General features: G+C 44.0%; 2 protein-coding genes and 2 long non-coding RNA genes across 8 annotated transcripts; 3 read left to right on the top strand and 1 right to left on the bottom strand.

Moving 5' to 3' along the window:
• Positions 1-7,888: 7,888 nt before the first annotated feature.
• spns3 (spinster homolog 3 (Drosophila)) lies at positions 7,889-15,353 on the top strand. 2 transcript variants are annotated; one of them, XM_035432140.1, is made up of 13 exons: positions 7,889-8,019; positions 8,772-9,025; positions 9,190-9,255; positions 9,597-9,733; positions 10,229-10,380; positions 10,580-10,646; positions 11,271-11,413; positions 11,540-11,692; positions 11,782-11,971; positions 12,932-12,997; positions 13,209-13,307; positions 13,859-14,030; positions 14,883-15,353. In XM_035432140.1, the coding sequence occupies exons 2-13, from the start codon at positions 8,800-8,802 to the stop codon at positions 14,924-14,926; spliced, it is 1,515 nt and encodes a 504-aa protein (XP_035288031.1). In that variant the 5' UTR covers positions 7,889-8,019; positions 8,772-8,799; the 3' UTR covers positions 14,927-15,353. The 2 variants fall into 2 exon arrangements, with proteins under 2 accessions (XP_035288031.1, XP_035288032.1); XM_035432141.1 differs by having other exon boundaries at positions 7,914-8,023.
• Positions 15,354-17,371: 2,018 nt separating this feature from the next.
• Positions 17,372-21,761, top strand: LOC118236436. Its single transcript, XR_004767036.1, has 2 exons — positions 17,372-17,702; positions 21,312-21,761. It is a non-coding gene; the product is annotated as an uncharacterized LOC118236436 (long non-coding RNA).
• An 8,115-nt stretch (positions 21,762-29,876) lies between these two features.
• LOC118235702 lies at positions 29,877-32,469 on the bottom strand. The gene is made up of 2 exons (XR_004766903.1): positions 32,317-32,469; positions 29,877-30,148 (listed from the first exon to the last, which is right to left on the bottom strand). It is a non-coding gene; the product is annotated as an uncharacterized LOC118235702 (long non-coding RNA).
• Positions 32,470-32,582: 113 nt separating this feature from the next.
• spns2 (spinster homolog 2 (Drosophila)) lies at positions 32,583-103,539 on the top strand. Of its 4 annotated transcripts, none has more exons than XM_035433336.1 (13): positions 32,583-33,017; positions 54,924-54,989; positions 75,428-75,564; positions 79,979-80,130; positions 83,787-83,853; positions 86,358-86,500; positions 86,751-86,903; positions 87,114-87,303; positions 89,403-89,468; positions 90,452-90,550; positions 94,336-94,499; positions 96,874-96,920; positions 100,000-103,539. In XM_035433336.1, the coding sequence occupies exons 1-12, from the start codon at positions 32,786-32,788 to the stop codon at positions 96,914-96,916; spliced, it is 1,512 nt and encodes a 503-aa protein (XP_035289227.1). In that variant the 5' UTR covers positions 32,583-32,785; the 3' UTR covers positions 96,917-96,920; positions 100,000-103,539. The 4 variants fall into 4 exon arrangements, with proteins under 4 accessions (XP_035289227.1, XP_035289226.1, XP_035289225.1 ...); XM_035433335.1 differs by having other exon boundaries at positions 87,096-87,303; positions 96,874-96,910; XM_035433334.1 differs by having other exon boundaries at positions 87,096-87,303.
• Positions 103,540-107,030: the final 3,491 nt, after the last annotated feature.

The following is a 107,030-nucleotide window of genomic DNA, read 5'->3' as shown; positions in this document are numbered from 1 at the left end:
TTCCTGGTTATGGTTATACACTTTGTTATACGTCGCTCTGGATAAGAGCGTCTGCCAAATGCCTGTAATGTAATGTAATGTAAAGATGAGCACATATGGAGTTGTAGTCATTTTATTAGGCTACTTTAAAATAGTCATCACCCAAGATATTGATAAAGACTTTGATACTAAAACCAAATGTATTTATTATTTGTTTATGAAAGTCTGACCATGAGCTATCAAGGCTCATGATACATACATAAATAAATGATTTAATGCTCTTTAAAGTTCCCAAGCGTATTGCAAAAATATTTACTGGCTGGTGCACCGTGTGCAATACATTCACCAACCACAATTACCTGTGAAGGAGTTGCCTTCACTGTAGATAGACAGGACTTTGCATGTATTGAAAAATATATGTGTGGGGCATGCGCTGTAAATTAAAACATTTATTCATTTATTTATTTTGTTGATATGTTAATTTCATTTACTAGACTAATGTATAATACACTTAATTCACCCTTTCTGTGAACTTTAGATTATTGTACAAGGTCAACGGGAATGATCTCAGATTAGGCTAATTGTGGGGCTATGCTGACTAATGGGGTCATCTCTTCGTTACCTTTTTGCAAATGGTAGCAAAAAACTTTCACCTACTTTTTACCAAAATTGCTCTCTCTCTCTCTCTCTCTCTATATATATATATATATATATATATATAATTTTCTTTTTAAACCCTTTGGTTGTCTGGAGAGGTGGCTTCATGATACATAGATTCTTAAGGGGCTTGGAGCTCAACAAACAGCATTGATGCTCAAAGTATTTGTTGTGTCTCCATTAAAACTTTTGATTTATCTTTGACAATCTATTTCAAAGTGCAGCAATGCTATATTGAGTAAGTATTGACACTCAATACAACATGTTTACTTTAGTAGAAGGTAGCCATCTGGTTCTGTCATTCCAGAGTAAACAAATGGTCTTAAAAAATAATTCACTGCCTGAAAAGGTTATGCACCCACAGATGTGTATCATTGAATATATATTTACAGTTAGAATATGGTGTGAAATTGATATTTGTGAAATTCCCTTGATATTGACAGAGATGCACAACAATCAATTTTTTTTGCGGAGATACTGTATAATCATTACCCGTGGTTTATAACTCTCATTTTGAAATGCACACAACTGCTTCTTTATTAATTGTGTATATGTAAGTTTCTGAAAAATAAAATTTAATAAACCACATGTTGACATGTGGTGAGTCCTGGGTGGCTTGTCTCGTTAAAGCAACCAATCCCTAATGCACTAATATTTCCCACAGTCTGGAATGAAATTATGAGCATGCCAGTATAGGGTTTGGCTGGAAGTCATGAGAGGCAACACACAATTGGTTGGCCATAGTGCATAGCACTGCCGCTGAATGCTTGTGTAACACACTTCATCTAATATGCGTCAGTAAATATATGGCTATAAATAGGTGTATCATGAGTAATAGACTCTAGAAATAGATTAGAACTTAATTGGTTCATCACATTCCACCCTACGACCACCAGAGGTCAGGCTTTCAGTAACAGTGTGAATCGGGAGTCAACTAAAGACAGAGCAGTCTGCAAGTATTTGGACAGCAACACAATTTTTGCTTTGGTTCTGCTCTCCAGCAAATTGTATTTGAAATAAAACAATGAGCGTGAGGTTAAAGCGCAGACTGTCAGCTTTAATTTAAGGGTATTTACATTCATATTCACTGATCCATATAGGAATTATAGCCCTTTTTAATGCATAGTCCCCCATTTTAGGTGACCAAAAGTAATTGGACAAATTAGCAAAATCTTTATAAAAGTTGTCATATTTAGTACTTTGTTGAAAATACTTTGCGTTCAATGACTGCCTGAAGTCTGCGGTCTATAGACATCACCAGGCACTGGTACCTTCCCTGCTGATTCTCTGCCAGGCATGTACTGCAGCCATCTTCAGTTCCTTTTTACCTTCAGTCTCATCTTCAGCAAGTGAAATGCATGTTTAATTGGATTCAGGTCAGGTGATTGACTCGGCCAGTAAAGAACATGTACTTTTTGGCCCTGAAGAATTCCATGGTTGCCTTATAGCAGTGTGTTTGGGTCATTGTCCTGCTGCAGGGTGAAGCACCATCCAATGAGTTTTGAGGCATTTGGTTGAATCTGAGCAGATAAGATGTTTGTGTACTCTTTAGAATTCATGCTGCTGTTGTCGTCAGCAGTCACATCATCAGTAAAGACAAGTGAGCCAGTTTCAGTGGCAACCATACATGCCCAAGCCACAACATTGCCTTCCACCATGTTTCAAAGATCAGGAAGGGGGCTTTGGATCATGAGCAATTACATTCTTTCTCCATATTTCCCTCTTTCCATCACATTGGTACAGATTAATACTCATCCCATCTGTCTATAAGACTTTGTTCCGGAACTCTACAGATTTGTTCATACACCTTTTTGCATGCCTTTTGCGAACTTGGCCATTCTCAAGGCTTACCAGTGACCTGGCAGTGGACCATCTGAGGTTATACTGGTGTAGTCTTCTTTATGGCATCTTTGATACATCTATCCCTACATCCTGGAGAGAGTTCTCGATCTGTTCGTCAGCTGAAAAGGGTTTTTTCTTCATAACTGAAAGTATTCTTCGGTCATAGACTAAGGTGTTTTTTCGTTGTCTGCCAGGTCATTTGCTATTGCTGAGCTCACCAGTGCATTCTTGCTTCCTAACAATGCATCAGATGACTCAGAATGCCGCTGCCTGACTCATCTACAACCTCCCCAAATTCTCCCACGTCACTCCTCTGCTGCGATCACTTCACTGGCTACCGGTCGCTGCCAGGATCCGGTTCAAAGCCCTGACCCTTGCCTACACTGCTGCCAACAGGACAGCCCCCATCTACTTGCAGGACATGACTCAATTCTATGTGCCTGCTCGACCACTCCGCTCTGCGGCAGCAGGGCGCCTTGTAACCCCTCCCACCCGCCCAAAGGGATCACAGAGCTTCTCCACCCTAGCTCCCCAGTGGTGGAACGAACTCCCCGTCCCTCTCCGAACCTCCCCCTCACTACCCATCTTCCGCCGTGGCCTGAAGACTCATCTCTTCAGACTATACCTAGACTAACCACCACCACGCTGTATATTTCACTCTTTTATAATATAAAAAAAAAAAAAAAAAAAAAAAAACCTTTTTCCTGTCACTTGTTACATGTTGCCCCATCCCTGCACTTCTTGGTAATTTGTATTTGTCCTAATACTGTAGCTTATTCTTCTGCCTAGTTGGCTTTGCAGATGTTAGGCCAGAATAGTGTTCACTGTTCTCGGCTAGAAATAGCTATACAAAATAAGTATCGTACCTTACTGAACCCGTGTTCAGCAGTTGTTTACGACCATGAAATGCACTTTTTTGTGCGTCGCTTTGGATAAAAGCGTCTGCCAAATGAATGTAATGTAATGTAATGTAATGCATCAAACTGTTGATTTTAACACACCCAATGATTGGCTGAACAATTTATTATGATTTTTCAGCCTCATGATGCTTCTATTCTAGCATTGGCACTTACTAGGTCCTCAAACTGAAAGGCAATGGCAACAAATGCTAAATCCTTCAAATGCAAATTCTACTCCTATGATCAACTGTTGACATTTTGTTAGCTTTCTTGTGCCTGAATTAATGATGCAACAGCTCACAGCTGGCAAAGAAAGCGCAGCCAATTGTAAAATTACATTTGGTCCTCCAAAATATGGGGAAAATGTATAAAAAGGGCTACAATTCCTACGTGGTTCAGGTTCACCTGGAACTGATGTAGATGCACACAAATTAAAGCTGACAGGCTGCACATAACCTCACATTCATTGTGCTGAAATACAGAACAAACAACAAAAATGGTGTCTGAATACTTACAGACTGACACTCTAAATACAGTACTGGCACAAATGAAGGAAAAACTGTGCTTAAAGAAAACGGAGCCATTTTCATCCATAAAAATGTATTTTAAACAGTTATCTTCTTGACCATGGGTGGTAGTGACATTAAATGTCTATCAGTAATTTGAAATATTGTATACTTTACAAGCCAAAAAGGTTTTCTTTGCATGAATATTATCATTTTATGTAGAAAAATAATGAACAGAAATATACGTGTTCAAGCTGATTTTAAGATAGATCGTTAGATAGATTAGACTGCTAAATTTTTTATATACAAACTAATACATAGCTCAGGAGGTTAGAGCGGTTGTCTGGCAGTCGGAGGGTTGCTGGTTCGATCCCCGCCCTGGGCATGTCGAAGTGTCCCTGAGCAAGACCCCTAACTGCTCTGGTGAATGAGAGGCATCAATTGTAAAGTGCTTTGGATAAATGTGCTATATAAGTGCAGTCCATTTACCAATACATATGGGAAGGTGTAATATTTATTACTTGTTTAACAAAAAATACTAATTATTTCTTCTTTTTGTCTGTTGATATTATATGTATTAAAGAAAAGAAACTGTTGCAAAATACTACATTCATTGTCAGACTATGTTTATAAATGAAGAGTTTACATAATCTGTGCCAGTAATATATATCCACTGGGCCTACTCACAGGTATGATTGCAGCTGTGAATTATTGTAATCACATTGGCTGCAGCCCATTACCTAATTATTTTGCTTATTTATGGACACTGCTGCATGGTGTTGCCTGGTTAAAAAAAAAAATATATGTATATATATATATTGTGGTTGTGATTTCTTGCCTGTCTTTTCATTGTAGATTTTGGTTGCAGTGGTGTGCGAAGTTTTCTGAAGCAATGACACAGTTGAAGCAATTGTGTTGTTGAAGTGTCGGTGCCATGAAGCATTTGACACCTGCATCTTGTTACATCTCCTGGTCAACAAATATGCCTGTCATTCTTTTTTTCAGCAGTGATAAATTGAAAGGAGTGAAGCTCTATCACTTGCCTTTGCACTCTACAATTCAGTTTCTGTGGCATGTATAAAAATGCTGAGCAGGCCCAGCTGACCTCAATTTTGGATAAAAATGGCAAGAGGAAAAGATCTAAGTGACTTTGAAATAGGGTTCATTATTGGGGTATAGCTGGCTGGTGCTTCAGTCACAAACACACAAAGCTGAACTGGCTAGTGTTTCAACAGTAACAGTGACTAAAGTGACTTCTGCATTTAGATCTATGGGAAAGACATCAGTAAATAGGGTTGGAAATTGTAGTTGAAAGCAAATATTCGATGACTGTGATGCTCATGCATTAGTGCAATATGTAAAGAAAAACAGAAGGGCAACTCCTCCTCAGGAGAGTGAGAATATCAATGCAGGATGTGATCAGACTGTATCAGCAAGAATATCCCATCAACAACTACATAGAGAGGGATATTATAGTCGGGTTGCAGTGCATAAACCCCTCATTACAAAGACAAATGCACATTTGAGAGTTCAGTGGTGCAAAAACCATAGGCACTGGTCTACAGATATGTGCAAAAAAGTGATATGGTCAGACGAGTCATCCTTCATCATATTCTCAACAAGTAGGCAAGTGCATGTGTGGTGTACATCAAGAGAACGGTACAGGCCTCGATTCTTGACCCCAACAGTGAGGTTTGGTGGCTCTGTAATGCAGTGGGGTGCATTTTCCTGGCATGGTTTGGGTCCACTTATCCCCTTAGAGATAAGGATCACTGCAAATCAATGAAAAGTCATTCTGAGTGATCACCTTTATCCTATGATGAAACGTTTCTGTGTCGATGGGAGTGGTCTCTTCCAGGATGACAATGCCTCCATCCACAGAACATGAGGGGTCACTCAATGGTTTGATGAGTATGAAACTTATGTGAATCATATGCTATGGCCTTCACAGTCACCAGATCTCAACCCAATTGAACACCTATGGGAGATCTTTTTAAATTAGAGACCAACGTGTTAGACTGCGCTCTCCACCACCATCATGAAAACACCAAATGTTTTTGTATAATCAGCCATGATTATATATATATATATATATATATATATATAATCATGGTTGTCACAATGCTTTACCTTTTACACAAACTTAACCTAATTTCTTTTTTGCTCTGCCTAATCTGAAATGGAATCAGCTGATGCCTCTCCTCCCCATGGAGGTCAGAACAGCTGAGACACTGACCCACTTCAAGCGACGACTGAAGACTCACCTCTTCAGGCTGCACCTCTCCCCATCCCTCCCTACCTCCCTGTAATCTCTTAAATGACTGTAAGCTTAGGCTTGTAACTAGGTAGCTGTTTCCTAGGTGACTTAGGTGCATTAACTGTCTTAACTACTGCTTGTATTTTTGCATAGACTGCGTTGTTGCTGTTCTCGTTTGTGTTAGTGCTAATCAGTTTAACCTTCAGGGTCCAAGTTGAACTATGCGGTTGTTCCCTGCACTTGGACCGGTACTTCTCTCTAGGGTTTTCGACATACTTGTTCCTGGTTATGGTTATACACTTTGTTGTACGTCGCTCTGAATAAGAGCGTCTGCCAAATGCCTGTAATGTAATGTAATGATGCGAGTTCAGTTGGTGAATGAGTCACACAGTCACAAAAATCTAATCTTGTCAGCTTTCTGTTTAGATGTGAAGTTTGACACCTCTCCCCTGCTTCCCCACTTCCGTTTTGCAACCTTACATGTTAATTAAAGCAGGCAGACAGAATATAAATGTTATGATATGTGAGTTTGATTTGTAACCATGTAAAATTCCAATTCTTTGCTTCTTATAATTTGACATCCTATATAATTCAGAGTGACTCACTTTTTTTTGGAGGACCCAGTGCACCATACTGACTAACATAATTACATTGATATTTTCTCATATTGCCTTCTCACTTGAAAAAAAAGATTTTGAAAGCATATTAGATTCAAATACGGCAAAACTGCACATAACCGAAGTGAGTACAAAGTAGAAAAAGTATAATTAAATGTACTTATGAACAGAAGATCACCAACACGGAAATCTTATGTTGTCTTTATGCATACTAATTGGCCAATTTGTGTCAATGTCTATTGTGTCACAAAAAAAACCAAAAAAACTGTGAATCTCACAAAGAGCTTTCTTTTGTTCAGTTTGATAATACTGACTGACTAGCAGAATGGATGGTGTGGTCTGTCAGATAACAGTCACTTTGCACAGTGTTTTCTGTCATATAAAATGTTACATTAATAATATGGCACCAACTTCTAAAATTTTAAATAGAACACAGGTTAATATTCTTCAGTTCATCTTTGAAGGTATTTTGATAGACCCCAACTGATGTCACTGGTTCTCGAACATAAAGACTAAAATATATCCTGTTCTGATGCCTGCAGTAGGTAATGGTGCTCCATCTTATCTACCATTTGGATAAATTTAAATTTCTCCATATTAGGATCTGAGGAAGTGTCTTGTGTCAGTGTTTTATCCATGTAAGTAGGACTTCCTTATGAGATTTTTTTTTGTCTTACCACAGTCAAATACAAATGCAATGAGTCTTTATGCTGACTCATTTACTATACGGCTCTGTGAGTGCTTGTGGCAGAAACATTGCTGTTACCTATCCCTTGAAAAGTGTATAACTATATAGATGGGGGAAATAAACATGGTACGTACGAGGAAACAAATGCAGAAATCACAAAAACAGATTCTTAGTATTAGTGTGAACATACAGGTCAGTGTTCAGCTATGTGAATTCGTATGCATTCCCTTGCCACTTTGTACTGCATTGCTATCAGATCACCAGAAGCTTGGCTATAGAGTGATTCCGAGATGATTCTGAAACATTTGCAGGGTACTTTGACTCCTGAAATAAAACTGCTTAATGAATGCAGCATGTGGTTAACTTGACGTCACAATGAGGAATTGTTATTGGTTGTATGACAGGCCGAGAGGGGGCAGGACCATGAGCTAACTGGATAACACCCAGCATTATAAAGCTGTAGAAAGATCTCTTTCATTTCGCCCAGCAAATCTGTGCAGCCTGAGAAGAATTCTGAGCAGTTGTGGCACAAAACGGGAATTAACTGAACAACTTTGCAAGACTTCATTGACCAGTATGTAAGGAATATTTTAATAATGCAAAACCATACCAAAGTATTTTTGTCAGCTACAGTTTACTGTGTTTGTTTCATATGTGCACATGGATATTTTCCTATGGCAACCATGAAGTGTTCGTAAGCAAATGCAGCAAAACAACTGTTGAATAAACATGCTTAACTGGAGTAGCAGCATGCATCTGCTGTACAGTTCATTCCTTAGACTAGTTTAATCTTTTGTATTCTTATGGAAAGTTGTTGCATCTATTACAGTTACATTATGTGCAGGGACATTATGACCAAACAGTATCCTGCTAGTGGTACTGTAGCTGAAGATGGACAGACATTTGAGGACCAAGGGCTCCTGCTCTAAGGTCTTATATCAATGTGAATGATTTAGTTGAGAGATATAACAGACACACGGCTGAATTTATCTTTTGTGGTTCACACTGAGATAATGCTATTTATGTTCTCTACTGCTGAATGCGCGGTCACCTAGTCACTGAAACTATATTGTTTGTGATAAATGAAGAGCTCAATGACAGAACAAATAGCAATTAGCCAAACCTGCATTATGTCGGAATAAAGTACAAAATTATTTTAGAACTCAAACCCACTTTCAACAATCTTACTTGATCAAGATATTGGCTATGAGAAACACCAGGAACAAGTCTGAAAACGTCTGGCTCGGAGTACGACCTCTTGCCTGTTTCACCATACTGAGGAAGTGGCAGGTCGTCTAAACTTCAGCCACTTCTCTTTTACTGCAGTAAACCACACGGGTTTACGACATGCACAATGGAGACGGGTGGAATAGTGATGACCCTTCAAGATGGTGACAACGCCCGCCTGAATTCCAGAACAAGCTCTACGCCACAATATGGATCCATAAGTGAAAATCAGACAAAGGATGAAACTACATCAGTTAAAATGGCGATCCCGTCACCAAAACGTTCATACATAGCTGTTGCTGTGCTCTGCTATGTGAACTTACTGAACTACATGGATCGTTACACAATTGCAGGTAAGATACTGGAAACTTGAAAATGAGCTACAAATACAGACTTTTCTTATGCCAATTGTTATTCTATGCAATACACATGTCATTTCATAAAATGCATGTATGATGCATCCTTGTCCATGTTTTATTTATCATATCATAGATTAATCAAAGATATATTTCCGCAGGTATCCTTCTCAACATCCAGCAATATTTCAGGATAAATGACAGCACAGCCGGCCTTCTTCAGACAGGTACAATGATGCTTTTATGACACATTTCTCGCAATATCTGCATTCGGTCTCAGATTTTCAATATGCTGCTTATCTGAGTATAAATAAAGAAACAGAAACATGTACATAATAACTGAACATATTGAAATGAAACTGTCGCCAGTGTTTAGAAGCCTCAATGAAATAAAAAACAGTACATCTTATGAAGCAGGGACATTGTTATTTACATACTCAGACATGTCCTTACTGCCACATCTGAAGAGTCCTAATTTCATATAAATTTGTGTTTATGCAGTCCATGTTTACCTCAGCCTCTTCTGACTACAAAATGAGCACAAATCTATTTATGTATTTTGTATCAGTTTTCATCTGCAGTTTCATGCTGCTGGCCCCAGTTTTTGGTTACCTCGGAGATCGTTACAACAGGAAGTTGATCATGGTGGGCGGACTGAGCGTGTGGATTGTGACAACTCTGGGCAGCTCTTTCATCACCGAGTCGGTAGAGTGGAAATTAAGATTATTCAGACAAGGGTTTCTGGTTGAGACATATTATATCTTACATCTGTATGCTTTTAAAGCGGCCAGGCTGTCTAAACTGGTAAAAATGTGAAGCTAGTGCCACATAACAGGAAACATCTTTTGCAAGATGCATGCAAATTAATGAAAGTGAAAATGTTTAAATACTAACACCAATGGCTACAGAAATATACATAATTAACTGTGTAAATCAAGTAGATTTTTTCATATATAATCTTAAATTGTTTTGAGATGTTTGTTCCACAAATCGCTCTATTAGTTTAATTTACCCTCTGTATGTATACTGAAACTCATCCACACATTGGTTTTTGCGAAAGTGATCTGTGTTTTAGTCTCTTTGTTGAAGAGTATAGCTGTATAATAACCATGTACCCATGCCAACCCCCAATGCTACCAGCCTTGATTTGCTCCATCTAAGTAGCACTGATGTGTTGCCCTAATAACAATTTCTTTGCAGTACTTCTGGGTGCTACTACTGATGAGAGCTTTGGTTGGGACAGGAGAGGCCAGCTACTCGACTATAGCCCCCACCATTATTGGTGATCTCTTCTCTGGTACGCAAAGGACTGTCATGATATCGTTCTTCTACATCTTTATTCCAGTGGGAAGGTATGCCAGATCTCTGGTCGTGGAACCATCTTGAAACATCTCTTACACAGAGCAGACAGCCAACGCCTTCAAGTGCGAAGGCGTTAGAAAACTGTAAATGAAATATTTATTGAGATTGGGAGTGTTTGAAAAAAAAAAAAACTTGACTCATTGATTGCACAACTGAAATAACCACTTGGATATGTTTCTGCTTTTTCAGTGGACTTGGATATATAATTGGATCATCAGTTGCAACTGCCACTGGGGACTGGCGCTGGGCACTCAGGGTAAGAGAGGCCATGTTGATTTGGAGTTAAGCACAAGAGGTAAATAATGCTCTGTGAAGCAGAGTTAGTTAAAGTATAAACACAGTCTGAAAACCTAAGGTGCATAAATTGTTTTATGCACCATAAAGCTTTTTTGGCCTGGATTGAACAGTCTTCAATTGCAGTTCGTGGAAACTGCAAACAAATGGGGCCTATAATTCAAAGTATGAAAATTTGGATTTCTTGTGTGAAACACAATCATAACTTCAGTTATTATGCATGAATGCCAAAATAGGAGGCAGTAATAGCTTTCATTTTCATTGGTTTTTGGTGGAATTGGATTAGTGTAATTTTATGATAATCCACTTAATTGGGCAAAGGTTTCTTCCCTTTATTGTACTAATCTATAGGCCCAGTGTCAGACTGAAATTAACCAGTAACCAGCTCAGCATTTGCAAGTGAACTTTTCTCGCATTTCATTTCTACTTTTCATTGGCTCAGCTGCCACATAGTTGGTTTGCAGTTGGTTTCATAGCGCAAAATTTTTCCGATGGGAAGTAGTGGCGTTGTATGGTGGTTTAAACACGGCTGATGAGAGGCAATTGCTTTCCGCAGCACCTGACTTCTGTGTTGTTCCTGTTTCAGCTCAATCCCATACTGGGGCTTGTTGGTTTGATCCTACTCATACTCCTGATCCCCAACCCTCCAAGGGGGGCCTCAGACACACAAGGAGGGGCACTCATGGAAAACACCTCCTATTTAGAGGACATCAAGTCCCTCATGAAGAAGTAAGTGAAAGAGAAAGTCCTATCTGGGGAGGGAACAGTATTCACACAGGAGCTTGTTTCAGTACGTAGTGACCCTGGTCGGTACAGTACATTTTTGGTCTAACTGTTGGTTGACTGCTCCCCCAGTCGCAGCTTCGTCTGGTCCTCGCTGGGGGTGACAGCGATGGCCTTTGTGACGGGGGCGCTGGCCTTCTGGACGCCGGTCTTCCTGTCCCGAGCTCAGGTGATGCAGGGGATCAGGCCGTCGTGCTCAAAGGAGCCTTGCGACACCACTGACAGGTAGCGCCCCCCCACCTACTTCCGACAGTCAACTCCGTGACCTGTGAGCATCCTTTGATGACCGCTCGGCCCTCTCTCTCCTCTTGCAGCTACATATTTGGCGCCGTGACCGTGGTGACCGGGATTGTGGGAGTGGCCATTGGCACCTTGCTTGCCAGGAGACTGAGGGACAAAGTGCCTAACGCTGATCCTCTCATCTGTGCGACGGGCATGCTGTCCTCCGCTCCCTGCTTGTTCTTGGCCATTGTATTAGCCTACAACAGCATCCCAGCAACTTATGTGAGCACGCAGGTCTTATGCTGTTTGTACAATTTGTGCAACAGCAAACATTTTCTATGACCATTCTCTCATCAACACGTTGTGCATACACTGTTAATAAGGGACTTAATGGCATGCACTCTGTATCTGGTTTATGAGTCAGTTTCTTTTGTATGATGACTGAGGTTATACTGGTATGTTTGTTATGAAATGAGTATATGAAAAATTCTTTGGTCATGTTAAAAGGGTGAGGGTGTTTGGGGGTTGTCATTGCTTGTCTGGTAAATATAGGTTAAATTCTGTGCTGATTTTGAATATTTATTCAACAGTTCAATGACATGCATTTTCAGAATAAGAATAGCTTTGCTAATTTTGGTGAGCAATATTGAAAGATTCTACCTTGAAATATTTGTAATACCCCCAATGGGTTTAAGATCAATGGACCTCATTCACAAAACATTTCTTAAATTATTCTTATGTTCTTAAAAATGTTCCGATGAAAAACCAAAATTGGATTCATGACACATGTACAGACCTTTGTTTTGTGCATATCCCAGGTTTATGAGATGATGAATGCTGACTGTTTGTAAATTGTATGCGCAGTCCTGTTCATGTGATTAGCATAAGGAAACAGCCATGAACAAATACAGATAAGAAAAAAAAAAAGATGAATGCTTGGAAACGTTCTTACGCGCAATTTACGAACAAATGTGATCGTCGTGCACATGTTTTGTGAATGATGCCCAGTGTGATCAGCAAGATTCCCAAAGGAGCCACAGGCTCTAACACTGCTCAGGTATCACAATGCAGTGTAGATTGCCAATGCCCCCAAGCCTGGCTCAATGCCTGGACCCGTTCTGAATGGCTGAGGGGGGGTGATAGTTAGGCTATCAGTTCCTAGATTAGCGCTTGGAATCACTCTCTACCTGGATCTCGTGGACCAGAGGACCTCCCTTAATGACATCATCATTATCTCTCCAGGTTTTTATTGCTATTGGGGAGACGTTACTCTCGCTAAACTGGGCAATTCTGGCTGACATCCTGCTGGTAAGTGTGACACTTCAAAAAAACTAAAGCCGGAAATCTGCCAGGTGGATCCTGATTTTTAGCTCTGGTAACTCTTTAGGCCCCAACGGTAATGTAGCATCAAGCATTCATTGTCTAGACCCCCGTATTTGCCTTGATGAAATAATGTAGAATTTCCTTCTGCAATTCAGAAATCTTTTAAGCTGTTAGGTCTTGATTTGCTGTTTTTCAGTACGTTGTCATACCGACCAGGAGGGCAACAGCAGAGGCCTTGCAAATTATGGTTTGCCACCTCCTTGGTGATGCAGGAAGTCCTTACTTGCTGGGTGCAGTAAGTATTTGGTTAATAATTATTCCATTTACACAATTATTTGGCTTCAACCAGATTCTTGGGCCATTTTGAGGACTAAACTACACTTTCAACTATGCCCATTTCGTAAATTATTTAGACCCAGATTATTGTGAAAATGTCATATCTCATAATGCTTATCATACATTGACACAATATTGATCAACCCCCCATCTGCCCCTGTGTACACTTCCTGTTTTGATTGATATCATTCTCTTGCAACATCAAGCATAATTAAAAGCCAAAAATCTAATCAGAGAGGCCAACATTCAACATGGTGAGGAAACAGCCATCAGCTGCAGCATTAAACCGAAATCAGCCTGGTGTGTGAGTAGCCCATTGACTTTCAATCAAGTCTCCAATCCAGGCGTGATATCACGTATCTCGTATTGACTGGCATCCTGCAACCTCGGGGAGCTACCTCCCGCCAGCCAGAGTAACCCACAAACTGTGTTTTCAGGAAAATGTTCCTTCCCGCTTTTCAGTCCCCTTTGAAGTCATGCATTTTTTTTGGCCCTTTGTACCCCTCCCAGATTTCTGACGCTCTGAACAGGTCATACCCTGACACGTACACGTGGAGGTTCCGCAGCCTGCAGTACAGCCTTCTGCTGTGCCCTTTTGTGGGGGTCCTGGGGGGCCTGTTCTTCCTCATGACGGCGCTCTACATCGCGGAGGACAGGAAGGCAGCGCAGCTGCAGGCCGCAGGTAAACAATGGGCGAGGAAACGGCGCGGAAACGGCGAGAGCCGACCCCGGCTTGTGTGACGCGCGGGGGAGAAGCGCAAGGTGTTTACACGGAGCGCGTGTGCGACCGACGGCCGTCTGTGCGACAGCGTAGCTCCCTGTCCTAACGACGATGAGTCGGCGAAGGGCCGACTCACTCGGGGCGTCCGTGGTTTCGCAAAAACAAAAACAGCATTCGAGGTTTGGAAAAAACAACAGCAACCCGTTGTTTATTCCAAGCCCAACGTCAAAACATTTCCCCTCAGATAGCGTTCCCCGAGACTGTCAGAGATAACCCGTGCTTTCAGTGATTACCCCAGTCCCCAGAAATCTGGCTTGAGGAATTCAGTTAACATTCAGCACTGAGACACAGGGATAAGATAAGAGACATCTTTGTCTTCTAGCCTTGCCTTTTGCGACCCCTAGGAAAGGTTTATACTCTATCAGTTGCACTGTCTGCAAAACAAGCTTGCCTTGAAATCACCCCAAAGTTAACCACCGGTTAACTTCCCTTTCGTCAATTTTCAGATGAGTTTTTTGACATTATCAGCTCCCACACTTCTGCTAAGGAGAAGTTACTAAGTCTTTTTGTACAAAGTGTTGCAAGACATGCGAGATATGCATCGTAAAATGGTGGTATGAATTGTTAGATTTCTTTATTCAATGCATACATTTATATAGCCAGCTACTCTCATATATTATGTAAATAAAAGTATGTAAATAAAAGATTGAAGTGAAGCCATCTACATGCCACACAGTTGTTTTTACCTGCTTGTGAAACAGGCCCGAACAGACAGCACAGTACAAGATAACAGCCACTGTCTATGTGTTTCAGGTGGGGCTCCTCCACAAGCTGTGCCTGTCACAGAGTCCGCTTGACCTCAATGGAGTGAGATTTGACTGCAGAAAGAACCAAATTCCTGCCTGTTCCTGAGGCAGGCCAGTCTGCTGCACATGAAGAGGCACATATGGATGTACCAACTGGAGAACACTCAGTGCTGGCCAGGAGGCTAATTTAGCCCTTATGAGGGTACTTTTGGAATTATACAAATATGGGTATACAGACGAGCTTTAATAATGAAAAATGAAACACCATTTCTTTGTTCAATGCCAGTCAGGAACTGGCTGGAAATTTTTATCAGTATTTTGTGTTTTTGTTAGTTTTAAATTTAAAAAATCTATCCTGTTTTAAAAAATATTTTTTCAATTTGTAAATAATATATTTGCTATGTCCAGTGGGAATAATTACCTGCATCAGTCACACCACCTATTGACTGAGTTATGAATAAAAACCCACACTCCGTCAGAGATGTCTCATTTTTGCCTTTCTCCTCATTTACGAGAATTAAGCACTCTCCTTAGACCCATCACCCAGCAGCTGTTTAGTACTAATTAGTACTTGGGGAGGAAGAAAGCTGGGCCTTTAGATCTGTACGGGACATTTACAGTAGGATATCAAAGGCTTTTAATGTACTCACAAATTTTCCTCCAAAATAATATAAGAGGGAATAATGAACGTGTCAGTTAAAACAAGCTCCTAAAAAAGTGACAGTGTTGTTCAACAGAATATTCTGCATGTATATAAAATGGGCTTGAACAGTTCAGATACTGGACTTAATATGAAAACAGGTTATTGAAACCTGATTAAGATTAATAAAGAACATACATTTTGATTGTTTTTCTTATTTGAGACTGAGTATAAGAGAACCAAGATTATGTTTGTCTGTTCTTTGAAGAGAACACATTTTTCTTAGATTTCACCTATATAGTCAGTAATGTAAATAAAAAAAAGTAATGACCTTGTAATTACTTTTTAAGCTAAAGGTTGTACATAGGCAACGGAGACATTTATTATAAAATATACAAGAAGTCAAACATGAAGTACGTAAGAACCACTTCCTGTTAAAGATGATACTTGCCATCTCAGAAGCAAGCACTAGGTGGCACTGTTTATCAAAGGAAGACAAAACTTCATTGCACTCACTTGTAAACATCCCGCAGCCTTGCAGGCTCGGACTGCCCTGTTAAAAATGCAGCCTGTATCTGTTAGTGGGACCTGATCCACTGGCTCCCCACAGTCTACCTCCTCCTTGGATGTTAAATCAGGCAGCGTCAATATTGTGCCCATTTTAGAGCGTGACACTATTCTGGCTGCATATAAAACAAATTAGGCTTTAATGTCCCTCTCTACTAATCAGATAGGCATTGTGTAGGTGACTCAAGGGTGACATACCACTCAATAAATTGTAGACAGATTCATTTTACTTTTGACTTTCAGAACGTCAATGACCCAGTGTGGAAGCCGTTGAGGAAGCCAAGTGATTTTTAACAGTGCCGACTCGCTTCTCATTTTTTTGCCCCCAGGAAGTGGCTGCAATATCACTCGTCTGCGCAGATGTGCTTCTGTCACCTAACTCCATTTCCCATTGCTGCATGAACATGCTTTGTGACTCTGAATGAGACCACAAAATGAAGGCTCTCGTGTTTCCGACCTCCAGTGTGATCTTCACAGGCGATTTTCACAGAGTGCTCATTCTTCACCTGGGGCCCTCGGCGTTTTCACAGGCAGGAAGTGGACGGAATCTGTGCCCGCTGGACCGGGCCGTGTGCTCACACGCTAAGATGTGACAGCGGCCCGTCAATCCGGCCTAAGCTGAGTGGACAGCTGTCTCGGACGTGTCTGATGTCATCGCTTAGCCCTGACGAGGGCCTGTCATCACACGTGCAAATGGACTGCAGCAGCTCACAGAGCTCAGCGTGATCACGTTGGCAAGACAAGATCTGAGAACCCCCATTCACTGCCCCTCCCCCAACCCCCACCCATCCCCTCACCCTCCCAAAAACAAAGATTATATTTCCAAATATTTTAACTTAAGAACAATATGTACAATTCTATTACATTTAATACATTTAATGTACAATTTGTCATCAATATACTTACTGACAGTATGTATGTAGCATACATAGATGCAATTAATATATTGTATTTATATACACTTTATAATATTATACAACATATTTAATATATATATAAATATTATACATGTTCACATATTTACAGATACCTCACAAACTCTTTTCATATCATGAGAAAGCAACATTTACTGGGTATTTTTAAAAATATATTTTATATCCTTATTTTATACATTATATACATTCTCTTATATTTATAATGTATGACTTTTGTATTCATTTTATATGAGATACATTTTTAAATATAATTTTTTTATACTTACTTTTAGTATGAGTTTGTTACTACATTGAGTACTCCTATGAGAGGAGTGCATTCTCATAAACTCAAAAACATAATTTAAATTTCAAATGTCATATTTTATATTATTTTAGTGTAAGTATTTCCCACATTAAATCCTGCCGAACTCGCGCTAAATGCCGTAGCCTAAATGAATGTGCGGGTCAGGAACCTCGTCGATAGCTTATTTGCTTTTGAGTAGCATTTGCTGCCCACTTGTCCTTGAGCTTTACCTTTGTGTTGTTCTAACCTTGAGGCTGGAATGTTTCAGATGGTCCACCGGGGTCCCCGTCCGCAGCACGGAGCGGCGCTTGCGTGTTATCGTAAACACGCACGCCAGAGACATTCTGGAAACATTTTTTCTCCCACTCGTAATCGTTTAACCTGCAATTATGGAAACAATAGGTATTGTTGCCCTGCGCCGAACACTTTATCTCCACAGCTATTCACTTCCCCTGTTGGCTTTTATTGTTCAGGAAGTCGCCACAATGCGTAATAAATTACGGGCGATCTATGGAAAGACGCAAGTTGAGCCAAGCGTCGATCACTCATCAACTTGTACACCCGGGGTCTTCAGACATTTCCTGGGGGCCAAATTCTTTCTTTAGAAATGATGCATAGGGGCCAAACATTATCCATGGTCATTTATAAAACAATGTGTGAATAAAAATATATTTTATATCTGTGCAAGCAAAGTTCATAACTTATTATCCTGTGACTAGTGGGTATACTGACAAAATAGATATTCAGACCAATATAGACAATTTTGATGTATCTGAATAATACTTTCCTTTAATCTCAATGATTAAAGGAGCAAGTCTATAAGAAAATAAAGCAAAGGAGAAGGTTTAGGCGAATGTGGTGGTCATACATTAGCCTTGTGAAAGGTAAATTGACATATTAATTCAGCTAAACACTTGTCCCACCATTTAATTATCAATTTCAGCATGCATTGATGTTCAATTAATATCGTCCTACAATTCAAGTTGTTCATTAAATGGTAAAATTCTCATAATTTGCGTTTCGTATCCTTTGATTAACCCAGTTAAACCTGTAATTCTCTTGCTTCATCAGTGCATGGAAAAAATGTAGAACTGGCGAGAACTATCTTGAGAATGAGGAGCTTTCAGCTGAGTGCAGGAGTAGTTGGAATGGAACTGAATTTATGGCCTGTGAAAATGTCCTCCCGTTGAAAAAGAAAATGAAGAGAAGCAGGTGATGGAGATACGCATAAAATAACCTATAAAGTGACCTTCCTCTACACATAGTGGTGATCAGATCCTATCACTGCTGCTAGAAGCTAGTGAAAGTCTACATCTCTGTACCCACTTCAGATCAAAATGTCAAGATGATGTATTAGATCTGTTTTACCTCTTATTTGAAAAATACTGATTACAGAAACGTCATCATAGCAAATGAAAACAATGATATTTGAACATTTTCAGAAATCATGCCCTGAAAAATGATTGTGTGCTCAACAAGCTAATGTTAAAATGCTATTCAGTTGGCACATGGAATCTCTGGTTCTGGGTTTTAATGTGTCAGCTTTCATCAGATCACTTGCTCCTTATGGCAGGGGGCATTTTGGGGTATGGGGGTGTTTGTCATGAAGTGATGGTATTAGAGGAGGTAAGACGAGCTGATTGGCCGTGTACCTTCACCGGGCATCTCTATGGGGCTGTTGCCCTCCTACATTTGTGCCTAGACATGAGGCCTGCTCTGATAAGGCCGAGGAAGCTTGTGAAAGTCCTCTTTATCAATGGACAACTTTCGGGGGAAAGGCGTGCGGCTGCCTTATCTCCTACCAGCTGGGGTGACATCACCACCGCTCACACATGCTCACACATACAGCATGTTACATCAGAGTCACGTTTCCTAGAATTCACATCTTTGTGGGCTTGCGTCCATGCCACTGGCTACAGAGGATGTCAGCTTATTAATAAAGTATTCTGTAAGACTCTTACTGGCAGGGGAGATGAAAATAACATTGTTTAAAATAATGGAATAGACCAATGTCAATCAGGGGTCCCAGGATTAAATGTTCTGAAATAGTTATGTTATCACCTACTATCCTGATCTGAAATATCACAAAATGTGAAACTGCATGCTGGATCTTACTAGGTGTTCTTTCCGTACAACCTTTTGAAGTGCAGGCTAAGTTATATGTTAATCGATCTTAAATTAGTTAGATGTGAATTGCATAAAAGATGAGAAACCTCAAAAATGTTGTGAAACTTGAAAAGTATTGGAATAACAGAAATGACAAAAAGTCTTGTCAGCAAATATGTGAGTTGTCACGGGGAATGCATAAGACTATGTAAGGACAATGCTGAAAATCCTACAACTTGTGCCAAGCCTCAGAAAAGAAAAAAGATTTTCTAACCCTAACTGCCTGTTTTTGCATTGAAATCCAGTGACTGATTTCTAGTAGCAAATAAATCAACCATTTCTTCATTGACCTATCCAAATCCCTCTGTATATGTTTGCTGTTATGTGGTATTCAGAAGCTTAAATTGGCTTCACGGTATTACTCCTGTAAGCATCAAATCAAAGGCTCAGAGTCCTAGGAGGAATTAACTCACAATGAGTGTCTGCTTCAGTCACATACCTTTATCATTGCATGTTAAGGCTGCAGTTGTACAACTGAATAATTATGCAATGGCAATATCATTTTAGATTGTGAGTTGAGGGAATGACTTTATTTGAAGCTAACAGTTGAAAATAAAGCCAATATTTGGACCTTTATAATGATACATGCTCTGTATTTCTCTGGGATCATAAAGTCTCCCAAACTCATTTGGCTGTTGTGACTGACATGCTGGTTCCCTGCTATAGGAAGATAATTACAAAGTCTCTGTGAACTAAATATAACAGCGACCACGTCTGACAATCAGGTTGCGATGTGGCTTCATTCTTTCCCTGACCAAAAGTTTTTTTTCTTCTGCTTCATGCGCAGTCGAAGTCTGCGAAAAACGCTGAGCGTTCTGAAATGCAGTGGGGTTTTTCTCGTATGAAAATGCACAAGAAATTTAGTGTGAAAATGCATTAGAGGTGTGCAGTGTTATGAAATCTTTAGGAATTGCAATACCACAGTCAGCATTTTTGCAACACTTTGGAACTTCCAGTCAAGCGGAAACGCATTCAGGCTCCGCCGGTCTCCTCGTCTTCAGAACTGTGATTTAACACGTTCAACAACCCAACCTCTAGTTTCCACAGTGGATTTTAGTGCTTGCACACGTACATCTCAAGGGGTCCTTCAATAAAATGTTTCTGGAGACTGAAACACATCAACAAACATGCCACCCTCCTTCGGGTCCACCTCTTTGTTCACAGAAGAAGAATGCATATGATGATCATTGAGTTACACAAGGCCAAGAGTTCTGACTACATATCATGGCAAAGGCAGGATCTGATTCTGAAAAAAAGTACACTGATGCTCTCCTCTGTGGAACGGACAGCACTTCACCCTGAACAAATATTCTGGGTGCCAATTTATAACCATCAGGATCTGCCTTTTTGGATGGGAGGACAACACATTTTTCATGATGAGTAATTTGAGGAGAAAATGCAATCCACTTCAACGGCGCTGCCAAAAACCAGGAGTCAAACTCAGATTGAGACATTTAATGGATGGAAAATTGACTAAGCCCCACTCTGCTGCCTGCCTAAATTTCAGCCTCATTCTAACAAGGCATTCCTTAAGCCAGAGCTCAGTTAGTCCAGATGGGACCCATTATAAGGGGAAACATCAGCCTAGATCTATCAAATGCCAAAGAGTTCAGCTGTACCGTATCATTTTTAAGTATCACTATATGTGTGTGTGTGTGGGTGGTGGGAGAGGTGGGGGGAAAAGAGTTTGACAAGTGCCTCAAAGACATGTAAGAAACATTCTTTTGGCTATTTCAAGAGCATTTTATTGCTGCCATTAATGCCCCTTTCCTATTCAGTGAGCATGTAATGCTCCTCCGGCATTTTCCTCCACTTGGTGATACTTGTTAATGTCTTTCTTCACAGAGGCTTCAGTGGATGCAAGCTGTCACACTCAGGACTTCCCAAAATAAAGGTGGCAGAGGTCAGGGGTCACCAATGGCAAACACTCCGGCTCCACGCTCACTGCACTCCAGACACTCTTGGCTCCAAGAACAAAACACAAATACCTAAGGGTTCTGAGGGTTGGGGGGTTCTGAACATATAGAGCACAACAAGGAGCAGCTGATGGATTCTCAATGATAATCACACCTGATTAATGCCCAGTGACACGCAACGATCATTGATCACTGTGACACCAGTCGTAATTCAAAACCCAGAGTCCGAAAACTTTCGCTTGCCACATTGTTCTTTTTAGTCGACTGCTTGCGAATGATTTGATGCTTGATATTGCCCATATGTGCAGCAAGAGCTATTATTCTTACATACCTCTTGAATACATGTGACAAGAAATAAATAAAGAAGCCTTTATTATGATTTACTGAGGTTTGCTCATGACTTATAACTTCCTAACTTCCCATGAGAACATGTTTGTGGCCTGTCAGCAAGTGCTCTTTTGATGTTTCTCTTTTGTGTCAGCACACAAAGTTTGTTTGGTGCAATGGACAGCAATTTTCTTACATTACATTACATTCATTTAGCAGACGCTTTTATCCAAAGCAATGCACAAAAGTGCATATCAAGGTCATTGGTCATTGGAACAAGGTCATTGGAACAACTGGGGAATTTCTAATTCATTAAGAAAGATTTAGTATTTTCCATCTAGTTCAGCAATTAAGTTAAGTAAAATAAAAAGAGTAATTAACACATCGGCTAAACTAGCTTGAAAATATATAGGAAATATGTTGGGGGTGAACTTTTGAATCTATTTGAAGAAATATCAAACAATAAGGGCTGCTGTGTGTGTAGTAGGTAGAGAACTGGACAAATATTGGGCCGACAGGAGGTTTAAAACTGCAGTGGGGCACTTCTGTTGAGCAAGGAAGTTGACCTGAATGACTTCACTAAATACCCTACCATATTAATTGGTTACATATTAGCTAAGTAAGTTGCCCAGGATAAGGACATCTGCATTGCAAGTAAGCGCTATGTTGCAATCCATCTCACAGGGTTCTTCCTTAACCAGCTTAACTATAGGAACCATCTAATCGAAATACATCTACAATCAATAAAAGCATTATGTACAAGGTAGACATTAAAGATTTAGGATTTGGTTTAGGGTTGTAATAAAAAAAATTTCAGCAGATCCAAATGTTGAAATACACTGAAGGAAGGGCTGAAAAAATAAAGAAACTTAAAATGTGCAGCACTTCATACACATCACAGAATAGAACAACATCATCTTACACAGGAGCCTTCGGTGGAACAATTCCAGCATCTTTGTCCAGCAGTAGGCCAAGATAATCTTTGCCCTCAATCATTTAGTTTATAAACACAATGAAAATTGAGCCAGCTGGATTTGCACTTCACAGAACAATGCACGATCAACTAATAGACCAGGTCTCTTTCCCTATCATTCAGGAAACCCCAGCAAGTTCAGCCCTTATTTTCTCAGGCTATGCACTGGGTAGAGGAGGCCCTCTGGCCACGGGGAGGTTTGACAAGGAGCCGTACCGTATCAGTATTACACGAGCAGTCATATGCTTCCCATGTCAGTATCATGACAAAGCCATGACGAACGACCTGACATGAGACGTGGTGATCCGTGAAATTAAATTACCGGATCACACGCAACGCGGTCTGAACATCCACCATAGATACTACAAGGAACGGATTACCAGCTTATCGCAACAAACATTTTAAAACGAGGAGGTAGCTTTGCGAAATGAAATCCAGGCCATCGGGTTAGAAAGCTAGCATTCCATGGGGGAGCACAGCATGCCATGGTGATATACCGTGGCTTAGTTAGCTCATAAATGTAAATTGTGCGTGCACCTTTTGCGCGAAAACGCATCAGATCTGTCTCATCTAAAATAAATATGGCACACACATTATAAGGTTACTCCCAGTCATGTGTAACCACTTGCGGTATGTCAGCATACAGAGGAAAGCTGAAAGGGAACAGGTACAGGCATTAATAATGAAGTGTTTGAGTGCTCACCGGGCTACATTTAATTTACACCCATGATTCACTATCTCACATTGTTAACCCTGACACCGGCTATGTTTCACAGCATGCAAAACGCGCGCAAGCACACTGACCCCACAATTCCCGTAAAATTCTTTTGCAGGGCACATAATTTATGAGCTGTTGTCAGGAAATGGGGAGGAGAGGGCCACGGACAGTAAATACTACACACAGGGCTGGTGACATGTATGGGGTGGTGGGGGTGAAGGGAGTGGAGCCGGGCGGGGCCTATCAGGGAAAGCCTCGGCATCGGAGCTCTTTAAACCTAAAGGCAGCGTGACATCACTGCCCTGCCCCGCCTTTTAAAGGGAGCCCCGCTTATCGGCCGGCGAGCCCCACCACGCGTGGGGACGGGGAGATAAAGGGGTTATCGCCCATCCTGCACCAGGGCCTTCGTGCCCCCGGACGCAGCCCCCTCCCCCCCCACTCAGGAAGGAAAGGCAGAGGCCCGTCCACCGAGGCCGACGGGGAAGGGAGACAAAGCCTTCTCCCCGCCGCCGGAGGAAAACAACAGGAGCCCCGGCACGCCACCGGCATCTCAAGCACCTCGCCGCCCGGCAGCGTTTGGCTCCCGACGGACCCCGTCTGACTGCCAGCTCCTTTTTCGCCACCCCCCCCCACCCCTCTACCCCCCTCCTCCCCCCGGCCTCCCCTCCAGCCCAGGCTCTCACGCACGCGGCATTTCGGCTGAGTCAGAGCCTTTTCAGGTCTGCCGCGGCCCCTGACCGCGAAAGCCTTTTTTTTTTTTGGACCGCGCCAGCAAACGATCCCCATTCACCTCACAGAGTCCGCGCGGGTCCCGTCGCCGCGGCTCTTCTGCGGCGACTCGGTCCGCCTGCGGGGGGGAGGGGGACGGAGCCGGCTGCGGGCCCTATTGACATGGTCAGCACGGTGGGGCGAAACGCACCCCAGCTCTCCCTTCACACGATTTCTGTCACGTGTGAGCCGCCCAGCCCCTTCCATCCCTCACAATGTCCTGCTTGTTGCCCAGTAAATTTAACTCCACTTGTCCAGTGCGTGTTGACACCTCCCATTCTGGCACGGGGAAAAAGGAAAGTTTCGTGTGATGTGATTTTCAATGCGGCATATTTCTCACTTTCCTTTAAACGAGTAGTTGCCATTTTTCCCACTGCCACTCAGAGTGCGTGGGTCGGACATTCAACCCAGCTGGGGCACGTCAGGGGAATACTGGACTTCCGCTGCTCCAGTGCCTATCCGCTATAAAACTGATTGCGAAGTGCAAACACTAAATCACCTTGCATTAATGATCTTCACCAAAGTACACTGTCCAGATGGGCCCAATCACCATTCACTTTATCTCCCAACATGCCATTGGCCAGGGGCAGGGGGGAGGGGGCATTGTAACATGTCACACCAGATTTAGTTATGATGGAGGCTGCATTAGGTTGAAGAATGAAAGAAAAAACAGCGAGCAGTTTGGGCCTCTCCTCTACAGACAAGTGATCATCCACCAGTTCTAGCAACCTCTGTTGTGCAGCCATAGGATGTACAGTATGCATGCCAAACCTACAGACCTACAGACCTACAGACCTACAGAGCGCTTATTTGCATTCTCTCTGCTGGAGCTTTGGAAATGGTCCAGCAGCAATGCAGACATTTTGAAGAGGAGCCCCCTCCGCAGTCTGGGTCAGAGTGATTGGTCCAGCATTGGCAGCTTTTCGAGGAGGAGGGGGGGGCGGGTGTGTGGAGAGAGACGCAGCCCGCACAGCTGTGCTCCGGGCCGGGCGGACTGTGGGCTCCTCAGTATGGGCTGATCAATGCTGCCCCTTGTTTTCGCCGCTGTCTCTTCTCCGAGAGCATCTGCACGCATGGCCGGGGGGGGGGGGGGGGGGAGGAAACAGCTCCGTCGGCCTCTCGCTCCCTTTGATATGGGATCGGTGCCAGGCCGGTGCCGGGCTCGCTGCGAGCTGTCCCACTGAGTCACTGCCTCTGAGCGTGCTCTGTTCGGGCTTCCCATCCCTTACACTCAAGGCAGGGAAATGAGCATGGTGGTGGGGAGCTAATTCTCTTTTAAAGCCATGGATATATAGTGAGGATAAACGAGCTGGACGCGCAGTCCAGGACACTGTTATGATAAACAGGGTCGCTGAGGCAGTAGAGATGCACCTCCGGTGCGGCTGAAGCATTATTTTTCATTGCGCAGTCGCCTGGCTGGAGGCTTTATTTACTGATGCCGAGGCATCTTCCTAGCGCTGAAGTCACACGCAACACGCACTGCATCACCCACTCCAAAGCTCCGCATGCATCACAGGCAAGATCTCCCGCCCTATATCAAACAACAGCCAAATAACAGTCCCTAATCAAATAGGCCTCTGCCCTGCATTTTTCCCATGTGCCTGAAAAAGAAAATCCCATTTGAAAAATACGCAGAGTACAAACGAAACGTCCTTGGCAAGACGGTATGGAGGTAACAAAACAAAAGGCACAAAAACAGGGGCTCCCTCTGTCTGGGCTCGGCCTTATCGTTTCCTGCTCTCAGGCAGGAGGGGAGGCGGCAGCGGGGCCCCAGCTCTTCCCCTGCAGGGTCGCGCCTCCTTATCAATCACGGCACGCACGCACAATGGCCCCGATAGCCGCCGACGGGGCCACAGGCAGCTGAACAATCAGAGTCCGCGATGGCGCGCGGCCCAGGAACGTGACTGCCCCATACGACGGAAAGGTCAACGTTTACAGACGGTTTAAAAAAAAACATATTCAGTAAATAATAAGCAATTATGCGATGTGAGACGGAGCAGGACACTACACTGCAAAGATGGCCCCAGAGTTATATTGTGACTCACAGAGCCTGGAGACTCGTCACATGACACTGCCACTGTCACACTGTGTTCAGGGCGATGCGTTATTAAGCACACAAACAGGCGAGGCCTGTGGTAGATGGAAGCACAGAGAGCTTTGCGAGGCATATGCTGCTGCGCTGGAGCAGAATGTAAATAAGAGACCCTCCGGCTAACCTGACCTGTGTCACACCAGCTCAGCGCCCTCCAAAATGTCAGGTCGCATTTCATCGTTTTTGTACCAAAGGCCAAAAAAATTGGGGAACTCTTGAGTACTGAAGAAATTCGTTTTATTTGGCTTACACCGCACGAAGCGGATAAGTGGCCGCAGGAGCTAAAAAGGCTAACCGCACCGCTGCAAACAGTGCGCGCTGACACCACAACGTGCTTCGAGATTGTATTCTCTTCCTCACGCAGCTCACCTACAGCATTGTTTCTGTAACCACAATGAGTACTTATGTATTCCCTCAGTTGCATGTGAGTTGATCCACGTCCTGCATGGAACTTCCGTCAGAAAAAAAATATGACTTGAAGCAGTAATAACTTAACATAGAAGTAGAGTTGGTCATATTACTTTAATCTCCCAGGTCAGGGACTATTCTTCTTAATTGGCTTTAACACAGTTTTGTTTCAGCAGAATTTAATGGCCTGTTTTACGATTCTGTGGCTGCTTAGACAGTGTTTTGTTAAGAATGGCGTTTATATGTGCAATGTACCCATCACTCATTTCCTGCACTGGACGGTTTCATGTGTGCAAAATATACCGTTTATGTACTCAACTTCAGCTTCCTGGTCACATTTCTTTCTAGCAGATCTCTGCAATTCATGTGTTACAGTTGCTGATGATGTGATACACAGACGCACCAAAAAGATTTCACTCAGCTTGATTCTCAAAAGGCATCGCAGTATTACTGAGGTGTTTTTTTATTTCATTGATTTAAAAAAAAAATGTATTTATTTCCTAATTTCAGAGCTATATGTTGATTTCAGTAAACTTCTGTGAAATGCCCATTTCCACAACCTGTAATGACCCTGTGCTGTGCATAGCATTCTCTGACCCAGTACCAGATGCTGTCTGTGTCAAAATGAAATAAACTGGGCAAGAATGCAGGACCTACACTTTTACTGAAGCCGATAAAAGATGAGTCAAACATTTTTTTTAAATACTGAGTGTATTATAACTTACTGACTGCTATTTGCACCAACTCTACTGCCCTATTTTAGCAAGTGACTATGTAATTTTAAGATGGAAGCATGATTAAAATGAAATATTGAATGAAATGATGCATTGACCTAAAATTACTGTATTAACTCAGATATACAGATATATATGGTAGGAACAATGAACAATATACGTGTGCATTCAGGGGCAATAAGGGCTTGTCCAAGGAAAGCTGTCATATTTATGCCACATATTAACCTTGAAATTAATATGTCAATGGAATTAGTGGGCATTATCAGTGTATAGAACGGGGAAAAGTATGATTGACCTTTGAGCTCTACAGATGAATTAGAAATTCATGCACACTTTTCTCATGTGTTCTTCCATATGAATCACGGACAGAGACTTTTGTGCATTACAGTTAAACCATTTCTCATTAGCTGCTAAACCCTCCTAGCTCATACTGAGATGGCACATAATCATGTTAACACTCACGAGCCTTATAACTCCATGCATCCATCTCACAGGGACTACACTACTCATTCCAGCCAAATATGAAAACACAAAGCATCTGATTTTGATTAATCCCATGAAGTAATTTTCATAATTACTTCATAGGAGGTGACATTATCTACTTTTAGGTACAACAGCATGGAGGAAATAAAAAGCTAAATTATAGATATGCAGTAATTTTATGCCTAAAAATAACTGATAGCAACACACAGAAGACTACATCTAGCTAATATCCCAAACAGTCCAGTGTGGCAGTGATGCATGAGATCTTTTAAGATCTTAATGAAACATATTGAGAATGCTATGAACTAACTTTCAAAAGTTCCTCTCCACTGCTGTAGTCTTCTCATGTTGTGACTGTGCACATTTACAGAGTGAAAGGCTCTTTTTAGGAATATGACAATAACAGCCAGTTTCTTTGCCTGTTTGGTGTGAGATGATTTATGAAAATTTTTTCAGGTCTACGTAATTTTTGAAAGTCTATGTCATAAACATACAATGTAAATTACCTTGGAAACCTCAGAACCTCAGTCGTACAGCATTATTTCAGGATTACTCCTCGTATTCATATCCTTGTAAACTTCAGTCTTCAAAATGAATGCTTTGCCCGTGTGTTGATATGACAAAAAATAGCAACAAATCAAATATTTCAGTTCTGTGTCCCACTTATCTTGCTCTAATTTTGTATGTGTTTCTGTAGTTTTCACAGCAATTTTAAAATGGAAAAATCCTTACTGTAGCCGTAGATCTGCAAAGTATAGTGGCCAAAATGATGAAATGGTGAAATGTACAGTAAATATATTTTTGCTGCAAATACTATTTGACAGCCAGTTTTCCAGCCACGAAATGCTATTCCAACATTGCTGTCCTCAAAATTTGGGTTGTTTTCGAAATTTGTCTTGTTCTCTATAATTTTTGCCATCACACTGATTGATTATAGCCTACTTTAACCTCCTGTTTTGAACTGTAGCCAACATTGAATTCTTGCAATAATAATAAATAGTAAATGTAATTGCAGTTGCTGAAAAAAGATCAGAATTTCACACAAAAGTATCCTAATCCCAATGTATCCTAATCCAACAAGGCACAAATTTGACACAGGAGCACCCCAAAACGTCTATTTCTACACTAGCTACTGAACGGACGCCTCATTGTCAAAATCATGTAAGTAGCCTAATCAGCCATTTTTGACTTATGCAAGGTAGCCCAAATTGTAACTGTAATTAAAGTAGAGCGGAATTATAAATGACTAAGTTTTTTTTTTATCACAAACTTATATAATATAGATATATAATATATAATAAACATATAATTATAGATACAGTGATATGTGTTGGTTTTTTGTTTGACTCAATGTGCACATTGCCCTGCTGTTTGTGTAGACACGGATTTTGAATTACATTGGTGCTTGCGTGGACACGGATTATGTGCAACTGTAATAAACCCTTTACAGACCAAGTGAAAATTCCCACATTCTACCAGCAGGTGTGAGTAACATGAACAAACGTTTGTTTTGTGATCATACTACATCACACATTAGAGGTTTATCCTGGAAGCACACTGGCTATATTTCAAATTAAAAAGCAAATTGGCAATTGCATTTCTTTTTCATTGGATGTGTGCAAACATCATGACATAATTCAAATTCAAATGCAAAAGTCCAGTTTGCATCTTCATTTTTCTAACGCACTTTATCTGACAATTTTCCCATTTGACTTTTCATTTTCCATACAATACATGACAAAACTAATTAAAATGCAAATGAAAACCATCAAATCTGTACATTTGAAATAACATGTTCTTGTTGTAACTGCATGATTGATGACAAAAATGAATGATAATTCAATTAGTCATCTTACTTTCAATGTTTGAAGGCCAACCACCCTCTCACGATACAAGACTGTCATAAATGAAAATCCACAGTAGTTCTGCTGTTTGCAAATTCACTTCTGTGTTGGCACGCATCTACCCGGACAAAATTCAAATAATGCAAATTGTCCTTTACATTTTCATTTTCAAAATCAAAAGACTTGACAGTCAAAGAACTGGGGCAGTTAAAACTCTACCAAGAAGTCCCCCTTACAGACGAAAGGATTCATTTGTTTACATAATGTTTATTATGTAGAATTAAATAGGGGTGGCATGATGCAAGTAGGTCCCAGGTTTGAATCCCATGTGGGATCCTGAGATTTTACATTTTCTCCGTGTTTGTGTGGGTATTCTCCAGGTACTCCAGTTTCCTCCCACAGTCTAAAGACATCGGCACCTAAAATAGAGCACAATGCAATAATATTTTGAAATGATGATTTCTTTTGAGTTATTCCAGACTTAATCATGTCTTACAACAGCATGTAACTCAGCTGTGACCGAGGGGAGCACCTTACAGAGGGGCATATACATTGTGGTGATAATGTCAGATAGATAAAGGGGGTGGGGTGGGGGGGGGGGGGGGGGGAGATCTAAGCACACTGAATGCATGATATGAGACTCTCTACATCTGGGTAACATTCTCTATGTACTTTGGCCCACCTACTAAATGGATGGAACAGGCCCTTCCTGTTAGGACAGGTACAGTAAATCTGCACCCTTGAAACAACTCATTATTAATTATTACTTGTAACTGCTGTCACAGTAAAGCACTGCAACATTAACAATTCTGTGAATAATTAATTTACTGAAATTATTCTGTCAACATTAGATAAAATGCCTTTGATCTATGAATGCACCGTTGAACTTTTTGAACGGTCTATCAGCACTAGTACCAACACTAGGAGTTGGTCTTCCAGATTTTCTTTTCCGAAAAAAAGCAAACACCAAGTCAGAGATGCTGGAACTTGACGTTCATAAGATAACTATGGTTTTGTGGGTTCGGGTTATTAAATAAGAGACGGAAAAGGTTTAAAACTGTCACGTGCACATTACAATGCATATTTATATAATATAATATTATTATATTACAACAATATGGTTGCCAGACAATAACCCCCCCCGCCCCCCGAGCTCTCCAGGGTGCTGAATATTAGAAAATTCCATGACCCATCCTCCTTGGCAACCACTATCAATACCAATTCAGAATAATGAGCTATATTTTGCCGTTATACGTACTGACAATCGTGTATAGTTGATACTGCAGGGCAATATAACAGTGCAGTTATCTCCACATCTAAAATAAACGTAAATTAAACTCAAAAAAGTAACAAAAATTACGACTGTATCAAGACTACTGACTATTGTCTATTGAACAGTCCCGGCTAAAGTCAATAGGACGATTTCCACGGCATACTTCTCGAACGTACAAATCTGCAATAAAAGATAGGGTGGTAAGCGACTTTGTTCTAATGATTTCGGACGTGTGCTATCAACGCTGACTGGTTTAGCATAATCGCGTTTCAAGTTAATCCTTTAGACAAATTTTAAAGTGGCAGAAAAACGAGAGAATACAGACCAGTTAATCAATTCATACAGAGGCATCGGATCAAATTGTCTCCACATTGTCACACATAGTTAGCTGAGACAATGTGGCCAAATGGCAACTCATTGTCAAAAAATTACTTATTAAAAGCCCCCTTGTGACCTGCCCGGAAACAACAAGTTGAACACAAAGTCCAATGCACTGTATGAATACCGAAGCTACGCTATATCTGCATAGATTTAAACATGCAGGTCCTGGAATGAAAACATTCATTTTTGATTTTATGTGAACGAATGAGACTTGCTAAGAACTTTGTTTTTCATAAAAATAATGACATGCAATTATGATATTTTTATGATTTTGTTTTAGTTTAGTGGCTTATTGCTGACGCGCATTTCATTCTCATTATTGTAAATAATCATGCCGTTGTTACACTTTAAAAATGCTGTTTATAAGGATATCGGATAACTGAGCGCCATTAGCACCGATAATGTTGCAGGACCCAGTTGCAGTATTGTTACTGTTTAAGATAAGTGCTCTGCATAACTCAGCGGTAGGCTATAAAACTTTACTCGTTTCCAAAGCTAAAATGCGCAAGTAAATTGCCCCGTACCAAGTAACAAAACACGCATTCCTTTCACCAGCTACAACTTCTCATCGTAAATTAGCTAGTTCTGATCATTCGTAAAATAGGCATACTCTGCAGAAACTATAAGTACCGTGCTATTTCTCAAGGAAGCCATGTCTCTGGAGCTAGACTGTATTTCAGCTTTGAATCAGGTTTCGGGTTGATACTAAAATGTAACAATCGAGGGTATGTGAAATACCCCACACTTTGACTTATGTTACACTTAATGTTCTGAACAATAATATTTAATATGTAGCAACTTCTTGTTAGAACCATGCGCCGGAAAAAAAACAATTTTTGAACAACCAGCCACTCAATGCCTTTCTTAAAAACAAAATCGAAGAAATATATTTCAGACAGCTTTATAATCCTCACAGTGTTCTGCATAGCATACCTTGTTGATTTTTCAGCATGTTTTTATGAGGAAATACTTCTGATAAAACGGTTCATATCATACAATCTCTCCCTGACAGGCACTGTCGCGGATGTACAAGCGCCAACAGCGGCATTTTTGCGAAATGCTCTGCATTCATGATAGCTCAAGTTGCAATTCTCAGCATTCTCTACATCAGGTGCAACTTCCATCATTCGCCGGCTTCGGAGGGGAGGAGTTTAGCTATACCGACACACCCCCTCTAGTCCACTCTAAACGGCACTATAGGGCAGTGGGAAAACCCTTAAGGAACGCTATCGACGGCCACTGCACTGCTGGCAAAACATGTACCAGGACAACATTCCCCCTTCAAACGCTTAAAGCCTACATCGCGATTAATATTTCATCGCGATTCTGATCCTGAGAGGATTGCTGCCTTTTCACTGTTGTGCCGCTCATTTTCGTTGCGCTGGATCTTTCGTGTCAGAAGATGTGTGTGGAGAGCGATGGGTGCGAGATAGAGGGCTGCAGCAGTTCGGACGAGGTGCAGACGCTGTCAGGCAGCATGAGTCCCGGCTTGAAATCAAACCCCGATCTCCATCCATGCAAACCCGGGCAAAAATTTCGTGCCGCACTCCTAAAATGCAGGTCTCCCACGGCAGCCGCAGGGATTCTCAGTTTTGGGAATGTGCTTAATTACATGGATAGATACACCGTGGTAGGTAAGTCCAACATTACCGCCTATTGACAGATCCATAAGTTTTTTGTCTGCCCATGGAATGATCGTACCCAGTGAGAAGAGGTGTAGGTTACATACCTTTTGTTTCGGTAGGTTGACTTAGCCCGTGATTTACTGGTATTGAGAACATAGTTAAACAATTACATCAGATTACATTAGGCTATTTCCTTTTTCATTGTCGGTTGCCAGCGAACAATGCAGAGCTGAGTCTGTAGTGTGCGCTAATTTGCTGCTGTATGCGCCCTGAAATAGGTTACATCCCAAAGGTCTTTTAGAAATTAACTAATATTTTGCTGTTACAGCATATGAGATGTTGTTTAGGGGAGCCAACTCGAAACAGACACAGATCTATGAGCTTGCTGATTGTTTAATAAACTCTCTCAAAAACATATATCAGTAAGCAAAAGTTTACCTTCTTAGATCGGCAGAAAGTTAACATAGGACATTATTTATGCAAATACAAACTAGAATGCTATAGTAAAACAAGTTTGCATCACAGTAGATACTTATTTTCAGTCAGCGCTAGCTGGAGCGTTTCAGCGTTCTGTAGCAGTTCAGTCGTAGATAAGAGCGTTCCGTAGCAGTTCAGTCATAGATAGTCTATTCCTTAGAAATGTGTCGCAACTCAGAAGGCTCAGGCATTAATTAACACAAGGTTGTAATTTATTTAGAAATATTACATATTAAAAAGTTCGTCCAGAGTGCGTAAACACGCCATTCTAACTACAACTTCCACCGGGACCGCATGAGGTCAGATTTGGCTGACAGGTGCAAAAGAACCGGCTTTAACACAGTAAAATGTTCAGTGTTAAACCAACTCCAACGGAGTATATATGGTCCCTATTGGATCATATTTACTCTGTTAGAGTTGAATCAATATCAATATTTACTGTTGAAGTATAGAACAAAGAATATAACGTCTTTAACTCGTATAGTGTTGTGTGTAGGTTGTTTAGAACATTCATGTTTGTATGCGTTTTGCTGTTTTACTACAGCGAGATAAACCATGTGGCTGAATCTGCAACATTTATAATCTAAGATCCTGATGTTTTATAGAACATTTATGTCGTTTTAGAAATCATCTAGGCTACCTGAAGTGCAGACTTTTAGAGGTAGAGGTATCCATGGAAACTAGACTGCTGTCCTCCAATTAGTTTCATTGTCCAATATAAAGTTCTGTTGACTAATCTACCACATTATTTTTGAATTGACATCAGTATGTTCATACTTGCGCGACTGTAGTGCAGACACTTATTAGGCTACTTGCTTTTTCTGAATCATTAATTTCAAAACCGTTTGTGTTATTATATGACAAGTAATGGAACGTTAAGGCAGGAAAGTAGGATACAGTCATTGCAAACAGCATGTCATTATAATGACATAATATTATGCATTCATTCATTCATTCATTTTCGTCATTCTGAGATGAGAAGCAATTTTACTGTATTAGAAGACAATTTAAGGGGGGGGGGGGGGGGGGGGGGGGGGGGGAGTAATCTCACCTCCTATAATGCATAACGCTCACTGTTATTATTTATTTCCAAGCTTTACCATATGAAGACTTTGGTGAACATATAGTTTATATTCGGTGCAGAGTAAAATGATGCACTGTAGTCTATATATGAATATAATATATAGCGGAATATGCATATACAACGTTGTAATGTAATTATTTATATCGTAACACACCTGACATTTTTACTACTGCTGGTTAAATTAATCAATTAATTAATCAATGAATGATAGCAGCCCAACTAATGATTTTATTCATCGCTATTTTTAAATGTAAATGTACATGAAATGTCTACAGACGTTCGTAGAAAACGCCATCGTCTATTTGTTCCAGGCTTTGTGTGGATGCCCGTGGCCATTTCTCCGCAGTGAAGTAGTTAAATTCAGTGCCGCAGCATGCAGTCCGAGCAGAAATGTATCATCTTTTCACGAAACGGCATAGGCCAGTTCGACCATGCAAAGGTTAAGACTGCACAAATATGCTTGGGTACTGAAAATTACAGTTAATAGGCCTACCCTTTTAACAGCTTCACATTTGTATAATGTCACATTGGGTGGGTGCTCGGTATACACAAGAATGCCCGGCAACAGTCCGTTTTATTTCGCCAAAGCATCTTCGAATGAGACAATCCATAAACTCGTGTTTTCGTCCAAGCAACGAAGATTTTCTTGAAATTGAAAAAGAAACGAATCGCACACAGGGTTGTAGACAATAGTGCTGTTACCAGGGTGGTCGGCAACTATCAGGCTTACCTGGATAAATATTTTTGGATTAAGCCACGCTTCTCATACAATGCTCGTAAAATAAATTGAATGCTCCTTTAGTCTAATTTCCGGCTGATATCATGTAGACGCCTGTGGATTGAACAGTGAAAAGTGCATTGCCCGAAAGGATTGCCCGACTCCAGTACCCAGTTTGGAAAGATTCTGTATCTTAGCGATATATGGTTTCATGCAATATAAAAAAGCGCCTGAAGCGCAGTTCTGTCAGCAAAAGATAAATGGGTAAACCATTAAGATTACATAGTAAAGGCACTCAACACTCAAGTCCTGTTTTTCATAGACTAGATTGGTTATCACAGATAAGTAAAACTGAGCTACAATGACCTCTCCCTGGAACTCCCCGTCCTTACTAACGCAATTCATAAACAGAGCATAGAGGGTGTTTTTGATAGTGTTTCAGTTAATCACCAGTTACTTGCTGTCAGAAAAGGTGATAATAAATATCACATCATAAAAAGACAGAGTATAGTACAATCGTCATGTCTTTGAAGGGAGACAATACTAGCATGTGCCTCAATAATCTGGTGTGCTAGAGTGTGAACATGTACAGGTTTTTACAGTGACAGGTTGAGAGAAAAAAGGTACAGGTAGAGAGGGAATCCTGGGAGATTTTGCTGTGTGAAAAGTCCCTGGCTGACCTGAGATTAGGGGGTGGGATCGCTCAGACCCTGAGCGATTCGTTAGACTGTGTGTAGTGTAGGGTACCCTTTTTATGCAGCTTGGCTAAAGCTAGGAACAGCTGACAGAGCTAGGACATGTGTGCTAATTGGGCTCTGAAAGGGGACTCAGGGTATGTTCGGAGTCATTCCCACTCCAAAGCCCCCCCCCCCCCCCCCCCCCCCCCCCCCCCCCCCCCCCCCACCTTATCCGAAGCTGCTTCTGTGAGGATGAGGACGCCTCCTTAAACATGAGTTGGCTGCTCTTAGAAGAAGTGAATTTACGGAGTGGGGAGCGCATGTGGAGGGTCTGGAATCCCCCAGTTGGCAATTAGGGATTTTTGGGTCAATACTGGAGGCCTGCACTCCCTGAGCTGTCAGCGGATTTAGCGGAGGAGAGAGGAGTCCTGTCCCCTGTGACCCTCGGCAGACTTGACTTTCTGCTGCGCTGCCACATCGTCTCGCAGCGCAGCCCCGATCCACGCTGAGTCTCTGCTTTGTCTGAGCAGAGAAGGGCTTCCAAACCAAGAGCGGTCACACTCCTCTCCTCCATTCTGTTCTCCCAGCTGAAAGCGTATCTCAGACACAGGGCGTAATCTATTATTCAGCACTTACCGTAGCCCAGTCCAAGCCACGAGTTGACACAAAGAGGCCCCACGTTGCCTCCATTGACTGCAAAGGCCCGATGTGTTAATAAAAGCATAAGATTTGATTGAGTTTTTTAACAGTGCAAAGCAGTCATGCTGTTAACTGCTGATGTGCTTTTTTTATGGTTGGCTATAATTAAGTGTGGCCAGACTGGCTGTTTTACAAGGAACAACTGCCCTGAAAAAGCATAATATGAAGTAGGTCAAGCTATTAGATGTTCAGATTAAAATGGCTTTATAATATCAGGGCTGCATTTGTGATTCCTACTTATTAAGGCTGCAAAATGCCCCCTATTCTAAGTTAAGAATATATTCACACAACAGGGCTCACCAGGGATATCAGAGGCTGTTACAGCAGTGCAAAGTGTTTAATTAAAGCTCAGGTCTTGATTTCCTGCAGAAAATGAACTTGGAAACAAATCTGCTGGAGGAGACCTACAAAAACCTTGTCCTGCCCTGAATGTAAATAAACGTCCACAAAAAATGTGTTTTCAATATCACTTTTTTATCCCCCTGTACCGCCCTGTAATCTCAGTCTGGTTCCTGCTCAATTGTAATACATGTAGGGTAGAGAGAGCGGTAAAGTTGTAATTTTGCAATTTCCAACATTCTCCCCTTTGTAAATAGATCATGTGGGAAACTGTTTTTAGTTGTTTGGGAAAAGTGGTCACACTACATGAGGATGCACTAAGGCCTCAACATGTGTTTGGAAGTCATGTTAAGGCACCCAAACACTACCCATCCAAGCCAACATGGAAAAAGCAGTCGGATCAGTTGTATGTGAATCTGTCAGAAGACACCCATAACCCTCCACCAAAGGACTGTATTTTTTCAAACAGATTAAGGAAAATGTAGCAATGGGAGGTATATGTGTGTATGTGTGTGTGTGTGTGTGGGGGGGGGTGACATTGCTTTCCCCCCTGAATTCAAATTAGTGCTGTATACGTTTCAAGATGAAATAATGGATTAGTAAGAGAAAAAATGCTTTTTATGAAATTCTGCCAATGGTGCTGTGTGTTTGAACAGCCAATTATCTTGATTGTCTTAAATCCCATTGTAGACAGTTTTAACTCAGAGGGAGCTTAAGTTAAAGACTGGATTAGCTTTGGGGAAAGATGGGGTGACAGCCTGGGGGATCACTCAAGTTATTTGATGCATGGAGCTACCCCATTTGTAAACTCAATCCTTCCTGTGTATGGAGGCAAGCCTGCCCCTATATCTGGGCTTAGAGATGGGGAACTGCCACAGATGAGGCTTTTCCAGTCCTCTGGGAATCCCGCTATTCGTCCCTGTCAAGCAGATAATTTTAAGGGCTCTCTGTATGGTAATCTGCAACCCTATGACCCCCTGAAGCCACAGTACTCAGTTTTGCTTTTTATAAAATTGAGCAAGATGACAGAGGTGACGTGGGGTGGGGGAGGGGGGTGGAGAGTAGGATAGAAGCTTCAAAGATATTCATCCAATAAGTGCCCTTGGCCATGTCAGTGTGATCAACTCCAACCAGTCAGCTTGAAGGCACCACAATGGGCAGGCAACAGTACATTGCCTCAATTTAAAACACTTGGAGACTTTGAAAAAAAAAAAAAAAATACAGCAGCAATAAGCCACTGTAGATAGAGTTTTAATTCCCTCAGAGGAAGCTGTAAACATTCCAGCTGTCAGCCTGATGAGGCTGGCTTGATGTCACCAGGCCATCCAGTCCAACATGTCCTGCCACAGGCCAGTCCTCACCACCGCTGATCCCTCTGTCAGCTGTGGCCTTTTGGTCATGGCGGCTGAGGATCTTCAGCAACATTAACTCAATCTTTGCTGCAGTGGACTTTGCAGCTGCTACACACGTCCCTTTCAGAATCCTTGTCTCAGGTCATAATGATAGTTCTGTCAGCCACACCTGGGCAGGGCTGCCAGTATCACTGTAGAAGACTGTAGAAGGGGAAACGTCTAGAATAGAATAGAATAGAATAGAATCTTACTGGAGACAGTTGCACATCTTCCAGACTGCTCTGTGCAAATGTTTACTGCTCTTTGGGTGTTGGCCCCATTTCTTAAAGGAGATCCAGGTGCTTTTCATTCCTATAGAATGTGCTTTCATTATCTCTCTACTTGTACCATTTCAGTTTTGTTTTCCTCATCTCTCTCAGTCATGCATGTAAGTGCCTGATAAAATCATAGAACTTTGATTTTGATCTGGACATTCCCCATAAGTTCAGCCTAACTGCATTACATTAGGATGTACTAGTGCCTAAAGCAAAGCATTCATCTAAAGTACTTGAATCACTTCCTAATTCTACATGCAGCCTTGCTTATGAGAACATCCAAGGAGCACAGAACACGTGTCAAAGCACTACCCAGAATGAGGTCTGCCCAAACTGGCAGCCTACTTGGGCAGGCTTCAGTCACATTTTTTTTACGATGCTCATATTAAAGGCTCCCAAACAACAAATGTGTTTTACTCGTGGAAAAAGTTGCAATTTATTTTATAGGGTTGCCTCCTTTTCAGAAACCACTTAAGAGCTTCCATCCCTTCTGGCTATTGTTTGCGTCTGCCTGGGAACCCGTTCCCTTTCCTCATTAATGCTGCATAACAGAATGAGCTGGGAGTCACATTTTCTCAGTGCGGTAATATGACGGTGTATGCGTTTTGTCGCTTTATGAAATAAAGCTGTAGAAATTTTGACGGCCCGTGAAGTACTTGCCGCCATGGCAGAGCGCTTAAACCCTTGACGGTTTTCAGCTCAGCACTTGCAGCGCGACTGTCCCTCCTTGATCTGCTCTCTCTGACAAGCTCCTTCTGCTCGCAGGCTGCGGAAAGATTTCCACCCCTCCCGTGTTCTGTGCTGTCAAAATACAGAACGGGGCCAGGTTCCCCGGTTGAATTTAGAATGCGCCTCTGTAATAGGAACCATTGGAATTAGACGGTGCCTCTTCCCGTTGCCTAAGTGCCTTTCATGTGGCCTCACCGGTTTATGCCGCTTGCCACGCTATTCCCTCGGCAACCGCTGCCGCGGCGGCCATTACCCGGGGAGTGGAGCTCGCCTCCTCTAGTCTTCTTCCCGAGACTGGGGCTGCAGGGAGCCCGCGGGCTCCTCACATTGTGACGTCCCCCCCCTCGCCTGTTTAGTCAGTGCTGGCCAGGCGCGGAGTCTGAATCCATGGCTTCAGTTTGCTCCCGCCCGCCACCGCAACAACGAGGCTAAAATAGATGTGACGGCGGCGGAGGGTGTTTACGCACGGCCCTGGGCAGATGCGGAGCCCCGGCCGCGGGCTGTGTCGGGCTGCAGAAATGACGCGGGATGCGCGGGCATGCCGGACCGCCATCTCGGAAAACAGCCGGGAGGTCAGCGCCGTGTAACGCGATACCGCCCCCGCGTTTGTTTTACCTCGTTATCCTGTCCTTTCGGAAAGAAGCCCAGCGATTGTTGATGCGCCGTAGGTATGGAGCCAGACGTGGAAACTTGTGTCGGTGTGTGTTTTGACGGCGCACATGCCCGCGACCGAAGCCTCTGTGCTTGTTTGCTTAGCGCTGACCCCGCGGGTGCTGCGGCCAGCTCGTCGGCGTGTTCAGACAGTGAGGGAGAAGGAGCGCGGCGGTGTGAGGCGTTCTCTCCGTTCGGCAGCGCTCTCCTGTGTGTTTGTCCTTGCGAGGCTCGGAGAAGGTGAGCCCTACGCGGCTTTAGCGGTACTTAAAGGCTCAGGTGTTGCTTGTTAGAGCAGCACTTCCTGCGTGACCCCCCGCGGCGTCCCACCCACCCGGGCTCGCATGTGTTCCGAGGCTGGCAGGCATTGCAGAGCGCAGCAGTAACTTCCAGACCAAAGGCAGTGATTTTGCACACATGACTGGTAGAACTTGTCAAACAAGGACTGAAACGGGAAATAAACACATCCTCGCTCCTGCTTGTGGAACCGCAGTTCCCAGGCACAGATTGGAGTTCCCCTCTCGTTTTACCTGCGAAATCCTTTTCACATCCCTGGAGATAATGGATTCATGGGTAAGCAGAGAGGAATGCGTTTTTGGAAAGGCTCGACAGCGGAGAGTAGGCCGCCCTTCAATCAAACCGGGCTAACCATACCTCTGATCCCCTGTTGTAAGCTCTCCTCCTAATTTCAACTGTTGGTTTTCAGTGTCATCTCTAGAGCCTGACTAAACTTTCAGCCTTTTCAAGATTAGCCTGTTCAGCCTTCCAGTGACGTTCCATGAGACTGTAAACCCCTGCAGGGAAATAGCGGACAGAAAATCAGGGGAAAAAAGTTGGATTAAGGGAAACCTACAGCGATGCCCCTTCTGCCGTCTTAAGGAACTTATTACTCCCACACGGACTCCCCAGATGCTGCCTACCCAGGATTTTGAAGGAGATTGGATGCTCAAAATGGGCGCTTGCAGAATTCAGATTCAAACCTACTCTTCCTTCGGCCTGTTGTCTCTTCTCTAAGAGCTACCAGGCTGTATGCAACACAGTTTCAGTCTGTAGGAGTGTCCAGCTAATGAGATCCTCTGTGGAACAATTAGCCATCGAAGAGGGAACCAAAATCAGCGATAAAATGGTGAATGCACTCTCTATCTACATACTCAGTAGGAACTTTGAAATGTTGGGAAATGATCATATTTCGATCACAAGCTCCCAGACTTAATTTGGCAGTGTATTTAAGTAAGACATATATCCTAGCTCTAGTTTCTGCCCCCAGGTTTAAATCCATCTTTATACAGCTTTCAACAGCAGGGGATGCAACTAGGGGATGGATCAGTTTGAGCAGGTTTTTTGTGTAATTAGAATCGTGAAAATGATCAGGCAAATTTGAAATATATTCCTCCACACTGAAGGTTAAAGCAATGTCACAGACATTAGTTACTATTGTGACAATGACAACAATGATTTCCTCCTGAGGCACATGTTAATATCACAGTAATTGAGACACACAAATTAATGTAGATAATGGAGGAAATATGCCATATTTTCCCCAATTATTGCTCATTTCTGCATTGATTATTATGGGGAAAGGATTATTTATTAGGCTATGGTGTGGAATGGATTCACACACCCAAACAGCACATGCCCCCATTTGCTGGAATAATTTAGTCACAACTTACTGTAAGCAAAAACACAGGATTGCCGTGGTAATATTCAGCATTGTTGCTGACATAGCTTTTCCTTTGTCACTTTATCCACCACCCCCCCCCCCCCCCCCCCCCCCCGCCCCCCAACAAAAAAAGCAGTAGTCAAAACAAACAGCAGTGTAGTTATATAATGTGTTTAACCCCAGTCATCGGAGGTCATAGTACACTACTGTCTGTGATAGCCAGGTTTTTATAGACACACAATCACAATATCTCAGTTTATCTCAGTTTCTATAGGATTTCATTTGGTGCAGTGGGGGAAAAAAATATCAAACAGGATTTTCTATTTAGATGACCAGAGTGGAGCCACAGGGTTTGCTTGGAGCTGAAGCACTATGGACAAACAGGGGCACTGACCCTTCCTCTGTGACCAGAGATGTCTGTTTTAATGCGTGACGTCCCTGGCCCCTGTGGAGTAGACCTACATTTCTAAGCACTCTCACCACCAAATGGAAGACCAGAACTCAGACACACGGGGAAGAACACTCTTTTTTTCCCTCTTAGCAGAGTAGTCACAGTCTCACCTGAGGTTGAATTCCTTCCATGGCTTGTCAAACTCTGTGTAATGGCAGGAGGCGGCAAGGCGGGGGGAATTAATGAGACATAAGTTCATGCGTGAAGGTCAGGTGCTGAATGGAACGAAGGGCAAGGTTTCGGGTGTTTTTTCGGAAGAATTAACAGGATGGTTACACCTCGTTTCCCCGGCCGGATTTGAGCATTCTTCTAATTCTTTGGCTGAAGAGTCTCGGTTTGTTCTTCTCAGGTACACCTCCAGCACAGAGTGCTCCTGTTCCAAGAGCCTGGACTTTGGGGAGAAGATTAACAAGCACCCGTTGTCCTCTCCTTTGTGTGTTGTGATTTTAAATCTTAATGTTAGATGGATTTTCACTGCTAGTAGAATATCAGAAATGGAAATTAATCAGCTGATCTATATCTGCATCTCTATCTGTGCAGTATCTCTCTCTATTGTGTGTATGCATGCGTGTGTGTTTACAGTAGTAAAATATTTACTGGAAATATGTACTGGAACTACTTACGGGTAGTACTATATTTACTATGTTCTACTATATATCTATTTCTATTCTATTTTCATGATTACAGTTGGAATATTTGAGTGCGTTTTGAATTATTCACTCCATAAAGTAGGCGTGCTTTTGTGGAATACTGTGCTTGACTGGCAGCAGTAGTACACACTTTGCAATACATCAACTTGACAGGGATCACCAGCCCAGAGAAGTGGGTGTTGTGACTGCATCAACGTAGTAGCATCTGCAGACAAATATAAATATGGTGTAAGTCTGTAGAGCCATTGTCTCTGACACAGAGGCAGCTGTGGCATGCAGACAGTGTTGAAAAAATGGTGATAAACGCTCCTCTCTTCCACACTCTCGCTCAGCACCTTATTCCTGGCTTTGTTAGTGAGGTGAGGTGAAATGAAGAGGTACTGTCGCGGTGTAAATAGCAACACGCTCATTAGCCTCTAATCCATTGCTCAATGAGTGCTCGTTCTGCAGCGCTACTGCAGTTAATCATACTGCTGAGCTTCGGGCAGAGGTTCCACCAATCAGTCACTCGCCTGGGTGCAGGTGAGTCACAGGTAGATAACACCCCGTAACAGGCGGAACATTCTAACCGCTACGGAACCGCAGTAATTACAGCCTGAGAGGCGCAACTTTAATCATGGAATTCCCCAAATACACTGTACACAGAAATAACATGATGCTTTCTGTTGAGCATTTTGGCCGCTCAAGAGCATTCTGAGAATTCTGGCCACTCAAGAGTATTCTAAGAATGGGGAAGTCACAAATAATCTACTTAGTGATTTAAACTATTAATGTCCTCCAAAAAGCTGATTTTGGTTCCTTTTATTCGTTCTCTTTATTCATAGTCGCTTCCTCTCCTCTCTGTGAATACACTGAATCCTCAAAAGTGTTTTTTCGCAGACTCGCTAAAACAATTATAGCTAACATCTTCCTAGAATCCCTCAGAGTGGCAAACTAAATCAAATTCCTCTTTGACAGGTTGGAACAATATGGGGAGGTGCATGATTCCATCGCATCAGAGCTCATGCACGTATGAGAATGCCCCGTCTACAGCATCTGTAATATAACACTGGGGGGGGGAGGGACAGGGTGCTGCTAGAGAGCAGCCGTTTCAGTGACCGGGGTGAGATTGATGGGAGCAATAGCAAAGACCCCAATTATGATATACAGCCCACCCCCACCCCCACCATCATTCGAACCATTTCCGCACTCTTACAACCAAGCCATTCTGACATATTTTACTTAACCAGGAAGTCCATTTTAAATTTATAAAATGCCCTTGTAAAGGGAGACTTGGCCACCACTGTGGCTTGCTGATGTAAAGTTGTGAATGAATGACAAACCGAGCACAGGAATCTCACTGCAGCTAAAGAAAAAAAGATCATAAGAAGGAATATCGGTCAGAATTTTCAAAAAGCTGATTTAAACAAGTGCACACCTCAGTCAGAAAAAACCAAATGGAGTGAAGGAAGCCATGTGCTTGGGCGAGACCCTGGTTTTTCCTAGGTTGACTTGCTGTGTGTCAAATACAGGGTTTTTATATAGGGTACAGGGGGAACTGTGATATATCAATCCTGTATTCTGCACAACACAGAACAAGAGATGGACCCTGTGACAATCGCTCATAATTAGCCTCAGCTGGACCAGCAGCGAAAGGGGGTGGCTGGGCTGCATGTTGGCCATCATGAGGGAATTGGAGGGTGTAGGAAGGGGGGGGGGGGGTTGGATGCAGCCATCCATGTATTTACAGATTGTTCCAGGGCTTGTATTTATGAAGGTGTGTGTGTGTGTGTATGTGCAGAGAGGGGGGGTTTTCCCATCACACTATTTCCCTGTCTTAACCACCTCCATTTGATTCATAGTTAATAAGCACCCTGCTCAAGGCAGCCAAACAGCATGGCTGCAGTGCAGTGATGCTAAATTTGGCAGAAGTCAGAAATTTAGAACTTCACCCCAAGCATGCCTTGAAAAAAAGTCAACGTACGTTCTTTCTTCTCTCAATCTCCCATTTTGATTTGAGTTAGTGAAAAATCCATCTTTGCAATTTGAAATCAAATCAATTTTTCAGGAGAGGGAGAAACAATTTAAATTCAATCAGAGAAGCTGAACCAGCTGTAATACAGTGCAAGCGAGATGTAGCTGGTTGACTAACACAGCCCTTTTCATATGTGATCTCGTGGGCACGTTTTTTGTCAGTCTGAGTAATTAAGAAAGCATGTCTAAACGACCATAATTAGGGCAGCCAATCAAATGGTGTGTGCACTTTCGCTAAGCATGCTGCAAGGCAGTTTTATTGACCTTTGAAGCGATCCCACCCACCTAGTGCACTGGGAAGGAGGGAAGGTGCAAGGAGAGGAATCTCATTAAAGAAAGAAATCCTCAAAATTACTGTAATCCCTCACAGTGTTATGTAAAACGAATGGCTGTATTATGGATGGGACTTTTCAATTTAATGTGCCGAAATAGCCCCGGAATATCTGTCAGTTTGGTTGTAAATCAGGACAAGAGCAGTGTTAGCAGCGGGTCGAGCCGTTGCTCATTTAATTGAGCTGCCTGTCTTCCTTGCTCCCGAGCTCTCTTTAGAACGTCGCGGGGCTCGGCCGTCCGGCTTTGATGCGGCGCTTCCGACTGCTCCTAATTAGAGCCTCGCACGGCGTCGGGTTTCGGGGGCGCTGCGAAAACAGACTCGAACAGGCGAAAACCGAAGAGACGCGCCCCACGGCGGCCAGCGGCCACACGCCGCGGCGGCGCCGTACTGTGCTAGTATCGTTCCGAGCCTTCCTGTTTAATTATTCCCCTCAAAGCGAGACCGGTAGAAAGGGGCGGTGGCCCTCGTGGGCTCTCCGCCGTCTTATCGGAATGAGCGGTCGCGAGAGGGAACACCAGGTTCGTACCTGGAAAGACATTATATATAGCCAGTGCTGAACGCATTTTCCTTGGTTGACTACCCGCTGCTCTGAGTCTGGCAAGTCACACATGACTGAGGATATGTCAGATAATGTTTGATTCATTATTGATGCGCTATTACCTACTTACCGTCTGTGACGCTAAGATTCCTTCTCAGCGTTGCAATATTTAGCGGATCTTGGCTGGGTGATTTAGGCCAGCTTTTAGCTGAAACAGTCCTAGCTGAATCTCTCCGGGATATTATTTGGACTCCCGGGGAACAACAGACGAAAACGTAACTTTAGTAAATGGGCGTGGTCATTCAGATGCTGGCTAATGTGTTATGCAAATGTACCAAAGCCACATCTGACCACTCTACCAATGTTGAATAGTGAATGGTCCATAATGGTCAATAGTGTAAAAACATTGATAAAATAATAACTTAATGAGTATATATATATATATATATTTACAACTTGGCTACAAAAACAGTTGGCTACAGTTCGTAGAGGATTTTACTCTTTAAATTTTCCTAGATACTGGTGACAAAATCATTGACAGATTAAAGAGGGCTCAGTTTGACCCAGGGTGTGCCGTGCACAGCCCTGGTTTTCACACAGCTGCAGAGCGTTTCCCTGTGTGCGGAGGAGAGAGAGGAAGTGGAAAAGCGTCCCTCCTGGAAGAGGGGCCCGTGCGCGAGCAGACCCAGAGGAGACACGGTCAGGAGCTCGCCGGCCACAGTCATGCATTTCTGTGGTCGGCCCATTGCAATCTGCGGCCAGGCCTTTCCCCCCCGTTCTGCAAGGCCTGCTGGGAAACGGGCGTCTGAAGACACACTCACTCGCGGAGTTCATGTTCACCGCTTTTCCTCCCTCGGAGCAGAGGCTCTTTCCACTGACCCAAATCAAAAACAAACCGTCGTTAGCTGACGAAGACGTGACACGATCCGCTTCGGTCAGCGGCCAGCGGCTCGCCACCCCTTTGAAAGGAATTCCCGAGGAGATCCGATGCTATTAAAGCGTATTATGGGAAAAAGGAAGTGAGGTGCTACCACAAAGCGTAGCGTTACACAGAAAAGAAAATGTGTGCTTGGCAGTATTCAGCTCCATTGACCGTGTGCTGTACCCCTAACCTTATGACTCTCTTCCTTGTTGTACTACTCTTATTAAAGTGTATTATGGGAAAAAGGAAGTGAGGTGCTACCACAAAGCATAGCATTACACAGAAAAGAAAATGTGTGCTTGGCAGTATTCAGCGCCATTGACCGCGTGCTGTACCCCTCTCCTTATGGCTCTCTTCCTTGTTGTACTACTCTCTGCTGAATGCACCGGTTTCCCCTGTCCTTCGCTCATGCTCCCAGTCATCCTAGTTTCAGAGTCCTGAAATAGAATTGGGGGCTAGCAATCTGGGGATCTCTTTGGGGGATTGGAAATTGGGTCTGCCCTCACCGCACTGTTTGCACAACGCCGACTGTGAAACCGTCTCCTTTGGCCCAGGCATGATTGTGTTTTGCAACGTGAGATGAGGTGTGTGTGTGTGTGTGTGTGTGTGTGTGCGTCTGTGTTTACGTCTGGCTGAACCTGAGAGGCTTTGAGTCACAGTTTCATGACACGGGTGAGGATAGAGTAACCAACAGCAGCCTCTGTGTTGTGCCATGTCACTCGCGTTAGCTGCTCAGGTAGGCAGGCAGGCAGAGGTTGCTTTATGAAGCCCAATGGGTTTGTCGCTAGAAGAAAAAACAAACAAAAACAGAACAGCAGTATGAACCAGGCCCCGCCAAAACTGCCAGAAATGTTTCTGTAATTCCAGGTTGCACTAAACGGCTCAGTAGGTTTTAGCGGTTCCCAGCCTTGGCTCCGGGTCCTCTGCGGTTGGCGGACAGATACACAGTTCAATCCGAGTCCTCCGCCTGGCCTCACAGTCAAGCACCCAGGAATGTTATAAATTAGGTAAAATCCATGTGCACATGCCCATAGCTCAACCATACTGCCGACAAGCAGGATCAGCAGAAATGACTTAACGCTCCTCCTCCTCTTTACTAGTTGATTGCTGAGAGGTCTCAGGGAGGCATTAACAGTAGCACACCAGCACACAGGCCGGGGTGGGGGGGTAGGGGGGTGGACGGTGGTTACAGCTCACTCACAATTGAACATGAGATGCATTTGCCCCTAGTCGTTAGTGGTTTCTTATTACTAGCTGCATTCATGCCTGTAAAACATATGAAACGTATACGATTACTGCATGTCTCCCGAGGACATGTTGCTGGAAATGTGAAGAACGTTTTTCTTACTGTTTAATCATAAAGGCTCCATTTATAGCAGTGCTGAATTAACGTTTCTGTAGTTCCAAAACGACAGGACTGCCTATAGTGCTGTATCAGGATGTATAATCAGTCATTATTTGGGAAGCTTATACCAGTATCAATGCTACGCTAAACGCAGAAGAAGGCTACCAGTGTGTTGTACTACAATAGGTTTAGTCTCCGAGTGTTGGTGCAACAATAAAAGGCCAGCCTTAATTTACAAAGCAAGGTCTGTGTGTTACTTCACATGTTTTAGCCATGTATGAAGAATGAGGCAACTCTTCACCTGAAATATTCAGACCTAGAATAGAGCAATAAAAAAAAAAAATGTTAATGTCAACATTGCTGTTCTAACAGATCACAGGCTAAGAAAGTGTATTTCTTTTGCTAAAACAGTGTGTAGACACACTGTGTATGCACAGAAAGGTACTACTCGTGTAGCTGTGTACCTACAGTGATCTTTTTCATTGTATATCATCAATTTTAAAGTAGATGGATGGTGACAAATGATGCCGCACACAAACTTTTGAAATGTTATTTATTGATTATTGCATATCGCCTGAGGCAGGCAGTTATTCATTTTGATGGGAAGATGGGAACATTGTGGTCTGATTAATGCCTTGGTCTCACAGGACCGCCGAAGCTTCAAATTATATTTTCTCAGGGCAGAGAAATCACTATCACTAGCCTAATGTGCTTAAGGAGGAACAGTTTGGAAGGCTTGCTTTAAGCGACCCGTCTTATCTGCTCATAAGTGAGGACACTGGCACACAGTTGCTGGAAGCCATTCGAGCATGGCTTTGCTCCCACGGTTCTGAGACGCAGAAGCCAAATCGAGCGCCGTCGTAGATTGGTTAAACGGTGACATTGAGCCGTCCTCCCTTTGTCACAATGAGGGCACTTGTTCCTGACAGTGGTAGCAGAAGAGCGTGACGGTGCGGCCCGCTCGGCTCGTTCAAAGCTGGCACGCCTTGTGGCCGTTTCAAAGGGAAGGCCTCAAGCAGTCGCGCTGAACATCAGCTACAGGGCGTGTCCACAGTAGTTTCCCTTTTGAAGCGATTTCTCCCTGATCGCACTGAATGGTCAGCTTGAGAAGATGATATCACATGTGCAGGATAGTGGCTTTCTACGGATTGGGGAAAACCCCCGGCCCCGTTGATAGGTTATTACAAAGAGCCAGATGAACAGTGCTGGTCTCTGTGGAAACTAGTTTGCGTGTGTGTGTGTGTGTGTGTGGGGGTTTGGGGGTGTCAGGGAAACGGGGGTGTTTCCTGTATGGAGCCCTCACACCCATTCTGACTTCCTGGCCCATTGCTTCACCTTTCCTCTCTGTCCGTGAACACACAAGGTTGCCATGGCAGCATGGCCCTGGCGCCGTGCATTCGCGAGGGCCTCACCGGTTTGTCGCACCATTTCCACGAAAATAATCAGAAAAGGTCACGGGGATGACCCCCGCATCCTCGGACTCAGATGGCATCACGGAGTCCATCGGCAAAAACACAGGGGAAAATGGTTCATTGTTTTATTGGACAGTGTCTTCAGGGCCTTAATAAAATGAGGCAAATCCAAACAGGCAGCATTTATAGGCTATTTTGTTCCAGGGGACATCTGGTGTGGTGACGTCCCCGATTCTTTTCTCATTTTCATTTTTTAATGAAATGGAATATTATTCCTGTAAATGTCAGGCTTCATCCTTCTCAGATCCATCTGTGTGTTTAGTGGGGGCACATGTAATTCAGGCTCTAGCCGTGAAATTCTGTGGAAAAGAGGGTGCAGGGCGGCGTTGGATACCGGTAACTGACATTTTTATGTTCACATTCGCTCATATTTTAAAAAATCTCATCACGTTTTATGTACTGATATCCTGCTGGCTCTGAGGAGGCAGTTGAGGATCAGACCAGTGTGAACGCGCTGCACACGTACTGTGTGCATTCAGGGTTAAATGTGCTTGACTGTGGCTGGGGGACAAAAAGCAGGGCTTCATGCAATGCGGTGAGAGACACTGAAATGTGCAAGGTCAGGAGGACCGTGATAGCCTGCCAAACCCAAGAAAGGAAGAAAGAGGGGAGGGGGGGGGTAAAGAGTAGGATGGAGAAAGAAAGGCGAGGGCAAACCTTGGGGCTTGCTGTACGGCTTTATTCCAGATGCACACCTTCAGAGAGGAAATGGCCGCGCGAATGAGTCTTAACTGCGCTGCAGAAATGTAGCCGAGCTGTGTGTTCGAGGAAAACAAGCAAGCATTTTTTTGGGGGGGGGGGGGGGGGGGGGGTTTAGAATGGTTCATCCTCCAAACCTATCTAGCCGAGTTTTAGAATTAGGCCACTGTCTTCCCAAAGACAATATAAAGGCTGCATTTTGGAGTGCAGCCTATTTCCATCAAAACAGGTTGTTATGGGAACAAAGCCATCCCTCATTCCACCTCAGTTAACCCTTGCAGCCTGGAGTGGAAAGGAGACTAAAATATTAATGGCCATGGTGGGGAGGCGATGAGGCAGGGGGAGGTGGATGGGAGGTGACACGCACATGCACACATGCTCAAGATGGCCGATGTAAATTTGTGAGCGCCCTGGCCATCTCCCGTCTCACGTGAGCTCCTGTGGGGTATGGGGAAGGGACTTGGGGGTGGGAGCTTTACTGTAACTGTGGCGACAGTACGGGTGGGCGCAGTCCGGATCGCTGACGGGCGGATGCCCGGCCATCTGGTGCGGGGGCCTTCCTCCACGCTGGGTGTGGCGGCTGGCGGTCTATGGCCTGTTGACTCGGCCAGCCGATTGGTGCAGGGCGGTGGCTGTGTATCGGGCCCCTGGGCGCAGAGGCGCGCTGTAACTGCGGGGCCCCCGAAAGCCCCGACCCACGCCCAGAGCTCCGCCGGCGGGGGCATCCTGTGAGCCCCGCCCTCGCCCGCGTCACCTGATCGCTCGTCCGCTGAGCCTCCGAGGCCACAGGGGTCAGTGTGGCACCTTAACGACTTCAGGTCGCGCAGGAAAAGGCCCGACGTCCGCTAGGGCTAGGGCTCAGTGCACATGATCACACGGACGTTTTCAGCACGAAAACCCGAAAAAGCAGCTGCCTGAACACAGAAGCTCTCCGCCATTCGCGACACATTTGATACAGGAGACGGGAGCGGAAACCAGTAAAACCTCTGTTTAGTCAACAAGAAAAATTTCTGATGAACAGTGACAGTTGTACATTGAGTAGTGAGCATATTGCAAGTTTCAAGTAGTTTACAAAACAACAGACCTCGTTCAAATGTGGCTGCGTGAGAAATCCTTAATGTGAATTAGCACATTAGTTGACAGTGAAGTCAGTAGGCCTATATCTGATGCATGTAGCCTAGCATAACTATAGGCACAAACTGGTGACACTGGTCCAAAAAATACTTGGCTGCCAAACTGGAGCGTTGTACATAACTGGAACTGGTGTTTTTCGGGATTAACATTTACAGTAAAAATACCTAATTGTTTGGTTGCTTTTAAAAACAAAAGCCCAAAAGTATGTGGAAGTGCCTGGGTGTAGCAACGCTGAAGAATGTTCACCGGTGGCACAGGAATGTGAGAGACGTTTCCCAGGCGACAGGAGTGTCGCTACGTATTGTTTTAGCATTGAGCCGTGCCTGCATTGTGTTTGACGCATTAAAAAAACCCAGAAGCTGTCTGAATGAACTGGGTGGAGACAGCAATCAAAATGCTGTGCTAACAATATCAGTAATAATGATGATATCGTGTCTGCCAAAATAACAAGTTTTTCCACTCTGTGTTATAATGACTAAGTAAATTATAATTATCAAGTAAATTGTATTATCATTTAGCCAATGATAGTGCATTGCATTCTGTCCCCTTCAGAAAAATGTAGAACAGAGCATTCAATTTAAATATATTATTGTTAAACGTGACTTGGACAATTAGAAAGCCTAAAGTTATTTAGCGACAGCATTATACATCCGTGGCACTGTGGTGGACATTTGGCAGAATTTGGTGGAAGCTCGGGGGCGCATATGCACATCGGGACATAATCACTGCAGCGAGACCCATATAGAGCGCTGGCTCAACACTAGCCTATATTAAGAAGACTTTCTGATCCTGCAAGTGTAGAGGTGGTGCCTTTCCTGTGGGGCACAGGCCATGCAGGTGCAGCCTGCTCTCCCCAGGGCCCTAACCCGGCTACATCTTCAATCACTTAAAAAGTACAGAGTGCCAGCTTTTTTTTCTTCTGAAAAGCCATCTATTTGAAATTAAGTTAATTGAGTTTACCTGACACATTATCGTTTATCTAGTTGGAATTTATAAGCTGTTGTTTTTTGTTTGTTTTTTTTGGCAGGAGGTGGGGATTGTGTTTGAAAATGAAACCTAGAGAAGCTGCTTAGCTAAACATACTAGGTGAAGACCAAGTCCCAGTCGTCAGTCCTCGTTATAAGGCGTGTAAATAAATGCTTGGTATGTTCGATGGTGCGGGCTAGTTTCTCGGCGCTTTGTTTTCTCCTTGAACAGCCCGAGGTGTCTTTAGAGAAGCCTTAACCAAAGGCTCCTCCTCTCGGAGCTAATGCGTGAAAGGTATGTGCATCAGTCCCCCAGCCGGGCGTACGATCGCCTGGAGGAGCAGAACGCTGGCAGGTGAGCCCTTTAATCAACCCGCTCACCCGAGGATTAAGCGCTGTTTGAGCGCCGCTGGCTCGGATCGCGATCTCTCTCCTTCTCAACGTTGCCGCGAACATAGCTCTCCCACGATGCTAAAAATCTATTGAGCACAAAGTCGCATACCTTTGGGGGGAATTCGAGGCTGATGATTACCACATTAAATGAATACGTTGGAAAATATGTGCTGTGCCGCTTTCCCCTTGAATGCTCCTGCCAGTCACCGTGTGGCTGTCATTTCTGCGCAGTATCTTCAATGACCGTGATGGTTGCATTGTGGAAGCGCTAAACCTTCTAATGCAGGTGATCTTTCAGTTAGTCATGAACGGAATGGGGTTTCTCTTTGCTTTGTGACACTCAAAGAGATCAAAGACTCAAATATAAACCAATGTCTTGTTATTCTTCTCTGTCATCATTTTTTCTTCACAAGCTTGTGTTCATGAATATAAGTCCAGTACTGTGGCGCTGAAACGTGAAGTTTAATACAACAGTTTGGTAACTGACATTTGTATGTCGGTGAGCTGAAACGAGTAGTTTAATACAACAGTTTGAGACGCTTCTGTTTCAAATTCAAGCCTCACATTTGAATCCCTGAGTCTTTGGACTCTTTCCTGTCAGTAACAGCCACCTTGCTTTAGTACATCCCCTGACAGCCTGTCAAGTGTAAAGGTTTTTACACCTTGGTCAAAAGTAGGGAAAGAAAAGCAATACCTGATTAAAATTAAATCCTTAAATTGGAGCGGAGAGTGAGACTATTTAAGGAAATCCATGTGAATGCTCAAACCGCAGTTATCAGAAAAGGGAGCGGTGAATTAAACCTGCTGAGAAGGATTCTGCTTTGCTGACCTAATTTCAATCTGAAAATTCCTGTTAGTTTTGTATAGCCACAATTTAACAACAAAGACCAACGTATTTTCTAAATGCCTGTGAACTAATTGTCTTCTTAACATATATGGATCTTACTATTGCAGAACTGACAGATTTTAACAATGCCTTGAAACATTTGTCATGTAGTTGTTTCAAGACTTTAAATACTGTTTAAAGTTGTTTCAAGATTTAAATACTGAAAGCAGGAAGCTATTGCAATTAAAGCCTAATATCTTCACATGAAAAATGCCGCAGAATTGTTCCATACTAAACTGATTGATGAGCATCAATCAAGTTCTTCTCTACACATCGAAGCTGATGATCAAAGAAAGCTGTCATATTAGAATGGGGAAGAGAAATGTAGGTTACAGTTGACTGATTGATTAGAATCATTTCAAACTTATTTGCATGTAGTGAAACCGAAGCGTGACATTCTTGCCTCGTGAAATCACGAGGGTTTAGCCAAATGTTACAACAGTCTACAGCGCTGGCCATGATCCCCTTTCCCACCAGTTTATATGTGGCATGGGCCATTTTGCATTCCTTCTTCCCTTTTTCTCTGCTCGATTGGTTAAGGCGTACCAGTCGCCATGCCTGAACCAATCATAGGCGCTTGTATTGTGCGTGTATCTGAGCAACGCAAGCATACAGACACCACAAGCATTACTCTCATGCGCAGGTTTTATATTGAGCTGAGAAAGAGAAGTGGGGTGTAATTGATGGTGTTTTGGGAGTAGGTGGCGGGCGGTGTCTCTCCACCCAGGCCTGGCAGCGGTGCAGGGGACTCGGGTAATGACAGCGTTCCACGGGAGGTTCCTTCCTCCGGCCGCTACCGCACGGTGTTATTTGCTGCGCAGAGCACTTCGTCTGGCACGCAGTACAGCTTGCGGTGCAGTGGCAGAGACCACTTAAAGGGACACTCAGGTTGCCAAGAGGGCCCCTATCTGTACACATCCTGTTGAACTACAGTAAACCAAAAAGCTGTTTCGTGATCTCAGAAAACACTCATTTAGGAGGTTACTTGGATGATTAAAATTGTCATGAAATCCTCTAATCCTCTATCGGATAGTCCATCCTATCCTCTACAGTTTATTTTATTCTTTTCAAATGCGATGTGTCTATTTTTTATTTTTTATTAATGGACATTACTTGAGCAGAATCAGACACAACCATTGCATTGTGCTCATTGGTAGTAATCTGTTACATGTGGCCTTTGTTGGAGTTATAAAAACCACAAATGGAAGGAGGGGTAAACAGCAGCCTTTTAATAAAGCCGAAGAATTGTCTTTCACTAATATCCTTTAGCAAACGGATGAAAGATACAGGAATGATTCTTTTGTCTGTATAATAATGTGCCGCTGAAACTAAGTGAAAGCTAGGAGTTTTACTTAAGGCTGGAATTACACGCACTTAATCAAACCCCGTTCTCCCCTTTTCCTTGTCCTCCAGGTGTTCTGCTCGACATCCAGAAGCACTTCAGCGTCAGCGACAGCGAGGCGGGCCTCTTGCAAACAGGTGCGTCTCTTCGCGGTCCCGGTTTCGCTCCCGACGGCTCCGCCCACACTTTGCATAATGCGGTCATTTTCCAGGGACCGCCCGTAACGCGACCCGGTGCTCGAGCGTGTCCGCACACTTAAGCCTCTTAACACTCAGGCAGTAATGACAACAAAAAGAAGGAGTATGCAGCGGCCCGTGCATTAACTCACCCTCCCCCTCATTCCACTAAGCCGGTGTAATTGATTGTGTTTGATACGGTTGTTGGGTTTGCGGAGAAGGCAAGGGAGAGGCACACTTCTGCCACGTCACACCCGAGCTCGGGTGCTCGGGGTTTAGGGGGCAATTCCTCGACAGGACCAGAGGGCCAATAATGAACAGAGGGGTACGAGTCGAATCTGGCTAAGAATCGGGCCTTAGAGCCAGGGCCAGGAGAAACAAGAGACTCTTCATGCACAGTAGAAAGAAATAACATGAGCTTTGGCACGAGCCGAAGTTCCTGTTAAATAGAGCCTGCTGAATTCACCTTTTGTGAGGGAGCGTCTGTATGAAGAGCTCACAGTGGAGGAAGAGGCCTTGCCTTGTTTCGTCAGTTACCCACACACATCCACGCAGGGAAACACAGAGGCTTACTGAGCCTGTGAGTCTGGGCCAGGGGTACAGGGAGAAGGAGAGGGGTTGGGGTGTTCTGTGTCTACTCTACTATACTACACACAATAAGGAAATTAATCTTTTCTATTTCTGTGCAATGACTATAGCACATCTCCATAATGGATGGAACCAATCCTCTGAGAAATGCTTTGTCCGTTATAGATTGTGGGGTGAAAAAAAATATTTCTCCACTTCAGTACATTTTTGATTATATAAAGGGCATATAGATTTGAGGCACAGAAATGAAATACCCCATGATCTCTTTTTACAGTCTAAATTAACAGGCCTATATGACTACTGAGAATAGTCAAGACTTCAAATATTTGTATAATATTTTGTTTTGATTTGACTTCATGGCAGTTTTAATGAAGAAGGTAATTCCCTCCATTTCCTCTCAAAGCGTCTGAGTACATCCAGACCTCCAGTTATGGGGACATGGATATGGGTTCTGCTTCTTAATTACAATTTGGCAAGTTATGTTTCTTTGATTCAGAACAGTATGGGGAGTGTTTTACAGATTCTTTTAACTGCTTCACAAATCGTGAAGAAATGGTTCTACAAGCACACCCAAAGATAATCCCAGGTGCTATGATACAGTGTATGTATAGCATGTGCTTAATTTTATCCTGCCTTGCAGCGTAGGCAGTCAGAAAGTATATGGTAAAATATTACTGTTGGCCATAATGCCTTTGTTATCTGCACAGTATATATATATATATTATATTTATATTTATATATAGAGAACAATGGCAAACCACATTCTTTTGTTCTAAGTATGCGTTTTGTAATGTCATTAATGTAGTGCCTTTTATTTTAATGTGTGTGTGTGTGCGTGTGTGTCTGTGTGTTTGTGTGTGAGTTTGAGTGTTTATGTATAGTGAGATACATGCAGGATTTGCTAAATCAGAGTTCTGGCTTTCATTTTATTGGTCACAGTGATGAGCATATTTACCCTTGGATGTTTTCAATCCATTAAGAGCTCTGTATTTTTGGCACTGGCCTTTATATGAAACCCCCTGGAGAGTAATCACCACTGGGCTGCACTGTATGAAATTAGACTTTTTAAAGAGCACTTAAGCAAAAAATAATAATAATAAGAAGCGTAAAAAATCTGCTTGTTTGCAATTGGTTCTTTCTGCCTGCTGGGCCTTGATGTTTGGGAGCACACGTTGGCCTTTGCGGGGAATGCTGTTATATCCCCGCATTGATCCAGCACACAGCTCGCTCCGATCGGTGCTGAATGTCGGAAAACCATGCTTCCTCAACACTCAAAACGGGAACCTGGCACCTTCTTAATTCCAAGAGACGAACACCAGTCATTTGGCAATGCAACGAAGAGATACATTCTTATCCTCTTCTCCTTACAAAACTGTATTAAATGAATGATTGTGAACAATGCTTTTTAGACCTAACACAAAAGGCCACCAGACAAGGTTCTGGTAAGTCAATTACCATCCAATTCGTCAACTTTTCATGAGACCAGTTCAGTTTGGCTCTCTAATATTCCAGCGCTTTCTCATGAAAGCATTATTGACCCAACAGCCACGTCCCCATACAGAGCCCCACCTGTCTATTATCTGTGAAAGCCGCGGAGAGCCAGAGAGCTTCAGGTGCGAATGAGCAGGTATGCCCTGTGACAGCACGCATCAGAGCGTCAGAGCCGCGCTCTGTCAGCTCTCTGGAATCCGTGAAACCGCACGGCCCATGAGGTGAGAGCTCTCGACGACACGCCCGTCCAAGTGCGCATTTCTGCCCCCTCGATCGCTGCTCGCGCCGCCCCGAGGAATTTGGGAAGCCGGGGAGGGTTTCCGAATACTAGCGAGCGTTGACCCAGGGCGTGCGTGTGTGAAGGGGGGGGGGGGGGAGGTTAGGGGGGGAAGGGAGACCGCGGAAGTCAGCCCGCTCAGAGGCCGTGACCATCCTCAGTAAGGAGAGCGCAGCGAGCACCAGCGGCCTGCTGTATCCTGTCCCTCCTGCTCTGCCCCCCCCCCCCCCCCCCCCCCCCAGCTTCGCTACCTGGCCCCGCACTGCTGACGCCAGCTGCTCAGGTGCTGATGTGAGAAGAGCGCGCTTTCGCTGACTGATTCCTTTTATAACGAGGACCGCATCCCCCTCCCCTCCCTCTGCCCTCGGCCCCTATTCCCCCCTAACTGCCTCGCGACATTACCCTCCCCTGTTCTGACTCCGCTACCGAGCGGCTGCTGCTCTTACGGTTTGTTTGATTTCCGTGCCTGGGTTTCCTCAGCGCCCAGGAGGGTGTTGGCCGCTGCCGAGCCGCAGCCCCCTCCCCCCCCCCCCCCCGGCTCTGGGCTCCAAAGGCCAGCCCGGCGCTCGCTTTCTCCAGGGAGGGGAGCTGACCTTGCTGGGGCTGCAAGGTGCCATCTTCCCCAGCTGTTACCTACTCAAGCCGTCCCCGGTGAACGGGAGAGAGAGAGAGAGAGAGAGAGAGGGAGTGGGGGGGCAAGCGGCAGCGCTTCCTTGTTTCCCTGACTACTCTTTTTGAACTACCTGATGCTCTCAAGGTCGGCTCGTTAATTATTCCCCGAGTGGGGAACGATGAGCGCTAGCGTTAGCGCTGGCGCTAGGTCCGCTGCGCGGGCCCTAATACCCTGAGGCTGCGGCGACTGTGCCGCGGCGCGGGCTGTCTGCTGAAATCGTTAGCGCGCTGCTTGGGATGCGGCGCACGCGGGCGGCTATCGCGGACAGGCTACCCGCTCAATCCCCCCCCCCTAAGCCCTGGGGATCAGGACAAATGAACCTGCTGACAGGCTGCCATCCGTTCCTCATCGCTCACGCCAAGGGTGGAACTCGGCCTCCCTTTCAAAGGTTGTCATAGAGGGAGGTGTGGGAGGCGAGAGCAGTCTTATCTGTGGAGTCAGAGAGAGGGAGAGCGAGCGAGGAAGAGTGAGAGTGAGTAAAAGAGAGGCGAATGAACTCTCCGGAGAGCGTTTGATGACTTCACATGCACAGCCTTCTTTTGCACCTGTTAAAAGTGACGCTCTAATTGTTCCCAAGTTGCCTTGGCCTCCTCAGGTCCTGGAACATCTGTCAAGCCCAAGACATTATCGTTCCTCAGGATGTGTGGAGTGCAAGTCATGAAAGACGTAGAGAGGGCTGTGCAAGATTGCGCCATATAGGCTTTGGTTCCTCTTAGAGGTTGCTTTGAAGTCCGTGGATCACCTGGAAATGTGTAGAACTTTTTTCGCCATTGTGGCTCATTCCTGGGCTGACCCTGACCATGAAGGGGAAAAAGCCCTCAAACCACTGCGGCGCTCTCTGCGCGGTTTCTCCTGACAGGCCTCGGAGGAAGGAAGGAACCCACGGTGTCAGATTAAATGTACTTAGAACGAGAGTCTCTTCCTCTTTGTGCGTGGAATGTGCGGTGTGGGTTGGAAAAAGGCCTGATGGCAGTATCTGGGTAGTATTACTCTCCTTCGGGGTCAGTAGTTCTGCATGATCCCATCTTTTGTGGACCCAGACAGAGCGATTTGTGCGAGACACCCCCCTCTCCCCCCTACTCAATCACCGATCACCCAGCTCCATATCAGAGACGCTTTGTGTGTGACTGAGAGAACTGACAGGCCGTGGGGGGTTGAGAGAGAGAGACAGAGAGAGAGCTCTGGCAATATGTATCTCGAAATATGTCCAATAAAGCATTTTGAATTTGAATTTGAATTTGAGAGAGAGACAGACAGAGAGACAGCGACAGAGAGAGACAGAGAGAGACAGAGACACAGAGAGAGAGAGAGAGAGACAGAGACACAGAGAGAGAGACAGAGAGAGAGGGAGAGACAGAGAGAGAGAGAGAGAGAGAGGGAGAGACAGAGAGAGACAGAGAGAGAGAGACTTCCTGAAGGCTGTGTGCTATTCATCACTGTCATGGCCGAGGTCGTGCCTGCTCCACGGCCGTCAGACAAACAGACCACCGCCGCCGCTGCTGCTGGGTGTGCGTCTGTCTGCCCCGGGCTGAAACGCGAGACGCTTATCTGGCCCTTTGCTGTGCCGGTGTCAGGGGCCTCGGCTTCAGGGCTGAGTCATTGGCACACAGGTGGAGGTCTCTGGCCCCAGCTTTGAGTCGCCGTCGCGACACGCCCGCCGTCATGACACGCTCCTGGCGTCATGACACGCACGCGGTGCGTGGAAATGAGTCTGCGGGGACAGACGTGAAGGCATTCTGGAAATCCTGCACGCTTGCGTGCTGCAAGCAGACCGGGGATAGGGTTGTTGAGGTAAATCGAAGCAAACCCCCCCACCCGCCCACCCCCCCCCCCCCCCACGGGCATGGTGGCGGCCTCATTCAGGCCACATTTCTCTCGCCTCAAATCGGCTGCTGAGTTAGTGGCCCGCGATCCGCCATGGTTTTCTCTCAGAGCGACCTCCCCCAACCCACCTCCCCTCCAACCCCCCCCGCGCACCGCGTCTCTCTGCGATCAGGCGTGACGGAACGTGTTATTTTCCTTCCTCTTCTGCCAGCAGCTGTCTCTTTCTTAGACTGCCACTTAGGCGGGCGCTTTTTAAAGAACCCAATCGCGGTGGAGTGGATACGCACCTGCTGCGTATCCACCTGCATTTGGCGCCTCAGTTACACGTCTCGTTTGGAATATCGATTTATCCATTTCTATCCGACGCATTTGTCAGTTTCAAGGCCGTTTGTCTACAGCCATTTTACTCGTTATTGTGCATGCAGCTAAATCTAACCGGAGATCATGAAAGGCTCAAAATGCTTCATGCCATAAACAAAAAGAGAAACTACGGGGAATTTCCAAATGGAAAATATTCTCTCCAGAGGAGCCTCCTTTCATTTGACGACATCATTTCCTGTGGATGAATTGTGTACACATCCTCTTCCTGAATAGTTTCATATCTTATGCCGAATTTGACTATTGGTACTGAGTGAAATGAGCATCCGAGTACTGAAAAAGACGTTTATCGTCCCCTGTACAGAAAGCTTGAGAGAGGGAGTATCTGGTGTCCCATGCTTCTGAAATGCACCTAATTAATCTAATTTACAAGGTCTTCATTTCTGGAATGTGGAATGTCATTAAGGCTGCTGTTGGCATTGCAGGTATTTGATTTCGGAATTCTCATAATTTGGGAATTTTAGATTTGGAAAATATATGGTGTGAAAGTTAAGTGGTAGTCCTGATAATATTTAGTGCTTTATGTTTCAAAAATGAACACAAACCTCTACAGTATGCTGCTGCAAAGTAAAGAATGAACCGGTAAAAAGAATATATATATATATTTTATTTTAAATTTGTAAAATAAAATATCATGCTTGTCAGGAACAAAATAATGTACCACTCCAGTCTCTCTTTGCTGAAATTGGACTTGGCTGTGTTCTGCACTTCATATAGACCAGGGCTGCCCAATCCTGTTCCTGGAGATCTACCATCCTGTAGGTTTCCACTCCATCCCTAACAAAGCACACCTCATTCAACAGCTTGAGATCTCATTGAGCTGCTAATTAGTAGCCTCAGGAGTGCCAAATTCGGGTTGAAATTAAAACCTATAGCATGGTAGATCTCCAGGCACAGGACTGGGCAGCCCTGATATGGAGAGACCCTTCTGGTGGATGTTTTCCTGTTCCAAGATGTTGAGAGGTGCGAAAGTTGCAGCCTGACGTCTGTACTGCGAGGGCCACAGGGGGCTGTGTGGGAAAGGGGCTCTAACTGAACCCTGTCTCCAGGCATCTCACTCCATATTGCACACCTCGTCACTGAGGAGGAAGAATGGCAGATGATGATTGGCAGCCCTCCCACGCACATCCTCATCCCCCCCCCCCCCCCCCCCCCGTCAGTGGCTCCGCCTTCCCACCAAAGTCTTGCCGGATAGAGTGCGCCATTTTAATCCTGCCATCGCAGCCAATTAAAACAAATGACCCCCGGAGCCCTGAACAAGGGTAGCGAGGCAGGGGATTATAGGCACGAAAAAATCATTTTTCCTTCACCGAACCGCTCCGACGCACTGCTGGAAGTGCAGTTCACACAGCAGGCAGGTCTGGGCCTGTCCGGGATGTGCTTGTGAAGCTGGACGGTGGCCTAAAGTAATACTGAGCTGCCCCTGTCGTAGTCTTTCTGTAATAAAACCTTCTAGTCAAAATAATGGCTTGCCGGTCACAGTTCCTAAGGATACACTTCCTCCTGTGTCCTCCCCTGCCCTGATAGTTTATTAATCCAGATCATTGCCTTTTTATTCACTCCCGAAGTCCCATTTAGCATAAACGCTTTTCTGATTAAGAGAGATCCGCTTTTGGGGAAAAAGGACGGAGGCGGGACAAGGGGCAGTTGTTTACGTTCGTGGAGCGACGGGCGGGCCAGTCGCTTAGCGACCAGGCCGTTAGCCTGTGAGCCGAATTAGCCGGAGCAGAAATGTAGCGCTCTTTTTTGCGGCTCCCTGTCATTTCGGGGGGCGGCCTGTCATTAAGCCGGCTGCGCCTGTACTTAGGGGCCCCCGCAAACAGAACCTCCTCTCCCTGCCGAAATGCCTCCGGACCCTGCTCGAATGAAAATATAGCCACCGGCGAGAGAAAGTGTCCAGAGGAGAAAATAACACCGTGTTTTCTTTTCTTTGAGTTTTTGCGGCCTACCGCTCACTTACAGAAAGCCAGCGCAGCATAAACCTGCATGAGCAGAGTAATCATGTTGTGCTGTGGGACTCAGCATGATGATGATGCATCTTTCAGATGCAATGTAAACTTTTTGCTGGCGTAATTAGGAGTCGGGGTGCAACGATACCTCTTGATAATGATACGATACAGTAGTAACACTCGATGCGGTACGATTTCTGTTTATTTATAATGATATGATATGATTAATAATGATTAATCACGCTATGATATAACGCACTTAGCTGCGATGTGGATGTGACCATTAGATTTGACTGACTCCTTCCACCCCACCGACGCCTAAGAGATAATTGAAATAACAAACAGTATAACTTTCAAAGTTAACAAGTGGGTTTATTAACTTCAGTCTGCCTAAATAAAAAATAAGTTTGCCATGTAAATGAACGATTCATCACAATACAAATCGATTCATACATGTCACATAAACGTGGTTGTATCGTGACATCTGCATCACAATACACTGATGCATCGACGTCTCAGTACGCCCCTAGTTAGGAGGTACTCAAACAGGCACAGTCTAATACACCAGCATGTTTCCATGGTGTTTTCCAGAATTTTGTTGTTAAAAATAAAGGGTGTGGCAGTTTACAATAAACGCTTGAAGCAAAAATGTCTTTATTTTCCAAAGAATACCCTGGTTATCTACAAATGTAGATGTAAGATGCGACCAGACATCAGTGCCCTAAATGTGCTGGCATTGCCCTACACAAACTACACATCCAAAACATCTCTTTGTCATGTGTACAACCCCTTAAGGTCTTGTGTCTCTGTGCATCTGCATTCGTTTGTGTGTATGTGTGTGTGTACGTGTGTGTGTGTGTGTGTGTGAGTGAGTGAGTACTTTGCACGCATGTCTGCGTAACTGAATGCATTTGCATAAATGCCTGCACGTATACATGGGTGTCATTTCTGGCTATGTGTGCACGTGCAATGCGTGTGCGTACTTGTATTAGATATGCAGATTCACTTCCTCTTTGTCGCCCAGCATCAGCCCAAAGCTCCTTGGCTTGCATCCTAATAAGAGCGCTCAGCAGCCCAGAGTGCTTGTGACTCTGGACCTCTCTGATCTGGGGGGCTGCAGTGTGCTGCCTGCTGAGAGCTGAGAACTGAGAGCTGAGAGCAGGGAGCAGGGAACTCCGCTTTAATGGGAGGCTGCAGGCCTGCCCCGTAACCAGGGGAACCCTGAACGTCCCTTTCACTCCAGATGTGCGCCAGGGGCTGCGGGTCTTTTAATGCCTCCGGATGAAAGCCGACCGCAGCATTCCGCCGCGCCCAACCGTCCGTAGGTTCGTCCCGCCCGGTCCGGTCTTTCTGCAGCGGCGGCGCTAGGCTAACAGAGGACGTAGCGGCGACCTATGGCCGCCGTCGCCTGAGGATCGTTTCTCTGAAACGATCTCCTGAAAGGAAACGCTCGGAATGCGACTGACGGCCGCCTCCCTTTTCCCGTGTACAGTTTCGCCTTTTGTTTTTTTTCTTTGTGGGGGAATGCCACAGAGAGCGGAATGTCTTAATCAGGGCGCTGTAGCCGCTGACCTGCGCCGCGTGAGCGTGCCAGGTTCGGTCAGCGGCGATCACTCATCATGAGACGCCCTTTCATCGCCCGTCGTCCGACATTCCTCAGGTAACAGGACACCTGAGGGCCCACGCGGAAAACACCGGTGCCACCGCAGAGGGACGCCGGGCGCCTTCGCCATACAAGCGCCTCTAGTGTGCGGAAGGAGCCGCGAGCGGTCTCCGTGGCAAGCGGTGTCTATATCGTATTTTACCCCGGCTGCGTCCGCACGCGCTGCCTCGCGGTTAAACGGGGTTTCCTGAGGATATTTGAAGAGGAGAGAGCCCAAAAAACACACACAGCCGGAGGACTCTAAACTGTTTTGGCTCCCCTCTCTCTCCTCTTCCACCGAGAGTACCGCGGGGGGGGGGTGGGGGGGGCTGCCAGACCTCCGGAGCTTAACGACACCTTTGTCCCCCCCCCCCCCCTCGCCTGCCCTCCCCCCGCCTGCCCCCGTGCCCCTGCCAGGCGTCCCCCGGCCTCGTACCTGTAACACCACGGCCCCGACGCCTCAGAGGGAGCTCTGTTCATGAGCTGCTCGTGCGTGTGCGCGCTACGTAAGAAAACGGCCCTTTCGATGTGTCGCATCGGTGGCGGCTTTTGTCCGCAGACTCAATCTAAACCGATTCCCTCCCAGCGGTGGGAGGGGGGGGGGGGACTTGTCTTCGTTTGCCACTGCCAGTCCACCCGTACCGCTGCTCCTTCCCCCTTGTGATTTTTGCAATTACACACGGGCAGAAATAAAAAAAAGAATTGCACGGAGGGAAAAAAAGGTTTTTCTTCCCCGCCGGGCTATTTTTAGAACGGCCCACTCCCTCGGCCCCTCCCTTAGTCTCAGATGAGAGATTCACCCGCAGCGGCTTGCAGTGGGGAGGGGTCACCCTCCTGCTTCAACACCCAGCTCTCCATACCCCTGCGTGAGCACAGCCAGCTTTGCCCATTTCCAGGACACAAAGGAAGAGGAGGAGAGCGCAGGAAGTCCACTGGACACACACTTACCCAGCCTCCTCCTCGGCCACGAGCCACGAACAAAACCCCTTGTTAATGAAATCAGGGCGATAGTTCTGACATTAAAGTTACTGTTGTGACGCCAGGCTGATACGAGCTCCCGTGACCCAGATGACATGCGGGTAATTGAATTGCTCTGCCCTGTCTCGTCCAATAGAGCGCTCCGCCAATGGCCGTCTGCACACAGTCCGCTTCCTCTCGTGGGTCAGGCGGCTTGAAATATAGTGGGCTTCACCATTCCGGTTCCACACACAAGTTTCCTGTGCTCTTATGGGATCAGCAGCTTTTACTACACGTCGGTTAGCTAGTAAAGGAGCACATAATTTACCCAAAAAACCTTCGGCGTTATACTTGCGCTCTTTCTCTCTCTCCCTCTGAGAAAATAAATAAATAAGAACGCTAGATCCAGCGCTCACAGGCCAGACATACATTAGCCCTGCACACACACTGTCTAGACACACATTAGTCCCACGCACACACACTACACCAACACCGAGCGTTGCACTTTTACACTCTGTGGAGATTTCCTCAGCCTTTAGGAAAATAAGCCCGCATTGTCAGGATATCCTCTCGTGCCTTTTCTTACTGTGTGTGCTGTATGCACTGGGAAGCTGCACAGTTGATCCATTGTCAAGCCATCGAGGGCTTAAGCGTTGCATTCATCATCATGTCAATTTGCTAAAGTTTGAGTGGGGCAGGCGAACTGTAGCATTAAAAGCCTGCGCTCAAAGTGTAGTAATGAATCATTTGCCCTGCAGTAAGTACTGGCTGCCCACATACTGTAGCTGAAATATGACTGGTAGAAGTCCTCTTTATGCTTCATGAATAGTGGCTGGAGTCCCTGCAGAATTACAGCAGAGAAATCCCTTTATAGTATAACATGAATTACATTCAATTATCCCTTGCTATTGTGGACAGGATAATGTGTGAACTGGCTTGCCTTAGAGCTTTGGCTTTTATTTATTTGAGTTAAGCTTAATTTGTCATTACCTAGCAAAGCATAACCCAAATAACAAAGAGTGTTTCTAAAAATCTGTCTGAACATGAAATTGAAACCTTTGTTGGCCAGGCGATGAATGATTCTGTCTGAGAACATACACATTGGTTTTATCCTTCAGAGTCAGAATGAAGGAGATCATTTAGATGCCTCTAAAATAACTGCAGTTCTGAGTCCAGCAGAATACTGCATCGGAGTTCTTTGTCCCTCTGGCTGGTTTCTGTGGAAACCAGGTGAACTACAAAGTCTGTTTCTACAGGAGGGCTTTGCAGAATTTTCATCTCCTTTTTTTGAATGAATGCGGAAAAAACGCATGAAAGACTTTGAGCATTACCTCACCCGGTCAAAAGGAAAAGTCAAAAAAGGATTTTTGTTTTCATAAAGATCGGGTTTGTGTTGCCTGCTAAGCTGTTCCATTTGGCTAGTATTCATTGCTATGAATACAGCAATACATCTAATCCACACAGCATCAATTCCAAACACCTGAGCCCCATTCAGAGAGACAGCAATCCGTCACAGCTAAATGAAGCTGGCATTGCATGCCAACAGCAAGCTGCCTTCCAAGTAGGGTTACATTTTTATATTCTATATGTATACCAGTGGATCCCTTTGCACATTTTGTTTTTGCAATTGTCCAGCTCTTGGCCTGTATTGAATCAACATTTATCCTTAACTGTAACTCATGAGCAGATGCAGGCATTATACGTTTTCTTCACAAACTCAGTTTGGCGAGTTCGTTTTAGTCATTGCTAAACCAGCCAAAGTGTGTTTGTGAAGAACACACTTGTTCTTGTTTTTAATTGTTGGTGAAAGTAAAGGACTGAAGGTGATCGAATCCCACCCCTTCTTTAGAGACGTAGCCGGCCGAGCTTCCAAACACAAAGCAGCGGCAGCACAAGACGCCGAAGAGGAGCCTGATCCAAAAAAAAAAAAAAAATCCACCCAAGATTAGTTTTTTGACAGAGATATGGACCTATTGTCCTCATGAAAAGGACTCATTTTCGGCCTTGGTGCTATGACATTTGTGGCAGTGCGTCTTCACAGGACCGCCATACCGGCGCATGAATCAGGAGGATGGCTTCTAACCCCCGCGGCCCCTCCCTTCTTCAGGGAAACCGGTGCGGTATTCCTCCGGGGAACAAAAGGAGTTGGGCTCGGCCACGACAATATGAAACTGCTGGTTCCCATGGGCTGGAATGCCCTAAAGAACCGCAGCTATGCCAGCACTTCTAGGTAAAGGTGCTTTACTTCCGTTCTGTTCTTATGTAAGCCATTAATCACCGCTCATATTTTTCTCTCTCATTTCTTCCCCAATTTGACCGTTTGACCTTTTCGGTCTGTATTCTTTCGAAACAATTGCGTTCTTAACCGAATTTCCATCCGTGTAAAGCAAATTATATGCTTTCGCGGATCTTTTGGTAACCATCACTGGAACCTCTGTTGTTGCTCTTGCACAAGGCGTCGTTATGCCTAATGTTTGTGTGCAGTGCAAACATTAATAGCAGTGTTTCAATCATCGGCGTATGAGTCAGTCTTTCGGTTTCTGTGGTGCAGTAGGAAAATTCTTTGTACCCTTCATTATGGACTAAACCTCCAATACACAGATCTATCTATCTATCTATCTATCTATCTATTTGTCTGTCAAGGTACTGTCAATGTAAATCTACTATCTATTTGTCTGTCAAAGTACTGTCAATGAAAATTTGCTTCTAAGGATAACATAACAAGACATAAACAGAAATGATAATCACAGAATATAATATAAATATAATCAAGGAACCTTGTAGAAAAACTGACTGATGAACATTGGCTTGTTATTTATTCGTATTTTACCTGTAAAGCCCAGAGCCTTCCTCAGTCAGCCCTGGTGGAAATGTTCAATATACACCAAGGAATAGGTACCCTGTGATTTTTGTTGTAAACATCTGGTAGCAGTCTAACTGTTTGTGCTGCTGTTTGTGTTATATCATTGCAGTTGTAATTTATTTAAAAACTGTGATGCCTTTGGATCCAAAGTATCACTGACCACGGCTTCAGTATATCTGGACATCTAAAGCAAATGTACTGGCTGACGACTGAGCTTCTTCATACTCAAATGCTCGCACACTGCAAGTATGCTGGTCCAGCATCTCCCTCAGAATAGCCTCTTCGGCCAGCACACCAGTTCAGCCAGAGAATCAAAACCTAAAACCAAGAACACCGAGTCTGGGCCAGTGAAACACTGCAGAGTTCCAAACCAGTAACTGTGAACATGGAGGAAAAAATAAACTCCCGCACCATAAATCTCTGGCAATCGAAAAAGAAATCTGAGCAAACCGGTTAACCTTGGTTGTGCTAGCGGTGGTAGGGGAAAGTACAGGCGCAGGGTTAATAAAAAAAAAAAAAAGTGTGACCCAAAAGGGGTTGAGTATCTGGGGCAGCAGGATGTTTGTCCGGTAGCAGTTCTGCGCTCAGCTTACAGGCAGACTCAGGCCAAGGGGCCCTGCAATAGAAACGTGATGACTGACCGAGCATGTCCAGACCTGCGTAGAGGACCTTTCTGTCTCCGGCAGCCGAGGTCTATTTGAATCGCCTCGATTCGTGCCTCGTTCAAAGCGGTCGTCCGCGTGGTCGTGCCTTGCAGCTTAACACCATACAGTAATGCGCGCTGTCTTGAGCTGGGCAGGAAAATCTGCACGAGTGCTTCATCTTAACCAAAATCATAGGTGGACTGGAAATTAAGCATGAAATCAGGCAAATTTGTATTTGGACAAGAACATCACAGATGTACCTCTTATTACATACATACGTATTATAACGTCGAAGGAAGCTGATTATTGTGATTATTGTGCATCATTGTGCTGATGCAGTGTAAAGCTGAAAGCCATCCAGCTAGTTTTATCAGAGCCAGACTGGTTTTTAGATGATATGTTATGTGCAGTCACTAAGCACAATGAATTTCATTTCACCAAGTCCAATAAATGCTTGATGTTTTTTTCATGAAAAACATGACATTTATAGTTCTCAATGACTCATCTGTCCGTTTTGGCCAGGCGTTGCATCCTGTGGGTGTAATGTGTAGATGTGAGAGCATTCTTACACATCCAGCTGAACGTTTGAGGGAAGAGTATCTCTATTTTGTTTGTTAAGAGACTGATGATTCTGACAATGTGACGTTGCCCCTGGACTTAATTAAACACCTCCGTCATAACACTTTGAGCTCTCAAGCAACTGTTCTAAGGCAACATTCCTCAAATAGGCTCACTAGACCAAGCTATTTTAATTACGACTCGTTGAAAAACAAGTTAAAGTAAGCCCATTGTGCCCAGAATGAGGTATACAGTACACTCAGATGTCATGTCACCTACAGTGTGTGCTGAAAGTAGATCTATTTAATTGAATAAAGACATTCACAAACAGCCTAAACTTCTCAGGAATTTACCTCAGGTATGTAGACATTTGTTCCCCACAGTTGTTGGCACTTTGTTCCTTGCTCTGTGTTTTTGAAGTGGTAGCAAAACAATATAAACGATTTTGCGAAGATAATCGGCTCACTGTGTCAACACTTAAGCATCTGAAAAGATAACCTACTGCATGCCTGATCTGTCAAATTAACTGCAGTATTAAGCAAAGCAAATCGTGTGAGAAATATTAATTTTCTTTTGTGCGTGTGTCGCTGGCATCATTTTCCCCCTCATAGTTTTGGAGCAAGGTGTGTAATGCAATAAATTAGCAGTTCAAAATGCCAAAGAGAGCAAATGGTGTCAGCTGTGCCCTACCCACTCTGCCTTTATATCTTCTGTTTAAAGACAGCGCATATGGATCAACAATGATTTTTCTCTCACAATAAAACCAGAACTGAGCCCATTTACTTTACTTCACTTTTGAACATATTATTTAGTAAAAAAAATCATTCAGAGTATACTATTAAATGAAAAAGCATTAGGGCAGTGGCACAATTTTTGTTGTTTTGGCTCTGTACTCCAGAAAATCCAGCATATTGGATTTGAAATAAAACAGTGAATATGAGGGCAAAATGTAGACGGACAGCTTTAATGTGACGATATTTTCATCCATGTCAGGTGATCCGTGCCAGAATTGGAGTCTTTGTGATGCAACTGTAAGCATTGCATTATCTTGGTAATGGGTTCCATTGAGAAGGCAATAATAACTGATCCATATTCTGACAGCCAGACAAAGAAGGTCAAGGTAGAGAACACAATTAATTTATTCCACTTGAAAATATGTACCGTAAGGCGTAAAAAAATTTTTTTTGGATCAGTCACCACGTCTTGCTCCATTAAAGCTTTCTGTGGAAATAAACAATGGGTGGACATTTGTTTGTCTCGCGGCCTGTTTTGAAAAATTCGGAATACCGTATCTTCCATAAATCAGTACTGACTGTGGAGACGGGTTTTGACACTAGAATGCTAGTAAATGACTGCCAGAGGCATGCATGTAGGTAACTAAGAATAAAACAGGGGTGATGGCTTTGTTGAGGTGGAGCAAATAACTTATTTGTGAACATTATTTTGGGTCAGTTAAGAGGGATTACATAATTTAATGACATTGTAAACCAAGACTGAGAACGTTATTAGAACAACCGACAATCAATGAAAAGTGTGTATTTGGTCTCTCTCTTCAGAGACTGTGTGTGAATGTTTTAGTCACTGTTGACAATACCTAAAACACAGCTGAAGTTTGAGATATCATGAGATTGAGTTATCTGTCTGAGTTGTCCCAGTAGTGCCCTATCTGTGATTCCCTGATAAGAACTGATAAGTTCCACTTCTATAAACATATCTCACAAAAATATGTGCAAACAATCGTCTGTGTATTTCCCCCAAATGTATAAAGCGGGTAGTTACATCAAAGGGCTCTGTTGCCCTTTCCCACACCAATCAAAATTTATTTAAACAGCTGCTCTCTGTCTGAAGAACAGTTACCCCTGTCTGCTCCATTTTGTCCTTCTAGTCTGTTAAATTCAGAAAAGCAAACAATAGCAGGCATCAGGAAGGCTGCGCTACACTACTCTCCATGTTTTGCTGCTGTTGACAGATTTCATTGTTTTCTCCCTTCTCCTCTAAGACTGCAGCCTCACAGATCATAGACCTGAGCTTGTCAAGTCAAATCCATGAACTTCTCTCCCAAGTCAGTTGTTGACATGGGGTCAGAGCTCGATATTGTCCTGTGGCTCGTCAAAGCCATTTCCTATTCAGCAGCAGCAATTCCTGTCATAAACATATCCAAGTATGTATGGATTTATGTATTTATACATATATAAACACAAGAAAACATAACTTGTGTAAGCCAGTGCCCCGAGTCCTGACTGTTTAGACGAGGGATTTCCTCCCTTTTTTGCATGTATACACATGGCATTTATGAACTTTTTTTTCCCAGAACTGTCTGTAAATTTAGTCCGTTCACATCACCACTGTGGTGAAACAGAGGAACGGGCCTCACCGTGGGCCACTCCTGACAGACGGTCGGAAGAGACCGTGCTCAGCCTCTTTAGGTTCAACGTCATGCAGCTGGGGGTGTGTGTTTGACAGTGAGGATTTTCAGATGGTGAAAGCCACACGTCATGTTGGGGCTTCCTCTGTAGTGTTCATTTTTCTGAGCAATTGTTTTTGGGCGGGGAGGGTGTGACTTGTTGATCACGCAAGAACATACTATCTCCATATGTGACTTGGATAAGTGGGTAGTTTCTAAAGTGATGTCTCATGGGACATGTCATGTACAATTCCACGGTAAAATCACATTTATGTAATTACCTATGGTCTAATATGTGACCTTTTTCTACTTAGTATCCTTTGTATTAAAGTCACTACCGATAACAAATGGTTACATTTAAAAAATATTTTAAAATCATTACTCTTAATGCCTTCGCATAAGTGAGATTTAAACTACAGTATGAAATAATGAGGTATAGTATGTTTCAGTCTCTGCTGGTTGATCTTGCTGTGAAAAACTAAGGAGCTTCTAATTTAATAGTGTCATCTTAATTCATCAGCCTTTTCCAATCAATCATCTGAGGGTGGTGATAGTCTTTAATGATGAGTATCCAGATAATGAGTTCACTTAAAAATGAGAATGTCTGACAGATGAATGCAGGATTTTACCGGAACTAACGATCCCTGATTCTTTAACAGGGTGGGGCGCTTTTTAAAGAAATGTTTCAAGTCACTTAAACCCCACAAAAAATTGTTGTTCCACTGGTCAAGCAAGGTGTTCGGTCTAATGACAGAGTCTTCTGCTATGATGGGACATTTCCCCCAAGAATGTGGATGAAAAATGGCTGGAGGTTTCTTTTTTCATCTTCCGAGGAACTGAACCTTTGGTATTGTCATCTTAGAACCTGAGAAATTCTTCTGACATCACCTGATTGTGTTTCAGTTCCACTTCACTTCACCCATCTATGAAGGTGTGCATGGATTGTGCCAAACAAAGACATGACTGTGCCATTTCTTTAGAACATCTTAATATCTTGTGTTGACAGTCTTTTATCATGTATTATCATTTTATTTACTGTAGCCGGATGGATCTGAAAGAATATGCTCAGTTTGCTTATGGATGAGCAAAGTCATTTTTTAAATACATATGAACAGTTAGACAAAAAAAAAAAAACATGTTTATACTGATACTAAAAGTTTACAAAGGGTAATCACCTACCTGTTATTATTAGAACATTAGCGCATTAAATTATATTTAAAGAGACACTTGGTTGTGCTTTTTATTGTTGACATGCTTGTTTAGATAAGCATGTTTTTCTTCCTGGTGTTCAAATGCAGACGAGGTGGCTGCAGTGGGTTGATTGCAAAAACTGCCTCCTTATCATGTTTATTTCACCCAGTTATATCTGTGTGGCTCAGCAGGACTGTGGAAATGGATGGGGAGTGGGGGCAACACAGAAGAATACAGACAAACTAAAGTAGCTAAAGTGGCTCGTTTAAATTTAATGTTACACAACAAAGCAGGCACTCCATGACAGGTACAGAATTCCACAAATGCCTTGAGGCTGTAACAAGTGCATCCTGAAATGGAGCGGTCCGTTGGCTTCTTAAGGACAGGCCTAAGTGGTGCATACCTGACTGCGGCATTGTGGGAGGAGACAGTGGCTCGCAGGTTCCTTCTGGCCTAGAGCAGTCGGGTAAGGTATTAATTAGACCCATTAAGACGCTGCACAGGTGGGTGGCACGTGGCCTGAGGATGACTCAGACAGCCACACTTAGAAACCATCTGAACCGGGGCGCTTATGTTTTGGTTTCACAGGCTGCTATTGCACAATGCTTTGTTTAGGCCAGTCCCCTGATCACAATAGATACTGTACCTTCTTATTAGCTTGTGTGTTACATCAGCTCTGACCTGGACTTCCCACGCAACTTCAGTGCAAATTCTTGTACGCCGATTCACTGGTATATTTTATGGAAACAAGACCAGTTAAACCAGCCTAAGGATTTGTAGAAGTAATCCATGTATAATGATGAATATGCATTATGTATAGTTAAAGTGCACCCAGGGTTGTTCCCATAAAATAATTCACCTAATCTTAAATCATTTAAAGGGCGTCATTTCAGCCTCTTCATAAATGCTTGGTATGTTTAACATGGATTTTGTCTTCTCATTGAACCACTTCAGGTGGCCTGAAACATTGCTGCAAATTGATTTGTTAACAGTTATTAAAACACCAAGAGCTGGTTCTTGTGGGCTTAAAAAGGCATTTATTTTGTGAGAATACTTTTCAGTAACGTTTGTACTGGCTGCATCCCCGTCATGAAGTCTATGAATAACACAAGCTTCAAAATCATCCAGCACAATGGATCAGCTTTGCGACCTCAGAAAACCCTTACCCCAGAAATATAAAGGTCAAAATCTTGCCGTCAATACTTGGCAAGGACCTGGGAATGTTCCAATAGCTTGTTTGTGTTTGTATGACAGAATTAAATATAATACTATCAGATGACAAACTTGCTTGGGTGCCAATGATCTGAAACATTGTTGCTATATTGGTTTAATAGAGGCATTAAGGATGCATGTTGCTATTGGTGTGCAGTTTAAATTAGCCCAGTGCACCTGTTGGAGCTATCATGACTACAATGCTTGATTTAAACTGTCAACAGAACTGTATGAGATAAGTACCCTTTAAACACAGCCAGTTAAAATGCATTTCTCCAGCATCAATGTTCTTGTTATCAAAGTTGGAAGAAATAGACACAGGTCCCAAAAGAGTATTTTGGAATATATCCATAGGTCTGCCTGCATTAGGGGAAAAAGTAGTAGTAAAGTAAAAGAAAAATAAAACTTTACAAATGAATGTTTTATTTATCTCACAAAGCAGACACGCTACATAAAATAACAATGAAATGCTGTTGCTTTGGCTAAGTCACAGTCTTTCAGTTAAAATATGTGTTCATTTCTGTGATACTGGGTGCAACATAACATCGTCACCTTGACTCCACTGAGATCATGTTGTATGCAGAGTGTGTATTAATAAACTCTTGGACTGTGATAATCATAAATTGTTTGGATTTATGCCACAAAGAGCAGTCTGCTTTCCCTTTTTCCCAAACTAATTTTAAAGACATTAATAATTTAAGCCTGTTTGGGGTATATTCTGTATATTCTGTAATATTGACTCTGACTTTGGTTTTCCTGTAGTCAGCACTGAAAGGATTTGGAAAGTAGAGAAGGTCACATCTCAGTCATACAGTGTCTCAAATATTTAAAACTCTTGCACACCACAGGCAAGAAAACTGATAATGTGTTAACTAAAAAATGTGTTCTTTCCATTTGCCATATATCTACGAGCTACAACCTGCAATTGTGTGTTAAAATCAGTCATTACCCAAAGTCATATTAGGAAATGCAACATGACCTGTATGAAACCATTGTATGTGGCTTCTCATCATTCATGTTTTAAAAAGGCCAGACATTTAAAACCTTATTTTTCCTTTGATAATAGTTCTATACCCTAACAACATTAAGTTTAAGGCAGCTGTTGAATGCCTTAAAGGACTCCCAGGTCCCAGCCTTGCACACTATATTCTGTTGTGTAAAACAACATTGTGTCAGGCCGGATAGTGCCTGGGAAGGTTATTAATAGTGAATTATTAAAGGCTGTTTTTCCCCATAAAATTTTCCACTGGGCACAGGACTGGGCCCAGCCAAATTAAACAGGTTTCAGGATATCCTCGAATTGGTGAGAATTTGTGAATTCGGGAATTTTCTGTTTCCAAGATCTGGGAATGCAGAGGGCGTGGCCCCCTGGGAGCTCTCTGTGAGCCAGGGCTTTTTGGAAAGGGCAGCAGGCCGACGGTTCATCGCGAGCCACGTGCTGCGGAGCGCGATGAGATACGCGCGGCACCGGGGACGTGCTAAAACTCGCGATCCGCTAGCAGCGCATCGGCTGCCCTTAACAAAACACGGCAACCTGCCTAAAAATAGGGGACGCGGTCAGTGCAATGCAATGAGATGCTACACGCTGAGAGGGAATGTAGCGCACGGCACATCTTAGCCTTGTAATTCAGAGCAGTATTTCTAGTTCTCTGTAGGAAGAATGTGACATATGTTAATCGCGCTGTCTTCCAGTGTCATTAACCCGCCCCACCCTGAACCCCCTTTTGTCTCTCTCCTGTCATTTGCAGTGTTCATCTGCAGCTTCATGGTGGCAGCGCCCATTTTCGGTTACCTTGGCGACCGTTTCAACAGGAAGATCATACTGAGCTGCGGTATATTCTTCTGGTCAGCCGTCACTCTCTTCAGCTCCTTCATCACCAAAGAGGTAAGGGCTGTCTCCGTGCCTTGAGTGGGGGAGGGTGGTTCGATTGTACACAAAGCCATCTTTAGTTTTTGTTCCACTAAAATACAGCCCCCAAAATAAATCACCTATTCACAATATATTCTGTATATTGAGGCACAGATACTGTATCAATACTGATGCGTAATGCTGATTATTACAACTGGCGAAACAAAACTGCCGTCTAAAGCCTGTTCGTTTGGCACCTGATTAAATGACATGCTCGTTTAGTGTGACTTCCGCTTGCTTTTTACTGCCTTCAAGCTCTCGTTATCTCTGTCTATCTCTAAGCCTCAGCAAATGAAATTAAGCGGTCCCTGGTATTAAGCAATTACCTAATGAATGCGCCCAGCAGACAATCACTTAGTTTTATATTTCAAACGTGGAGGTCACGTGCTCCTTGTGCCTTTTAAATCCAGGTTGGGCTAAACCGCAAGAGCTCCGATCTGCTTTTGAGGTCTCCTCGGCCTCTGGTGATTTCCGTTTGAGGTTTACGGTGGCCCTGGAGTGCCCTTCCATCAGTGGGCGCTGCGCAGCACAACACTCTAATGCTAACGCTAATGGAGAAGCAGCTAAAATCCAGTAGCTCTTCTCCCTAGACACCCTGTGCCTGACTCGATGGGGCAGCTGGGAACAGGAAATGTAATCTCAGGGCTGTCACTTAACATCTTCAGATCTGCCGGATAAAAAGGCTCCACAGCACTTTCCTCCCGTATTTAACAAAACCCAAAGCTAGTCCAAGTTTATTTAAGGGCCATAGGGATTGAACTGGAAGGGGATACAATAAAAAATGTTGTGTGTTGCTATGGTTTGTTCATACTAAAACCTATCAAACTAGTTACACATTAGATGGGGAATCGTTTTAAATTGGTTCACAACGTACCCTCACAAGAATACTTTAATGAAATGAATGTCTGTGAATCGACAGTTAGGCATGTACTATCAGCTAAGAAAACAGAGCACTCTTACTTTGAAAATCAGATATAAAAAAAAGAGTATGAAGTATGTTATTATTTTGTGAGTTATTTTACAGACACACGGAACACACTTTGTCTTAGTAAGGACTAAAATCGTACAGTGAGAAAAAATATTGCAGAAAGTCAAACGATTTGTTCCAAAGTAAAGGCTAGTCACGGTCTGTGAAATGTCCTTACTCAAATGCAGGCCACAGCTTTGTCCACAAAGCCAAAACACATTATTCACTGCAGGTTCTCTAGAAGGTTGGCGTGACCATAATGTCTGGGAAGGACATGGTGTGCATTTGTTCCTCAGTAATGCTGATGCTATTTCAGAGGACAATTTGCAGAGGGGGTACACTCCACTGAGCAATAAAAAATGGGGTGTCAGCAATTTTATTTTCATAAAAAAATAAAAAAAATAAAAATAAATAAAAATCAAGTGTAGGTGGTTACGTGGATTAAATGTTTAGGGAAAATGCAGCCATCTTATCTCTTTGGTAACACTGCCTTGTTAATGCCGAATGATGGATTTGCTCAACCAGAGAATTCATAAAATATTCAGTAACAGGCGAAAGAGATTAAAGTGTACCACTACTACTACCAATTTCAGTAATAGTTCAGTAATTTATTATTCAGATTTCATCAATAAATTATTTTTTTCAAATAAAATAGTATACATGTAATATCTCTATTAATTTGCATTGCATATCAAAATTAATTGGCATCATAAACTCATTGATTCAATCCTGTAACTGCCCCACACTTTCCCTTGTAGAGCTCATCAGCATCAAGGAGGATTTAGTGGCTTTTTAGTCTCAAGGGAATGTATTAGACAATGCTGTGCTATGACTGCTAATTAAACTGCTGTCCTATCCATAAGGTGTCTGAGAAGTGACAGATCATAATTATGATTGTCAGTTGCAGGGGACACTAACCTCTCCCACACTACTGAGAATATGCCTCTCAGTACATTGCTATCTTTTCACTGAGCTGATGAAGATAATCTCAAACAGGTACGACGTGCGGCAGTGGCTATTTGCAGAGTAGACCAACCCCCACTACCCTTTCTATCTCTTGATCTCTTGCTGTGTATGTATAACATACAGACACTCACATGCAGAGAGGTGCGTCATTGGGATTCAAGGCTCCATGTCTAATATTGCTACGCATTATTACTCATGGTGTGAAGCAATAATGCAAATTAGACTGAAGTAATTTCCCTGCTTAATTAAGACAACAGCAAACAGCTTTGTGTTTTCATTTGCAGAAGAAAACCTATTGCTGTAGTGTCTTTTTTTCATTCATTCAAATCCCCTGTCTTTTCTTTGTGCTGAACGTAATGAAGCAAAAATAAATTGTCTTGGAAGCGGGGGATGGGTAGCGTGCACCAACTGTAGTACAGCTTTTCTACACCCACAGTATGAGGGGTCTATGTAATTTCTCTGCCAGCATCAGCCTCCTAAATCTAATATGGAAAAACATGGAAATATATCTGTTGTCATGGCTGCCACATGAAATATCAAGATAATCTTCAGGCATCTGACTGTGCATACAGAAATAATCTGAGTGGAACTATCATCCAAAATAGGTTGGATGATAGGGAACCAAATGCTGCCAGATAACATGTCTAAACATTGCATGCCAATGATAAAAACAAGCACCAGTATTTTTGTCTACGCTCAGATATGATCAGCTGGCACCATTTTTTGTTGATGGCATTGTTGAATTTTGTATATATGGGTACACTCCAGTGGGTGATTGCTCTTTAAATTCTTGGTCTAGTGGAAGCAGCTTCAGATTTTACATTGAGGCGTTGTCTGAATTGTAATTAATACAGTCAGTGCCAGCTGACTACCCACTCCTGAGCACCCACTCCACTCCACCCCACCCCACCCCAACCCCTGCCCCCTCCCCAACAGAATAGGCGGACACTAATGTGTCCTCAGGCATCTGGGAGGGGGGAAAGCAAGGCAAAAAAATCGTCATGTAGGCATGCGTCCAAATACCCACATCGGATAACCCTGCTTCAGTCACTGCCGATTCCCATCACTATTCCCCTCCAATCCCGGGGGACTTATGTAACAGGACAATAGCTCAGTGATGCTCAGAGGCCCATCACGCGGGGGGCGGCGTCGGGTACGAACGGCCGGCTATTAATGGAAGGGAGCGCTGCCCCCTGGGCATTCCCTCCTTTCGCTGCGCCGACGCTCCGCACTCTACGTCTTTTTCTTTTTCTATTTTTATCGGCGCATCAGCGTTTCAGATACAGCGCTGAGCACCGCGCTTTTGCCGGTTTTTCGTTTATCTGTTTTCATTTGCCGTGCATGGGACTCGGCCATGGGAGGCTGTGCTTCAGCACTGAAACGCATCCCATAAGCTTCAGCCATTCCCTTCCAGGTAAAAGTGGAAGCACTGGCCACGTTTCGCTCTGCCTGAATGAGATCACTCAAGAAGAACGCACGGAGAGTGTCCGGCCTGAGCATATGAAGATGACTTCACTTTCAGCTATACATACTAACTCAATACTGACAGTGCAGTGGGTAAGACCGTCGCCTCACAGCAAGAAGGTCGAGGGTTTGAATCTCGGCTTGGGACCTTTCTGTGTGGAGTTTGCATGTTCTCCCCGTGTCGGCGTGGGTTTCCTCCGGGTACCCCGGTTTCCTCCCACAGTCCAAAGACATGCAGGTAGGCTAATTGGAGACTCTAAATTGCCCATATGTATGAGTGTGTGAGTGAATGGTGTGTGTGCCCTGCGATAGATTGGCAGCCTGTCCAGGGTGTATTCCTGCCTCTCGCCCAATGCATGCTGGGATAGGCTCCATCACCCCCCGCGACCCTGCTCAGGATAAGCGGATATAGATAATGGATGGATGAATATTGTAGGAAAGATGAAAGAGGTGGTTCAGATTTTCCCCTTTCCCCTATTAAAACCAAAAGAAAGACAAAGGTCAGCGGCCACATTTTCACGAGATTGAGAACACTGCCATTCCTTTCCGTTGTGTCATACAGACCACTGGAGTGCTGGAAAAGAAGATGGCTGACCTATGTACCACAATTGTGTCCTTCACCAACTGGCACCCCCCGCAGAGATTCTGGGATTGTAAGCGTTCAAGCAGCTCGATGCACGCATTTGCCCTGCCTTGACGTCATGTTCTCGACACTTTTTTCACATATATTATCTTTGGCAGTTGGCTCCAAAAGCGTGATTTAAAGTTGACAGATTTATGAACTTGTGATGGTTCATAATAAGCACTCAGGACAATTCATGGGGAAAAATGAATTATACTTGGAGCGGAGAGAACGTTCCAGAGAAGTTACTTACACGTTCGTGTGTAACAGCCTTCTCACAGGATGAAAAGGAAGCAGGATTCCTCTGTTTCTGTGCGTGTCCGTGCTGTTAACTGGCCTACCTCCCTGACCACGTTCTTCTCCCTTCGCAGTATTACTGGCTGTTTGTCCTGTCGAGGGTTCTGGTCGGCATCGGGGAGTCAAGCTACTCCTCCATCTCTCCCACCATCATCGGCGACCTATTCACCAACAACACACGGACCATGATGCTCTCTGTCTTCTACTTTGCTATTCCCCTGGGCAGGTATGTCATAAATCAGTTCCACTGCACAAAACAATCATAACAAAGCCAGAATAAGTCAGACACTGTATGTTCAGACACAGTTATTCCAAAAGTGTTTCTCCTAATCTAATTCAGTGATGTGACACACCCCATGTTTTGGTATCAGGTCCTGACCATGCTAGTGGAATACAAATTTGTAACACTAACTTCCTGTACCATTTTGTGGAAGTGGAGTTTCATAAGCTGCAAAACAGTGGAAGGTTAAATGATCTAAGGCACAAAACTTAGATTAGTTAGTTTAAATATCACCATGATGGTCAATTTAATTCTGCATTTTGGAGATGAAAGGAGTCTCCAGACATTTGAAATTGAGGATTTCAGTTAATAGTGAGAAATGTGGAATGAAAGAAAAGGAGGCAAGATGGTGCAGATGAGGACAAGAAAAGTCAAATGGCTCTTGAGACGGAGATAAGGAGAGTCTTATCTCAGACACCTTTTCACAACAAAAAGGTCAGACGCACCAGTCCTGTGGAGTTTAAAATATCCAACTGCCATCCTGCCTCTTTCTATTTATTCCAGTTCCAATGAAACCCCCCATACTCCAGAGATAGACTGGATAATATAAAGATACATTACTGGAAAGGTCACGGTATATGAGGAGCTAAGCTGTTTTTGGGTTTCAGGGCAAGGGTTTATTCAAGAGGAAGAAAAATGGGGAAAGACACAACACAAACAAAGCTGGATGATAAAAAATGAATGGGCCTGTAATGGCTCCTGTTTCTTTGTTTTTATTTACCGTGGAAATCCCCCAAGGTGCTTTGCTGCACAACCGCTTTTGGCTGTGTCAGGTTGTTTTTAACCTTTGCGGCAATGAGAGACAAGGCAGAAGTGGAGGAAGAAAATCAAATGGTGAATAAATGAACAGACGTAGTGCTCTAAGGACTCAGGTCCTTAGTGCTGTCTTTTCTCTCCAAATGCAACACAGAGTACTCTAGTTGTAGTTCATTAATTTCACGAAGGAACTAGCAAGAGAGCTAAAATTTATATTTTCTGCCCGAGAGATTTATGTCCCTCATAATCTGTGCTGTGGCTGGAATTCAATTAAATGTCAAAAAGAACAAAACCTGCAGCAACTTACATTTTGGAAATCCTTCATCAGACATGCATGCAGCCCACTAACAGAATTGATGGCAGAACGAATATAGTCGGAGACAGGCAGGAAAGAAAGGCCTGGCCTCGGAGGAGCTCTGGAATGCTGAGGCAAAGTGTTTCACTTCAATAAAGCATTTAGGCGAAGGAACAATAGGAGCTGAGTGACCGAAGCCTGCGAACCAGTGACCAAAACATCCTCTGCACTTCCCTGATTGTTTATCTTGATTGAGTTGTTGTGACCGTTTCCAGGAAGTGACCTCAGGAATCAGACAGGGTGCAGAGGAAATGGGTCTCCTAAAGAAAAGGTTTCCCCAGCTAATAAACACGCCCTGCCAAGCCGGTCTCTTACCTCCGGGACAAAGGCGGCAATATTTTTCAGATATCGGTGGTGTTGATGTCCAACATTCCAAGTAGACATGGGATGTAAGGCTCATGTAAGGTTTGTCGTTAGTCACTCCTTGGAAATATAATGTGTGCCCAGGACTTTTTTTCTGTTATTTTTTGAGTGCTAATCAGTACAAAACAAAATTGCAGGATGGTTTACTCCATTTATGCAATAAATAGGGAGGCGCCATCAGGAGGTCGCAATGCTTTGTTAATATACACCCCTATAATAGTGTATTGTAAGCCCCCTAGTATCACTTTGATTCAGTCTGCGAATTCATCTCTAATTATGGTCAGCGGTGCCTGCAAAGTCAAACTCCTGTCCTGACAGGCTGCCCCAAATTGTTTGGAACACAGGAAACAACAAAGACCGGGAATGTGGTGAAACACCCAACATTTATCTGATCACGATACCAGTGAGCTGTCCATAGTGCTCTCTGTGACTCATGTACAGTGATGAACTTCAGTGTAGGTGCTAAGCACTAGCTGATTGCATTGCAGTTAATCATCCTCTGTAGTATGAAGGAGTATCTGTTTACTCTGGAAAAGCCCAGTTGCAGTTACGATGGTGAAATAAAAACATAAGAGGGCACCTGTTCGGCCACACAAAGCCAGATGGTGGGTGTCCCTTGTGTTTTGCTCACATCTCTTCAACAGAATCCTTTCGGAAAGTAACACTGTCCTCAGAGCCACACGGTGTCCATTTTGAAGACATAAGAAAATAAATAGACCAATCAGGTATCAGTAATGAGACAGCTATTCACATTTGGCTTCACCACTTCTGTCCACTATTGTTCTACAGTAGTTATCCCAATGCAGTCGTGCCACTGTAACCATTTTAGCATCTAAACCATGTCTTGCATTTTAAATTGACAACCTCACCTTTATCGTTCCTGATATTCCAAGTACATTACCTTGTCAGACATATGAAATGGAGTGAATCATATTTTTCATAGCCACTTATCTCCAAAAATTCCACTATGTTCAATAAAAAATTGTAGTTAACTGGAGTGGAGGCAATCATTTTTACAGTTTTCAGTTGTTAAGCTTTGTCTGTCCCAAATGCGTCATCTTGACAGCAACAACCATGCATTGCATGCCACCCAACCCCTAACTCATTCTTTATTTGTCTCTCCACAAAGCCCCACCCACTAATTATAGCAACAATAACTTGTCCTAAATGTCCTGAGCCTCCACATATCATATAAATAGAGGACCATAGGTGTGACCAGTTGAATGATATGGTGTAAAATATGTTGTCTGGAGGAGTAATTACCATGGAGGAGCTCTTGTTGTTTAGCTGCCTCCCACCAAAGGGCCTGGAAGAGACACTCCTTGAGCTGGCATGGCTTCAGAGAGCCCAGACATTGTTGCTTTGATCAGTGGCTGCGTCATATCCCTTCCACATTAAGAAATTGTTGTGGTAATTAAGCCTCTTATCGGGTCATGTGCCGAAGACATAGCCGCTGATCCAAGAGTATCATCTTTTGTAATCAAGGCAGGAACCAGCCCTGTGTGATTCATGAATTCCTAAATTCCTGATTCCTTTGGGTTTTCAACACCCAAATATAACACTAAGCATTACATTTACATTACATTACATTTGTTTAGCAGACGCTTTTATCCAAAGCGATGTACAAAAGTGCATATCATGGTCATAGGAACAACTACAAAACACAGGTTCGATAAGGTATAATACACTGTTGTGTAGACACCGTCCAATGGGAATACCTATAGAGACTTATAATGCAGGCCATGTGCAGGTCATAAGGCTCAAATGGCCAAAGGCTATTCAGAGTTTTTCTTAATCAAACACGCGGAAAAGAAACAACCCGCTGCTCTTTCCCTAGGAATAAAGGCTGTCGGGTGTTTGCGCTCCAAACACAAGTTCACGTCAGGCACAATCGAGATCAAGGCACCAGGTGGTTCACTTGAATGCGTTTTCAGTTATCTGGGAACGTCATCAAAGATCAGTCTCAGTCTATGAATAATATTACACTCGGTGTGATTCACTCTTCTGTGCAAGGATCAGAGCAGGCTTTGGCTGCTCCCGCATCCTGAGTCAAATGAGATGTAGAGATGTTACGGCTTCACCTCAGGCCTGGGGATGCTAACGTTCGTTCTGCTGTTTTCTGTTGCAGTGGTCTGGGCTACATCTTGGGCTCCAGTGCGAAAGACGCGGCAGGAGATTGGCACTGGGCCCTGAGGGTAAGAGATCTCACTGACTGTCCACGACGCCCACGCTCAGCTTATTTAGCTGGTCCTTCCGGAGAGCCATGCCCAAAGGGGGTATGCACTGACTGCTCTTCTGAGGGACACATGCTAAAACAGGAGGGCTGCTGATCTGACACTGCAGAAAGCTGGCAGCCAAGCCTGGGATGGTGAAGCTGAGTCTGCAGTGTTATATTGGCTTCAGGCTCTCCCCGTCCATTCCTTCTTTAGCAGAAGATAAAACCACAGTGATTTCCGTTTAGTCATGCACTTCCTGTGGACACCATGATTATATTATGTTAAAAAAAGAGAAAATGTTTGGCCATATGAAGTATTTAAAATTAGCATTGACTGACATGGCCTGTACATCCAATGAAACACCTAGTCTGGGTTACAGTGCCAGGTCATCATGGAAATACCCATGGCACGACCTAAAATGACTAATCTTGCAAATTTTAACTGATATCAAGAAGAGGTGAAAGTGCCAATAAAGACAATTATTATATGCACCCCTGCTGCCTGTTAAACAATGCACACATTAATTCACATTCCCTTAATGTGGCCAAAGGAGATGAGATATCAGCTTCAATGAAATAGTGTGTTCTTAGTCCTACCGTAGAGCAGCAAATTATCTGTCAGAAGTCCCTTTGTAAAGCTGCACAGGGTAAAGTTTGCCAAGCACAAAGACAGCCTTGTTCAAAATACTTGGCCCTCCACATGTTAGATGTAGATGCCCAGAAGTACCATACAGAATACGAAAGCTCCTAGCAACAGTGGCGTGATTAACTTGAAAAATAATCTTCCTCTGATGTTCTGGTCAAGGTCAAACCGGATGATAAAAATAATATCATGATTGCACCTTATAAGACCTTGAAAAAATAAAATACTGAAAATATATTTCAATAAAATACATAACAAATAACTTTTGCTTAAAAAGTACACTGCTATAAAATATATTCATTGTTTCAAAAAGGTTAACATATTTACAATATAGTGCTGTACATTCCACTTCTGTGGGGGCGGGAATGTGTCCTTCAAAAAATTTTACAAGTGTTGCAAAAAAGATGAAAGGCACTGGATGTTCGATCGTCATGCCTCCATTACCTGTTGTGGTATTAGTTGAGCAATCAGCGGAAACGGGATGTACATTTTTCACCGAATTTCAAAACAAGCGTGAGGCATATTGTTTTGGAGTGTGCATAGTTACCCATTAATAAAACAATTACGATCGGAGGAGATTTAATCATACTGCCCACTTTTTTTTTTTTTTAAGAAAATAAACACATGAAAAGGTTTTGCCTGTGATATCCTGCTTTTAGGAAAAAACACTTTGTTCGGCTTTCCGTTTGTTTTCTGTGCCCGGATTTCGGCGGCTTTCCTTCTCGCAAACTTAGTGAGGGGTGGATGTTAGGGGGGGTTGGGGGGGGGGGGGGGGTGGGGGTCACGGAGGAGGACTAGGAGCTGGGAGCTAGACAGCTCGCCTGTTCCATATCTCGCCTTCACAGGCCAGAGAGGAAAGGCCCTGGCAGACCTGCTGCGTGACCTCCCCACCTTTTAATTGCGGCAAGGAATGCATTTATCTGCCAATGGGAACGGCTCGCAGTGACTTACGAGGCCTTGCTTCGCATCTCGCTGAAGGATCTGGTGTGCAGGGCGGAGACGGGGAGCGCGGCCGCGTCTGTGAAGGCTCATTTGTAATCGTTTCGGCTCTGACCTCTTGCCGCCTGCAGCGCGTGTTCCGTCAAGGACATGTTGACCGCGGCTCCACAGCTCCGTCGTAGGCGTACGGCGGCCCGGCAGACGGACGGGCAGTAAAACAGGAAGCGGGGCATCGTGATTAAAGCAAATAGCCCCGCCCCGCCCAGCCCCGCCCGTCGGCCGGCAGGCTCGGGGGGTCACCGTGCCACGAAAGCGCCGATGCGGTGGAGGATTGCTTCTGGCAGACGAGATTGGTTTCACTCTGCCGAGCGGAGAGCGTCTCCCGGCGCTCGCCTGCGCGTAATCCGCCCTGCCGACACGCGCCCCTCTCCGTGCCGCTCGCACCGCCGCCCGAATCGTAAAGGGTAATAAAGGAGCTAATGCGGCATTGCGAGAGCGAGCGAGCGAGAGAGAGAGCGAGCGAGAGGCGGCTTTCGCGTGGAGCTCTGCAGTCACTCTATCGATTTCTGGGTAATTTCATCCACACAGCTGAACCTCTTCCTGCACAGACGTGAGGCGGTGACCAAGAAGGCTGCTTAGACATGTCAGCATGCGTGGTTGGCAAACATTTCAAATGAGTCTCCGATTTAGCAAACGGGAGCTTCTATCTGGTCTGGCTTTTCCCTGTAGTCACACAATACAGATTCCCCTCAGTTGCAGCAGGCTAGACATATACAAGGATTCACACATTGTGACAAACGTGTACAGGCTCGATAAGTCCTGCTGATGATGTCACTGCTGATGTAACCTGTGGGTGTGGTCTTAGCGCAGTTCCTGAAACAGTCTTTTTTGCCTTTTTGAAGGTGTCCCCAGTTTTGGGGATGACGGCCGGGACCTTGATCCTGTTCTTCGTACCCGACCCCAAACGGGGGAGCGTGGACCAGCAGGGAGGGCAGCTGAGGACTCGCACGCCTTGGATCTGTGACATGAAAGCACTGGCCAAAAAGTAAGGGGCTCGAACTCAGTCTCAAACTCACGCACAGTTTCCTGAGAATGCCATTCCTCTCTGCGCAGAATGTATGCATGTATGTTGCAATTGTTCCATTTCCCTTTAGCTAATTGTGTAGTTCCCGTCATTCTCTTGTGGATTTTCCCATCGTGACATGCCCCACCATTGTATGCATTGTGTGGAACTGGGCCATCTCTTCTGACGAGAGGAGGAATGAAAGCGCGCTGGTTTTTCTCTCTCCGGGCAGCCGTAGTTACGTGTTCTCCTCGCTGGCCTCGTCCGCGGTCTCCTTCGCCACCGGTGCTTTCGGCATGTGGATCCCAATCTACCTGTACAGGGCACAGGTAGTGCAGAAGACCGTGGTGCCCTGTACCAATGAGCCCTGCAGCAGCAGGGACAGGTGAGCAGTTCACACGCACCTTTCACACACACACACCTTTATCATGCTTAGTAGAGCAGCAATCTGGAGATGGTGGAGACTCAGGACAGGATGTGCTGCTTTTCATATCCATGAGCAGAACGTTAAACGTTAAGTTCTTATTTTAAATGTGTACTACTGGTTACTAGGCAGCCTTATAAGGCCTTTTAAAAGTCTTTGGTCCTCCTCCAGTTTGATTTTCGGGGCTATCACCTGCGTGACGGGGCTCCTGGGAGTGCTGATTGGCGCGGCGACCACGCGCCTGTGCCGGCAGAAGACCGAGAGGGCGGACCCCCTGGTGTGCGCCGTCAGCATGCTGGGCTCGGCCATCTTCATCTGCCTCATCTTCGTCGTGGCTAAGAAGAGCATCGTGGGGGCATATGTGAGTGTTAGGCGAACGTCTGAAAGGTTTCAGTACCGTTGCGTGAACCTTAAAAAAACCTTCTCTACGTATACATTACATTGCATTACATGTATTTCTGTAATTCACTGGGAATGTTGGTCCCTTGCTGAGCTGTGACCTACTGTGACACATGCAGTAATGTGTGTGTGGTTTTTTTTTTTTGTCTTCAATAATGATTGATATTCCCTGATCGTGTTTACGTGGGAGTTCATAAAGAATTCTCAGAGATTAGGCTTGTTTGGAATCTGTCAGAAAGGTGGACTAAGCCAAGAGGCTTATTGTTTTCTTGTTTAATTTCCTCGAAAACCAGGAAGGGCGTATTTCATTTCTAAGGGTTTGCCACTTGAAACAATGTGTGGCTTTTGGACTCACTCTTACAGTTATTACAAGGAAATACTATACCCCTTAGATTATGAACAATGGAGTCGCACCAGTGCATATGGACTATGTGCTGAGTGACTGAGAAAGAAGTAGCCAGATCATCCATGCCTCTGATTTCCCTACAGGTTATCAAACCCAACCTGTTCCTCTCTAGCGTATGTTTCTTTTGAATGGGGGCATCGTGTAGGCCATTTTATGGTGTCTGATGTAAGTATTTGGCATTTTGGAGGTTTATGTTGAGCTATACGTAGCTGCATCACTGGCCCCCACTTTTGGGTTGGGCTGGGGGGGCTGGCTGTGTTCTGCCTGGCTGCTCCTAATGGCCCCCTGCGGGAACAGAGGCCAGGCCACCCCCTGCCATGCCCTGTGTCAGTTTCCAGGTGGTCACAATTCAGCCAGTTCAAGTCCAAATAGACCAAATAGATTTTTTTCTGGGGAAATCCTACCATTTACCATTGTTTCCCATTTTCTGGTCAAAACCTGAGTTGAGGCTGACTAATGCATGTGGGTTGATCCTAAATTGACCCCAATATTGACCACATTACCAGATGAATCCATAATTACTGAAGATAATGGATAGTCATAGAAAACGGCATCGTCGTTCCCGTAGACATTGCCCCATTACATTCGGTGCTCGATTTTCCATCAATTCCCCGCTTCCTCTGGCATTCAGTGAAACCTACAGACGGTTTAACGAGCGTGACTCGGTATCAGAATGCGCCGGCGCGTTTGAGCGAGTTCGGAACAGCTGCCGCGCCGTGACCCCGGCGCGCACAGGGCTGGCAGCTGATCTGTGCTCGCCGTTTTCCCGAGGGCTGCCAGTCGCGGCGTCCCAAAAGGCCGGCCCAGACGCCGCCGAGACGGTACCCGCCGCTGTCCGTCTGGCACGAGGGGTCGTTCCCATGGCAGCCGGCGGGAACCGGCAGACGCCGCGAAAAGTCCAAAGTCACCGAAAATTCACGGGATTCCAGCGCAACCGTATCTCCACAGATCCATTACACGAATGCCAGTGTCACCTGCTCCCGTCAACAGCTGGTCCCGACTTGTCAGGCCAGTCCAGACCATGCAATTGTAAAAGACAGGTCTTTGGCTGGGGTTTTTTCCTGATCTAACGCTCAGTAACTGCTCACCAATCGCCACTTCCTGACCAGTAATATGAACAGACTAATCCTTTAAATGTTATTCTTCCTCATGGATCAATGACAGCGCATGACACACAGCAGTATACAGTCACACAAATAATTTAGAAGTTCTCACTGCAAATGTGGTATTTCAGACTTTTAAAAAACCACGGGTACAAAGAAAGGATTTGATCTAGGAACAATGCTGTCACAAAAAGCTTCTGAGTTAACTTCCAGGCCTTCATAAGTCATCATAAGCTTGAATCTATTGGACAGTAGGAATATTTTTCAATGGTCAGTGCTGAATTTTACATCCGCATACGATATAGCCACAGCTGTTTCATCTTTCCATCGTGAATAATAATGAAGCTTGGCGCACGCTGCTGCCAATGTAGGTTCAGGCATCTACAGGACAAACCATCTCATTGTGATATGTGCTGCAAATTTTGTGTACTGTTGCATGTTGGAAAAGATACTTATAATCATGACTCAGCCACAGGAGAATGCAACCAAAATACCAAATAGTAAGACCTTTGTGTGGGTACTAATGTCCTGTGTCTTCTTGTCTCTTTACAGTTCTGCATTTTCATAGGAGAGACGCTGCTCTTTTTAAACTGGGCCATTACTGCAGACATTTTAATGGTAAGGACTGCAACATATACTTATCCACTAAGAGGCTGGAAAGTTATGCAGCATTACAAAGCTGGTCAAATTTCTGGAAGGTTCTCAAAAACCGAGCAAATGTAAAAGTCTTGCGCAAAATGATGTCGGGGAGTGCAACTACTCCCTGGACAGAGCTAAATTCAAATACCACCCATGGAAAAATAGGATTCCCTTTTCAAAATAAAAGCTTTTTTTTTCATGACTTCCCAGTATAGCTTCAATCAAGCCTAAGGAAAGTCAAACATAATTGTAGCATGAAAGAACAGACTCACCCTTATTCTACCATTAAGGATAAACCCACCGCCAGTGTCCCAAGAGGGAGATGGCAAAGGAAACTCCAGCACTCGCTGCCGGATTAGAAACAGTTCAATATGTTATTTAATAGGACCTGACAGTACTACAGGTTTGAGATGATGAGGAGGACTCGGCATGCATAATTGAAGACTCCTGTAGGGGTTTTTTTGGATGGATTAATGGGCCCCCACCTTTTTTAAATTTTTTTATTTATTTTTTTACCTTTATTTACCCAGGGTAGGTTCGCTGAGCATGGATGCTCTTTTGCAACAACGCCCTGCTGCACACTCATACACATTCACACCTGGGAGCTGCCCAGTACAACCACAATCTTGTATTGTTGGCCACTGAGCAGCTCCACTGGAGGGAGAGAACATTTTTCTTGCCAATTAAATCAGGGGATGATTAGGTGGCAAGTTTTTGCGAGAGCCAGATCTGGGATTTTAGCCAGGACACCGGGGAACCCCCTACTCTTTGCGATAAGTGTCATGGGATCTTTAATGACCACAGTGAGTCAGGACCTCGGTTTAACATCTCATCCGAAAGACGACGTAACTGCACTGGGGCATTGGGGTTTATTTGACCAGAGGGAAGATTGCCCCCTGCTGGCCCACCAACCCCACCTCCCCTAATGAATCCTCCCTCCCCCCCCGTTTCTGTCTGTGCAGCACGTCGTCGTCCCAACAAGAAGAGCCACGGCCGTCGCCTTCCAGAGCTTCACCTCGCACTTGTTGGGGGATGCTGGGAGCCCTTACCTGATTGGTCTGGTAAGACAGCACTGCTACCTCCTATTACTATGCCCTTCAATATAGTGGAAACCATTTTTGGTCAAGTTGTTCATACCCTACTTACGTTGAAGAGAGTAAATAGTTTCCCTGACTTTCATTTTAAATAAGGTGTTGGGGTTACAATATTTAAACCAAGCAGAAGGACGTTAGGCTGGTCTGTATGAGGGAGGACGAGGAAGATCAGAGTCGTTGCTTGCCACTGTGAGGAACACAAAGAACATTCTGGGAAGAGATTCTGGGGCCAGGGTTGAGGTGGGTTCACAGCATTTAAGTGGCGTGCATTCAAACAGGACATCTCTATGTCTAGTTACTCACTCACATAGCAGGATGCCAGAGCGACAATCATGGAAAACCACACGGGTGAAAAACTGAGCTGTGATTTTGCCGTTCCTCGCTCCATCCTGCCAGCTGCCTTCCAGTAACCAGCGTCTCGGGAGGCTGCATCGTTTGAATTAGGCAGTGTTAAAGAATGGCAGTAACTGGCACAAACAGGGTTGAGCATTCCTTGAATGCTCCCCCTGGCCTCCTAAATGTCCTGTCACGAACACCAGACAATGGCTGGTGTGCAGACTCACGATGTTGCGCAGTTCCACGGAAAACTAACCGCGCGCCACTCGACATTCCTGCCGTTCCTCACTAAAAACGCAGCGAGTTTCCAAGTTAACCAGTAACTCCTGAAGTACCTTACCTCCCGCAGAGTCCTCCCTTTAGAACGAACCTCAGAATCGCGTTTCGTCATCCTTCCATGCGATGACTGAATGGTAAATAGACCCAGGGGGGTAAAGGTAGGCTGGCTCGCTGACTGAATACGCCGCTGACTGAACAGGTTCTTATCAGCCTGTTGCGCAATAAAATGATTGACACTGCGGTGAGGTTGTGCTTTTAATGTCTAACATGTGGTCTGGAATATGCTGAGCTGAATTTCAGCCACCTCACTCCTCTCAGGTGAATGCGCCTGGTACTTAATATGAGGTGAAACTGCATTACAACATGGCACCCAGATTCTGTAGAGCAGTGTACCTGAAATAAAAATAGTTTATTTCAGACAAGAAGCCCCACGGATAGCTTTGGTGTATAGGGTCACAACAGCTGCTTTGACTGATGCCTCAGGTTTCCAGTTCATCACGTGTAAAGGCGTAATATCTCTTCGCACCATGAAATGTCAAGAACTCCTGGCACATGAATTGATCTCACTGGCATTTTAAGTGTGGAAAAGAACACATACTGTGACAGGAAAAAAAGGACCGAAAATGTCATGTCAAGCCCTTTTTTTAAACGGCGGCTGCCGTTTAAGTGCACATACCGGAGGGTTCTCGATCGGCTAGGCTGGGCTGTTCAGTTGCATGTCAAAGAGAAATGAACATAAATGAAGTTAGCCTATATGCCACTGGTAACCAACCCTGTTCCTGGAGATGTCCCATCCTGTATGGTTTCACTCCAACCCTAACTCAGCACACCTCATTCAACAGCTACAGATATTCTTGAGCTGCTAATTAGTAGAATCAGGTGCGTGTAGGGTTGAAATGAAAACCAACAGGATGGTAGATCTCCAGGAACAGGGTTGGTTACTCATACTATACGCCCTATTGTAGTGTCTTTGGAGAAAATGGAAAACGTTGCCACGTCACTCTTTCTACCTCCGTTTCGCCGCCTACACGTGGGGCCTGAACTGCACCCAGCCGAGCTGGCTTCCGCAGGAAGTGACGCGGCACCCGCGGAATCGGGCGCTGCTCGGCCCCCCTGAGGAAGGAGCGCGACCACGGCGCTCGCTCTGACGCACAGGATGAGCCCACGTCTCGGCCTGTCATAGCGGTGCGGCCGGGCTGAAGTGCGTCAGAGCTGGGCCCACTGTAGGCGCGGGAGATTTCGCGGGGTGGTGAGATTTTGGGCCGGTGATGCGCTCCTCTCCCCTGCAGCCCAGGACTGAATGGAGCTCCCAGCATAAAAGGAGAGAAAGGAGAACTGAGCCTTATTGCTTAGCAACTCAGAGAGCTTCTGGTCACCCACTCTGATGATTGGCATTTACACAGGCCCATATATCCAGCTGTCATAGCTCTCTGATTTGCTCTAATATGCTGCGTATTACCTTATTTATTCTAATAGCAAGTCTCTTTACCTGGCACAGTTTAGTTGAATACTGTTCTGTAGTATTACACATTACATGACAAATACGCAATTCAGTATCGCCTTAAGCACTTCTGGTTTGGTATCTTAGCAAAGGGTATAACGGTAGGGAATCCAGAATTTAAACCTGCAGTCTCCGTTTACGTGAAGTCCAGTTCTCTTCTCTACTACATCATATGTGCATGTCAGTGGAGTAACTTCGACAAGCGGATCGCTCTTTTGTGGCCACGGTTGCTGGGAGGATTGCTCTAACATGGCTGAACTTCACTTGAAGTGAAAGCCACAGTGAGAAATTAAGGACAGTTTTAGTCTGTATTCATTTTTCATCTGTCTTGCCTGATAGACTCTCCAGGTTTAAAACATCAAAAGAAACAGGCCTTCATTTGAAAACTCATTTTTGTGAACAAAGAATTAATGGTGCTTCTCATGTGGCAAAATGTTTTGTGTTAAATTTGATACAGTGCATTTTACTCGTATAGAGTACTTCTTGTATTTCTTAAGTTGCATTTAAAAATAAAATTATACTGTGTATCCCTAATACCTTATTATACATGTGAAATATGGGTCTATAGAAGTATCAGAGAAAAAATCTAAAGGCTTAATTTACAACCCACTCTTGCAGCCAAAAGTTTTTTTTTAAACTAGTGTAATAATCTGCTTTTTTTCTCAATCTCCAGTATTTATGGGATAATGTTTCCTCATCTGGCTTTTAAATGTCTGTTCAATGAAGCCCAAGCAGAAAGCAAACAGAAACACTTTGGCACCAGCTCTCTTCAGCCTCCCCTGGGGAATATAACAAAATCAGGCTATTGATAATCATTACAGATAATCTACAGACTAATCTAATATGTCTTAAACCGCTGGGTGTTTTTTTTTTTTACCAAAGAACAAATCACTGGGTGTCTGATTTTGTCAATCAGTACCTCAGCTGGATTCATCGTCTAAAATATTTTTTACTTTACCATTTTGAACTAGAAGTGAAATTGAAGTATTTTTCATAATAAATATATGAAAATTAACCCTGGGGGAGTGTTAGTTGAATGCGTCAATCACACACTGAGTCAGTGTTCCCTTGTGAGACTGATTCATGATTAATGCGTGGTACTGTATGTCTGACCAAACACTTTCCCTGGATTTGTTTGGGTCACACAGAACCCCTCTGGATTCCTTTTACATTTGGAGCAGTTAGTCTAAAGCAGGGGTCCTCAGTCTTATCCAGAAAGGGCTGGTGTGGGTGCAGGCTTTTATTCCAACCAAGCAGTTACACACCTGATTCTACTAATCAACCACTAGAGTCTTTGCAAAGGATCTTGATTAGTAGAATCAGGTGTGTAACTGCTTGGTTGGAACAAAAGCCTGCACCCACACCGGCCCTTTCTGGATAAGATTGAGGACCTCTTCTCTAAAGGTTTCATCTGTTTGAGGTGTGCATGCAGGCTTGGATCAGTTTCTGATCAGTTGTGTAAATATCAGCATCATTTCTGGTAAATATCAGCACGGAGGTACTGTTCCCTGTGTGGATATGGGTCAGAGATACATTTTTCTCAGGACTACAGATATGTGCATAGGCTTTTGTTTGATAGGGTCGGGACTGTATGGAAACGTAGTTCATTTGGGTGCGTGCGTCTGTGTGCTGTCAGATCTCGGACGCCCTGCAGAAGACCTACGCCAAGTCGGTCCTGTGGCAGTTCCTGAGCCTGGGCTACGCCCTCATGGTGTGCCCCTTCGTGATCGTCCTGGGGGGGATGTTCTTCCTGGCCACCGCCCTCTTCTTCCTGGACGACCGAGAGAAAGCAGAGAAACAGTAAGCCCCCCCCCCTCTTCTCTGCAGCAACAATCCCAGTCTGGACCCACCAGTCTCGGGCATTGTGCGGTTTATGGATATGATCTAGCATAGCACTTTTACTGCCAAATATCACACAGAATGTGGATAACCGACACGGTATGATTACACACAGTGCATATCATACTAATCTTAATTCTATAACATTTACTAAGTGGAAATAACCTCACCTAGGGTAATAACAGTGGCCCAGATTTTAAATGTTCTATTTTCATGGAAGATTTACAACAAACTGCGGACCTCCCAGTAACTGGTCTATGAATAGGATATAATAAAGATGTATTAGATGCAGTATGTTGGTTACCAAATGAAAGTGAATTAAATGAAAATGCTTTGCATATGTACAGGTTGGTGTTAAAAAGAGGGCATAGCATAAGTTACATTTAAAGGCCTTCGGGTTTGCAGCAGTCTTGGAAATCTGTAAATATTCCTGATAGGAGAGGTGAACCGGCAGGAAAGGGAAGCCTTTCAACAAAGACCTTTTAAAATGGACGCCGTTGCGACGCTGAAAGGATGCTGTGGTCATTTACGTTAATGCCCCTGGGGGTCAAGGGTTCAACAAAGGCATTACTGTGAATGAAAGCACAGCATTAGGTTTTGCAGTAGATATGAGCGGGAGAAGGGAGCAGGCACATCTCTGAGCATGTCATGGTCCTGGCACTGGAGCCAACGCAAGCTATTCTGAAGGGATGGGCTGTCATTACATTGTCTTTTTTAAGTACCACCCAACATTTGCAGAAAAAACAAGCATATTTTTCACTTTAACTGAGCTGGCATCAGACAACCGCATCCCATTCCCTTAAAAGGCGAAGATAAACACTCTGGGACCCTGAAAGCATTTTCTCTTTCGCGTCCTTTTATCAGGATCACTTCCTCCATGCCGCTCACAAAGACTTCCTTCCTGCTGGATGGGGGGGACATATTTAGGCAGGGTGGCAATGTGATGCCTAATGCCCATGGCTCCCTGTTGCCCTTGTCAGTACATAGCCTATCCCATAATAATCTCCTGTTTCCACCAAACAATGGGGACGTTGTGGGCTTATTGAAAGTGATCTGAAGCAAATCATCCACTGGTATTTTTTACAATTACATACAGATAATCACACTATTTTTCATATTTTTCACACTCGACTTTTCATATTTCAGTGTCATCGTTCCCAGAGTGGAGCACAGGCTAAAGAGACGGCAGTCACATTTTTTGTGCAGATCTTAAGCAGCAGTAAGCAAACTGGCCAAGTTTTTTGTGCCAGATCCACCTCAGGGATTATTGTGGAACAGCAGTACTTTCACTGCTTTGTTTACACTGCTCTATGGTCCTCTAGCCACTATCTAACCACAGCACATCCCGAAGTCTATCATCACTGTACAAAGCCTTGTGCAAATGCGATGAGCCCCTACAGCAGTTGCTAGGAAGTCGTTCATTTCCAAGAGAGTTAGTTCATCGCGCATCCATTCCCCGCAGATATTTACACAAGTAGAAGCTACAGTATGAGTTAGCATGCAAATTTACAGGCTGTGAACGATTTACATTTAAAATGAATGTATATTTATTTTAGCCAACAAGCTTGTGTACATGAAAAACATCATGTGGACCGAAATGTGCAGGAGCACTTCGGAGTGAACTTTATGTCTGAGCTCGTGAGAGGGCCAAAGCGAGCTGTAAGGTTGTATGATTTGAATGATGTAACCGAGACAACAGTGCTATAAATAGTCATTTATTTATTTATTTTTTAAAAAGAAGCTTTTAAGAGTCACGCAGCTCCCTCAAAAATATCTACCAAAGTGTTCAATTTGTCAGCTGTCCTTTGATTTCATGCCCTATAAATAATCCAAGCAGCACGAGAGCAGCTCTTTGGAACGCTGTTCTATTCATGGTCTGAAGTGCGTCTTATTACTACGAGGCTGTCTGTTTTGGGAAGAGAGGTTCCGTTAATAGCTGCCCGCGTTCTCACGCACAGAGACCTCGCCAGGCGGCTGCGCAGCCGGGGGCCCATCTGCGCAGACCCCGCAGCCCCTCAGGCGTGTAGCAGGCAGCCTGGACTGCGTGAGCCTCACAGGCACCCAGCCAAGCTAGGCATGCAAAGGAAAAAAATCTGATTTAAATGAAGAGAGAAGGACATAATAATAAAAATTATTATTATATACCCGCTACTTAGCTGAGGCCCATTGACTCCAGTTAATTATCCATAATTATTATTATTATGGATAATTAACTGGAGTCAATGAATGTTTGTTGTTTATGATGTGACATGACCCATGATTTTTTCCCCTTTAAAAGATATGTATGTGTTCTCCTGTCCAGCCCATCTGACAGCTGTTCTCCTCTCTCATTCAGGTTGAGTCAGCTGGCCAAGTCACCATCCTCTGTCAAGGTATGATCAGGTAACTGTTTCTTGCACCTGTAAATGCAGTCATTGCACAGCCCCCACAGAAAAATGACAAATTCCATAACACGGAGCCTCTTTCATCCACTTCTGACAGGCTCCAATGATCACGATTTGAACTGAGTTTCGTATTTCAAAGAGAGTTGCTGCGAATTATCCCAGCCATCTTGGGGTGTCCTCCTTTGGTGGGAGACGCCTCAGTCGCTGTCTGTAAGGCTGTCATTGCTGTGCGTCTGGCTCAGTGTCACAGTCTGCCCTCTCTCCCCCTCCCCCTTTTCCTTATCTGAGACAGCCACTTGCAGTGTGGAGCCTCCCAGCCTAATTACTGTGGCCCACAGCAGAACACAGACACAGACACATATGCGCACACACACACACACGTACACACACACACACACACACACGTACACATGCGCACACACACACACACACACACACATGCACACACACTTTCGCGTGCACACACACACTCGCACACGCACACACACACGCTTACGCGTGCACACACACGTGCGCACAAACACACACACACACACACACACAGGCACACACATACACATATACACACTCACACACATGCACACACACATACATGCACAAACACTCTCAGCACACGCCCACACACACATACACACACACAGGTCAACGAGCTGGGGCAGGACAATGGGGCTCGACAGAAACAATAACAAGATTAAGCCCAGACAATTTGATTGGGAGGTCAAAGATTTGGTGGTATTATTTCTCCTCAAAGGTTATCGCGCAGAGGCACAAGTCGCAGATTGATTAACCCTTTGGCCCTTTGATTCCGGTGCGAACAGCCAAGCTTTTCAACAGGGATTTGTAAGGAACACAAATAGAGGGTTGAAACTTAATTACAGTGAGTGGAACAAGCATGGATCATCTTCATTAGCAGGGTGATAATTTCAGTTGGCAAAACAACACATCATGCACAGGGAAGCATGAAAGAATAGTTGGCAATTTTCAGCCCACAATTTACATTCTTTTTTGCTTTGTTTTTTTCCGTCTAATCAGGGCACTTTGTTGCTCATTTGTGTTAAAAGATTTATTTAGTTGCTAAAAGAAACACAAATATTGAGGTCTGGACTACACAGCCCTGTTCAGAATGAAAGGATGCCATGAATGAAAAACTCAGCGACCGTCAATCATGCCCTTGAAAGCAAAGCCAATCAGCAAAGTATATCATTCAAGTGCAGCGGTGCCTTGCACGTGTCACTCACAAATTAGGTACACACGGATCAATGCAGTTCAGGGGGGTCAGCCATCTTAACAGAGACACACGGGATAGCCCAGACAGCCCCTGCCCTCCTCCCCTCCTGTTAATCAGTGGTCATGCAGCAAGGCTTTGATCTGACAGCATCTGAGAGGGGAGTAATTGAAACATCGCGGATGCCGTTTGATTACATTAGGCAGCGGGAACAGTATTTAACTGAGGCGGGAGCACTGTTCGCGGGTGAAAAGCAGGTAGTTAGCGGAGGGAGGCGGGAAGGGGAGGGATCTGGGTAAACCACGCGGCTTTAATCGCTGAACCCTTAACGCATCACAAGCCATAAATATTTGATGGCGCAATAAAGATGGAGCTCAGATAGCAGAGCATCCAATTAACTTGCGCTGTGGGGCACCACAGGCCAGCCAGAGCACCTTTCGCTAGGCTGCTGTATAAAGAGAGATTAATATTGTCAATCGATTGAATCTAACAGTGTGGGTGGCAAAACGCCCATATAATCTCTGCGCATATCCTAACTGTCGTGGAGTACGCGGAACGACAGGAAGCCAAAAGCCTTGATTCAGCAAAGCTGGGGACAGAAATGAACCAAAAGGCTCCTGTCCCTTTTACCTGCCCTCTGTCTGTGGCCTTGGGGAGACCAAGAGGGCGAAGTTTTGGCTTCACGACACAAATGGGACCTTTCACCGATGTGTTGTTTTTGGCATTTGCCGAGTGGCCGGCCCCATTTCCAAATTTGTCCATAAAGCTGTGCAAGCTAGGCACCCTCAATCACAACACAACAATTTTTGACAACTGGTAGGACTCTGTGATTACGTTTGTTTGTCCCTCGCTTCATCCAGTGTCCTTTGTCCGCATGGATGAAAATTAATGTCAACTTTAACTGCATCTGGAATGCAGGATTTTGAGCTAGCTGTTCAAGTAGTATCAGTGCAGAAATACCTTCATGATATCTAACTGTTTTTTTTTTTTGGTCATATTGTTATCAATTCGAAGTGAACTCACAGACTAATTAACAGTTTCTGTCTCATTATCATGTCAAATTAAATTCAGACGCCTGGAGTATCACTGATATTTAGGTCTCTTTATTGCTTTTTGAACTACTAGCTTTGATCCAAGGTATATTTTCTTGCTTCAAGGTATCGGGTATGAAACTGTGTACTACAGGTTACCATTTAATGCTGAGGAAGAGCAGAATTTTAACTCAGTGCTTTACGAACTGAAAAAGCTATTTTCTCCACATATACTCTTGTTTTGTTCGTGAAATCTGGCAGTGCAGTGCTAATGCTGACTATGCTTGCTTATAATGTGTCAGTGTATTGCTCATGTGAGTAAAAGGAGCAGGGAAAAAACAGGCCCAGGGCTATAATCCGACAGTCGTTTACAGCAGCTCTATGGAATGTCCGGCCTGATCATCCCACATAATAAAAGAGAAATAATGGCAGAGAAACATCTTCTCTAATTACTCTTCAGAGGGTACAGCAGCCAATTGATAAGCAGTTTAACTTGGCTCAAACCGGTCTTTGTTCATAATTATACTACTGTGTACAAATTATTCAGGGTTTATAGGTATCAGAGATTATTACAGACGTGATATAATTGGAAGCATTGGGGGGTCTGTTAAGTGACCATAACATGCACAAATGTAGGGCGGGGGGCATTACTGACACCAGTATTTTGAAGGGCCCAGTTTGAGATGGGTCCCAGTAGGCATGTTGTACCAGTGGGGCCCGCCAGCAAGACAAACAGATGGCCAGCAGCTCTCCATCCGTAATTACGGGAATATCCTGTGGGGAAGCCAGACCCTAACCGCTTTCCATTTCCTCTCTCTCAGGTCTAAACGTGAGGAGAGCCGTGGGAGGAGTGGAAGAGCGAGCAGAACGGGGGAGGAGAGGAGCCCAGTTCTTCACCTGCATCATCGCCGCCATTACTATAACTACTTTCGTCGTTGATATTTACACTTTGAAGACTGTGTGTAAAACTGGAATGAAGGAGCACCGCCTATCCAAAGAAACCCGCAGTACACCATGAAGTCACACGCGAAGAAGGACTGAGACGCGAAACCAGCTGCGCGGCTGTGCGAGGTTGTCGGTGCTACAGGCCGCTAGGCGTGTCAGGTGACACAAACTCACCCCGCCCACCCCCTCCTTCCCGCCCCCGTGCAGTGCCAGTGCCATACTACTGAAGAGAAGGATAAGGGTGTCCTACCGTCTGTCAATCTGCACCAAGTGCATTATCACAACATTCCTTCCCCAAATCTGCACTGACCGCAGCAGCCGACAGGAAGTCGCTGAAAATATCAGAGCAGTGACCTCCCTCAGTTGCCCTTGACGACGACAGCGCCTGGAGAACCAGCCTTAAGACTTTGAGCCTGACGAAACTGCAGGGCAGACCTGCTCTGTTGGTGTTTTTTTCTACGTCACAATGTCTAGCACTTACAGTAGATAATATATAAAGTGCCAGCGTCACCACATAGTAAATTGTCCGATACGTAACATTCACTGTCACAATGGAATAGATTTTTGTATTTGTTGTTATGACTATGTATAGAAGTGGAACTGGAACGGGAGGTTATAACCTATGATTGTTTCATAGAGGGCATGTATAAGATTATTAATATTGCACATGAAAAGACATAGAGAAAAGGAGAAATGTAAGACTTGCGCATTGCTCTAAAACTCTCCAGCTGGCATTTTGATTTATTGATCTGTTGACTTTTAGCCTGTCCCACAAAAATATTTGGCAAATAATATTAACAAAATGATAACAAAATCTTTGATTAATTTAGGTGTGTATGCCAAAAAACATGCCCTGCTTCTCTTGTGTGAAGACACACTGGGAATTTTAATGGATTGGTGCAACCTACCTTCCAAACTCTTATCTTAGAACAGTATGTGCAATTTAAGGATTGATTACAGACTTCCTGGTTTTGAATTCCTGAACTGCTGAAAAATGACAGTTACACAGAACATCGGATAAGATTTGGAATCCAAGCTCAATAGAACAGGAGGCTTTGTTCACAGGTTCACCCCCTCCTCCCACCCCCCACCCCCTCTTTGTAGATATCCAATTCCTGAGAAGTGCTTTTTCCCTGGCAGGAGGTTTTTCCATTCAGCTGCAAATTAATTAGTCACAGAAATCTACCCCTGAGGAAAGAAAAACTGCCAACCAAACCTCAAATTAAACTAGATACACTGTAGTTTGTATAGTTAGTTTTTTTTCAATCTAGCACTGCATTGAATCCCAAAGAAAGCTAGCAATGCAGGTCAGATCACGTCTTCTGAGACGACATGGTTTGACAAAATCTCTTTGATACGTAATGGATTGAAAATGCACCACCTACTGTATAGCTTACCGTGATCAACAAGAGTGGATCTGTGCCATTAAGGCTTTTCTTCACAGGAGACGTCCCTGGGGGGGGGGGGGGGGTCTAATAAGGGAATAGGGGGGTTATTGCTTGGTTTTATTGCCCCATGGAAATGTCTGCCTTTAAACTTAAAGCTGTGTTCTTTCCCCCCAGGAATCCCTATATCAGCATTGCTTCTTTCTTACACAGAAAAAAGACAGTTGGGTATTTTGTTAAAAGCGTTGTGCTGAACAAGGCTTGCATTTAGAGGAAAATTGGGAAGAGAAAACAAGCTCATGACCTGATTTTTGTCGGCATGTGGAATTTGTCCTGGACCCCATCTTGTTTTTCTCTTTTTCTCTTGATTCTTTTTGTCAGCTATCAGCACATATTGACGTTCTTCTGTCCAAACAATGTGTTTACACCGAAAATCAATATTATTAAGCTCCTTTCTTTTTGTGGTTCTCTAATGGAACTTCCTTTTTTACAGATAAGTTTTTATATATAATTACTATAGAGATATATGGATATATCATGCAGCAATTTTAATATATTATAAACAAAAGCTTGGACACAATGTATTTATATGTTTGTTACCACAATGAAGAATCCCTGTAAAGGAAAGTTAATGGACTTTATGTATATTTTCACCTTTTTGTTTGAGTTATGTGTTCCTACAAGTTTATTGTATCACAGTGAAACAACACCATTCTGTTTACATCGCAGCAAATCACAATGCACTTACTGTGGTCACATGTCAAACAACAGTGCCCACAGACAGAAAGACTGTGTATGTTAATGCAGAGCTCCCATTGAATTGATAACGAGCTTTGTATTGGCCAGTTCTCATCTGCTGGGTGGCTCAACCTGTTAAGGCACTGTTCTAGTGTATGGATGGGCCCCAGGGTTAGATATTAATTCTGTATTATGCCAGTACCACCTGTAACCAGCTGCCCCACATGGCTACGCGCAATTGGTCGTGGGGGTTGCCTGGGGAAGGTTGGGTTTCAGTCAGCTGGGATGACAGCATCTCATTGTGCACTAGCGAACCCCACTGGTTTGATCAGGCACATGCCGGTTCGCCTGTTGAGCTGCCCGTGAAGTATCTCCCTCTCCCTGAAGTGTGGGCGAGCCCATCTTGTGAACTGCAGCGTGATAAGAATTGGCATTACGTGCTTCTGAGGATGTCCTATTCTTGTCTGTGCTCTGCAGAATCCATGGTGGAGCTGATATGCATACAATTCAGCATTCCAATTGAGGAGAAAAAGGCAAAAATTTAAATAAATAAAATTTAAGGACTAAATCCTCAAATGTTCTGAGTTTTGGTAATCTGGCAATCAGTTTTGGCAATTGCTTGGTAATTGAACCCTTGTATCTGAGACTGAAATGCTTTGTAGGGCCCTTCTGCAAGTTGAACTAATCAATCAAGTGAAACACATACATTAATACCACCTGATTTGATCATGGTTTCATGCTTCTACAGTTAGGCCAACATTTTGAGTTGTATTCAGTGATGAATCCACTGTTAAGAAACTGTCATGTCTACAGTGCTCACTAAAGCAACACCCATGATGAAACAGGAGGCTGGCATTTCATGGCCACAGTAATTTGTAATTGTTTTGAGTCATTTAACTGATCTTTTTTTTTTTTTAAGCGGTGCTCTTGAAGTAAAGATGATCTGAACTGGATAAGCTACAGTGGGTTCACAATGCCAAAACTAGGTCTTCACTATTTTAAATGAGGTTTTTTTTTCTCCTTTGTTTTGTTTTGAAGAATTACTATTGAATAGCACCTGTTCGTCACGGGGGAGATGTGATGTAAGATTGTGCTCTTTCTTGTCATACAAGAATCGTGTAAAATGATAATCCTATTTCTGGGTTTAAACAGAAAACAGAAGCTGTTTTATTTTTTAGAGCGAGTGTGATTAAAAATGCTGTCTAGGAAGTGACTGTGACACTCCTTCGGGAGTGAGAAGAAATGTACAACCATATGTCAATGATCAAATAAACTTATTTAATCAAAGCAGAATGGTGGCCACTGGATTTCATTTGTACCATATAGTCAAAAATCCTGTTCATTATAAACAATATGTTTTGTTAAGGATACAAAAGTACTAATCCACATCAAACGTATAGAATCTGCCATTATCTACTGCTATTAATTCTGCTAGAGGAATGGTCATTGTACATTTATTTGAGTAGCACGTTATTGGAATATAAATTTGACATATGTACCAAAATGGACTTTTGATCAAATGTTCTTGTGCACAATTTTAATTAGAATTCTTAAAAGGAAAAATTCACTTGGAGATGTGAACAGTTTTTTTCAGGTTTTTTTCTGTGGTTAACCACATCCAACAATTTAGTGGGTGGAGATTTTCTAAACAGGCAACACCCTACACCCAACACTAGTGCCTTTTAAAATCTGCATGGATATTCCAGATTTGGAGTTCATTTTAAATTGCTGTATGCAAAGATGCCCTCCCCCTTCAAAATGTGACTGGAAATACTATATCACAGAGAAAAAGAGGTATGTAATAAATAAAAGTAATGTGTGAGTTCTTTTAGAAAAATACCTGAGCGGGGGATTGGGGGGGGGGGGTCAGTTTGCTGCTATAGGGCTCTTATGGAGACTTCACAAAGGCCTGATTTTATCAAGGCAAGGAAACATTAGCTTGGCTGGGTAGGCCTAGGCCCTGAATGAAGCCTTGCATTGTTTAGGGAATGAAGCCTTGCATGTTCCCCACTCAACCCGGCTTCAGTGCTGGGCAGGGACTCACTGAGGCGGTAAGCGGTATTATTTATAGCTTTACCCTGCGAATAGGTCACCGATGTGGGGCCATTTGTGTCTGAATGGAGACGCGGAGGACCGTAGTGAAAAGGTATGTGGTGAGGAACGGGGACCGACAGGGCGCCAGGGGGAAGGAGCACACAGGTTCCTTACAGATTCCAACATTAAGCATAAAAAATGTTTTCATCTCCTGGGGAGGAAGCTATTTTAAATTTCAAAAAAGAACACACAAATATGAATGGTCACTCAGTTTCAGCGATGTTTATTTGCGGAAATCCGTCCCTCAAGAAAGCAAGCCAACAGAGATTTTGACAGACTCATAACAGGCTTGTTCATGTTCCCATCATTGTGAGGCGGTTAGCTCTCATCTTGCATTGCGGGCTTTTGTTGCAGAGAAGTATTGATCTAAGCGAATACTTTTTGTGCCTTTGTTTATGGTTCGCTGCCTCTTTATTGAATGTGGGATTCAGAGTGAGTCTGGGAGATTAGGGAACATTTTTTTTAAAATAAATGTACTGGAGAGTTTCTCAGCAGAATCGTTTCTCTGAATCATCTCAATGTCTTTCACACTGTCTAAAAACCCACCCCACCCACCCCCATTGGAGAACGAGTGACTAACGTTTTGCGAGCAAATGCACTAAACCAAAGAACAAGCAGGAAATACTGGGGTGTAGACAGGAAACGGAGACACCATAGTCAGCTGGAAATTCTATGTTCCCCCCTCCCCACTCAAAATAAAACACTGAGGATACCACAATGGAATTTTGGGGGCCTTGCCTACCTGTATAACTCCTGTAACAAATAAACTCCTGAAACTATACAGCTATACAACTGGATTGAACTGGAGGACTGAGTGTCTTTCACTTCCCATGCTAATGTTCTTCATTCATATGGTGCTTCAGTTAAATTCAACCTGATATAAACGTAATTAAGAACAGAAATCAAACGCCAGCGACAGTGTCTTAAACCACACAAACCAGTATGTGCGTAATATTTCTCAACATGCAAAATATATGTAGCTTTTTATTGAAGAAATAAGAAATACAAAACTATGAGAAAAGAAAGAAAAAAAATAATTATGTGCCTAATCCCAGTGTAACTCGATTGTCAAAGAAACTGCTATATGTGAAGCAGGGGTCCGGTGAGTAATGCAAGTTACATCAGTAAGTTACATTAATGGTATTATTCTTATTTATGAGTATAAGGGTAATGGATAATTAGGTTGCAAATATTTTGCATAATGAGAGAGAAACTGTGAAAGACAGAACACTTTGATAATACATAAAGGCATTTATATCAGAAAGATAAACAGAGAATTTGAAATACAGACGGAGGGAAGAACAAAATAAGCAGAAAAAGAAGAGACCTCATCTAACACTGTCAATTATGTGACTCTTATGTCATGAAGAGGACAATTATGGCCAAGATGTTAAGAGAGGAGTTGCTTAATTTATTTCCATAGGAATGCAAAGACGGACAGAAGTAAAAAAATCCACAACATTCACGGGAGCCAAGACCAGGAATATTCTGTGAGGGCACGCTTGGCAAACTGTAGAATAATCCAGATTAGCCAGGGAGATATACTGTATAGGTGAGCCTGCACCTGGTCAATACAATCTCCACTGGCCCTTTTCAATTTTGACAGTTTAAAATAATGTCCTTTAAATATAATGGTGCACAACAAATCCATTCAGATTTTCTCATTTTATTTTATGCATAGTGGTTCAAAGAAAGGATTGGCATTAGATTTGGGTTCACATGCACTGGGAAAAGAGGAAATTACAGGGAACCTGACAGGAAATGGCCTTGGAGCTAATGACAACACGTTAGGTTGGGTATCAGGAACCTTTGATGAAAATCACTGAAAAATACAGGTTTTCAAAAATACAAAAGAAAGAAAAGTAAGATGCTCTTTGAGAGCTCTTTAATGTCTCTCTGTACCTCCTGTGTAATTTCCAGCCCATCGGAAGGGACACAAATGAGGAGGCTACTCTAAATGATAGGAAGGTCCTTAATGGGAAAACCTAAAGATGCTACAATATCGACAAGTACATACTGAGCACAGGAACGGAAAAGGCACCCGAGTGAAAGGCCGTTCTCACAGGCTGCGGTCATCACAACCTCCTCTGTTAGCCTCAATGGGACGCTTGCGGCCGAGGATTTTGAAGTGAACCGCAACCTCTCGCGGTCAAGCTGCCGCCTCTTGGCAGGTTTGCTCTTTTAAACTTTTGCTGCTTGGCCGCATAACGTAACAATATAGAACCTCAAGGGCTTCAATTCTCTCCATCATTTTTGTGTAATCAGATGCTAGTGACATCTGGCTGGTAATGGCACCATAGTAACATACTGGACATGCCCACTGAACACCTGACTATGATAAATAGCTAACCGCTCTTGAAAGCAGATGACTGTGGCCTGAGAGAATGGCCGTTTACTCTATCATGTTTCAGATGTACTGTCAAGAAACACTTCAGAGTGCCTCTCTCCAAGCACACATTCCCAAATTAAAATCACGCTTCCTGATGAGAAGTGTGGCACAGCCTGTAGGACGGCTGAATCCTGGTCATATGCCCCTGTGCAGGTGGGAGTTCTGTCCCTGTGTGGCACTTTCTCAGATGTGGGCCTTTCTTTATCTGTTAATCCTTGTGTTCTGTCTGTCTAAATGAAGCAAAAAATACAGGAGGGCAGACTGTCCAGCTCTCCTTTTTAAAAATATTAAATTATGTTTA

The sequence above is a fragment of the Anguilla anguilla genome, chromosome 9 (assembly GCF_013347855.1).
Source record: "Anguilla anguilla isolate fAngAng1 chromosome 9, fAngAng1.pri, whole genome shotgun sequence".
NCBI classification, from domain to species: domain Eukaryota; kingdom Metazoa; phylum Chordata; class Actinopteri; order Anguilliformes; family Anguillidae; genus Anguilla; species Anguilla anguilla.
The sequence above is the reverse complement of the archived record's forward strand: the minus strand, read 5'-3'. Positions and strand labels throughout refer to the sequence as shown.

What these genes read in the sequence shown, in the direction of transcription:
- spns3 (XM_035432140.1), top strand. Translation starts at nt 8,800, where the DNA reads ATGGAGACGGGTGGAATAGTGATGACCCTTCAAGATGGTGACAACGCC. An exon ending in CCTTGCGACACCACTGACAG is followed by an intron (nt 11,693 to 11,781) that starts GTAGCGCCCCCC and finishes CTCCTCTTGCAG; the next exon opens with CTACATATTTGGCGCCGTGA. An exon ending in ACAGCATCCCAGCAACTTAT is followed by an intron (nt 11,972 to 12,931) that starts GTGAGCACGCAG and finishes TTATCTCTCCAG; the next exon opens with GTTTTTATTGCTATTGGGGA.
- spns2 (XM_035433335.1), top strand. Translation starts at nt 32,786, where the DNA reads ATGTGTGTGGAGAGCGATGGGTGCGAGATAGAGGGCTGCAGCAGTTCG. An exon ending in ATGAAAGCACTGGCCAAAAA is followed by an intron (nt 86,501 to 86,750) that starts GTAAGGGGCTCG and finishes CTCTCCGGGCAG; the next exon opens with CCGTAGTTACGTGTTCTCCT. An exon ending in AGAGCATCGTGGGGGCATAT is followed by an intron (nt 87,304 to 89,402) that starts GTGAGTGTTAGG and finishes GTCTCTTTACAG; the next exon opens with TTCTGCATTTTCATAGGAGA.